Source organism: Mesoplodon mirus (genome assembly GCF_964341445.2).
Source record: "Mesoplodon mirus genome assembly, chromosome: 13".
NCBI classification, from domain to species: Eukaryota; Metazoa; Chordata; class Mammalia; order Artiodactyla; family Ziphiidae; genus Mesoplodon; species Mesoplodon mirus.
In genome coordinates this window covers 8,792,940-8,929,246 of record NC_138989.1, presented here as the reverse complement: position 1 = coordinate 8,929,246, position 136,307 = coordinate 8,792,940, and the positions used below count along the sequence as shown (strand labels likewise).

The 136,307-nt window shown below is 40.8% G+C and overlaps 6 protein-coding genes across 7 annotated transcripts; 4 read left to right on the top strand and 2 right to left on the bottom strand.

Annotated features, from left to right (window-relative positions):
- Nucleotides 1–18,962: 18,962 nt before the first annotated feature.
- Nucleotides 18,963–60,526, top strand: PPTC7 (protein phosphatase targeting COQ7). Its single transcript, XM_082641498.1, has 6 exons — nucleotides 18,963–19,763; nucleotides 43,804–43,983; nucleotides 49,924–50,122; nucleotides 53,561–53,684; nucleotides 55,231–55,360; nucleotides 56,470–60,526. Exons 1-6 carry the CDS (start codon nucleotides 19,538–19,540, stop codon nucleotides 56,526–56,528), a joined length of 918 nt encoding a protein of 305 aa, XP_082497624.1. The 5' UTR covers nucleotides 18,963–19,537; the 3' UTR covers nucleotides 56,529–60,526.
- A 2,089-nt stretch (nucleotides 60,527–62,615) lies between these two features.
- On the bottom strand, nucleotides 62,616–93,204 carry RAD9B (RAD9 checkpoint clamp component B; the record flags this gene model as incomplete). The annotated part of the gene is made up of 11 exons (XM_082641374.1): nucleotides 93,153–93,204; nucleotides 90,635–90,705; nucleotides 89,651–89,800; nucleotides 89,095–89,209; nucleotides 78,014–78,113; nucleotides 75,273–75,379; nucleotides 71,935–72,041; nucleotides 71,785–71,849; nucleotides 71,104–71,226; nucleotides 69,679–69,916; nucleotides 62,616–62,744 (listed from the first exon to the last, which is right to left on the bottom strand). The coding sequence occupies exons 1-11, from the start codon at nucleotides 93,187–93,189 to the stop codon at nucleotides 62,616–62,618; spliced, it is 1,242 nt and encodes a 413-aa protein (XP_082497500.1). The 5' UTR covers nucleotides 93,190–93,204.
- Nucleotides 93,205–95,515: 2,311 nt separating this feature from the next.
- VPS29 (VPS29 retromer complex component) lies at nucleotides 95,516–100,802 on the top strand. Its single transcript, XM_082641383.1, is given in 6 exon segments — nucleotides 95,516–95,540; nucleotides 95,543–95,584; nucleotides 95,587–95,603; nucleotides 97,852–98,043; nucleotides 99,808–100,043; nucleotides 100,296–100,802. Coding segments are annotated over 6 exon segments (615 nt in total). The 5' UTR covers nucleotides 95,516–95,530; the 3' UTR covers nucleotides 100,414–100,802.
- Nucleotides 100,803–100,938: 136 nt separating this feature from the next.
- Nucleotides 100,939–109,541, bottom strand: FAM216A (family with sequence similarity 216 member A). 2 transcript variants are annotated; one of them, XM_082641382.1, is made up of 7 exons: nucleotides 109,074–109,541; nucleotides 107,680–107,720; nucleotides 105,832–105,953; nucleotides 104,460–104,605; nucleotides 104,211–104,375; nucleotides 103,573–103,655; nucleotides 100,939–102,438 (listed from the first exon to the last, which is right to left on the bottom strand). In XM_082641382.1, the coding sequence occupies exons 1-7, from the start codon at nucleotides 109,163–109,165 to the stop codon at nucleotides 102,320–102,322; spliced, it is 768 nt and encodes a 255-aa protein (XP_082497508.1). In that variant the 5' UTR covers nucleotides 109,166–109,541; the 3' UTR covers nucleotides 100,939–102,319. The 2 variants fall into 2 exon arrangements, with proteins under 2 accessions (XP_082497508.1, XP_082497507.1); XM_082641381.1 differs by having other exon boundaries at nucleotides 104,211–104,394; nucleotides 104,476–104,605; nucleotides 109,074–109,396.
- Nucleotides 109,542–109,836: 295 nt separating this feature from the next.
- GPN3 (GPN-loop GTPase 3) lies at nucleotides 109,837–122,123 on the top strand. Its single transcript, XM_082641376.1, has 8 exons — nucleotides 109,837–109,961; nucleotides 112,489–112,597; nucleotides 117,377–117,544; nucleotides 119,241–119,365; nucleotides 119,955–120,070; nucleotides 120,219–120,315; nucleotides 120,918–121,046; nucleotides 121,497–122,123. Exons 1-8 carry the CDS (start codon nucleotides 109,914–109,916, stop codon nucleotides 121,557–121,559), a joined length of 855 nt encoding a protein of 284 aa, XP_082497502.1. The 5' UTR covers nucleotides 109,837–109,913; the 3' UTR covers nucleotides 121,560–122,123.
- Nucleotides 122,124–124,538: 2,415 nt separating this feature from the next.
- Nucleotides 124,539–135,286, top strand: ARPC3 (actin related protein 2/3 complex subunit 3). Its single transcript, XM_082641384.1, has 7 exons — nucleotides 124,539–124,646; nucleotides 126,847–126,946; nucleotides 130,428–130,504; nucleotides 132,472–132,540; nucleotides 133,917–134,043; nucleotides 134,401–134,495; nucleotides 134,975–135,286. The coding sequence occupies exons 1-7, from the start codon at nucleotides 124,641–124,643 to the stop codon at nucleotides 135,035–135,037; spliced, it is 537 nt and encodes a 178-aa protein (XP_082497510.1). The 5' UTR covers nucleotides 124,539–124,640; the 3' UTR covers nucleotides 135,038–135,286.
- Nucleotides 135,287–136,307: the final 1,021 nt, after the last annotated feature.

Below are 136,307 nucleotides of genomic sequence, written 5' to 3'. Positions count from 1 at the left end.
ACCATTTGTTGAAGAGACTGTCCTTTCCCCCTTATATAGTCCTTGCACCACTGTTAAAAAATAATTTGGCCATATATGCAAGAGTTTCTTTCAATCCACTCCTTTCTATTGCTGACAAGTATTCCATAATGGATATACCACGATTGCTTCATTCATTCACAAGTTGAAGGATTTTAAGTTTTTCCAGTTTTGGGCAATTCCAAATAAAGCCACTGTAAACATTCACATACAGATTTTGTGTGATTTTCATTTCTCTTGGGTGCATAACTAGGAATGAGATTTATAAGAAACTTCAGATTTATAAGAAACCTGCCTACTTCAGATTTATAAGAAACTTCCCAACCTTTTCCCAAAGTGACGTACCTTCTGCATGCCCACCAACAGTGTATGAGACTTCAGTTGCTTCTCATGCTCGTGAAAACTTGGTATGGTCAGCTTTGTTTTCAATTTCATTTTTAGCTATTCTAATAATTGTGTGGTGGTATCTCACTGCAGTTTTATTAGTTGGCTTTTAATAAATCCAATCATCTTGTCATGGCACATTTACATGGCACCTTAACCTTGGGGTTAAAATGAATTTGTTAAAAGAATTTGTTAAATATTAAATGAAGAACTTAATTCTTCATTTTTCTGTAAACAAAGAGCCTCAGAAAATGGAAGTGGGCTTCCCTGGTGGCGCAGTGGTTGAGAGTCCGCCTGCCGATGCAGGGGACACAGGTTTGTGCCCCGGCCCGGGAGGATCCCACATGCCGCGGAGCGGCTGGACCCGTGAGCCATGGCCGCTGAGCCTGCGCGTCCGGAGCCTGTGCTCCGCAACGGGAGAGGCCACAACAGTGAGAGGCCCGCGTACCGCAAAAAATAAAAATAAAATAAAATGGAAGTGAGCTGACCTCATGGTACCACTGAAGGGCACTGCTCTCTCCTCCCCCACTTCAATTTCTGTTTCCATGTTGTAAACATGTTTTCATCATTTTGTTCTCAGGATCTGCAGGTAGCCCCATTTTCATCCACCCCTTACTGGCAGCCTGTGAGTGAGTTCTTCTTGAGGCCTGAACCTGCTTCATTTTGCCTGGTCATGGGGTCAGGCATTTCTGCTACAGCTTGTTTAAAGCCTTTACCTTTTGTTAACCCAAATTTGTTGGAAAGAACGTGGAGACCAAAGAAAAGCAAATACAAGACTGTGTAAGCCTATGTCAAAAGCACCAACCTCACACTGTTAAAGCATGTTCTCCATGCCCCAAATCAGAACCCATGGTCTGACAAGCGTGCAGGTAGTTAAGAAGACAATTTAAAAATTAGAATGTCCTGGAAACATCAGAATTATTATAGTCATAGTTATGAAAAATCTGGATGGAATTAACCCTAAATCCAAACCCCAGAATCCCCATCTCTACATTATTGTCCATTTATTAGGGGGGGAGAAAAAGATGGCCTGATAAGAAAAGATGAAGTTTAACTAGGTCTGTTTGGACAAAGACTTAAATTGGTACCTCTTTTTAATAGGGATCATTTGTGCATTCCTTAAGACAAATAATGAAAGTCCGTCCAATCTAAATCTAGCTGTAGTTTCTCCCTCAGAGGGCAACTGCTTACTATAGTGGGATAATAAAAGATCAGTCATATTTTAACTTCTGTCACCTTCTAACATGAATCAGCCTAAAAGTTTCCTCTTAAAATGTTCTCTGCAAGACATAAGAAGCTGGTAGTTGTAACAGTTTCTGGGGAGGAGGAAGGAAGGAGAATCGATCTTCAATCTATTTTGCAGGTGTTACTTTTCACTTAATAACTAATTTTTTGTTTTGGCCATGCCTCGTCGCTTGCAGGATCTTAGGTCCCTGACCAGGGATTGAACCCAAGGCCACAGCAGTGAAAGCGCCGAATCCGAACCACGGGACCTCCAGGGAACTCCCAATAACTAATTTTTATTTTTTATTTTTATTTTTTTTATTTTTTTTTTGCGGTGCGCGGGCCTCTCACCGTCGCGGCCTCTCCCGTTGCGGAGCACAGGCTCCGGACGCGCAGGCTCAGTGGCCATGGCTCACGGGCCCAGCTGCTCCGCGGCACGTGGGATCCTCCCGGACCAGGGCACGATCCCGTGTCCCCTGCATCGGCAGGCGGACTCTCAACCACTGCGCCACCAGGGAAGCCTAATAACTAATTTTTAAATTAAATAAACACAACAATAAAACAAAAAACATATGTTCCCTCTCTTAATCCCATCATCCCTATGTTCCATCAGGGGGAGCATTTGGAAAATAGGGCACAAATCCTTTCCTCCTGCCAGCCCTTCCCAGCATCTACTGCTCAAACCAGACATGAAAGCAAATTTTAAATCTTGTGAACATTTTTCAAGTCTAAAAAAAAATTAGACTCAAACAAATTGTGTAGTCTTCTATGGCTGTACTGTAAGAAGTGTTTACTTTGAGGACTTAGTGAAAATACATCTCACTGTTCTTGAAATTTTTTAAAGGGATGGCACAGGGGGAGACCCAGGTAACTTCTGTTGGTCATCTGGTCACCATGACTTGGAGGCTGGCCTTGGATTTTGACATTTCAGAAACAAACTCTTTCCAGATCAGCCCAGGATTCCTGGGTCATGGTAAGCACATCTTCCATAGATCGAGAGAAGTCCATGATTGATCCTACTTATCCTTCAAATTTCACCTCCTCCAGGAGGCCCTCACAAATTTTGGAGCAAGACCAGGCTGTTACTCTTGTTCCATCCCTTATTAGCTGGGTGACCTTGAGCAAGTTATTTAACCTCTCTGACAAAGTCCATCATACTGATGTTTCCAATTAAAATTAAGACTAGAGGGGTTTTACTTAACCATGTTGACCATACCTATTTCCTTTTTTCCACACCATAAAGCTTGGTTCAAAAACTCCAACATAATTTATTATTTGCTTTGTCCCAAAATACACGTAGCATAGTGCTAAGTCTCAGAATAGTAATACCAATACTACCACCAAACACATGATTATTAAAAAAAAGTTCCGATTTTTTTTTAGCTGCACACTTTCACTTAACCCCTCTGTTTTTAGCATGTGGCCTCATCTCCATCCTTTTCTCTGACTGCGATCTCTGAACCTAGAGCTGTCACGTTTCAAGTTTGCCAAAGAATAATCTTTGCAGGGATTGGGGTAAGGAGTCACAGGAGGGAATCTGGGGTTAACAGCTCCTAGTATAGGTGTACAATTAATGATCTGTTTTCAGGGGAATTCCCTGGCTGTCCAATGGTTAGGACGCCGCGCTTTCACTGCCAAGGGCTCAGGCTTACTCCTCACTGGCATCACCTTCCTAGGGTTTCTCCACTCAGCTAAATCATCCATCTACTTCCTATCTTCTAAAAAGGATTTGACATCTCTCATGAGCAGTCATCTTCTCTCCTGTTCTCTGTGAGTTTAGACCTTTTGGATCCCTTTTCTATCATTTTAGTAGTGTTCAGGAGAGAGCAGAGATATCTGCATGGTTTCCATTTGCCATGTTTCTATGTTTCCTATAAACATTTTCCACATCAGGCATAGTGAGGTAGTATAGTGAAATGATTAAACGCACACATTCTGAAGCCACGATGTTTGGGTTCAAACTCCTAGTTTTGCCACCTTCTAGCTGTGTAACTCGGTCATGCTTTCTCTGCTCAGATTCCTCATTTATAAAATGGAGATGACTAGTGGTACCTACTGCAAAATTGTGTGTGCGTGGGATGGTGCTGGGCACTTATTAAGCACTCCAAAGGCTTTAAATGTTATTAAAGAAAAGGTGCAGGTTTCCTTAATTGGAAAGGACAAGATGATGTTGAGTAATTCTGTCTTAAGCTAAAGGAGAAAAAACTGATTCTCTGGTAATCTTGCCTTGCAGTTGACTGTATTTTCCTCAGGGCCTAGCAGTTCTGAATCTTGCAGTTTCACGTTTCTTCCTGCAGGTGGCAGCCTTTGTCACCAAAACTTTGTTCCTCACACAGGGCTGACAGTGAGGGGAAAACAAACCCTCTGTCTTTAGTCTTTCGTTGGATCTATCATTCAATCAACAAATATTTTACTGAGCACCTACTATGTAGGAACCAGGGAAGCAGCAGTGGTCAAGTACACACTATTGCTGCCTTCTCAAAACTTGCAGTTTGCAACAGCTGTAGAACTTAATTCAAAGAAGCTGAGAGAACATCCCAAGAAACCCTTCCATGTGAATGTACTATGAGGCACCAGCCCTAACTGGAGTCCTAATTCCAAGACAGAATGCCCTGTTGAGCAAAATGACGTTGTAAAGGACATTACTTAACACTAATTATTTTTCAGGCCTCCTTGCCCTTAAACGGAGGTGCATTGAGACAGTCACCAATGCACAAAGCGGGTGTTGGGGCATTGAAGTGGGTGGACAGGAGGATTTATGAATTATAGGCCAGAGATGACAACTCTCCAAATGTCCCTCAACTTTTAAGCCAAACGTCTCCTTTTTAAGAAAAATTAGCCAAAATTTGCAAATAAGACCAAGAGAGGGCAATGTAGCTCTTGCCATGTCATCTAGGGCATTGATTAACAAGCCCACCCAAGGATTAATTCTCTACCGGGGGTTGGCAAACTTTTTCTGTAAAGGTCCAAGATAGTATATATTTTAGGCTTTTGGGCTATCTGCTCTCTGTCAACTACTCAACTCTGTCATCATAGTACTCTGTTGTTTAGAGCAAAAGCAGCCTTACACAATATGTAAACAAATGGATGTGTCTGTGGTCCAATAAAACTTTATTATAAATGCAAGCAGCAGAGCCAGATTTGGCCCACTGGCCATATATGTAGGCCAAGGAACGTATCTTTGTTTGCTTAGCTATTTACTATTTATTAAAGGCTCAGATTTTTGTCTGGTTTGAGTTCCAAAGTATTCCTTTCCCGTATAAAAAAGAATCCCAAAGCTTATCATTTTTATTACCCTGCAGAGATTAACCAGTTTAGTATCTAAGACCCCTCCTCAAATATCTACTTCCTCAAAATGCTCTCTGAACCAGCTTCACCATCTTACTGTTTCCTCTTTAACAAGGTGAAGAAATTTTTGACATGTGATTATTCTCTATTTGAATGAGTCATGTTTAGACATTGTTGTTTGCTATACTTTTGTTGTTCCCTGGTAATTAGCAGTGAAACCTATTAACTAAGAGCCCTGTGTTACCATGGAGGGTAGCAAAGAAAGAAGGAACTTAGGAACTGTATCTCATTCTGTTGTCAAACTCAGAGGACAGAGGAGGGAAACCCCGTGAAGGGGAACAGAGTTTTTGTGCCTTTGGCAAGGAGTTAAAAGCCAATATAACTTCCCCCCAAATTCCCCTCCCCTCAGCCTGCATAAGCTTTACTTCTTTATACTTCCAAAAATGGACTGTGGGAGGAGTTATTCTATCTTATCCACTCTCGGAGTTAATCTGTAGGTTTTCACTTCCACATTCAGTACTGAAGTCCTGGCCTCCTCAAATTGACCTTTTTTTTTTTCCTTAGCCACGAGGCTTGTGGGATCTTAGTTCCCCGACCAGGGATCAAACCTGTGCCCGCTGCAATGGAAGCACACAGTCCTAACCACTGGACCACCAGGGAATTCCCTCAAATTGACTTTTTAAAGCAAGCCCCACACTGAGGTGTTATGGACTGAATGTTTGTGTCCCTCAAAATTCATATGTTGAAGCCCTAACCCCCAGTGTGACTGAAATTAGTGATAAGGCTTTGGGGAAGTAACTGAAATTAAATGAAGTCATAAGGATGGGGCTCTAATCCAATAGGACTGTGGCCTTATAAGAAGAGGAAGTCATGTGAAGACACTATGAGAAGGTGGCCATCTGCAAGCCAGGAAGAGAGCTCTCATCAAAACCCAAGTATGCTGGCACTCTGTTCTCAGACTTCCAGCTTCCAGAACTGTGAGAAAATAATTTCTGTTCTTTAAGCCATCAAGTCTGTGGTATTTTGTTATGGCAGCCTGGGCTGACTGAGACATCGCCAAACTTATTCCAGCCCAGGACATTTGCATTTGCTCTTCCCTCTGCCTGGAATGCCCTTCCTCCAGAACTTTATTTTTTTCTTTATTTATTTGGCCGCACCAGGTCTTAATTGCGGCACACGGCATCTTTGTTGCCACGTGCAGGATCTTCCTTGCAGCATGCGGGATTCTTTAGTTGCGGCATGCAGGCTCTTAGTTGTGGCATGTGGGATCTAGTTCCCCCACCAGGGATCAAACCCAGGCCCTCTGCATTGTGAGTTCAGAGCCTTCACCGCTGGACCGCCAGGGAAGTCCCCCTCCAGAACTCTGTACGGCTGGCTGTTTTGCTCAAATTTTCACTTAGATCTCAGTTCAAATGACACGTATTCAGAGAGGCTTTCTCTGCCCACCGTAATGTAGCCTCCCCACTCCAGTTATCTCCCTGATTACTAATGAAATTGGGTCTCTTTTCATATGTCTATTGGATTTTCTCTTCTGAAATGCCTCTTGTTAAAAGATAAACTGAGGCAAATCAAAAATTTTAATAAAACGAACACAATATTGTAAATTATACTTAAATTTTTAAAAAGAAAAAAATTTTAAGAGTTTATTTGAGCCAAAATCAATTTGAATCGGGCAATGCCAAACCAGATGTGGTTGGGAGTGCTTCACTGACAGGAGCTAGGGGCAAGACTTTTATTGAGAAGATGCAGAAGCAAAGCAAGGAAGTTATTTGATTGGCTGCACTTAAGTGGTTGCCTCATTTGGGAAAGACTAGTTGCTGTTTGTGATTGGTTGTCTTTAGGTTTCGATTTCTTAACCTTGAGGCATTTACTTTTTGGCTGGCTTATGCAGGCTGCTAAGGCCTTAGAACCACCTCAATCTAATGACCTCCTTGTTTAATTAATTTAACATACTGCTGGGCATTTTTTATATTTTTCTACTTTTCTATTGAGTTATTTCTTTTTCTTTACTAATGTGAAGGAGTTCTTGATGTACTCTGGATACTAAGCCTTTCTTGGTTTTATGCATCACAAATACCTTCTCTCAGGCTGTGGCTTATCGTCTTTATTTAAGTATTTTTTTAATGGTGACTTTTGTTATGCAGAAGCTCTAACCTTTTAAAAAATGTTAACTATGGTAAAACATGCATGACATAAAATTTAAGACAGCTTTTTTTTTTTTTTTTTTTTTTTCTGTACGCGGGCCTCTCACTGTTGTGGCCTCTCCCGTTGCGGAGCACAGGCTCCAGACGCGCAGGCTCAGCGGCCATGGCTCACGGGCCCAGCCACTCCGCGGCATGTGGGATCTTCCCGGACCAGGGCAAGAACCCGGTCCCCTGCATTGGCAGGCGGACTCTCAACCACTGCGCCACCAAGGAAGCCCAGCATTTTTTTTTTTAACATCTTTATTGGAGTATAATTGCTTTACAATGGTGTGTCAGTTTCTGCTTTATAACAAAGTGAATCAGCTATACATATACATATATCCCCATATCTCCCCCCTCTTGCATGTCCCTCCCACCCTCCCTATCCCTCCCCTCTAGGTGGTCACAAAGCACCGAGCTGATCTCCCTGTGCTATGAGGCTGCTTCCCACTATCTATTTTACATTTGGTAGTGTATATATGTCCATGCCATTCTCTCACTTCGTCCCAGCTTACCCTTCCCCCACTCCCCGTGTCCTCAAGTCCATTCACTACGTCTGCATCTTTATTCCTGTCCAGCCCCTAGGTTCTTCAAAACCATTTTTTTTTTTTTTAGATTCCATATTATGTGTTAGCGTACGGTATTTTTCTCTTTCTGACTTACTTCACTCTGTATGACAGACTCTAGGTCCATCCACCTCACTACAGATAACTCAATTTTGTTTCTTTTTATGGCTGAGTAATATACCATTGTATATATGTGCCACATCTTCTTTATCCATTCATCTGTCGTTGGACACTTAGGTTGCTTCCATGTCCTGGCTATTGTAAATAGAGCTGCAATGAACATTGGGGTACATGACTCTTTTTGAATTATGGTTTTCTCAGGGTATATGCCCAGTAGTGGGATTGCTGGGTCACATGGCGGTTTTATTTTTAGTTTTTTAAGGAACATCCATACTGTTCTCCACAGTGGCTGTATCAATTTACATTCCCACCAACAGTACAAGAGGGTTCCCTTTTCTCCACACCCTCTCCAGCATTTATTGTTTGTAGATTTTTTGATGATGGCCATTCTGACTGGTGTGAGGTGATACCTCATTGTAGTTTTGAGTTGCATTTCTCTAATGATTAGTGATGTTGAGCATCCTTTCATGTGTTTGTTGGCAATCTGTATATCTTCTTTGGAGAAATAAGACAGCATTTTTTTTTTTTTTTTTTTTTTGGCGGTATGCGGGCCTCTCACTGTTGTGGCCTCTCCCGTTGCGGAGCACAGGCTCCGGATGCGCAGGCCCAGCGGCCATGGCCCACGGGCCCAGCCGCTCCGCGGCATATGGGATCCTCCCAGACCGGGGCACGAACCCGTATCCCCTGCATCGGCAGGCGGACTCTCAACCACTGCGCCACCAGGGAGGCCCCAAGACAGCATTTTAAAATGTATGGTTCAGTGGCATTAAGTACATTCACATTGTTCTGCAATCATCACAGCCATCCATCTCCAGAACTGTTTTCATCCTGCAAAACTGAAACTCTGTACACATTAAACAATAACTCCCTGTTCTCTCTGCCCTCCAGCTCCTGGCAATCACCATTCTACTTTCTGTCTCTATGAATTTGATTCCTCTAGCTACCTCATAAAAGCAGAATCATATAGTGTTTGTCTTTTTTATGTCTGGCTTATTTCACTTACCATAATGCCCTCAAAATTCATCCATGTTGTAACATGTATCAGGATTTCCTTCCTTCTTAAGAAAGAATAATATTCCATCATATATATATATATATCACATTTTGTTTATCAGGTCACCCATCAATGGACACTTGGGTTGCTTCCACCTTTTGACTATTGTGAATTATGCTGTTAGGAACATGGGTATACAAATATCTGCCTGAGGGACTTCCCTGGTGGCGCAGTGGTTAAGAATCTGCCAGCCAACGCAGGGGACACAGACAACTACTGAGCCTGCACTCTAGAGCCCACGAGCCACAACTATTGAAGCCTGTGCACCTAGAGCCTGTGCTCCGCAACAAGAGAAGCCACCGCAATGAGAAGCCCGCGCACCGCGACGAAGAGTGGCCCCCGCTCACTGCAACTAGAGAAAGCCAGGGTGCAGCAACGAAGACCCAATGCAGCCAAAAAAAAAAAAAAATCTGCTTAAGTCCCAGCTTTCAATTCTTTCAGGTGTATACCCAAAAGTGGAATTGCTGTATCATATGGTAATTCTGTTTCATTTTTGAGGAACAGAGTCTGCACCATTTTACACACAAGAGCTCCACCAACAGTGCACAAGAGCTCCATTTTTCCTACAACCTTGATAACATTTCGTTATTATCTGGGTTTTGTGTTTTTTAAATAGTAACCATCTTTATGTGTGTGAGGGGGTATCTCTTTGTGATTTTGACTTGCATTTCCCTGACAATTAGCGATGTTAAGCATCTTTTCCTATGCTTATTGGCCATTTGTTTACCTTCTTTGGAGAAATGTCTATTCAAGTCCGTTCTCTTTTTTTTTTTGGCTGCGTTGGGTCTTCTTGCTGCACGCGGGCTTTCTCTACTTGCAGCGAGCGCGGGCTACTCTTGGTTGTGGTGGTGCGCGGGCCTCTCATTGTGGTGGCTTCTCTTGTTGCGGAGCACGGGCTCTAGGCACGCGGGCTTCAGTAGTTGTGTCTCACAGGCTCTAGAGCGCAGGCTCAGTAGTTGTGGCGCACGGGCTTAGTTGCCCCGCAGCATGTGGGATCTTCCCGGACCAGGGCTTGAACCCATGTCCCCTGCATTGGTAGGCAGGTTCTTAACCACTGAGCCACCAGGGAAGCCCCTGCTTTTGCTTTTGACCTCTGGAATTTACTCTTGTATAAGTTGTGAGTTAGGGATCCAATTTAATTTATTTTTCCCCCAGAGGGATTACCAATGTCCTCCCACCATTTTAAAAATAATATCTTCCCACAAATCTGTAATTTTACCTCCATTTCCTCTCAAGTTTCCACATAGGCATGAGTCTATTCGCCCTCTTATTATCTACCTAGCTGAGCCTTCAAAAACTCATTTCCTGGGAATTCCCTGGCAGTTCAGTGGTTAGGACTCCACTCTTCCACTTCTGGGGCCAGGTTTGATACCTGGTCGGGGAACTAAGATCCAGAAGCCTCGGGGTGTGGCCAAAGGGAAAGAAAAAAATTTTTTTTAAGTATAATTTAAAAAAAAACTCATTTCCCTTTCATATCTGTCTGGTCTGTCTACTAAGATCACAGTTTTAGCTTTAAAAAATCTCTGCCCTTCTGAGGAGAGTAATCATTGTGAAGATGGGAGCAAGCTGGAAGCAAAGACTTTTGAGACCACAGAGGGAAAGCATCCCACAGGGCACAGAAAACCTGGGTGAAGTCAATTATACCCGCATTGAAAGAAAATTCCAAGCAAAAAAGAGCAGTTTAAGGAGTGCAAACATCCCCCCATTCTCCTCCTGGAACCAAGGATTCATGCCCCACAGCGGGCAACAGATGGGAGAAGACAGAAATCTGCTGTTACCTCTGCCAGTCTCACTTCCAGATCTATGTGTCTGTTTCTCTTTAACATGATTAAAAATATTGTAAATTTTTAAAAAATCCCTGCCTTCCTCCAATTTAGTCAGTCAGTCTTCTTTTATTTGCCTTTCACTCTTCCACTAGTTCTGTTCTGGTAGCATGACAGAAGCTTTTTTAAAAAACTGCTATATTTGAGGTATATTTGACATATAACATTATACTAGTTTAAAATAATTTGATATTTGTATATATTGCAAAATGATCACTACAGTAATTCTAGTTAACATCCATCACCATACATGGTTACAAAAAAAAATGTTTTTTCTTGTGATGAAGACTTTTTAGATCCACTCTCAGCAACTTTCAAATATGCATGACAGAATCATATTTTTAAAAACAACCTAGTTCTTCCTTGATTGCCTGAGCAAACCTGTTTCCCAGAGACAAAGACTTTTAGGCATAAGCTTCATTAACTACCTTCTTAGCTTTTGGATTTTCATTAGCTTTCTCTACCTCAACCCCAGAAGAAGCATATCTCCTATATAAGGGTCCTGTTCTATTCATTTGTTTTCACTAAAAAAATATGCCCCCATTCTGCAGGTAAGCTCAGGGTCTTGGCTCCCCAGATCCAAAGTCATGATCGAGGTTTATGCAATTAACAAATCAGAGCAAACCTCAATCCCAGTAGTGGGGTGAACCCTACCAGCATGTGACAAGCCAAATGGAGTCAAGAGATCAGCCCCTTCACAGCTTCTGCTCATGACCCTAAAAGAAGCTCAGAATGACCTACAGAAGAACAGATTTACAGCATCCACCTACTCCCTGTGCTCATGCTGTAAAAAGGCTACAATCTCACAGACAAGATCTCTGTTGACTCGAGAATTTAGTTGTCTTTGCTGTTTAAAATCCAGCCTGAAGCTTTGCTGAAATACGTAATACAAGAAGCAAAAATCTTCTACCCATCAGAGCCTAAATGTTTGTAAGCTAAAGCTTTGCCCTCTTTAAGGTAAGCCTTCCCTGGGACAGAAAGGCTTTTTTCCCCATAACGTAATCCCTGTCCCAGCTGCCTGCTGAGGTCAAAGCTGTACTCTCACGGGTTAGGTCAAGGCCTGCCCCAGAGGCCCTCGTACTCAGGCCCCTGCCAGTTAAAATCTTACCGAACAACTGTAGCTGTCACAAACTGCTCAGGTCAAGAATCCACTTAACCCACAATTACCTTTCAGCCTAGAGCCCTGACTACACCAGAAACCTGATCCCATGTGTTATTTTAGCCCCCAAATGTCAGCCTTCGTGCCCATCTCTGAGGTTTTCTGAAGAGAAAATTAACATGTTTGGGGTTCATGGAGTGATAATTAATTACCCCTTCTTGACCCTTCCAAATTCTAAACCCACTGAGATGTAGATGCATGAATCAGGCAGCTGGGGCTCCAAGTATCAGCTTTATTGATGTTCTCTGATTGGAGAACATGGCTTTGTTGTGCACACAATCCACATCTGGATTACACTGAGTTACCTGGTCACAGACTGCAGGCCTCCTCCAGAGGGACAGGCTCCCCATGGCAGAGGAGGAAACGAGTATCCAAAGGACAGACCACAGCAAGAAAGAATAAAGAGAAAGGACTGGGCAACATGCTCATTGAAACCCAGTCCCCCTAAAACTGAGTTCCCCTGCCACCTTTATGATTAACCTCTCTATCCAACACTTTATTCCCTTTCTTGTCCCACCTCTGTTCCACTCAGGATTGAGCAGTATCAAAGAAAAGGTGGGACTGAAACTGAGCAGGACCCTGCAGGGCCTTCCCAGGTACAAGCCCCTCCGTGTACCCCACTTCCTGTTTGGCCTTCCCCGAGGTTCAAAGAGCAGACTAAAGCAGTTAATGACTAGAACAGTAGAGTCACAGGATTCCTAGTTCCTCCCAAAGGGATATAGACAACAATCTGACACATATCTTTGAACTGTTCTGAAGAAATTAAGACCCTCCCCCCAAGGTGGAGGATGGTGACAACATGCTGACCACGAACACGAAGACCCCAGACTGGTTGGAACCAGAAGGCTGATGAAGATTCCCAAAACATCACCCTGTTACCTCATAACCAACCAATCAGAAAAATGTTCACGAGCTGATCATGCACCCTGCAACCCTCACTCCCAATGTTGCCTTTAAAAACCCTTGCCTGGGGGCTTCCCTGGTGGTGCAGTGGTTAAGAATCTGCCTGCCGATGCAGGGGACATGGGTTCCAGCCCTGGTCCAGGAAGATCCCACATGCTGCAGGGCAACTAAGCCTGTGCACCACAACTACTGAGCCTGCACTCTAGAGCCTGCAAGCCGCAACTACTGAGCCTGCGTGCTATTACTTAAGCCCGCATGCCTACAGCCCATGCTCCCCGACAAGAGAAGCCACTGCAATGAGAAGCCTGTGCACCGCAATGAAGAGTAGCCCCCGCTTGCCACAAATAGAGAAAGCCTGCATGCAGCAACAAAGACCCAACGCAGCCAAAAAAAAAAAAAAAAAAAAATCTTTGGTTCATCAAAGGACACAATGTTAAGAGGTGAAAAAAATAAGCCAGAAATAGGGAGAAAAAACAAAAAACAGAAAACCCTTGCCTGAAAGCCATTGGGGAGTTCGGGTCTTTTGAGCACTAGCTGCCTGTTCTCCTTGCTTGGTGCCCTGCAAATAAATGCTGTACTTTTCTTTACCACAACCTGGCTTCAGTAGATTGGCTTTGCTGAGCATCAGGCAAGTGGACCCAAGTTCAGTTCAGTAACATCAGCATCTTTTTCTGAGTTCACCAATGAGACCTTATCCTCATCTCATGGAGGTAGTAAAGAAAGAGATCAGAAGTTTTGCTTCAGCAGTTTTTCTACTGAGAAGTGGCAGTTCCCTCTCCTCTATGTAAACTGGTGGAGGATAAGTTTCCTTCTAAAAGTTGCCTTTGGTTTGGTGACTTATTCTTTTTTTTTAATTAATTTATTTATTATTTATTTTTGGTTGCATTGGGTCTTTGTTGCTGTGCATGGGCTTTCTCTAGTTGCAGTGAGCGGGGGCTGCTCTTCATTGTGGTGTGCAGTCTTCTCATTGTGGTGGCTTCTCTTGTTGAAGAGCATGGGCTCTAGGTATGTGGGCTTCAGTAGTTGTAGCACGTGGGCTCAGTAGCTACGGCTCATGGGCTCTAGAGTGCGGGCTCAGTAGTTGTGGCGCACAGGCTTAGTTGCTCCACGGCACCTGGGATCTTCCTGGACCAGGGCTCGAACGTGTGTCCCCTGCACTGGCAGGCGGGTTCTTAACCACTGTGCCACCAGGGAAGCCCCTGGTGACTTATTCTTGATTCAGTAATTGTAGTCATGCTATGAGGATCATATGATGTGTTTGTCAGGGTTCACTTCCTTGCAAGCCAAACTCAAAGTGGCTTAAGCAAATCAGGGAATTAATATGAGTAGAGGGACTGATCTTTCTTCAGGCAAAGCTGGATTCAGGGGTTTAATCGTTATCACGAAGCCTCTGTTTCCTACCATCTCTAGGCTCTGCTTCTCTCTGAATTCCCTTCATTCTCAGGCTAGCTCTTCCCAAGCAGTGGCAAAAATGGCCATCAGCAGCTCCAAGCTTTCACTCTACCAGCTTAGAAACCCTGTGAGAATTTCTCCTTAATGCTTTCAGCAAAATCCCATAATGGAGTTTCACTCACCTAGCTTGAGTCGTGTGCCTTCCTACTGGACCAATCGTGACCAAGAGAATGCAGTGCACTGATTGGTCAGACCTGGGTCATGTGTCTCCCTGCCATCTAGTTCCACCCAAACCACATGAACCAACATGGATTATTCTTCCAAGGAATCAAAATACTATTTTCAGAGAATGGGGGGAATGGATACTAGGTGGGAGAAGCATGACCATCACACACAATGCAAAGCAAGGTAAGTTCAATGGAAAGAACAGCTTGTGCCTAGTGCCTTCAAAGGGGCTTTGCAGGGCAGGCACCAAGAGTCCCCTGGATACCTCTCCAGTTGGCCCAGCTCCACCCATTAAATTCCTATGGGAGGAACATGTTATTTGCCCCCCTTTCCTCAGCTGTAAAACAAGTTGCTTGTTCTATGTGGCCTCTAAGGTTCTCTTAATCAACAGCATTCACTTCTTACGTGTTTATTCAGTACCTATTGTATGCTAGGCAGTGTTCTGGGCCCTTGAGATAAAGTAGTGAATAAAATACACAAAATCCCCTGCTCCTATGGAACGTACATTTTAGTCAGGAAGGAAACAAACAATAAACAAAATAAGTCCTGTGTGAAATGCAGACGGGACTGTTGGGTGTTTTCATGTTTAAATAGGTGGTCAGTGCAGACCATGCAGGTAATGCACATAGGAAGTGCTCAATCCATGGTATCTATTGCTCTCACTTTCATTACTCTTCTTGTTTTATTATTTTATTATAATATTATTTATTATTTTATTATTATTACTGGCATATTAAAGGCATTTGGTGACTCCTTGGTGTCTCCAGCATTAAGTACCTTCAGCTTAACATATAAGGCCCTCTGCAGTAGGTCCTATTTTTTTTAATTGAGCTATTCACATATCATAACATTCACTCTTTTAAAGTGTACAGTTCATTGTTTTTTAATATATATATAAGATTATGCAACCATTACTACTATCTAATTCCAGAACATTTTCATTACCCCAAAGAGGAACCCCAAACCCATTAGCAATCATTTCCCATTCTCCCTCCTCCCAGCCTCTGGCAATTACTAATCTGCTTTCTGTCTCTATGGGTTTGCCTATTCTGGACATTTCATATAAATAGCATCATACAATGTGTGGTCTTTGGGGACTGGTTTCTTTAACTTAGTATAATGTTGTCGGGACTTCCCTGGTGGTCTGGTGGCTAAGACTCCATGCTCCCGATGCAGGGGGCAGGGGTTCAATCCCTGGTCAGGGAACTAGATCCTGCATGCCGCAACTAAGAGTTCACATGCTGCAACTAAAAGATCCCGTGTGCTGCAACTAAGACCCGACGCAGCCAAATAAATAAGTAAATAAATATTTTCTTAAAAAGTATAATGTTTTCAAGGTTCCTCTATGTTGAGGCATGTATCAGCACTTCATTCCTTTTTATGGCTAAATAGTTCCTGAACTATTTTCCTAGCTCCATTTCTCATTATTCCTCATTCAAACCCTAAGGTTGAGCTGCACTAGACTACTTGTTGTTCTCCAATCATTCTGCATTCGCTGAGTTTCCATTTCTTTCACTTGGAATGGTTATACTCCCTCCTCAGACCTCTGTCCATGTAGGCCTCTCACAAATGTCACCCTCTGTGAGGTGCCCTGAGTGTTCTCCCACCCCAATGGGTCCTCTTTCTCCTCCTCACACTCCTTTATTTCAACCAGTGGTGTTTATTTTCTCTAAATTTATTTAATTTTAACCCTCTGTGTCAATACTGTGACTGCCATGAAGGCACCAACGTTTTTTATCCTTAGCCCAGAGCCTCAGACTTAACAAGTGCTCCCCAAATATTTGTTCACTTGCAAGGCATCGGTATAACCCAGTGGTTCTAAATTGAGGGTGATTTTGCCCACCACCTACCCAGGGGCATTTGGCAATATCTGGAGACACTGGAGACATTTTTGGTTGTCCCAACTAGGGGGTGAGGTGTTCTATTGGCATCTAGTAGGTACAAGTCAGGGATGCTGCTAAACCCCCTTCAGTGTGTAGGACAGCCCCCTACAATAAAGAATTATCTGGCCCCAAATGCCAATAGTACCAAGGATGAGAAACTAATTAATTCTCATTTTGAATAGGTTAGCAGAAAGAAATCAGACAAGATCAGTGTACCAGTGTGGCAGAAAATCTCATTAGGGAATTCATGCCTTTTTTTTTTTCTTTTTTTAGGTGCTGGGGGTGAGTCCAGTGCAAAGCTCTTTCCTAATGCCATAGAGGTGCTGTGGGAACACAGATAGCATTTTCACCACTTGCTCGCTTCTGAGAGTGACAAGTGACCTCCCAGGAATCCTTGAAGTGCTAGGAATGTAACTCTGTTAAGGAAGAACACTCTTAGGGCTTTTTAAGTCTAGCAAAATGTCACAAGTGAATTGTGCTCCTGGGGTAGGGCAGGGGAAGTTGGTTTTCTTTTCCTTTTCAAAGTACCCTCTCCTGGCTTCCCCACAATAGTGAAACTTTTTAGAACTGGCTCTGGAATAAATGATTCAAGGGAACCTGAGGCCCTGTCTCCTCTCCTTTCCGAAAAGGTGCAAAGAATCTTTGAGAAAGGATTCTGTTCACATTGTGCTCCGAAGAGCAACTCATTTGCAGAAAACTCATTTGCAGGAAACTCAAGGCACTCGTATCATTTAACTGTGAAAACAGTCACCTCAACAGAGCAGAGGTTACCAGCGTCAGAGTCACATCTTATGTTGCTGCTCATCTCATCCAACCGGTTCTTGTGAGTGACATGGAAATCAGGTAATATATGGCCTGAAAATGAAAGGTAGGAGCAGTCTAATTGAGGCAAGGAACAGGGGTTGACGTGCTATTTTAAAAAGTTTGTCCTTGGGGTAGAATTACCTGACATCCTGGCTGGGATTTGGTAGTGGTGTGTGCTTAAAAGAACAACCTTTAGCACAGCTGGCACAGACATAAATGCCAAGCAGAGGATCCGCAAAGCTCCACCCCCTCATTCTGGGCACTCTCCAATTCTTGTGGGCCATAAAAAATAGCAAGGTGTAACTGCATTCCTAGGATCGCTGTATCTTTTAACCAGTAAATGAACTTTTTTTTGTCTACACCTTTGACAAAATGCCACTCATTATGTGAAGTGGTTTGTTCAGTCCAATTTTGATGAAAACCCTTAAGGAGAGAAACATATAGAGTACTTAGCACACTGTGAATCACAAAAGTGTTTAATGATGACAGTAACTGGGATAACAGAATGTGCTTTGAGTGGATGGTTTACAGGTCTTTAGATGTATTTAAAAAGGTATAAAAGAGATTCATTTATAGAATGAGATGGGAATCCCCAGAGGAACTACAGTTCTGTCAAAAGTGAACTAGAAAAGGACCAGTGCTTCTCGGTGATATACATTTATGTTTCAATAAAACCAAAAAGTATTCCAAATTAGATCACTTGCCTCACATCTCAGTTTTCTTTTATTCCTGAATCCATTCATTCAGTCATTCCTTTATTCAACAAATACTATTTTTATATTATTTATGCTTCCTATTCAATTATCCCTTCTTTTATTCAACATTTACAAACTGCCCGTTAGTTGTAATAATACAATGGCAAATGATCCTTGCCTTTGGGGTGCTTAGGATCTAGTGAAATATTCATTCATTCTTTCATTTGTTTACTAAAGTATTTACTGTGTGCCCATATGTTCTGGGGATACAGTAAGAAAGAGCGCAGGACCCTCAGGTAATGGAATTACATTCTAGTGGGTGGAAGGAAGAGCAAAAGCAAAGGCCCTGAGGCAGCTGTGAGCATGGCTAGAGCCCAGTTAGTGAAGGGGGCACAGGACCAAATGCGGTGGAGAGGTATGCAGGGGCTAGATTATGTACAGTCCCACCAGCATGGTATGTAATTTGAATGTACATTCATACACACATACAAACATATTACACACATTTGGTGAGCTAATCTTCACATTACATTACAAACTCCCCATTAAATTTAGTTATTTTTCAACCTAAATATTTTCAGAAGAAGGTTGCTTAGCCAAAATCTGGAGAAGGCTACTGTGATGTCTTTGTTAAGGGTGGGCTGAGAGCTTAAAAAAAAAAAAGTAGGGGAGCTGCCTTTCTTGCTAAGAGTTGTCCTTCTGATGAGAAGAGGTGGCAGCTGTGGGAGCAGAGAGGCAGGGCCCTCATCTTTGCAAGTCTTTGGCACTGCATGACCTCTCTGAGCACCCAAGTCAGATGTGGGGAGAAGACCTGCTTAGCTAGGTGGACCTTCAAGAAAATTAAGATTTGAGGCAAAGAAATTTGGGGCCTAGAATTTTTTATTCCCCACTTGGCAGAACCGTCTGAAAGTCTGAAACACTTCTGTATGACATGGCTGCAGTGGCCGTGCCTGAATCTCCATCACTAACCCTCCACCCTCACCCCACCGTCTAATAGGAACATATAGTATTTTCTCGAATTTTCCTAAACATTATGCAAAACGGCTCTTCTTCCCAAACAGATTGCCTCCCCTAAACCCTTCCAATATATAAGTTCTGGAGGTGTCACTAGATTACTTCAGTTTACTTCAGTGTACTTCAGTTTCTTAATATATATAGTACAGAATAATGATATGTGACCCGATACTTTCTTCCAGGTTTTTCTTTAAAGGAATAGTGGCGTTATTTAAAACAATAGCTTTTAAAAGATATGGTTAAAGCAGGGGAGAAAACAGCCCACCTGTAATCCTCGGTATTTTAACTTAGGTCCCGCGTCTGGGGAATCCTCCTAGGTCCTTGAAGCTAGGCAGTGAAGTAAAAAAGCGACTACAACTCCCAAGAGACATTGTGTCCACATCCTCTGCGCACGCTCGACCTCTGTGGCTGCGTAGGGCACCGAGCCGAGGAGGCGGGGCTTGGGCCTAAACAGCGGGCTGTGGGAGGGGATAGAGGCGTGGCCACAAAGGGGGCGGTGCTGCCGGCGAGGCCCGGAACACGCTAGCGGAGTGGAAGATGGCGGCGGCAGGGGTGGCTGCACCCGGGACCCCAGTCGGGCTGAGGCGGAGGAGCCGCCGGTTCTGACCTCGCTCTGGCTCCAGTGCGCGCGGCGGAGCGTGTGCGAGGCCCCGCGCGTCGGGCAGGGGCGGCGGCGACTGCGCGCCGCCTTGAGGAGCGTCCCGGCGGCGGCGCGGCTGCGGCTGAGGAGAGAGCCGGCTCCGGGCCTCCGCGTCCTTCTGCTCCCCGGGCCCCCCGCCTCCTCGGGGGGGCGGCGGTGGCGATGTTCTCGGTCCTCTCGTACGGGCGACTGGTGGCCCGCGCCGTGCTCGGCGGCCTCTCGCAGACCGACCCCAGGGCCGGCGGCGGCGGCGGCGGCGGCGACTACGGGCTCGTGACGGCCGGCTGCGGATTCGGCAAGGACTTCCGTAAGGGCCTCCTTAAGAAGGGCGCGTGCTACGGGGACGATGCGTGCTTCGTAGCCCGGCACCGCTCGGCAGACGTGCTCGGTGAGTGCCCGGCCAGGTCCCCCCTTCCCAGCCCGGGATCCGCCTCCTGGGGACTCCCCTGCTCGGGGCTTTCCTCGCTCCTCCGGGCGGTAAGAGGAGCCCGAGAGCCAGTAGTAGCTCATTTGTACGGAGCGCTTACTATGTGCCAGGCGCCTTGCCAAGCGATCCAAGGTGCGTTTTCCGCTTGAACAACCCCCATTTTAGAGGTGAGGAAATTGAGGCGCAGAGCGGGCGAGCCACACGCTCAAGGTCACACAGCCTGAGAATGTGACCAGTTTGCCCGAGTCCGGAACCGCACTGTTATTAGTCACTTGGTAGTGCCAGCCCCGGACGATCTCGTCCCCTCCCCCGGCGACACCTGCAGTCTCCGAACCTCGCTCTGGCTCCCTCCCTCTCTCCTCTCTCCTCCCTCTGCGTGCCCCGGGGATCCCTGCTTCTTCACGCTCCTGACGACACAGCCCGGCCGCGGGCAGCGGGATCCCGAGCCGACTGGCTGTCGTGAGCCCCACACAGCCCAGCCGCATTCTTTCGTCGTCTCGATCGAGACCAGATCTACATCCTTTTGGAAGTCTCGCAGCGGAGGCCGCTGGCCTGGTGAAAAATCACTCGCAGTGCATTCTTCCAAACTGATCTTGCCCACTTGAGGTCACTTGGGGTGTAAGAGAGTCTCCTTGACCCAAAATAGAATGGTCAAACCCTCTTCTAGACTGCGGCCAAGGAAGCCTTGAGAATTGGTTAAAGCCTTTGAAGGCCACAGGTGCTTCCAACGGCCCATTCCAGTTACACCTTAGGGGTTGGGAGTCTAGAGTTAGAGCTTGCAGGAATGGCTAAATATAATTCACAAGCGATCAGAAACTTTACCATATTGTATGTCTTTGGAGGCAGTGCGTATGCCATAGAATCCTATGCCGTTAAATCTCTTTTAATAAATAAAGCACTTCCTTTGTAATTGAAGGACACGTTGTCATTGAACTTAGGTTCAAATGTCGCCTTGGTTTCACTTCTCAGGTGAGATTATTTTGATTACTTTAAATTTCATATTCTGAGGCAAAGTTAGGCATTGGAACAAATGGTCCTGTAACTTTATGACCATAATTATTTTTAAATTTGGTCTTAGAATAACTGCCTATTATCTTTGCTTCTACTCATGTACTGTTTGTGAACATAGAACTAGAAAAGTGGTTATCAGTTTAATTCATGAAAGTCTCCATTACCTGGGTTGAAAAAAATCAGTTAGTGTTTCGGCAACACTTCAGACTCCTCAGAAGGGAACTTGCAAATTTTTTAAAAATTTTTATTGGAGTATAGTTGATTGACAGTGTTGCGTTAGTGTCTGCTCTACAGCAAAGTGAATCAGTTATACATATACCCATTCTTTTTTAGATTCTTTTCCCATATAGGTCATTACAGAGTATTGAGTAAAGTTCCCTGTGGGAACTTGCAAATTCAAGTCCTACAAATCCACTCTAAAGTCAGCTTGACCCTGACTCAGTATCTTTTTTAAAGGTCTGTCAGTGGCTGTCTTTTTTCATTACAGTTGAGGCACTTCACAAGTAGAAGCCTGTGACCTGTGCTGCTAAGTGCAGCAGGATAGGGGATATTGAGCCACTAAGGTTCCCCCTTACAAATCTGCTATGTGCTGGCTTATGTGAAAGATTTGTGATTTGATTTATGATTTGGGGGATATTTTAATGTGTCAAATTCCTAGGCTGAAGCTTGATTTAAAATTTTTTGAAGGCTACCTGCTTAATGGAGTGGGGTATTCATAAGGAAAATTTTGGTCAAACCCATTCTGAACAAAGTATAAACATACCATCCTGGCAGAAACCTGGCCTGGTTTGGTGCTCAGCTTTGCCACTCTGTGATCTGTGGTTTTGGATAAGAGCCTCTCAGCTCATTGTCCTCATCCAGACTAGAGGATGAAGGGAGTGGACCAGCTGACCCTCAAGAACTTCCGACCGTCATATCATATTTTCTTTTTGTTTTGAAAAGACAGCACCCTTTGTTAGTTTGCATCTCAAATAATGGGCATTACTTCCTGTCTTATTTACATGGGCACCGTCAGTAGATTTGTTCTGTTTTACATCTGTTTCTAAACCACCAGTGGTTCTTAACTTTCCTTGGTTCACAGCCTCTTGGTTTACTGCCCAAGGGCTCTCTTGCCCCAAAAATGTGCAGAGAGACAAAAGTTTGCATAGGCCCTTGGGGACTTCACTGACCCCGTGAAGTCCATCCATGTGCCACCTAGAGGTCCATGAATGGGTACCAGATTAAGAACCACAGCTCTGTACCCCTCTTGAAAGGAATGTTGCTAGGCATAACCGGACAGATGATTGCTTATGTGGTCTGTGGCCATATTTGACAAAGAGCCGTTTTAAGAGAGAGAGTTGCATGCAAATCAGGGAACACAGGTTCTCTAGCTAGGACTATTTTGGAGGAGTTCTTCCAGAAAGCCTTCTTGGGAGCCACCTGATACAACTTCTGAGTTGGTCTCATTTGATCTTTGGTTTCCACAATCCAGTCCGTATGATGGTGACTACTGTTTTATTGACACCATCCTATCCCAGGCAGGTCTGATTATCTCTTGCTGTGAAAGAGGTGATGAGTCTCAGTGAGTTGTTGTTTTTTTGGGGTTTTTTTTGCAATACGCGGGGCTCTCACTGTGGCTCAGCGGCCATGGCTCACGGGCCCAGCCGCTCCGTGGCATGTGGAATCTTCCCGGACCGGGGCACGAACCCGTGTCCCCTGCATCGGCAGGCGGACTCTCAACCACTGCGCCACCAGGAAAGCCCTCACTGAGTTTTTAATACTGCTTTTTACTCTGGAAGTTGGAGTTGTAAACTGAATTTCGTTAAAGGGCCATGTGGAGGGAGTTCCCTGGTGGCTTAGTGGTTAGGATTTGGTGCTGTCACTGCCGTGACCTGTGTTCGATCCCTGGTCAGGGAACTGCGATCCCACAAGCTGCGCGGAGGGGCCCAAAAGAAAGAAAAAAAAAAAACGGCTATGTCGAATAATAATGTTATGTTGAACCTCAGTGCTTTGAACCTTCTAGTTCTGTAGATAATTCATTTTCTTTGGGTTGACACTGTGTTTATTGCTAAGTTATCTGTGCAACTCACTGTGGTCATCTAGGACTCTTTGTTTGGAATGAAAGCTGTTTATTTCTTTTGTGTTAGAAAGAGAAAGCTGTTTTATTTCTTTAATTTAGAATTGATCTGTTGTATTAGTCATGCAGTGACTAAAAGTACTTGGTGCTTTACAACATTTTTGTAGAGTCCCACTGGATTTCTTTTAGGAAAAACCAACTATGGTGGGTGTGGTGAGACATAAGAACTACTCCTATCCCCTGGAAAATTGGCAAAGGTGCTTTCTCTTTATTAGGTCCAACAGGAGTAAACCAGTACCAGCAGGAGCTATGCGCACTTTTCTTTTTCCTTCTTCCCTGTGACTAATACTGAGTTCTCTTATTACTCTATATGGCATGGTTGCCTAAGTACGTAAAAATATGAGAACTGCCTAGCGTGTAACTGCTGGGCCTCCCACAGCCCTAAGCCAGTTAACAATAGAATCAAAGACTGTTGAGAGTTGTAAGACTTAGAAACCTTGCAATCCAATTCTTTCATTTTGCTGAAGACAAGACAGAGGGTCAAATCACTCTGCTAGGGTTACTCCACTAGTTAAGGGCAGAGTTAGGACTAGCCCCAAGATTCCCCATTCCAGTCCTCTTTCCGTTACACCACTGGTTAAGTTTTCTTGACAAGATAGGTGAATTCAAAACCCATCTGTCTTCTGGTACTGTTAAAGCGTTCTGGTAATGCTTTTCTTGCTCAAGGGTATGGGGATGTGTGTGTGTATACAACTTCTTTATTCACTCTGTGACTCACTACAGTGCAAAAAAACTCCTCTGCATACTAAACAACAGTTTATTGGAAAAAAGACAGCATGGTGTATGCCATGTAAGCTCTGACTTCTGAATACTGACTTGTAAAGTAATTCTTTTAAAACTGCACAATGTTTATTTAAGCTTGATTAACTTGAAACCTTAAAAAGAAATGAAAAATTCTACCCTTTAGATATAATTTTGATTGTGGCCAGGAATTTGAAGTGTTTTTGTGAGTAATACAGTCTTAAAAGTAGTTGTCTTGGGAATTCCCTGGTGGTCTAGTGTTTAAGACTCCGTGCTTCCACTGCTGGGGGCACAGGTTCCATCCCTGGTCGGGGAACTAAGATCCTGCAAGCCACGAGGCACAGCCAAAAGAAAAGAAAAAAGTAGTTGTCTTAAGGTATGAGGATTACACAAACAATATAAAGATAAAAATTTTATTTAGGAAGTGAATTGATTAGGTAGAATTTGATGTTTTCCAGCAGTCATGGTAATTTTAATGTATTTGATGGAACCTCTATATCTGAAAGTGAGTTGTCCTTTTAACAAAGTACCAGTCACCTTGGGAGAGTGTGTGTGCGCGCTAATTTCAACCTTTCAAGAAGCCCTCTTTCGAATTTTCCTCATCTAGATTTCAAGCTGTGTCAGGAAACTAGTCTTATTATTATATAGTCATAATTTTCTGAAAGTCAAAATTCAGTCTGATCCACCTGTTGACAGCAGACATAACCCTGACTGAATTTTTTTCACCTGCTATAACTTTTACCTTTTAAAGTGAAAAATTCAGTAGCACAACATTCACAAGGTTGTGCAGCCATCACCACTAACTAGTTCCAGAATGTATTCATCACCCCAAAAGAAAACCCCTACCTATTAGCAGTCACTTCCCAGCTCCCCTCCCTCAATCCCTGGCAACAGAAAGTAGATTCTGACTCTACAGGTTGTCTATTCTGGACATTTCATATAAATGGAATCATATAATATGCTGTCTTTTGTGTCTGGCTTTTTTCACTTAGCATAAGATTTTCAAGATTTACCCACATTGTAGCATGTATCAGTACTTAATTCCTTTTTATGGCTGAATAATATTCCATTGTATGGATATACCACGTTAAAAAAATTGATCTATTAATGGACATTAGATTGTTTCCACTTTTTTGGCTGTTGTGAATAGTGCTGCTGTGACACATTTATGTATAGGCTTTTTTGTGAACATATGTATTCTCTTGGGTATATACCTAGAAATGGAATCGTTGGGTCATATTGTAACTTTGCAACTTTATGAGCAATATAGTTTTTTTAATATATTTTATATCATTAATATATAATGATTATATATCATTAATATAATTATTTAATAGAGGGGGAAATCTTTTTTATTTTTTTTTATTTTTTTTATTTTTTGCTGTACGCGGGCCTCTCACTGTTGTGGCCTCTCCCGTTGCGGAGCACAGGCTCCGGACGCACAGGCTCAGCGGCCATGGCTCACGGGCCTAGCCGCTCCGCGGCATGTGGGATCTTCCCAGACCAGGGCACGAACCTGTGTCCCCTGCATGGGCAGGCGGACTCTCAACCACTGCGCCACCAGGGAAGCCCGGAAATCTTTTTTAAATGTCAGCAATCAGATATGTAAGTTCTGAGATTGATCAGTACTTTAAATATGCTGGATTTCATAATTGTGTGCTTTCAAGAGAAAATTGTGGAATGTTAAGGAAGTATGAGAGTTGTGCGGTCAGTAAAAGAGCCTTCTAGGACTCAGAAACATCAGGGTTTAAGAAGCTACTGACCAAAAAATAGCCACTGACTAGTTGTCCTCTGACTCTTCTGAGTATTCTGTCATTCTGTAATGAATAGATTATAGGGTTGATGGATAGAGGAATTTTGCTGTTTGTTTCTTAAACTCCTGCTCCCTAATATTTTTCTCATTTTGCTATATATTGTACTTTTCATAAGGTTCTTATAAGGCACATTATTTTTAAAGTCATTTCCTCATTTGTTATACTGTCAGAACTACTTTTCCTTTGTTTAGTCTTTAATCTAGAAATTCTTGAGCTTAGTTTTAAATTTTCCTAACTTCCAGCTTCTCTCTCAATTTGTTAATAATCTCCTTAAAGGAATCTGGATAAATCTTTTTTTTACAGAGCAAGTAATTGCATTTTAAAAGCATGACTGTTTATAATTTTTTAGAAAATATACTTTTGTTAAAAGATTTTAAATTGTAGCAGAAGGTAAGATGTAGATGTTAACTGGTTGTGCTGTGGGGTTTTTTTTGGGGGGGCAGGGTGTTGAGGGAGTTGGGGGAACCTGGATTGGAGGAGGCTGTTCCTGAACTTTAGCACTGCTTTCTGAAACTGGGCAATACATAACCTGAATGGTTGCAACAGTATCCAAATGGAGTTTGTACTTGTGTGTGACTCAAGGAGTACTACACCAGGTCACAGTATTTGACCTACAGCCATGTCCTTTGAATAAACGCCTATGTCACATGGTTTGAATAAACGCTTATGTCAAGTTCAAACTAAATGGCAAATTCATTTTGTATAGGTCCCCGTGCCTTTTAGAGAGGCCTTACCTGGGGCTTTAGGTTCAGAATTTTCAGGGAAATGCTTTGGAAAGGTAAGTTGACAGTTTCTTTCTAAAGAAATTTTACTTTTCTAGTCAGTTGAAAAATGGTGTGCCTTGTGGGTTTGCCTTTCAAAATTAGTATTAACTTTTGTTCTCATTTTAAGAACTGGTTACCTAGATCCTAATTTTTGTCATTAGTAATAAAATTCAGTGATCTATCTTGTTTGAGAGTTGTCAAATATTTTAAAAATCTGATAGTTTTCTGTCTCTCTGAGGTCTAAAATCATTTGTTTCCTGTTATTAAACAATTCACAGTTTACAGAATTGCATCATAAATCAAAACTTTTTTGCAAAAGCTGACCAACTGCAGGAGGCATTGGGCTGAAAACACACACTTATCATTTAAACTTGAGTTGACAATTGGCACGGATCTTTCAGTTTAAAATTTTAAAGAAGAAAAGATGCTAAATACTTTAGAACGGGATCCCAAACAGGATTTCGGGTGGATGGGGTGGGGGTGAGGGAGCAGAACCTTTTCTTTAAAGAGTGGAAAATACTTCACTCTGTTTTTTCCTAAACATTTATTCAATATCTGACACAAAATATGGTTCAGCTTACCAGTGTTTTATACATATACAGTGCTTTAGATTTTACTTTTTTTTTTTTGGCTGCGTTGGGTTTTTGTTGCTGCGCACAGGCTTTTCTCTAGTTGCAGAGAGCGGGGGCTACTCTTCGTTGCTGTGTGCGGGCTTCTCATTGCGGTGGCTTCTCTTGTTGCGGAGCACGGACTCTTAGGCGTGCAGGCTTTAGTAGTTGTGGCTCTTGGGCTTAGTTGCTCTGCGGCATGTGGAATCTTCTAGGATCAGGGCTCGAACCTGTGTCCCCTGCATTGGCATGCGGATTCTTAACCACTGTGCCACCAGGGAAGTCCCTAGATTTTTCAGTGTATTTTTATGTTTTACCTTATTTAATCTTTTAACTATGAAATAGTTGCTCTTATTTCTGCTTAATCTGCATCTATTTCCTCATCTATAAGCCTGACTCATCAGTAAGGTTAGTATCAAAGCTGGGACTTGAACCTAAGTTTTCTCTTGCGCATCTAGTGCTTTTAAATAAATGGTTTTGTTTTGCGCTTATAAAAGTAATACATGTTCACAAAAGCACGGTGTAAAATACCTGTAACTCATAACTCAATTATAGTCAGTATGGTTTCCTCTAGCCTTTGTGTATATACAATTGTATGTATACATATTAGTAAATAAGATTGGGTTAGTGTGTATTCTGCTCTGTAATGTTATTGTTATGTAATGTAGCTTGAGCATACTTCCATAATAAGCATAGCTATCATATTTTACTGCATATACAGTCCATGAAGTCCTCTATTTTTAGTTATTTAGATTATTTCCAATTTCCTGTTACAAGTAACACTAGAGTGAATACCTCTACATGTAAGTATTTCCTTAGGATAAACTCCTTGAAGAGGAGTTCCTGAGTCAAAGGCTGTGAACTTTTGAAAGGTTTCTGATTTAAATATTAGTGTAGCTCCCTCCAGAAAGGTTATACTAATTTATACCTTTCCATTTGCTATGAAATTACTCTCATCAGTAAGCTTATTGTTGATCTTGAGTCTGTCACATTTAACAATTTATAAGTTTACTAGGTTCTTAAACAGTTGTTTTTGAGGTGAGTAAGTTTGTAGCTGGTGAATAGTTCTAGAACGGGTTGAATTGTTGGTATGAATCCCAAGGGTTACAAAATGACTGCAAAAACTTTGCCAGAGACTGCAAAAGTGACTTACTACAAAGAGTGCTTTCTGTTGAGGGACCGAGTACTATTTTGACTCAAGCCAGTTCCAACACATTTTTGCACTGATTTTTCTTTACTCATTTCTTTTTATTCATTCCCTCATGAAGAGGAAACTTCTTTCTTTTTGTACTACTGTGACTGTACATTTTGATTTTTCAAGGATGCCATCTCCAATAGGTTTTCTGACTTATCAGAATTTGTCTGTGCTGTCATTTGAGGTAGATGCAAAAGGTTAGCTGTGCTGAATGAAGCCAACAAAAAGTGCTTCTGTTTTCACATCAATGTTTGGATAGCAGTTTTGAATAAGAAAATAGATTTGAGCTATTTACATTAGAGCTGGAAAACTGTTCCTGGCCTCTAGTTTGAATACTAATTGGTAATATGGTCATCAGTGTTTCTATGAAATGAGAAAGTCTAAACAGAGGTGTCATTTATGCATGTATTGTTTTTAAAAATTCACTTCTCTTGGTTCTTGAGCTGCAATGTTGATCTTATTTTCTTGTTCATGTACCCTGAATTCACTGAAAAATCAATGGTCTTTGGTGTGTTTTGTGAATACATTCTATACATACATATTAAATAATTTACAGATCGTCTGAATTCAGTGAAGCCAATTGATCTATAACTATCTTTTATTCTTTCATCAGAATTTCAGATTGAAAAATGGTTGGCCTGCCTTTTTGTCAGTGGCCTAAAGGAGAAAAAAACTTTTCCAACATTCTAGTCTGGTGGTTAAAACTGAAGTAAAAGGACATGGGGCAGTGTTTTTACCCTCTGGATCATTATCAAAACGTCTCTGAAAACATACATGAGGTGGTGTACTAAGGGGAAAGGATAAATTGAGAAGCCTGAAATGGAGCCTTTGTTTCAAAACTAGTTCATGCAGTAAATGTAATATTGTATATGAAAAGTAAAATATAGCTGTATCTGTTAGCTTTTATTTTATAAAGAGTTTCTAAAACAGGCTCCCTTTTTTTGCAATGTGACTTAGAATCCCAGAATCTTAGATCTTAGAAAAAGGAACTCTCGAGAGAATTTGTCCTCCTGCCCTTTCTTTCACAGATGAGAAAACTAAAGTTTAGAGAAGTTATTTGGCCAGTGTCCTACAGCCAGTTAGTGGCAAAGAAAGCTGGGAGCTGTGTCATCTCCGAGACTCCTTTTCAAGGCTCTTTCCATCCAGCCTTATTTTAACAGTCTGTGAGAAGAGGGCACAACACCTTGTGCAACTCTAGGATGAGATAATGGTTCATTCTCTCTTTCTTTGTTTTTGTTTTTTTAATTTTTATTGGGGTATAGTTGATTTACAATGTTATGTTAGTTTCAGGTATACAGCAAAGTGAATCAGTTATACATATATCCACTATTTGTTTAGATTCCTTTCCCACATAGGCCATTACAGAATATTGAGTGGAGCTCCCTGTGCTATGCAGTAGGTTCTTACTAGTTATCTATTTTATATATAGTAGTGTATATATGTCAATCCCAATCTCCCAATTTATTATTATTTTTTTTTTGCAGTACGCGGGCCTGTTGCTGCTGTGGCCTCTCCCGTTGCGGAGCACAGGCTCCGGACGCGCAGGCCCAGCGGCCACGGCTCACGGGCCCAGCCGCTCCGCGCCATGTGGGATCTCCCCGGACCGGGGCACGAACCCGTGTCCCCTGCATCGGCAGGCGGACCCTCAACCACTGCGCCACCAGGGAAGCCCTCAATCTCCCAATTTATACCCCCCCCCGCCGCCCTTATCCCCAGTGGGTTCATTCTCTTTTTGTAGTTCTCAGATGAAAGTTGGTTTATCAGAATGTTGGTATTCTAACTTATCAGTACAGTCAACTGAATTAATTGTTTACTGATTGTTTCCTATTAGTCCTTGACAGGTGCTGGGGAAAAGACCACGAACAAAATAGACTTTAGCCTTGAAGTTTCACAGTCTGGGGGAGAAGGTACACGTATGCACAGGAACAGAAACGTTAGATGTTGTGGAAGCATGGAGTCAGGCCCCGAGAGATGGGTTTTTCAATAAACTGAGGCAAATGAGGAGAAGATCGACAAGGCTCTCCAGATTGAGGGATCAGCAAATGCACAGAAGAAGACTTCCCAAACTACAGCTATTTTGTAGGTAGAGAGTAGTTTGGGCTGGCGGGGTGGGGATGAGAGGATGGTTGAGAATTGATGTTAGAAAACAGGTTAAGACCAAATTGTCAAAGGTCACAGTTGCCATATTGGGTGTTGTTTCATTTTTTGGTTTTGGTAGAATCTATAGGAGATGTTTTTGCTTTTGTTGTTCTGGGTTTAGTTTGTTTTTTTTCTGAAGAAGCAGCACATTTAGATGGTACAAAATTGAAAAGGTATTCAGAATTCAAAAGGGTGCATAAAGTCTCCCTCTCACCCATGTGTCCTAGCTGCAAAAGTTCCTCTCCCAAAAGAAACCAATGTTATCAGTTTCTTGTATATTCTTCTAGAGAATGTTCTTAGAAATACAAGTAAATAAGTGTATATACATGGAAAGTATTTGACTAGAAGTGTAATATGGACATAGCAACCTTGTTTAAAAAAAAGATAAAGAGGGTGTAATGGGAGAACAGGAGGCAAAAGATCAATTAGGATGCTACTGAAATAGTCTGAGCTAGAATGGTCTTTAGCTAAGGGTACTGGAAAGTAATTGGGCTTCAGGCACATTGCAGACAAAGAATCAACAGGACTTAGTGATAACTGGATGAAGAGGGTGAAGGAGAAAGAGAAATTGGAGTTGATTTTGAGGTTTTGCTTCTGGAAGCTTCTTTAAGGTTTCTAGCCTGGAAATGTGGGGTGGTTTGGGCTGCCATTAATCAGGTTAGGAAATGCAAGAGAAAAATAAAAACTTTGGGAATTGAAAACAGGGGATTGCTTGGTAGCAGAGGCATTTCAGAGGTAGAATCATCTGGTTCGTGGCATGCTTGGATCCAGCTGGTCTTTATTGAGTCCTTAGTGCTCTGACAGTGAGTCTCATTAGAATCACCTGTATAGTTTGGATTTTTATGCTTTGTTACAAGGCCCAGGCCTACCCTGGGCATACTGGCTCAGGAGGTAGGGCTTGGGTTCCACAGGTAATCTCAATGTGCAGCAAGAATTGAGAACTGTTGTGCCAGGAACCGGCTAGCACTCCAGAATGAAAGACGTTACCAGTATGAAAAAGACTCAGCCCTGAAGGAGGTCACATTACGGAGTGGGAGAAAGGAGACAGGAAAGTCATGATACAGGCGCTGCTGTTACTGTAGTGACCTAGGGAGAGGGTTAGGCCCACTAACATTTATGTGTTGGTTGTCGTTATAAGATTTCCCATTTAAAATGAGAAATTTCTAAGTCTGAACCCTGGCACACAGTAGGCAGCAGGCACTTAAGAGGTATTTGTTAAATAAGGTTACTTCAGAGTCACTTCTGGAAAAAACTATTTTTTCAAGGTGCAGATGAATCTTTTTTTCTTCGTGTATTTTTTTGGAAACAAATATAGATTTGTTCCTTAGTTGCTGTTTAAATGTTTAATGGAATATTGAATGGGGTGGATGTGTGACCAGAAAAGCTGAATGGACCACTCATCTTTTAAACATTATATATGAGTGGGAATTGTCTTTTGATTATGACCATAGACCAGTGTTTGTAGAGCTTGCAGCCGACACTGATCAAAGACTTTTTTTCTGATTGCTACAGGGCAGACCGGTCTATAAACTGTTATTTGGCCTTTTTTTTTTTTAATTTATCTTTGGCTGCGTTGGGTCTTCGTTGCTGCCTGTGGGCTTTCTCTAGTTGCGGCAAGCGGGGGCTACTCTTCGTTGGGGTGCAGGGGCTTATTGTGGTGGCTTCTCTTGTTGCAGAGCATGGGCTCTAGGCACATAGGCTTCTGTAGTTGTGGCACGTGGGCTCAGTAGTTGTGGTGCACAGGCTTAGTTGCTCCATGGCATGTGGGATCTTCCCGGACCAGGGCTCGAACCAGTGTCCCTTGCATTGGCAGGTGGATTCTTAACCACTGTGCCACCAGGGAAGCCCTGGCCTTAAGAGAGACATAACTCTCATTTATTACATGTTGGCCGTGAGCTGAGCACTGTGACGAGGCACTCTTTAACACCATTATCCGTGTTCCTCACACCAGCACTGTGATGTTCATGATTTTATTCCCATTTACAGGTGAACATAATGAGGCTCAGAGAGCTACCCAAGACACCCTTAGTACACCTCATCCTAATCCTGGAGCTGGAATTTGAACCCAGATCTGACTCCAAAGTCTTGCCCAGTGTGTGTACACTGCCTTTTAAGTCAGAAATGATCGTTTAAAACTTTGTTTTACTGGGTCTTTGCTGAGTCTGAGTACTATTTAGTTATAACTATTCCTAGGCTAATAATTGAGCAAAGCCCCTTAATTAAAGCAAATAAAGGCCTTAGCGAGCCTGTTGAACAAGTCAGTAGGCCACAGGAACTTTGGTGGCCTCAGGCCAGCCCTTTGCTTCTGGGGGACCTCCTAAATACCTTAACTCCTGCAGTGCATTGTTTCGGCTAATTGCTGGTGAGAGGTTCGTGGCTGGGGTGTGATAGGCATTTACCTAGAGGTGAGGTTTCTCTGCTCTTAGAGCTGTAACCTCCGCCTTTATTACTTGTACTTTATCCATATTAGTCGAAATCGCAAGGAACTGCCCAAAATGCCTCTCTCCTTAGCCTCCTCCTCCCCCACAACTCAGTATTTTCATCCTTCCAGGCTCAAATCAGACGCTTCTCCATGAATGCTTTTCTGATTCCTTTAGCTAGATGTAATCTGATCTTCCTTGCTTTTGGCTTTAGTGGTACATGTTTATTTTGTTTTATTATAGCCATTTATCTTAAGCTGCTCCAATTCCCCGCCTCCCCCGTCACTACCACTTGATTTTAAGTTCCTCTGGGCGGGAAATCTTTTATTATATGTAAATCCCTTTGGCTCCCTTTCACTACAGTGTCTTTCATATAGGAGATGTTCAATAAAATGTGTTGACTAACTTTAATATTGACTGTAAGTGTAAAATGCAATTCTTAACTGAATTCATATAGTTTATCATCTCTCCCATAAAGGCAACATGTACTCATTACTGGAAAAATGGGGAAGTGTGGAAAATAAGAAGAAGAAAAGGACTTCCCTGGTGGCACAGTGGTTAAGAATACGCCTGCCAACGCAGGGGACCTGGGTTCAAGACCTGGTTCGGGAAGATCCCACATGCTGCGGAGCAACTAAGCCTGTGGGCCACAACTACTGAGCCTGCGCTCTAGGGCCCGCGAGCCACAACTCCTGAGCCTGCATGCCACAACTACTGAAGCCGGCGCGCCTAGAGCCCGTGCTCCGCAACAAGAGAAGCCGCCGCGATGACAAGCCCGCGCACCACAACAAAGAGTAGCCCCTGCTTGCCGCATCTAGAAAGCCGGTGCACAGCAACAAAGACCCAACTCAGCCAAATAAATAAATAAATCTTAAAAAAAAAAAATTGCCTGTTCTACCCCCTCAAAGGTCATTATTTAGTTGAACAATATATAGGGAAAATATAATTAATTTTCAGAAATTAAGGGTCAGTTCTTGGCAAGCTTTTTTATTTTTTAAATTTATTTTTGGCTGTGTTGGGTCTTCATTGCTGCACGCGGGCTTTCTCGTTGCGGTGAGCGGGGGCTACTCTTCGTTGCGGTGCGCGGGCTTCTCATTGCGGTGGCTTCTCGTTGTGGAGCACAGGCTCTAGGCGCGCGGGCTCAGTAGTTGTGGCTCACAGGCTCTAGAGCACAGGATCAGTAATTGTGGCGCGCGGGCTTAGTTGCTCCGCGACATATGGGATCTTCCCAGACCAGGGATCGAACCCGTGTCCCCTGCATTGGCAGGCGGATTCTCAACCACTGTGCCACCAGGGAAGACCTTAACTTGGCAGGCTTTTTCAAAAGAATTATGTTCTCACTTTTTTAAAAAAAGCTTTTGTGCCAGGGTTGCATGTGACTCCACCTCTCCCAGAGGGTGGTATTTTAGTAAAAAGCAGCTCTTATTTTTATAGAGGGGTGGAGAAAACGGGGTAATATAGTATCCTCTTTGGGGTTAGGTCAGGGTATATGGCTTAATTGTTGTAAATATTAGGTTAACCTTTAAGACTGGAATTCTAGATCTAATCTTATAAATAGAAGGAAAAATTTTCTCTTATCCTACAGGGCCAGTACAAGTAGATACACATCAGATAGCCGGACTTTAATTGCTGTTAGTTTCTTATTTAAACATTAAATTATTAGGCATTGTGTAACATTTTCTAATATCTAAAAACTAACAGAAGCCTCAGCTTTAACAGAAGGCCTTAATTCTGTAACACACTAAGGTCCCTGTCTCTACTGTTCATATCTTAAAATAAGTGTAAGCCCCCCAGATGATTTGTCTGTTGCTTCCTCCTAGAAAGCATTGCTGACAGCATTTAGCATTTGAGGAAGATACTGTTGCAGCTCAGAAAGGAGTGAAGTGACCTTTATCTGTGACTTAACCTTCAACTTTATAAGATACCCAAGGTCCTCAGCCACAGTTAAGTCAAAACACATCATTCCACATTAAATATTTGGTATTTAAACAGAAGAGCTAGAGGAAGTTAGAGGAAGACCATTTTTCTTTTAAAAAGGTTGACTTTCAGTTTCTTTGCCTTCACACTATCATTTCCTAATCGTCTTCTACTACCCAGAGTAGTCTGGAGGTTACCGTCTCTAATTAATGAAGTATTCTGGACAATGGGTTTAAATGTGTATATGTATGTGTGTGCATTTTAATTTGATTAATTATTAAGTAGTTTCAGGTTTACTAAGCTAGAAAGGAATAGTTATTTTGTTTAGAATTCTAAAACATAAAATAGAACATTTATTCCTGATTTGAGTCCGTATTTGAGTTTTGTTAACTGTCCTGGACAGTACTATTTCTTTTATTTATTTATTTTTGGCTGCGTTGAGTCTTCGTTGCTGCTGCACGCCGGCGTTCTGTAGTTGCGGCGAGCGGGGGCTCGTCTTCGTTGTGGCTCGTGGGCTTCTCATTGCAGTGGCTTCTTTTGTTGCAGAGCACGGGCTCTAGGCGCATGGGCTTTGGTAGTTGCAGCACGTGGGCTCAGTAGTTGTGGCGTGCGGGCTCTAGAGCGCAGGCTCAGTAGTTGTGGCTCACGGGCTTAGTTGTTCCGCGGCATGTGGGATCTTCCCGGGCCAGGGCTTGAACCCGTGTCCCCTGCATTGACAGGCGGATTCTTAACCACTGTACCACCAGGGAAGCCCTGGACAGTACTATTTCTTGAGCAGGATTTGAGTTTTGCTTATAAGTGTCCCTTTTTATACATTTTGTCATAGGGTTGAACCTTTCTTCCATCCTTTCAGCTTTATTGCCTCAGCTTTGTTAGCTGTTCTGCTTAGAGATCTTGAGTTCTTTTTTTTAATGTTTATTTTATTTATTTATTTTTGGCTGCATTGTGTCTTTGTTGCTATCCACGGGCTTTCTCTAGTTGCGGCGAGTGGGGACTACTCTTTATTGCGGTGGGTGGGCCTCTCATTGCGGTGGCTTCTCTTGTTGCTGAGCACGGGCTCTAGGGACGCAGGCTTCAGTAGTTGTGGCTCGCGGGCTCTAGAGCACAGGCTCAGCAGTTGTGGCGCATGGGCTTTGTTGCTCCGTGGCATGTGGGATTATCCCGGACCAGGGCTTGAACCCATGTCCCCCACATCGGCAGGCGGATTCCGAACCACTGCACCACCAGGGAAGCCCAAGATCTTGAGTTCTTGACGTAGACTTGGTATCTGGAGAATTAGAAGATGCAGGTTTCATTGTGACTAATGCATAGTGGTTATTTTGAGGAAACTTCTTGCAAAGGGAATATATCACTTGTTAAAGCAGGAAGAACGTGATAATCTATGTAATTTCATCTCTAGAGAACTGAAAGGAGTGTTAGTCAAAGCAAATTGTACTTTTCTGAATAAATCAACTTTTGAATACATTTTTCCAGTAATCCTTCTTTTTGTTCCCTTTGGGATAATTGTTTGCAGAAGCATTTCACAGTCCTGAATCACAAGGGAGTGTTTTTAATGCCCAAATAGTTGAGGCTTCAGAATTGTTGATACAAGTGTGATCTGTTCCATTCGATAGAAATTGAGTTTATACTCTGATCTCATTTTTCTCTAGTTATAATGCTTCATGTTGTGATGCCCCTAGACAAATAAGGTTGGCTTTGAGACCACTAGACTGTAGTATTTGAAGAAGAGCCTTGGCATCTGAAAAGAAGCCGGCTGTAGCACTGCAATAGATACTGCCTAACCAGTTCCCCGTCAGATGAGTGCTCGCGGCAGAAAGTGTAAAACCAGATATCCTTATCCCTTGAGTACAGAGGGTCTCCTGCTGCTTTTATTATTCAACTCTTGTGATCCAGCCAGATTCTTACTCAATTTCTCCTCTGGAGTTTCAGTTCACTATCAGGTACCCATCCTAGTAGATAGGAGATGTGTTTCACTGATGGAAAAACAATCCCTGTAGAACCGTCTTACTTCATTAGGGAGAGTATGAGGCTCAATGTAAAATGCCTCGAGATCATCAAAGATGCAAGGAATAAAGCTCTATTACCTTTGGGTACTACTTAGTATTTGAAATTCTGCCAGGGCTATTGGATAAAATCAAATTACCTATTTTTCTTCACTGATGCTTATATTAAAATTGAAATTTAGTATTTATTTTTTGGGTATCACTTTCTTCTGGAAAATGTCTTGTAACTAATTGCATGTCAATCTGAAGATGAGTGTAGTAAGAAGAGTTTAAGAAGAACGGCAGCCTCATGCTGACCGCTGATAATGGATAATGATGGAGAGACTCAGGCTAATGATCGCTTAGTTCAAAATCTTTTTCAAGGTGAGCCTTCTGCCAGCTACACAGTTAGGTGGCCGAATGCAGTTGGAAGGAGGATTTTTAAGCTTCCACAATTTCAGCTTACTTACCAAATCTTTTTTCCTTGAATTTTCTGGTTAGAATAAAGCTATTAAGTAAAATTTTGCGTTAATAACAAGCTAAGTGATTTTTTTCAAGTACATCAAAGTTTTGTTTTTATATGATTATAACTAAGGCAAAGACAAAAATGTATTAATTAGAAAAATGAAAATTATCTGTTACTTTAAGAATTTTCTTCCTATAAAAAGATATATTTAAATATGGGAGATAACACCAGAATTCTCTTTCTCCTTCTCTCTTAACTCTTTATTTTAGAAAAGCAATCTACAGAAAACTTAGCAAAATATTTTATAAAAATCATAAATATAAATATTTTCTAGTTGGCTATTTCCCACTTCATAAAACTTGACATTTTCATTTGTAAATGGTACAACTAAAGGAATTTTCTGTGCCCTATAGTCTCTTCTCAGCTTTTTGCTTGGCTATTTCAGATATGTAACCATTATCTTAATCTAATAATGGTTTTAATTGGATTTTAGGTCAAAGGAAACACTTAAGCTAGACGTGCGCTGACAGAATGTTATTAATGGAGACATAAGATGATTACAGTGAGTTAAATGAAATAGCTTCTATATTGATGCAAACTCTTTATCTTGGCATTCAAGGCCTTTCTAGTTCAGTCCACCTTTTCAACTTCACCTCTCTTCACCGCTAAAGAAATTATATCATTCTGACAAATTGGATTACTTGGCTGTTTCCTAAACTTAATCAGTTATATCTGTGTTTGTAATTTGATGCCTAAAGTAAGATGCAAATCGCAAGTGAGCTGTTTGGCCAGGAATTCTCATTCCTAAGATAAGATCCCCCTTAAGTCCTTAAACTTTTTACTCTATACTCTCTGAGCATCCAGTCCATCCTGTGGTGTCAGTACTGGACCTTTGTCAAAGAACTGGCCCTGATTGCCTTCCCCAGTGCAGACTCTTAGTTCCTGACTTCATACAGAACATTTCCACAAAAGTTCCCTACCGGTGCCTGAAACTCAGCATACCTGAGACAGAAGTCAGTATCTTCTAAAGGCATTTTCACCCCCTCCTAACTGGGGAATCATCTAATCAATATTCATTCCTGAAATCCAGAAACCTATTGATATAAAATGTATTGATGGAGAGCTGTCTTGTCTTTATATACTTTTTGTTTCCAGTGATGGTCTATTCTACTTTTCTCATTACCTCTAACCTAAAATCTTGCAGCTGATGCCTGACCTCTTACCTCTCTGAACCCGTTCTGTCCACTGCTGTCAGGATTATTTTTCTAAAATATAGATTGGATTATATCACTTCTACCCAGAAACCTTGTGACTTTTTATTGTCTAGAGCAGTGCTCTTCAGTAGAAATATACTGTAAACTATATATGTAATCTTAAACTTTCTAGTAGCCACATTTAAAAAAGTAAAATGAAACATGATGTTAATTTCAATTAATATAGTTATTTAACCCAATATATCTAAAATGTATGTTCAACATGAAACTAAGACATCTTACAATCTCGGGGGTACTACGTTTTTGGAATCCAGAGTATTTTACATTTAACAGCACATCTCAATCCATGCTAGCCACATTTCAAACTGAATAGCCACATGTGGCTAGTGGCTCCTGTATTGGACAACACAGGTCTATAGCATAAAGCTTACAGTTCTTGGACTGCAATTTTGGGCACCCCACAGCTTCAGCCCCTGCCCTGCGTATTTCAACTTCTCCCCACTCACCCAACCCCCACCCACACCTAATTTGCCGTTCTTTTCCTTTAATTACTCTTCCCTGCCTGAGGAAATCTGACTTACTTTCCAGGGCCAGATCTGAATGCCACTTCCTAGTGAAAGCTTGCTCCATTCTCGCAGTGCCCCATAAGCATTAACCACTTGCTCTTGACTCTTCTGTAGCAGCATTTGTGAGAGCCGTTTGTCTAGATTCCATGAGTGAGTAGTCTAGCTGCCCACTAGAAGGTGAGCTTCCCGGAGGCAGGATATGTCTCCCTCAGCTTCTGTTTCCTAGTATTCACTGTAGCCTCCATTTGCTCTTAGGGATATTCTTATCCATTGTTGTTTGATATCTTCAAGATCTGAAGCAATCTCTCCTTTAACAGTTGTTTTCTTTACCTCTGAATGAAATTTCCCTTTATATCTGGATCAGTTCCACTGTTTAAAAGGTGTTCTCTCTGTGGATTGAAGCTTTTGCTTATGCAAGAGAGGAACTATTCATTTTCTTATAGAAATAACTGCCTAATGTGAATTAAACTAGGCTTCAAATGTAGGTTATTCTGGCTTTAGCCTGGTTCTAATCCCAAATATAACTCTTCCTGTTATATAACTTGTTCTTTGTAAGTAAATTATGTATGTATACTAAGACTTTTTTCACACAGCTTTATTGAAAAGTTTATATGCTTTTTTTTTTTGGCGTGGTACGCGGGCCTCTCACTGTCGTGGCCTCTCCCGTTGCGGAGCACAGGCTCCAGACACGCAGGCTCAGCGGCCGTGGCTCACAGACCTAGCCGCTCCGCGGCATGTGGGATCTTCCCGGACCGGGGCACGAACCCGTGTCCCCTGCATTGGCAGGCAGACTCTCAACCACTGCGCCACCAGGGAAGCCCTATATGCTTTTTGAATCTCTTTTTCCCCCTAAAGAGACTTGGCCAATGGAGTTTTGCCTGTGTTCTTTTTCCCATATAAAAGCAAACAGGTGCCTGAAACGTTACCTCTGTTCTGGGAGAAATCTGATTAATGTTAAAGGGCTGTGCCAGGTCAGACTCTATAACCTGCTGACAGATTATTTAGTGAGTGCCAGGATCAACTCTCAACATTATCTCAGGTTTTAATGGTTTTCTTATGAAGGGCATTTGTAGATGAAACCAGTCTGTATTTAAAGTTAATTGTGGCTCTTAGATCAGAAACTGGTTAAGAAATTCTTTCCTCAAGCAAACAGTAGTTTGAGAAGAATGAATGATTCATCAGATGGAGTTGCAAGGACTATAATTGCATTCTGTGTTTTAACACAAATTGTTGCATTTAAATTATGGTAAAATCTTATCCCTGGTGATGTAAGAATTCAAAAGAAGTTCCTATTAAACTACCTTAAATTTTTGTAAGAACTTCTAGATACTCTTACAGCTGCTCGAAAAGCACCAAAAAATGATACTTCTTCCTGGGAGGGTAGACCTCAGTCATCCCTGATGCTTCTCTTTCCCCCACCCTCACTGTACCCCATTCAGTGTACCTGTGAGTCCTTTTGTTTCACTGGATCGCAAATCCCTGCACTCTAACTGCACTGCCACCATTTCACAACTGAGCTACTGAGACAGTCTTCTGATTCATTCCCTTTTCTGCTTTTGCTCTCCACACAGCAGGCAGAAGGATCTTTTTCTTATCATTATTACTATTTAAATTTTATATAATGGAAAATTTCAAATATACATCAAGGTAGAGGGATGAATGTACCTCTCATTATTCAACTTCAATTATCCATTCATGACCAGTCTTGTTTCATCTACTCTTTTGTCACTCCCCCCCAATATTTTGAAACAAATCTCAGACATCATATCATCTAACCAACTAATTTGGAATTGCCCTAAAGTGAAATTTTGACTTGGGACTTCCCTGGCGGTCCAGTGGTTAAGACTCCGAGCTTCCACTGCAGGGGGCATGGGTTCATTCCCTGGTCTGGGAACTAAGATCCCACATGCCGCGCGCGTGCAGCATGGCCAAAAAAAAAAAAAAAAAGTGAAATTTTGCCTGTTGGTTGGTCACAAAAGGTGAGGAAAGTTGCTTCTCCAATAGTGGTAAGTTATTTGTCAACCTCTTTACTGTTTTCCAATTCTGTTTCTTATTTTTTCAGGATGTGTTCCATTTCTGCTTGATAAGTGCCATCACCAGAAAAATAGTTTAATGTGTTCATTTCATGTTAAGCCAGTTTTTCAGGGATACATATAAGCACTTTCCTACTTTTGCACCAAATATGTTCTTTGAAGTGTGTGTGAAAGTTGAATGTACAAAAAATGTAAATATAGGTCAATTATATTTAAAAACAAACTCATAGAAAAAGAAATCAGGTTTGTGGTTACCAGAGGCAGGAGTATGGGAAGGGGAATTGGATGAAGGCAGTCAAAAGGAACAAACTTCCAGTTATAAGATAAATAAGTACTAGGAATGTAATGTACAACATGATAAATATAATTAACACTGCTGTGTGTTGTATATGAAAGTTCTTGAGAGCAAGTCCTAAGAGTTCTCATCACAAGGAAAAAATTTTTTTCTATTTCTTTAATTTTCTGTCTACATGAGATGATAGATGTTCACTAAACTTACTGTGGTATCACTTCATGATGTATGTAAGTCAAATCATTATGCTGTACACCTTAAACTTTTACAGTGCTGTAGATCAATTATATCAATAAAACTGGAAGAAAAAAATGTAAATGTGTATGTGAGGAGGATGTTTCATGCTCAGATAGCCTTAAAAATTATAAATTCCCTAATTAATATTTTTATTATAAAATCAGTACATGCTTATTATGAAAATAAAATTTTAATAATACAGAACAGTATGAAGTAAAAAGCTTAACTCTCTCATTTGTTCACTGATCTTTTTTTTTTTTTTTGCTGTATGCGGACCTCTCACTGCTGTGGCCTCTCCCGTTGTGGAGCACAGGCTCCGGACGCGCAGGCCCAGCGGCCATGGCCCACGGGCCCAGCCGCTCCGCGGCATGTGGGATCCTCCCGGACCGGGGCACGAACCCGCGTCCCCTGCATCGGCAGGCGGACTCCCAACCACTGCGCCACCAGGGAAGCCCTCACGGATCTTTTATTTTGAAAACAACTGTATTTCTTATAGGCCATTCCAGAAAGCTTCATTTGTGGTCACTTAAAATTTTAATAATGTATATATCCGACATTTTAGTTTGAATTTTAGTTTAGTTTGAATTTCAAATAAACAACCTCACAGTTTTTGAATTTAGTAGACTGTTGAATTTAGAAATTGATTTTAATGTTGAACAACTAGTTTGGTGTTGCAAGGGATTGAATAGGAGATGGTATGGTGTTGACTTTGATGTCTAATTTTTCTTGAGCACTAGTTTCCTCTCGATAAAGGAGTCTTAGGCAGACTGTGAACTCATCAACAGCTCTATGGACCCGTGAAAAATCTCTATACCAGTGCTGTTTAATAGAAATATAATGTGAGCCACACATGTCATTTTAAATTTCCTAATATTCACATTAATTAAAAATAAAAAGAAACAGGTCACATTAATTTTAATAATGTATTCTCTTTAGCACATTATATCCAAAATATTAGTTCAACATGCAATTAATATAAAAATTAATGAGCTATTTTACCCTTTTTTTCATACTAACAAGTTTTCACAAATCAAGTGTGTGTTTTATACTTAGAGCACTTCGCAGTTTGCATCAGCCCCATTTCTAGTGCTCGCTAGCCACGTGTGGTAGTGGCTGTTATACTGGGCAGTGTGGCCCTGTACAGGATAGAGGTTGTCTCAGAGGGAGGAGGAAAGGGGGTGGGATGTATTCTTTTTTTTTTTTTTTTTTTTTTTTTGCGGTACGCGGGCCTCTCACTGCTGTGGCCTCTCCCGTTGCGGAGCACAGGCTCCGGACGCGCAGGCTCAGCGGCCATGGCTCACAGGCCCAGCCACTCCGCGGCATGTGGGATTTTCCCGGACCCGGGCACGAACCCGTGTTCCCTGCATCGGCAGGCGGACTCTCAACCACTGCGCCACCAGGGAAACCCAGGTGGGATGTAGTCTTAATTTTGTTCTCTCTTTCACAGTTATTGACCAATATTTGAAGTTAAAAGTTTGCTGCTTTTGGTATTTTTTTTTTAATTTAATTTATTTATTTTATCTATTTTATTCTTGGCTGCACTGGGTCTTCGTTGCTGCATGCGGGCTTTTCTGGCTGCGGCGAGCAGGGGCCACTCTTTGTTGCAGTATGCAGGCTTCTCATTGCAGTGGCTTCTCTTGTTGTGGAGCACGGGCTCTAGGCACGTGGGCTTCCGTAGTTGTGGCACACGGGCTCAGCAGTTGTGGCTCACGGGCTCTGGAGCGCAGGCTCAGTAGTTGTGGTGCACGGGCCCAGTTGCTCCGTGGCATGTGGGATCTTCCTGGACCAGGGCTCGAACCCATGTCCCCTGCATTGGCAGGTGGATTCTTAACCACTTCGCCACCAGGGAAGCCCGCTTTTGGTATTCTTAATGATGGACAGCTCTGGCTCAGTTGTATTCTTACTAACATCAGCACTTTTTTAAAAAAATCCATTTTCAGGCTTCCCTGGTGGCGCAGTGGTTGAGAGTCTACCTGCCGATGCAGGGGACACGGGTTCGTGCCCCGGTCCAGGAGGATCCCACATGCCACGGAGCAGCTGGACCCGTGAGCCATGGCTGCTGAGCCTGCGTGTCCGGAGCCTGTGCTCCACAACGGGAGAGGCCACAATAGTGAGAGGCCCGAGTACCACAAAAAAAAAAAAAAAAAAAATCCATTTTCATTCCTATAAAATACAACAAAGATTAATAACAAATATTTCTGTACAAAGATGAAAATCCTGCTGAAATCGAACTCTTGGCTGGGAGGCAATGCCACCCTGTGGTAGCTCACGTGTTTATTCATCAATATATGAAAGATCAGATTCTAAGTAGAGAATGTGGCTTAGGGAGTATTAGTGTATAATACATTAAACCTGAGCACTTTTTATTCTGAATTTCAGGGTAAATAGATGTACTAGTATGTAGTAAAATTAGTATTAGGAAAACAGGGGTAAGAATTCCTGAGACGTTGGTAAGAATATCCTTTGAATGTAAATTTCTTTTTTAGGGGTCGCAGATGGTGTAGGAGGATGGAGAGACTATGGAGTTGATCCGTCTCAGTTCTCAGGGACTTTAATGCGGACATGTGAACGGTTAGTAAAAGAAGGACGGTTCGTCCCGAGTAATCCCATTGGAATCCTCACCACAAGCTACTGTGAGTTGCTGCAAAATAAAGTACCTTTGCTTGGTAAGTAGATATCCTATGTGTTTTCCTCTCTAAAGAAGCCCAGGAGATGGTTAACAACAAAACCAAGAAAATCACTTACCAGCCCAGCTCTTTTTCTGAGGCTCTTCCTATTAAGCAATTTGATGGAGAAGCTGTGGGCAACACCAGAATACATAATACTGCTTGAAATAGATACAACCACTTTGGAAAACAACTTAGAATTAGAGAATAAAGTTAAACATGAGCAGATAGTATGCCCCAGTAGTTCCACTTCTGGGTCTTTACCCTATAGACTAGAGAAACTCTTGCACGTCTGTGTATCAAAAGATAGGTACAAGAATGTTCATACTAACATTATTTGTAATAGCAGAAAACTGGGAACAACCTAAAAGCCCATTTATAGTAGAAAAACGCATTTTGAAAAGGAGCGAGTTAAGGTTGCATGCAGTACTCAGGAACATGTTGTTGAGGGAAAAGAGGACATTGCAGAATATCACCTAACAGTCTGATTCCATATATTTCAAATTCAGAAACATAAACAAGTAAAACTATATTGTTTAGGGATTCTAAAATATAAAAGAAGAAAGAAAAGCAAGTGGTTGTATAATTGGGATAGTGATTCTCTCCCAGGGAGGAAAAAAGAGGATAGGTCCAGCATGTAAAACTCAGTTGATTACCTGTGAGGAGTTCAGGTTGCAAATTGGCTCCCCAGCTACTAGCAGTTAACATTTAGTCTGTGTAGATCCCTGTTATTCTTGTATTAGAAAATTTACGAATACCCAGTGTTTGTTTTCTGGTATGCTAATGGAGCATCCTTTGGCTAAGCTTCTACATTTGTTTGTTAAATGGTCTCTTGGGAACTTACCCGAGCCTTCCAAGCAGGCTCTCAGAAAGGGTGTTATTAAGTTTCTGCTAACTGCCAGCATCTTTCTGGTTACTGGAAGGCCTCCCTCCCAATCACCATGCACATTTAAAATCAGCCCTCAATGTTCAATGTTAATGGAGATCTCCATGTTGTAGAATTTTGCCTTCAATTTAAAACCTTTGTAAGAAGGGGTACTTTTCATCATGCTACCATCTTCTGTCTTCTCTGTGCTGTGATTAACTAGCTTGTTCTCCTAACTGAAGAGAAATCTTGTCTAGAAGTTTCAATATACTGGTTTGTCTTAATCTGATGTTTTGGGCATGCAATCTTGAGCTTGCCTGATACCGTAAAACATCCTAGATTCTATTTCATCTCTGTAAACTTGCCGTATGACTTTGGGCAAACCACTTAACCTCTGACCCCTTATTTCCTATGTCAACTGGATAAATCTTTTTTATGAAAAGCAATGACTTAAAGCTTCTTGCAATACTCAGAAACATGTTGAGGGAAAAGAGAACATTGCAGGGTGCCATCTAACAAAAGAACCTGTAGACAGGGACCAGGGGCCTGAGTCTTCTGCCAACACCACCCCACCCTGCACCCCACAGTGCATTTACTAAATTACTGTGACTTGGAATAACCTGTTAAAACCTGTAACAACTATCCTGATTTTGTACTTTGAAAGCTCTGTTTTCTGCTGCATTTCTTCCTTGTTCCTACTTCTTCCCCTATGCACCTTCATGTAACTGGGAGAGCTTAATAAAATAATTTAAGGACATATAAGAGTTTTTCTTGCACTGAATATTATGACTACCTCTTTCTCCTAAAAGACACGTTGAAATAATCCTTCGTTACCATGTTTGACACATATACACTTCTCTCTTACCTTATCTACACATCTCTAACCTATGAGTAACTAAAACTCAAGTATATTTTGGCAAAGACAGGCTGCTGAGTTTTACTGAACCTCAGCCATAATTGCAAGTAATAATTTTATAAGATTAGGTGATCCTTTTTTAAAAATTCTGCCATGGCTTAAAAGCCTATAACATAATTCCAATATAAAGGGCAAGCTGATAGCTGTAACTACTTATTTCTTGAGAATTTCTAGCTGCTTTTAGATCTGGGTTGGCATCACAGGCTAATTGTTGACATATTATTTCCTCAGAAACCCCTAAGTGGATTTAGGTCTTATGAAGCCAACATATCTTAAGAATTTGAGGGGTTAATCCCAGTAAGGTTATCCCTTTCTTTGTTTGCTGCACAAAAGGCTTAGTGGTAGTTTACAGAATAAGGGCCAGGTGATAAAAATACTTCCATGTTAGCGTGAGGGATTTGCCCAGGGACCTGTCTGGATTGCTCAGTCGTCGGAACATTCAACACTGTTGTTCTTAGCGCTCTTTTCTTCTTTGCCAGTTTGTTCCTCTCCAAACACGTAAGAATGGTGAGCTCTTCTCCCAGTATTAGGCTACCAGGGCCTGAGCCACTGTACGCGTCAGTAATGTGAAGAGGCAGAGGAGTTGACACACTGTGAGCCCAGATGATTCTGTAAGGCTGAGCTTCCCTTCGTTGGTGCTGCTTTGCATATTAAAGCTCTGTCTATCGCTCACGAGGACCATTTTGATTCTAACGCAGTGGGTTACTGCCACAAGGGTAGCAAAATGATAGCCTGGATTTGTCAGTGAGTAATAATGAGTCAATGTGAGTCCTTCCTGCAGCACAATTTTCAAGGCTGTGCTACTCATCTGTCATTTTTTTGTTCTCAGTTAAATTAATCCCATCAGCTTTCAGAAGATCTTTTGTGTGGTGATTCTATTAATGACGTAAATGATTGGAGTTTTTGTGCATTGAGTTAGGAAGGAAGGGTAATTGGTGATTTTAGCTCTAATACAAGCTATGGAGTAGGTTCTCTGACAGCATGGCCAGTTAGTTACAATACCAATGTTTTTCTTTTCTTTGACAATTAATGGGTAGGGACTAGATAGCTTAGCATTAAAGTGTCAAGTTTGTAGCCATGCATATACTGTAGATAACAAGGAAACAGAATTTCTGAACATTACAGTGACACAAATGCTTATATTTAAGTGTTTTTAAATTAAGTTACACATTTTCACTAAGGAAAAATTAATAACAAAAATTAAATTACCTATAATCCACTAAGAAAACTTAATTTTTTAGTGATTATACTCCCTGACTTTTTCTCTTTGCCCATAGAATAATAACAACAGGAATTGAATCTACTGTGTGCTCACAATAGCTCCAGTGAGGTAGATTTGTAGGCATTTTTGTTCCTCATTTTGTTAGGAAGAAACTGAGGCCTAGAGAGAATAAGTGGTTTGCCCACGGTCATGTCATGTGGCTAGAAAATCATAGAGCACTGGGATTTAACACAGCTGGTTCCACAGCCTGTTTATTTTGTTTCTTTTTGCCTTTTAATTATCATTTTAGCAGGTTAGCCTTTGCGTACATATTGTGCTTTTTCAAAAAAAAGAATTAGAGGGCTTCCCTTGTGGCACAATGGTTGAGAGTCCGCCTGCCGATTTAGGGGACGCGGGTTCATGCCCCGGTCCTGGAAGATCCCACATGCTGCGGAGCGGCTAGGCCCGTGAGCCATGGCCGCTGAGCCTGCGTGTCCGGAGCCTGTGCTCTGCAACGGGAGAGGCCACAACAGTGAGAGGCCCACGTATCGCAAAAAAAAAAAAAAAAAAAAAAAAGAATTACAGTAAATTTCACTGTTTTTTAAAAAATAAATTTATTTATTTATTTTTGGCTGCATTGGGTCTTCGTTGCTGCGCGCAGGCTTTCTCTAGTTGCGGCAAGCAGGGGCTACTCTTCATTGCGGTGCATGGGCTTCTCATTGCGGTGGCTTCTCTTGTTGCGGAGCACAGGCTCTAGGCACGCAGGCTTCAGTAGTTACAGCATGCGGACTCAGTAGTTGTGGCTCACAGGCTCTAGAGCACAGGCTCAGTAGTTGTGGTGCACGGGCTTAGTTGCCCCGCGGGATCTTCCCGGATCAGGGGTTGAACCTGTGTCCCCTGCATTGGCAGGCAGATTCTCAACCACTGCGCCACCAGGGAAGCCCAGAATTTCATTATTTTTGAGGTACAGTTCTTTATATTTGATATCACTTTCTTTTAAGGAAACTTCAATACTAGCTTATAGTCACTTGTTTCACTTAAACTATCTTTCATTTTCAGATATATTTCTCTCACACAATTTTAGTGGCTATCAAGTAGCTAACACTTACTATGTGTTGTAAGTGTTTGACATGATTTAACTAATTTTTTCCTTACAAACAACTCTGAGGTAGTTACTGTTACCCCTATTTTTATAGATGAGCAAACTGAGGCACAGACAGGTTACATAATTTGCCCCAGGTCACACAGCTAGTAAGTGGCAGAGCTAGCATTCAGATTCAGGCAGGCTGGCGACAGAGTCTGTACTCCTAAGTATTATGTGATAGGGCATAGCTTTCCATTGTATGGATGAATTGTAAAATAATCAATCCCTTTATTTTATTTATTTTTATTTTTATTTATTTTTTTTTTTGCGGTATGCAGGCCTCTCACTGTTGTGGCCTCTCCCGTTGTGGAGCACAGGCTCCGGATGCGCAGGCTCAGTGGCCATGGCTCATGGGCCCAGCCGCTCCCTGGCATGTGGAATCTTCCCAGACCGGGGCACGAACCCGTGTCCCCTGCATTGGCAGGCGGACTCTCAACCACTGCGCCACCAGGGAAGCCCAATTTTATTTTTTTTAATTTATTTATTTAAAATGGGCTACTCTTCGTTGTGGTGCGTGGGCTTTTCTTGTCGTGGAGCGTGGGCTCTAGGCACGTGGGTTTCAGTAGTTGTGGCAGGCAGGCTCAGTAATTGTGGCTCATGGGCTCTAGAGCGCAGGCTCAGTAGTTGTAGCGCACGGGCTTAGTTGCTCCGCGGCATGTGGGATCTTCCCGGACCAGGGCTTGAACCCGTGTCCCCTGAATTGGCAGGTGGATTCTAACCACTGTGACACCAGGGAAGTCCCCAGTCCCTTAATTTTAGATGTTGAGGTTGTTACCAGTTCTTTGTGATCTTATGCAGTGTTTTTGTACTTAAGTCTTGTTTGCATCTCTTATTATTTTCTTATGATAAATCCTCACAGTAGAATTGCTAGATCAAAGGATATGCACATATTTCAGGGCAGTATTGTCCTTTAGAAAGGTTATTTAGTTCTACTCTCTTACCACTGTGAAATGAGAGTGACCATGTTTCCTACACTAGTGCAGTGATCATTTTTTAGAAATATATTTATAGACCATTTACATTTATTTCTTGGTGAACTGCTCATTTTTCTATTTTGCCATTTTTCTGTAGGTATAGGTTGAAATTTTAGCACTTGAAAGCACTTTCACTAATTGTACTGTCAGCCTCAGTCTGGGGAGGGTTATGTGAGCTGTGTGCTGCAAAGGTACACAGAAGCTTCTGCTTGGAATGTGGTCTCTTCTCTCTGAACAGGTAGTCTCTGTAAAGTGAACAGGTTGATTCCACAAGCTTCCTGGGAAAATTGCTCTTGTTACTTCATAGTGAGTCAGTCTGCAGTAAAAGTTCTTCATGACCTCAGCAGATGGAAATTCTGTTTAAAATTGTAGTTATGTGCCTTTTCTTAAATGTTAGTGAATTTCACAGAGAAGGCTTTCTGCCTATGACTAATGAGAAATGTCATGGAAACGTAACATGCTCCTTCTGGCATTTTAAGTATTAAAACTTAATATCTCAACAACATCCTTTTGAGCATTTGACATAGATTATAGCACTATTGAAATAATGTGGTTAAATACCAGCCATTTTTATTGTTTCCTGTCTCTGCAAGTGGAAGAATCCAAATCATCAGTGGCACGCTTAACTATGCATAGTATAAATCCCGTTTTCTTTCCCCGTCATGTTGATCCTGATCAGGTTACTAGGGACATTGATATGGAGCCATAACTAAGAAAGGTCCTGTTTAGGCAAAGGAGATTCAAATTATGGCATGTTGCTCTTTGGGGTGATATGACAAAAATGTGTATGCAGAGACAGCCTAGAAAGAGAAAATAAATGGAGATCAATTTTGTTTCTAGGTAGCAGTACTGCCTGCATCGTGGTGCTGGACAGAACTAGCCACCGCTTGCACACAGCAAACCTGGGCGACTCAGGCTTTCTGGTTGTCAGAGGTGGTGAAGTTGTGCACCGATCAGATGAACAGCAGCATTACTTCAACACTCCGTTCCAGCTCTCAATCGCACCCCCCGAAGCCGAGGGAGTCGTCTTGAGTGACAGGTAACCTCCCCTTTCTCACCAACAGGTTCCTTCCCATTCCCCTTAACTACAGCGTTGGAGATAGGCATTTTCCATTCTCATGTGAGAAAAGAAGGCACCTTTTAGTCTGACAAGGACCTTTTAGTCTGACATCGAAAGATACTGTGCTTGAACTTGATATTTCAGCCAAGTTGAATTCTGATAAACACCTGATAATTTGACCAGACTATGAAAATACTATTTCAGGCTTATAGAATATCAGTTTTTCATACCAAGACCACATGGTACATACAGTTGTATTTGTTAAATTGTGTTGGAGAAATGAGTCATTGTTTGTCTGTGCCATTGCCTATACAAGATTTTGCATACATTATTAGGGAAGAATGCAAACAGACATCTGCTTTATTTATCAGAATAACTTCCTGATTCTCGGGGCCTCCTATAATACGCATCAAATAGAACTTGCAGTCCCTACAAAACTTGTCAGGCGAAGTTAACTTTCAGGAAATGGACTCAGAGGTGGTCTGATGGTGCTCTTGACGTGTTCTGTTCTTTTTTTCCTTCTGACACCTTCTCGCAGTTCATTTTTAAATTGTCAAGAACTTTCCAGGAAAATCAGTACTTTTTTTTTTTTTTTTTTTTTTTTTTTTTTTTTTGCTGTACGCGGGCCTCTCACTGTTGTGGCCTCTCCCGTTGCGGAGCACAGGCTCCGGACGCACAGGCTCAGCGGCCATGGCTCACGGGCCCAGCCGCTCCGCGGCATATGGGATCCTCCCAGACCGGGGCACGAACCCGTATCCCCTGCATCGGCAGGCGGACTCTTAACCACTGCGCCACCAGGGAGGCCCATCAGTACTTTTTTGAATCAACTTTCACAGTTTTATCTTTTCTAAGATCAGAGTACAGAGTAACACTAAAACAGTCTCAGATTTCACTGCCTTTAACAGCCTTATAGGGCTTGACACAAACATTGTTGGCAATTCATAAATGTGGTTAAATGGGTAATGAACCTTTTGTAAAAGTAGAAGCATTCTAGCAAGTGCTTATTGTCTCTACTTAATAGTTCTTATTGGGCCAAATCTTAAGTCCAGACTAAGATATAATGATGATTACTGCCATCTTTTAAACTGGAATGAGCATACTGTATAATTAAGTACTCAGTATTGCCCATCTGAAGTCTATTGCTGACTCCTAGAGAGAGGGAAGCAGTTTTTTACTTTCAGATTAAGGCAGATTACCATAATTGGAAGAAAATTTGATTATAGGCCCTTCTTCAGTTGGCTATAATGCACATCAATATTAGCCCTGTTGGAGTGGGGAGAACTCAGAACCCCAAGGCCTTCGTAGATGTCAAGTTCAGCTAACAGTTTTTGGAGAACAGTGCTTTAATTTCCCTTTACTTGATCCTTCTTGTTTTGGCTTCTGAGTGCTAGAGCGGCCCTGCTGTACCTCACACGCTATCTTTGGGACAGTGTGGTCAGGACAGCACTTGGCCTGGCCTGACAGTGAGGTGGAGGTTGCTTCCCCTGGAGCCCAGAGGCAGCATGCTAGCATGTGATTTCAGCTCGTGTTTCGGTGTAGTCAAAAGTTTCCAGCAGCACAGTATGTTCAATCAAAATGGGCAAAACTGCAGCTGGCAGAACACCAAGCTCATGGGTGGGAGTGTTGGGAGAAGAGGACGATCTGTCCAATGGCAGCGAGTCTCTCACAGACAGAATAGCAAAGGACACTCCTGGGGAAAGAAAAACCTCAGCATAAAATAGAACTTCCTTGCCAACCTGGTCATTAATCTAAACTTCTAGAATCTGATTAGTTTCCAAAGACTGAGCAAATGTGAAATGTCTTGTATTGTTTCTCTTTATTCCATGGAAGAAATCGACCTGGTTTCTACCAGTTTTACAGTCTTTTTGAATTTTTCTTATTTTTTGGTCTTTTTTGTTTCCCAGCTGCATGTTATCTCCTTAGTTATTAGTCCCTCTTATCCATAAAATATTATTTTAAGCTTAACTTACAGATTTCCTTTAGTAGCTGTTCTTACAAAATGTTTACTGTATAACTGTGTAAGCGAAAGCTAATTTGTTCCTTGCCAAAAGCCCGTCACAGAACTTCTAGATGTGCTGCTGCTTTCCTCAGTCAAGAGAAGATGAACTAGAAATATCCTCAGTGTGCTTTGCGTAAATCCCCAGCAGGCATGGGTGGGCTGTTTGTTTTTATGTCCTCTCTTTGCAAATTTTATAACATGTCACTTACACAAGTTTTTTCTTGTTTTTAATCAAGCTTAGGGTGCTTTGGTTCTGGCCCCTCCATTCTGGGTCAGTGTATGAATTTTTTCCTGGCTCTTGTTCCCTAATTACAAGTGAAGGTAGATTATCAGATATCTCACCTTTCCCTCACCTTGGAGGCTTGGAAGCAGTGGAGCTGGCCTTTGGAAATGGCTGAGAACCAGCCTCTGAGGGAACCATTAACTCTTTGAATATATTTTCTCTTCTCCCCACCTGTGGTTCCCCCCACCCCCCGTTCTTATATCTGTTTTCTTATATCTTTTTAAAAGTTTGACACAAAAAGATGTAGTGAAAAATCAAGCTTCTGTCCCTACCCCATCCACACATTCTGTCCTCAGAGGCAGCCACTGCCAGATTTATTCTCTGCATATAGAAGCATCTCTCTCTCACACACACACACACACAGAGTACCTTCTTCTCTTCATTAACAATATAGTAATGAGTTTTTCCCCAATTTGGAGGGTCAGTTACTTTGTTTCTTCCATTCATTAGATATTACTTGAAGACCTACTGTGTGCCAGGCACACTAATAAATAAGTAACCTGTACATGATGAGCACTTTGTAAGCCCTAGGAGACACACAGTCCTTACTCTACCAGAGTAAGTATGACTTAGTAATCCTAATTTGGTATTACTAGTAATATACTAGTAATTACTAGTATTATAGTAAGAAATACCATTGCAGGTATTTCATATGAGTTAATTCTTATAGGATTATTATTCCACTTATAGGATTGTTATTCCACTATAACACAGCCTCCTGAGAGCCAAATTCAAGCCTGCAGGGAAACTGATGAGTGGAAAGTGAATAAGAGAGGATGGAATTTGGCTCTAAAGAGTTAGGAAACAAAGACTCATTTCCACCAGGATTTTAGAGGCATTTTAGTGTCTGACTCAGAAAAGAACCCTTCCGCGTTTTAAACCACGTGCGACTAATCATCAAACTCAGTTTTACTTGATAGTTTTAGTTAAGCTTTTGAAATATTTATATCAGAGTTTTCAGTTAATTTCTTTCAAGGTTAGAAATTTCAGAATGCTGGTTTTTATTATTGACTGCTACTATATATTAGTTTTCCTTAAAGCCTCATTACGTTGTAGCATCATTCCCATTGGAAACTTTTAACAGTTATCTCTAAAGGGCTCTGTTAACTTTGTCCCTATGCTGTCCTTGTCACAGCCCGGATGCCGCTGATAGCACATCTTTTGATGTCCAGTTAGGAGACATTATCCTGACGGCGACAGATGGACTCTTTGACAACATGCCTGATTATATGATCCTTCAGGAGCTAAAAAAGTTAAAGGTAATTAACTCAAAGGTTGGCCTTTGGAAACAGTGACCCTCTCTGGGCAGCTGAGTTTTATTAATTCAATTGCATTATCTCTTTTTGTAGTTTTGGAAAGGACTATTTTGTGAATTTAGGGAAATAAAAATGGTTCTAATCTTTCAAACAATGGTAGATGGAAATATTCACAGTTGGAGAACTTGAGGGGAAAAGAGGCTTCTCATCCAAGCCTTTATTTAGTAGGGTGGTAAAGGTAGGAAAAGTCCAGATGGGCGATTTCTTGTTTGTGTTTTTAATGGTATTTTAATTGTATTTAATGGTATTAGTTGCTGGTTGTCTTTTTCACTTTTTATTCTCGTAGCAAACTCAGCAGGTGTTCAGGCTGGGAAAGATAGGAAATCATCATACCAGAGCCAGCCAAGGCAGCAGCCAAGGGCAGCAGGCAGCTAGGGGCCTTGATGTGATCTGAGCTGTCACCAGTAACGAAACTGTTCAGATTTGGCCCATACAGAGAGTGGAAGGAAGTGAAAACCAGTCTGCATATTCTCCTGGCTTTGTAAAGTACTGACTCTGGGGAAAATTAGTCTTTTCTCATGTTTTTACCACTAACCACTATGACTTTGCGTAAGTTTCTAAACTTTTTAAGCAATATTTTCCTCACCTGTAAAATGGTGGAGTGGTACAAAAGGCCTGTTTTGTAGGGTTTTGGTAAGGATATACCAAGACCATGCATTAGAAACCCTTAGCACCACGCCTTGTCTGTGGGGCCTAGTAAAGGTCAGGCACTTAACACGTGCTGACACTGTGCTCTGTGTGGTAACAGAATGACAAGCAGAAATGACACATTCCCTGCCCTTATGGAGCTTACATTCTAGTGGAGGAAGACAGATAATACAGAGAAAGAAAGAATAGCTATAATGGTGGTGGTAAATAAGAAGAAGAAAAATAAAGTAAGGTGAAGGAATACAGAATAGAGAGGGATTTTCAGTAGGGCAACTGGCAGCCCTTACTTGGAGAGCACACTGTGCTTGGCCAGGGGTGCGTTCCCAAGCAAGGAAACTTTTGAGGTCATCCCGAAGTGCTATCAAAATCCGCCCTTTCAACCCCATCCCATTTTAGCAAGAATGCCTTAAGAATTTCAACTGAGAAAAAAACCCCAAATATGAAAATTCAAGGGACTTCCCTGATGGTCCAGTGGTTAAGACTCCACGCTTCCACTGCATGGGGTGTGGGTTTGATCCCTGGTCAGGGAACTGAGATCCCACATGCCACATGGCGTGGCCAAAAAAAAAAAAAGAAAGAAAATTCACACTTCAGGACCCAAGTCCATGCAAAGGACTTTCTAATTGACATCTTATGCAGGCAGCACTGGTGATCTCATTCATTTTAGTCGAGGTATAATGTTTCATTGTCTTCTCTAACTGGAATAAAACTTAAATGGTGGAAACTATGATTAGATAAATGTTACTGTCTTAAAAAGTGATGCTTGCAAGTGATGTTTACTGTGTGCAGAAATCATGTGAGGCATTCTGGTAAAAATAACTCCCTTTTGTTTTCATATTAGAATTCAAATTATGAGAGTATACAACAGACGGCAAGAAGCATTGCTGAGCAAGCTCATGAGCTGGCCTATGACCCAAATTATATGTCACCTTTTGCACAGTTTGCATGTGACAATGGATTGAATGTGAGAGGTAAGCATTCTTTAGGAAGGTCATAGGGACTAACTGGGGACATAGAGGATGGGAGCATTCTGGGCTGTGGGTGAGGCAAACTACAGCACTGGGGTGAGACTGCTGAGGTACCCTCTCCCAGCTGTGAGCCTTTGGGAGCAAGGTGAGCAGGCTCTAACACTGAAGGACAGAGCAAGTGCATGTCATCATGTGTTCCCCACAGAGGTGCCCTTCAGAACTGAATTTAATTGGCTGCAGAGGCAGGTGGAACCTGAAGCCCTTTATTGCTGCCACTGCACTGCTTGGACCTGAGCCCCAAAAGCCTCCGAGCTCTGCCTGGAGGGCCTGGACATTCCTAACGGTTTAAACATTCTGCCCTTCACGAGTCTGACATTTCACTTCTCCCTTCCTCTGGCTTCGTGGGACTCATTGACAGTCTTTGCCTGCCAAATTGCCATGGCAGGTTTTGAAGATGGAAGTAATGTTAGACTGTCCTTGCCTAAAGAGTCTTCCTATCTACTGAGCGATATGTAGCTTTGGGAGCAGGCCAAGTAGCCCAGTCTTGGAGCTCAGATGACATGTTGATGCTAGCATATCAGAACTAGTAGAGTTGGTCAGTTTCTTGCTGGTGTAATCTTATGATATGTAAAGCATTTCTTAGCTGTCCAGGAAATATTCAAATAGAAAAAAGCACATGCCATAGCTGATTGCCAGATTAGAATACAAGACTATTGCTAGTTTCAAAACATTGGATATGTTTGTCCAAATTAGGATTGTGGGTATAACATGTAACTTTTTTGTCAGGCAGAATTAATCTTAGCCACCTTTTGTCGTTATTGTGATTGCTATAAACAGAGGATATGGTGGTGGCCATTTTAACAGAGCTGTTGTAAAGGAGCAGGGAAGGTTTTTTTTTTTTTTTAAAGCTTCAATTAAATTACATGTAATTTCTTGGTGCATTTTAACTATTTATCAACTGATTTTTTTCCTTTTTTCTGCCAGAGTATATTGACAAACCAAACCTTCCTGAAATGCCAGTATTTGCTTCCTAGTACTTATTTATTTAGGCTTACATTTTTTATTGACTTTTCCTTTTAAAATATATAAATACGTTTTCATTTTCATTTTAGGTGGAAAGCCAGATGACATCACTGTCCTTCTCTCAATAGTGGCTGAGTATACAGACTGACTCACCTAGGTGTCAACTCCTGCCTCTCCTTTCATCATCCCAAATTCTCCCCTACCGTGTGTGCTGATCCTGCTGGCAGGACCATGTTTCTTTGCTACTGATCTCAGTGGCCAGTGATGTAAGCCTTTTGCCTGTCTTTTTGAGACCCCATTGAGATCTTTGTTGAGAACCACTACTGTCATTCACTAGCTCATATCTGCCAGCAACATTTGAAGAGAATCAAGATTTGAAGATTGGCCTTCACTTCACATTGTCCTTTCCATGATGGGATGGAGGTTTTCAAAGCCAAAATGTCTATTACTTTTCAAAAACGGTTGAAGTATTGAAAATGAGTAATATTGGTAAAGTGAATTCAAAATTAGAATGTTAAAGGGATTTTAAAAGTCTAACACAAATTGTATGTTATGGTACATCTACTAGAAACATACGTTGTTCATCAAAAGATATGTTACACGTGTACTATACAGTCTGTGTTATGATTGGGTGTGGCTTTATGTTTTCATTATAAACTCCTCTATTTTTCAGGGGCTTATAATCTTGCTCTATTACATTGTTCTGGATTACAAAATCTTGATCTGGGGGGCTTTTTTTTGGTTACAAGTTGGAAGAAAAATTCAGTTTAGTTCTATATGTGCAAATGTTTCATGGTTTTTAAAAGATGATTAATTGTGCTCCTGTGATGAAAGTTTCAGCAGTTTATTGATTACTGCATATCACAGGCTGGTGGCCTGATCTGCAGAGGGGTTTGGGGAGACTCCTTACCAAAAATTTTTAATGGAAATATTATTCAAGGTTATAAAATTCCTCAAAGCCTACAAATTTAATGTTACAGCTGAAATTCCTCCCAGCTGTCTGATATGATGCCCCCGTGTGGGAGCTTTAGGCCCACAGGCCTGATGGGTTGAGAATGGAACAGCTCTAACTTTGAATTTTGTTGGCCTTTGATGGTCACGCTATACCCCTTGTCTCACTCTTAGACCTGTTGTTAGTAGCCTTGCTTTCTATAGAGCATGTACCAAATTCAGGGAGTCCATGTGGAAAGAACACTGTGGGCAGCGGCACAAGAGTCCACGAGGAAAACTCCTAGTGATGATATGACATTTGCATTTGCCCTACACAGAAATTTAGGGGTTTCTGAATCAAGCTTAATGTTTACAGTTTCCGAATAGCCATCTTGCAGTGTATAGTTTCCTTATAAAATTACCCCACATTCAGTTTTTCCATTATCTGCAAACTCAAACTTATTTTTAAGGTTTGTGTACAAGTCAACTGCTGTAAAGATATATATTTTTGGGTCAGTTTTTTTCCTTCATTAACTTCGTGGTAGAAAAATATATATACTTAGAAATCCTTAAATTAAAGCCATGTTTTATATATGTCAGGTAACATTGGTGTATAGATGAGAATGCAATTAAACCTAATGAGAATCTACTTGAGAATATAGAAAGTCTCTTTCTCTAAAGGAGATACTTACTCCCTGGTTTATTGCATTAAAACTTATGTTTGAGGTTACCTCAACTTGTTTTAAAAGATTTTGTTTTGTGAATTTGTACTGTATATTTGAGTAACTGTCAAGCTTTTGTTTTATTTAAAATTGTTTAACATGTACCATGTACATGTCATTACTATATTTCAATGCATCATGCTTGTAACAGGCATTTCATTTATAATAAGAATGAGTTATTCATTTGTAAGCCGTTCAGTAATTTATCTACTATTCCTAAATTGGCATAATGTTAGATATCTATTTTGAATCACCTTTAATTACATGTCAGAATGCCTTAACTACCCTAACTTGACAAAACAGAATTCTTTGGTAGAGGAGGTGGGGGGTGGGGTGGGGGGTGGAGAGAGACTCTGTTTAAATAATGAGAATCCATCGTGCTGTGATAAAACACAGAAGCGTGAGTGGCAAGTGGCGGGGTATTTATTTTGCACAAACTATTTGCAGTCTCTGTGTATTTAAAAAGTAAAGAAAGTTGCATCCAGAAGGGTTTTGTTGGAAGGAATACATTTACACTTGGGCTGACAACTTCAGTTCTTTTGTTGGGTTTTTAATTATTTCTGGTCAGAGGTATGGAGCCTTATGATCTGGATATATTTTGTATTAATTTTCCAATGCATACATTTAATTCCTGGTAAGAGCAGTGCTGGTCACGTCACTGGCTTTCTCTGCACTCATCTAAACCCATCAAACACAGTCTTTTTTTTTTTGCGGTACACGGGCCTCTCACTGTTGTGGCCTCTCCTGTTGCGGAGCACAGGCTACGGACGCGCAGGCTCAGTGGCCGTGGCTCACGGGCCCAGCTGCTCCGCGGCATGTGGGATCCTCCCGGACCGGGGCACGAACCCGTGTCCCCTGCATCAGCAGGCGGACTCTCAACCACTGCGCCACCAGGGAAGCCCCAAACACAATCTTCATAAAGGTAGATTGATGGTTTTTTACACAACTCATTTAATCAACTTACTCTTTTTTGAGAAATGAGCGTTAGAAATTGACAATGTGTTTGTTCCAGGGATGTTGAAAATAGTGGGACAAGAATTGAGTTTCACAGGGGAACTGACTTTGGACCTGGCCTGTAGATTTGGGACACAAAATATTTTCTTTTTTTCCCCTGCCCATTTTGTGTTATGCACTTAATTTTATGACTGCGGGGGTCTGTTGGAGTGCTGCTTAACAAGTAACTCTCCTTCCACTGTCAGTGGTCAGAGGCTGTGTAGTACTCATACTGGAATTTTCCATGTCACAGGACCCAAGTCTTTGTGGGGTGTGCCTGAGATATACCACTTGGTGGGTCTAATTCTGAACTTGATGTGTTAATTGTATTTTAAATCAAGCAGTATAAACACACATATTGATACATTTGCCTCACGTAGTGGACTTTTATAACAAAAGAGAATTTGGATTTCTAATTTACAAATGGCAAATTATTTATCCCTCTCTGGATGCACCAAAGACCAGTAAAGTTTATAGCTTTTCCATCTATATTTATAAAGCAATACTGTATTATAAAAATCAATATTTTTATCACATGCTTGAAATTTTTATTTTGTTCTGTTTTAAAATGTGCACTCTAAACATATCAGAACCTTATTTCTTCCTGTGAACTTAAGCTGCCTGCGCACAAAAAAGAATTCACTGAATGGATACGCAATAGAGTCCATAGGCTCCTAAAAACTGAAAGAAGAAATGAGGTGGGGAAAACAAGTTACTTGTCCTGAATTACTGTACTGGCTTGACATGGTTGATGGGTACTAAATCACAAAAGAATCCATTCCAGGTGTGCATGTCTGGGAGTCGGGCTGTAACTAGATTAGAAACTAGATTTCGAGCTTTGCATGATGGGCGAGTATCTTATCACATCGGTTGCATTCGTTCTGGATAGAATAGTAGCTTTCAGTACCGCCTTCAGTACCACCAACATACCACATCATGTAACAAGGCAGTAATTGTGGGAATTCACTGAGTCAGTTTTGAGCGTTTTGGAGATTGTAAACAAGATTGGCTAGAACTGTAAATGTTTGTACTTCTGATTAAGTTCATGGTTCCTTGTCACCTTATACCAGCTATCTTTGGTAGAAGCTACAGCATCCAATTTTCCTGGAAACTCACATTTTTGCATTTAACAAATTTTACAACATCAAAAAACCAAAATCTGCTTATAAAACAAAATGTGAAACAGAAAACATTTGGATTCTATTGTTTAAAAAAATTAAATTCTTTGCAAAATTGAACTGCAACTAAAAATCGACAGTATCCATGTCAAAATTTTAACTGTAAGCAGGTAGTTTGTGGCAAAGATGGCTAAATAATGAAGCAAGTCTGAATTTGTGTATACTAATGAGCTGCTTTTTTCTGTTGAGACTATCATTATTTGTCTTACCCAAGAGGCAATGACCTGAATTGGATGTCTGAAGTATAACTTATGCAGGAATAGTTCTGTAAATACATTTAAATAAACTGTAAAGATATTTAATAAATATAGTATTTATACTAATCTGTGTACTCCTTTTAATTTGAGTGGTAACAAAATAAGACACTGGCCCTTGACATTGATTTTGTTGGTCCCTATCAGGTCCTCATTTCCAAGCCTCTTAGTCTAGCAGTGACTCCATACTGTGTAGCTATCATTTCTGTCTTTTACTAGTTTATTCACTAAGGCTCTTTTTCACCAGCTCATTTACTACATCAGTTTAGCTTCCTCAAAAATTCATCAAACTGGATTAATAATTGAATGTAACATATAGATGGTTTCCCAGCTGAGAAGTCTTTTGCATCTTCTAAATGGTATGTGAAGTCAAACAAAAATCTGGTGTCATTTAAATTTAGCATTCTGTATCCAAATTCTAAAATCCAAACTATATACAATTTGACAGTGTAACTATCTTTTACAGACCAGTGCTGCATCTAGGTGATTACTGATGATGATGATGATGCCTTCACAGCCTAAACTGCCCTGGCCCATTTCAGCGAGCGAACAAGAAACTTCATCCTCAGCAAGGAGACCTACAGTTACTCTCGGGTATAAATGTTCTCCGTGTAGTCATCTGCATTTATTAGGAATATGTGAAATTCAGTGTTAGTCATCAGTGTAAGCAAAAAATACATAAATCTTTAGCCTACAATGTGAAATTATGTGGGCATTGCCAGTTTCCAAAAAAAGCTTGATGAAAGCCCAGTTTCATTCACTGAGGAACATTTTGGGATGAACTTGAGTTTTTATTAGGTTATTGTGGGTAGCTATGACTCATTACCAAGCTACAAGAGCCAAACTCATTCTGGTTTTAGTTTGAACTCTGTTCACAGTTCTAAAGTTTACTAATCCACTCAGCCACCTTTGTCTTATTATTAATTCCTCACAAAATCTAAAGCACAATTGCTTGCCAGTTAACATTTCCTTGTGATTTGATGGTTTCACAGGCTTAACAATTAAGGTGTTACAAAAGTCTAGTTTGTCAGGTTATAACTGATTCTAAACAGGTTTGGGAGAGGGAGAGGCACACATCATAAGATGTTATATAACAATATTTCTGTGCCAGATTTTTTATTCTGTGCAGGTAAGAAGCTAATTCTTAAAGAGGCAAAGAACAGAGACATGCATCTTCCACCTCATTCCCCTCCAAACCCAGGCTTTCTTGGCAGTGGAGGCTGTTGTTCTATATCAGATAATACAGAAATAATTTTTTGGCATCACTTCTTTTCTGCATCACACTGCAAAATTTTAAAGTCATATTTTTTTACTTAAAATCTTAACAAAATATAGCAAGCAACAGACCAAAAATGTTATGGCATTACATGCATAACTTTTTACTATGTCTGAAAGCACCAAAACTCAAATGTTTGCAATCAAACACAGAAGATACCTGAACTCTACAAGCCATATTGATGCACTCAAAATGGCTGCTAAAGAAAGTTTAAATACCTTTATAAAACTGGTAAAGAAAATGCTAAAAACTCTAGTGTGAATGTGCACTGAATTGAAGAATTCTTTTTTATTTTTTTAAATTTTATTTATTTGGCTGTGTTGGGTCTTCATTGCTCCACGCGTGCTTTCTCTAGTTGCGGTGAGCAGGGGCTACTCTTCGTTGCAGTGCCCGGGCTTCTCATTGCGGTGGCTTCTGTTGTTGTGGAGCATGGCCTCTAGGCATGCGGGCTTCAGTAGTTGTGACTCATGGGCTCTAGAGTGCAGGCTCAGTAGTTGCGGCACACGGGCTTAGTTGCTCCGCAGCATATGGGATCTTCCCGGACCAGGGCTTGAACCCGTGTCCCCTGCATTGGCAGGCGGACTCAACCACTGCACTACCAGGGAATTCCCTGAATTGAAGAATTCTAATGAGCTTTTTCCCTGCACAGAAAACTTCTCCCTCCCAAGAAGCATAATGGATTTAAAGCAAATTACATTTACTTGAAAAGCAGCTATTTCTAGATATGGTTGTTGTATAAGAAGATGTTTAGAAAACCAGCAGCCCATTATCCATTTCAAGGAAGTCCAAGACAATATCTTCATAGGCTTAAGTGTGAAAATGAGTTTGAGGTGCAAGTGAGCCAGTAAATGGGTGGGGGGCCAGCTCAGCCATCATTAAGTGTTAGAATGTAGAAAAACTGCCATTATTCACGTCCTCTTCACTGTCACTTGCTGTTGCCAGACTGTGGAAAGGGTGGTTGAAGTGTTCTCGTTGGTCAGAAGAAACTGCTCCAAAGAACATGCAAGAAAACTGGAGGGGAAAAAAGTAACTGTACTGTTTATTCAAAGCAAGTTAGTGCTCATCAAATACCCCTTTTCAGAAACTCAGCCAAGGTGGTCTCCCTAACTTTAATAGTGATGGTTCATGAAATACCCAGAACCTTCTTGAGTGACCCAAAACATCCTAACATAAAACCCTTCCCTGGACTCCAAAGGCACACAGTGTGGGATCAGTGGTCTGCTTCTGACTACCTTGCCTGAGCCATTGAAACTAACACCAGGGACTTCCCTGGTGGTCCAGTGGCTAGGACTCCGCACTCCCAGTGTAGGAGGCCCAGGTTCAATCCCTGGTCGGGGAACTGGGTCCCACATGCAGCAAATGCAACTAAAGATCCCACATGCCTCAACAAAGATCCCGCGTCCCACAACTAAGACCCGGCGCAGCCAAATTAGTTAATTAATTAATTTTTAAAAGAAAGAAAAAAAGAAAGAAACTAACACTAAGGCTGTGGGAGACAGAGATAAAGGGAGACACTGTAGGCCATCCTGCTCGACTCCATCCATCTTCTCTCCTTTCCCTCCTGCTGCGACAGAAGCAGCTACTCCTGACTAGAGCCAGTCCTTCTCTCCCTGTTTCTGACTCCCAGCCCCTCCCATGCCTCTCCTCTACTGGATAAAAATGTCAGCATTTTAAAATAATTAAATGTCTCTCATTAAAATATATAAATAGCCTCATTCCCTTCCTCCCTCCATCCTTACCTCTGCTGTAGAGTTGTCTACACTTGCTTTCTCCCTTTTCTCATTCTCCTATTCTTCCATCCTATCTAAAAAAGCTCCTGACCCTCACACAGAAGCACTTCTCAAGATGGTCACCAAAAATTGCCAGATCCTTAAGCCAATTACCATTTTCAGTCTCCATCCCACTTGATAGTCACTCGGACACTTTCTTCTCAAACCTTCCTCATGCTGCATTCTCCTGGTTGCTCTTAGACTTTTTAGCTGGCTTACCCTCTTCTACCCAGCCTTTGAATCAGGGTTTCTCAGCCTTAACACTACTGACATTTGAGGCCTGATGCTGCTTTGTTGTGAGGGCTGTCCTGCTCGTGGGAGGATGTTGAGCAGCATCCCTCGCCTCTGCCCACTAGATGCCAGTAGCACCCTCCTTCCTGAACTGTGACATCCAGAATTGTCTCCAGACACTGCCCAACGTCCCCTGGCCCTGGTTAAGAACCACTGCTTTAAATGATGGCAGTACTCTCCCCTGCACCCTCTCCCTAGGAACTTTCATTCACACTGCTGGCAGAAATTACTATGTATGTATATGTCAGGGAGTCTCACAGAATTTGAACTTCACATATCCTACTACCTACTTGATTTCTGCCACTTAACATGTCCAAAATAGAATTCATGACCTTAGTGAGCATTGAACCTGTTGCTCCAAACCTTGATACCTCCTTTTCCCTTAAGCCCCATAACCAATCCATCACAGAGTCCCGCTGCTTCTACCTCCTCAATTAGCTGTCTACTTTGGCCACTTCTCTCCATTGCTACTGAATCACCATCTCTCAGATGCCACAACTGAACTTCCATTCTTGCCTCACTGCACCCCATTCTGCACATAGTAGCTGCAACTAAGGTTATCTTTCAAAAATTCAACTCTGGCAGCCCTCCCTGTTAAAATCCTTCAAATACTTTAAATGCCACAGTACTTTATATGGCCGTTTACATGGCTGTTTACATCTGGCATGAATCGGCACTTACCAATTACTCTAGTTTCATTCACCCTGTGCCATTGTTTCACCCTGCCTATCTGCCTGCTAACCACACTGGTCATCCTCCAGTTCCTTAAAACCAGCACGCTCCCTCCATCACAGGGGCTTTTGCACATGCCACACATCCACTCAACTCCCCCCTACTACCTCATCCTTTCCAGTTTAGCTCAAACACCAATTTCAAAGAAGACTTTCTGACCTCCTAGATTAGGTCAGTTCATACCTTAAATCCTCTCAAAGCACCTTAAACTTTTCCTTTATTGAACTTACCACAGGTTTTTAAAAATTATCAAATATTTAGTCATGTGACTATTTGTTTAATGTCTATCTCCCTCCAAGTCTATAATCAAGTTTAGGAACCTTTCTTGTTTATTTTGCATACCATTGTATACCCCAGATCTACAACACAAGGCCCTCAACAAATACCTGTGGGAGTTGCATGGTAGGTAACAAGAATGAATAAATGAATGATTCCTGTTCTTGGCTCATCCTCACACATCAGAAGGTGAAGATGCCCTCTGCATGGGGCAGTTCTGACAGCAGCTGTTGAACCCTTGCTCCAGATGAAACACCCCAAATTAGCTGTGATATAGCCTGTGGTAGGCAGAATGATGGCCTGCCCGCACCCCCAAAGATGTCCATGTCTTAATCCCAGGAGCCTGTGAATATGTTATATCACATGGCAAAAGGTAATTAAGGTAGCAAATGGAATAAAGTTGCTAATCAGTGACCTGGACTATCCAGGTGGGCCCAGTGGACTCACAGGATCCTTAAATGTGAAAAGCAGAGAAGAATCAGCATCAGAGTGAAGCAATGTGAAAAGGACTTGACTGGCCAATGCTGGTTTTAAAGCTGGAAGGAAACCACAATCAAAGAATGCAGGTGATCTCAAGAAGATAGGAAAGGCAAGAAAGCAGATTCTTCCCTAGAGTCTCCACAAAGGAACACAGCCTTGCCAACACCTTGATTTTAGCTCAGTGAGACCCATTTTGGACTTCTGAACTGTAAGATAATTTGTGTTGTCTTAAGCCATTGAATTTGTGGTAATTTGTTATAGCAGCAATAGGAAACTAATACACTGGCTTTGATTTTAATTGGAGGCATAGTCTCAGTTGCTTCTGAAGAGTCTAGTGTTAACCAAGGTCAAGATCCAAAGGCTGGAATTGACCTAATGATAGCATCTGTGTCTGTTCAATGTATAATATCATGTGCAAATAGCTCTTCATAATGCTTACTGTGCTATATTAAACTAAAAACCTACTAGTTTACTTTGGACTTTGAGAGCTGCCCTGAATTTGCCATTGACTTAAGATAAATGTCATTTGCTACCCCCTCTTTTCCCTACCTACTCTTTGGCCTTTAAATCTTTCATGGCTGGATGATCAAGCCTTTCCCTGGTATATAACAGTCTTCTAATGGGGAAAGTTTATGAATGGCCATACAACTTGGAATTAGTCCAAGTCCTATACAAATTGGGTAAGAAGATAAATTATTATAAAAATTTAAGAATAATATTCATATTCTCTTAAAAATAGAACTACCATACAATCCAGCAATTCCACTCCTGCCTATTTTTCAGAAAAAAAACAAAAACGCTAATTCAAAAAGATATCTGCACCCCTGTGTTCATTGCAGCATTATTTATAATAGCCAAGATATAGAAGCAACCTAAGTGTCCACCGATAGAAGAATGGATAAAGAAGATGCGGTGTGTGTACACAGTGGAATATCACTCAGCCACAAAAAAGAATAAAATCTTGCCATTTGCAACAACATCAATGGACCTAGAAGGTATTACGTTCAGTGAAATAAGTCAGAGAAAGACAATTACAGTATGATTTCACTTATATACGGAATTTAAAAAGCAAAACAAATGAACAAACGCAACAAAACAGAAACAGACTCATAGATACAAAAAACAGGTGGTTGCCAGAGGGGAGGGGTGTGGAGGGATGAGTGAAATAGGTGAGGGAGATTAAGAGGTACAAACTTCCAGTTACAAAATAAATGAGTCATGGGAATGAAATGTACAGCATGGGGAATACAGTCAACAATATTATAATAACTTTGTATGGTGACTTTGGTCTTTGAAAACTGCCCTAAATTTGCTATTGACTTATTGTGATCATTTTGTAATGTATAGAAATATCAAATCATTATGTTCTGTACCTAGAACTAACAGAGTGTTGTAGGTCAATAATACTTCAATAAAAAATATGATAATAATATAGATATTTCCCCCATTTTGGTGCCCCTGAGAGCTGTATATAACTTATTGAAAATCCACAATGGAAAAAAATATTGGTCATTTGAATATTAGAATATAGTAATACTCCTCTACAACAGTTTAATTTTGAAAATGCCCTTTCCCAAAGTAGAATACTACCATATTATTTATCTTTTTAAATAAGGTGAATTAAAATTGATTTCATTTTGGAATTTTGTGATACTACTTGAAGGATTTAAAAATTTTTCTTAGCCTATCCCAAACCAGGGCTGAAGGTTTGCCAACCACTGGTATTCCTAGTGCATAACTAGGAATACAGAGATGAGTAAGACTCAGGCCTGTCCTTGATGAGCTCACAATCTACCTAGTGGAGTAACAAGCATAATTATTAAATTATTACGTGACATTAATAATGAATAAAACAAACAAAATGATTTGATTAGAATGAGAAGACTTCAAAAAGAGACGTATCACTTGAGCTGGGCTTTGAAGGGTGGGTAGGGGTTTGAACGGTGAAAAAAGGAATACTATCACCCCAGACTGTAGGAGCAATAGTATGAACAAAAGTAGAACACAAAAGCATTTGCTGAATGTTTCCACTAAGATCAGGATCTAAGCAAGCATGCCCACTCTCTCCACTGTTAATGTTGTACTAGAGATTATGTGCTAACACAACTGAACAAAAGAGTCACTTGGAGAGATTAAAGAAGAAATGAAACTATCTCTATATAAAAATGACATATAGCATGTCTGGAAACCCTGAGAGAATCAATGATAAAACTAATGGAAACAATAAAATAATTCAGCAGGGTAGTAGGATATAAAATTAACACACACAAAAAAGTATCCTTCATATACGCAAACAACAGGCAGTCAGAAAACATAATGGTAGAGAAAACTATTCACAATAGCAATATAAAAGGTTAATTATGTAGGAATAAACTTAAATGTGTAAATGTATATGAGAAACATTTTAAGACACTCCTGAGAGACACAAAAGTAGACCTAACAAGTGGAAATATATTGCCTGTGTTTGGATAGAATGACTCAACATCATAAAGGTGTCTCGTAACATCTCCAAGTTAACAGAAATTTAAGGAAATCCCAATTAAAAAAATACCAACAGACTTTTTCTGGAACTAGATAAGTTGATATTAAAGTTCAAGTAAAAAATACACATTCAGGAATAGCCAGGAAAAACTGACCAAATCTACAAAGGGATACTAACTCTACCAGACATTAAAACATACTCTGAAGGGCTGGAACTGGACCTCAGGGGAGGAAATGAGAAGCTTTTATTAAATACCCTAGGGAAAGTCCCTGAATGCCATTCCAAGGAGTTTAGGTGAAATCCTATGGGAGAAGCAGAATGATCCAAGAGACAATAAAAGCAGAAGAGTGATGTATAACAATAACATTTAATGAGCACTGACCATGTGCCAGCTCCTTGTATTAGCCCAATTAATTTTCACAACAATTCAATTGGGTAGCATTATTATTATTCCCATTTTACTAACAGAAAGAAAACTGAAGCAAAGATAAGTAACTTATCCAAGTTACACGGCTAATAAGTGGCAAGACAGAGATTCCAACCCAGAAACTCTAGAGCCAGTGCTCTGGAGTCCTATACCTCACTGTAAATATAAGGTCTCAAAAGAATCTTCTGGTACACTGTGGAGGAAACCAGAGGAGAATGGATGCATGGAGGTCAATCAGAAGGCTCACTGTAGTTCATATAGAAGATGATAATGGTCTAAATTATTTACCCATAATGTAATTTCATTTTTGCAGGAGTTAAGGCAAATAATTCCCTTTAAAAATAGAACTTTCTTTTTAGAATTTAGAATTTAAGTGACATGATAGGAAATTTGAAGAAAAGAGTGCTGTAATGGTACTCATGGAGCTTACAGCTCTAAATGTCACTTTCCCTAGTGAGGAAATTGGCAATCTTAGTGAATTTCAGGGAAGTGAAGCAGCAGGAAAATGTGTTCCTGTTGCTGCCTGCGAAAAAGTAAGCACAATATGTGTGACCAAAAAACAGGACGAGGAAAATGTTTCTGTATAATGAAAAGACAGATTTCAGTTTTCACTTTATGGCCAAGCTAGTAATTCACGAGAAAAGAAAATTGCCATACGTGCCAGGCATATAACAGGTATTCAATAAACACTGTGGCATCAAACTGAATAATAAGTGGAGTTTACTATCCAATTTTACTACCCTAAAAGTCTTCATACAGTGTAAGTAGTGACTTTTAGTAATATTATTTCTCCTTAGAGTTATTTCTAACTCTAAGAAACTCATATTTCCAAACCAATAATAATAACAACAGCAAAACAAGCTTGAATAAAACATTGATATAAACATGTAAAATAGTGACTATCATTATTTGATACTTCTAATAAATTATGTTTATCTTTAGTTCAGTGGATTTCTTAAGGTTTAACATTATAGCATTTTGTGAAGTTTATCATCCATCTAGTAAAATGTTGGTAACATAATAATGTTCTTAACTGGGACACCACTATGAAGGAATTTGTGATGTTTGTTGTGATGAAATTTACATTTGTACTACCATGAATAAAGAATTTCCCAACCAAACTTGAAAAATAAAATTAGAAGAACATGTATTTTAGATAACAAAGTATATGACTTTAGCATATTATTTGTATTCGAAGATAAGTATGCTATAAGAAATCATAATTTATTCTTTAAAACAAGTGACTCAAATTTCTATTTGAATATACTTTGTTAGAATTACTCAATGAGCAATTTAACTATTTGTATTGACATTCTGTAAATCAGCCTTTTCTCCATGTCAGACTGGTTTCACCTCTCCCCTATCAAAAAATAATAAAATTAATTTCCCGGATATTGCGGGTGGGCTGAGGCAGGGAGATTGCAAAGCGAGACGGATGATGAGAATTCTTGACTGAGATGCAGGTGTGTCTCAGTGTTTTTCTTTTACCTTCCTGAGATATGAAGATCTTGGCACTTCCTCCGTGTCACTGACACTGCTTTCTGGTACTTCACTAATGTCTCTGTTCTCTCTTTCCGTTAAAGGGCTGCCACAGTTTTCCAATGAAGAGATGTTCGTGCGAGTCTCAGAATAAAGCCTTTTGGGTACTGCTTTTCTTGAGATATACTCTGCGTCCTTGCTGGTTGCATTTTTACCAGCCTCTGAATTTGAATGTATCAGCTCTGACCTGAGGTATTAATAGAGATTAAGTGAATGAACTGTTTACTTTGAAAGATATATTTTTATATAACTAATGGATCAATATGGGATGACAATAACACTGGTTTAGGGAATATACTGAAATAACATTGAACTAATTGTTGAAAGTTAAGATTTACATACATGATTATTTAGAAATTCTCTTGACAGATTCAAATTTTTCAGTAAAGCAACCCAATGTGTATGAGACAATCTTGTGACACGGTAATAGGGTGAAGTTAGAAAAAAAGTCAAATAAATTACAGTATATCTGTATGATAAAATTGTATAGAGTCATTAAAAATCATGTTTCCAAGTTATTATCAGCAATACTGGAAAATGTTCACAATATAATATTTTGTGGGAAAAAACAATACAAAACTACATATGCTATATGACCCAATCTTGTTTTAAAATGCAACTGTATGCAAAATTAAAAGTCTGAAAGAAAACACAGTGTGCCAAACATTAACAGTGACTATCACTAGACGGTAAAATTGTCGGTGTTTTTTAATTTATTCTTTGTACTTTCCTGCATTTTCCAAATTTCCCATAGTAAGTTTATGTTACTTTTACAATGAAGCACCTTCCACCAAAAAAAAAGTTATTAAGAGACAAAAGGGGGAGCTCCCTGGTGGTCCAGCGGTTAGGATCCGGTGCTTTCACTGCTGTGGCCCAGGTTCAATCCCTGGTCCGGGGAACTGTGATCCCTCAAGCCGCGCAGTGCAGCCAAAATTTAAAAAAAGAAAAAAAAAAAAAAAAAAAAAAGAGAGGGAGACAAAAGGGGAAAAAAAGAAAGAAAAGCAATGGCTGTTTCTCTCTCTAAGAAAGAGAGTTCTGGGTAGTGAATACAAACTTTCCTGTGAACCTTAACACTATATCACTCCTAAAAAACAACTCTGAAAATGGAAATGAGTTTTAGGTAACAACAAAGATAAACCAGGCAGTCCTGTTAAATTGTGATCGTAAGAGAAAAAGCAAATATCTAGTGAAAGATGGGTGATATTTCTCTATTACAGTTAGGTCTTCCTGGAGCTTTCCTGATTCAGTTAAAATTTCTGATCTTCTAATGTTTTCATCCTCAATTGTTTCCTAAATGAATGCCATTGAATTATTTCAGAATAAGACTGCAATGGCTTTATCCCAACCAATAAAGACGTTAAAACATGGCCTTACCTTTTTCGTTTTTGTGAAAGACACAGTGATTGTGGAGAAGATGCTCTACTTGGCTCATCAGCTAATGTAGCCAAAATAAAGTTGGCTTCCAATAACATATCGTCAATACTTAAAGCCATGGGTCTAAAAAAGGCAAAGTCAGAGCAAACATCACACTCATCACACTCACACTCATTTTCTGATGGACATTGGGAAAACATTAAAAAATGATACTTAATTTTGGAGTAAAAAGAAACAGTAAAAGTCTTGTCTTTTCACAAATCGAGACAGTCCTAAGAACTAAAAGCGTCCTTAGAAATCATCACATCCAATTTCATAAAACACATTCATCCTAGCCCAATCTCTCTGAAATTTTAGTTCTGAAATATCATATGAAGTACCATAGTTTCATAGAGATTTAACTTGTTTAAGCCATGTATAATTTTCTAATTTGGCAATTTATTCAGTATGTCAAGTTTTAAATGTTTTTACTCTTCAGAATAATATATCTTTCTAAATCAGGTTACCAATAAAAAGAACTCTAGGTTATGACATCTTTCAAAATTTTAGTTTAATAAGTGTTGTTAGTAAAGTTAAGGAATTCCTGAGGTGTGAATTAATTTCAAAGTGAACCAAAGGGTTTTATTATTAATATATGACAAAAGAAAAAGAAACAAACTCAGAAATTTCCTAAGGACCTACTTCCCAGGAAAATCAAAATGAATGGCTATAGGAGCATGTGTAGCTTCTGAAAATGTCAGCATTCCCTGAAAGGAAAAAAAGGGGAAAAATGTGAAATCTTTATTAAAAATTACCATTGATAATTCTAATTGGACACAAATTTTGGTTTACCTTCAGTTCTTTGAAGCAAAATGTTATTTCAGTGTTGACTCCAATTTGAAAGAAGTCAAACTCATCTGGCCCAACAAACATCTCACTGTATACAGAATTGGTCAAATCTGCTCAATGTTATAGGAAAGTAAAGAATAAAATTAGTTCCAGAGGTATTTGTTAAATTTTGATAAGAAAATATAAGCATAAGTGATAAGTTAAAAATAGCCACAAATTCTCTGACATTCCTTCATTGAGAGGTGGGGTCTATGTCTATGTCCCCTCCCCTTGAATCTGGGGTGAGTGGGCTCTTCATCTGCTCTCACCAACAGGATATGGTGGAGTGACCTGGTGCTAGTTTCTGGTCTGGGCCCAGGCCTTAAGAGACTGGCAGCCTCCACTTCCTCAATCCCACAAGCCACACAGGGCAGCCAAAAAAAAAAAAAAAAAAAAAAGTAAAAATCAACTTAGAATGGGAGAAAATATTTGAAATCATATATATGAAAAGGGGAGAAAAATAAAAAGACAAATAACTCAAGTGAAAAATAACGGATGTGAATGTGAACAGACATTTCTCCAAAGAAGATATAGAAATAAGCAATAAGAACACAAAAAAAGATACTCAACATCATTAGTTGCTAGAGAAATGAAAATCAAAACCACAATAAGATAACACTTCACACCCACTAAGATGGCTATCGTCCAAAAGACAGACAATAACAGAGGTGTTGAATTTTTTTTCCCCCAGAGGTGTTGAATTTTGTTCCCTAATATTTTATTAAACTTTTATGTGCATTTTTAAAATGAAAATATGATCATACTATGCATACCATTTTATAGTCTATTCAATAATATATCCTGACTATTTTTCCATGTCAATAAGTACATTTTCCTAATTATTTATGTGTGTTGGTGCTTTGTGTCTTCCACTACAAAATTAACTTCAATAAACATCTTTGACATACACACCCAGAGAGAAAGAGATGTATATATACACACACACAAGACTTCTTTTTTTTTTTTTTTTTGGCCACGCCACATGGCTTGCGGGATCTCAGTTTCCCGACCAGGGCTTGGACCCAGGCCACAGCAGTGAAAGCACCGGACCCTAACCATTAGGCCACCAGGGAACTCCCAAGACTACTTTTAATAGCTTCATAGTATTTCACTAAACCAATCTCCTGTTGTCAGATCAAAGGTATATAGAAAGAGATGAACCAAACTATTGAGTCTCTAGACAGTGGGATTTCAGGTGACTTTATTAGTGCTTTTTATGTGTTTTTAATTTTCTTCAATGAACATGAATTATGTTAAGTGTAAGAACAAAGGAGAAATGGTATATATATTTTAAAAGGACCAAACAATACCTTACAAATACCTTCATCTCAATCAAGAAGGCTCATGTAATGACTTGTGGTTGCCAGGGGCAGCGGGGTGTGGGGGTGTTGCTGGATTGGGAGATTGGGACTAGAAGATGCAAACTATTATATAGAGAATGGATAAACAACAAGGTCCTACTGTATAGCACAGGGAACTATGTTCAGTATCCTGTAATAAACCATAATGGAAAAGAATATGAAACAGAATATTTAAAAAATTAATTTAAAAAAAAGGCTCATGTCACTCCCAGTGTGCTGGCATACAGTAAGTTCAATAATAAAGTTAAAGGGGATATGGAAACATATGTATATGTATAACTGATTAAATTTGTTATAAAGCAAAAAAATAAAATAAAATAAAATTAAAAATAATAATAATAATAATAATAAAGTTAAACAATTGGGTCCCCAGTCAACCATAGCTATAACTACTCATTAGAAAGCTGCTCACAAGGGACAGTGTCTGAATAAATGGCCATTTATTCAGAGATGGCATTATGAATATAAAACAGACCCTTTCACTAGCCAAGCATATATTTTCCAGATCATGCACTCCTGAGTGCCAAAACGGAATGCTACATGGGACTTTGAGAGAAGCAATAAGAGCACAGTGGTAATGAGACTAAGCCCTGGAGACTGACAGTCTATATTCAGATCATAATCCACCACTTATTAACTGTGTGACAGAAGGCAAGTCACTTAGTTTCTCTGTGCTTCATATTCTTCATATAGAAAATGGGGATACTAATAGTACCTACATCACAGACTTGTTACAAAGATCAAATGGATTCAGAAATGTAAACCATTTAGAGAAGAGCTGACTTAATATTCATGTTGGGGCTTCCCTGGTGGTGCAGTGGTTAAGAATCCACCTGCCAATGCAGAGGACACGGGTTTGAGCCCTGGTCCAGGAAGGTCCCACATGCCACGGATCAACTAAGCCTGTGCACCACAACTACTGAGCCTGCGCTCTAGAGCCCGCCAGCCACAACTACTGAGCCCACGTGCCGCAACTACCGAAGCCCGCGCACCTAGAGCCTGTGCTCCGCAACAAGAGAAGCCACAGCAATGAGAAGCCCATGCATTGCTAGGAAGAGTAGCCCCCGCTCGCTGCAACTAGAGAAAGCCCACACACAGCAACAAAGACCCAACGCAGCCAAAAATAAAATAAATAAATTTATAAAAAATAATATTTCATTCATTAAGAAATATTTACATTTTCTGCCCTATATATTTGCCATCTGGAATATCTTACATTTCTAACTTAAAGTTACTTTTCCTTTTTATGTGGTCAAAGATCATCTCAACTGGATTGCTGGCCTCTTAATTTTTCTTTATGCTAAATACAAAGGATGAGAAATAGACCTTAAAATTTTAACTGAAAAAATATTTTTCTCAGTAACCATTCTAATTTTATTTTTTAAATAAATTTATTTATTTGTTTATTTATTTTTGGCTGTGTTGGGTCTTCATTGCTGTGCACAGGCTTTCTCTAGTTGCGGAGAGCAGGGGCTACTCTTCCTCACAGGTTTCTGTGAGGTGCACAGGTTTCTCATTGCGGTGGCTTCTCTTTGTTGCAGAGCACAGGCTCTAGGCACGCGGACTTCAGTAGTTGTGGCACTCGGGCTCAGTAGTTGTGGCTCGTGGGTTAGTTGCTCTGCAGCATGTGGGATCTTCCCGGACCAGGGCTCGAATCCGTGTCCCCTGCATTGGCCAGGTGGGTTCTTAACCACTGTGCAACCAGGGAAGTCCCATTCTCCTAATTATAAAACAATCTGAATTTCAAAGCCAAGTACTTTAATTACTGATTGTGACAAATTTCTCAGGTCTCTTAAAAATTTTAATGATCTTTCTACATTTTACTGCCTTTTAGACAAGAAAAAGTATTATGTCACTAATATTTACTGTATAACCGTAGAGTAATCAGGAAAGCCAGGAAGTAATATTCCATCAAAGCACAGTGACAGATATAATCCTTACCCATTGATTCCTCATTAGAACTCTTAATGCAAACGTTCAGTGGAGTAACAGCAAGAGTAACTTCCTCTTGACTCGATGTAAAAAGAACAATTGCCTCAGCAAGCACTCTATAAAATGTAAGGAACAGTAGTACATTATTTGAAGAACAAACAGAAAGAAATTATCATATTAAATGGGACTCATCTTTAACCTGGAAATAAATAGGTTTATTGTCCTGGATTTAGAAAAACCTACCCAAAAGACCTATCTGCATTCTTCTATATGAGCTGCTATATTTTTAGTATATCTTAAAATTACAACACTAGGAATCCCCTAGCGGTCCAGTGGTTAGGACCTGGCGCTTTCACTGCTGGGGGCTGGGATCAATCCTTGGTCGGGGAACTAAGATCCTGAAAGCCGCTCCGCTGCAGCCAAAAAAAAGAGAAAGAATTACAACATCATTTGAAGGCCAAGAGAATAGCAAAATATATTCTAAGTAAAACATGTGAAAACTGCAGAATAAACCAAACACTAGAATAAAATATCTTTAATTCTATGCTTTCACATACCCAATACATTTTTTAACAAAAATGAGCTGGGATCATACTCCTAAGGGAGATAGTAGAAAACAGAGATGTTCAAACAGAACTGGGGTGAACTATGCTGGAGACGCAGTCGAGGGGTAGAGGTTTACAAGCAGTCTGCTGCCTGTATTCTCTTTCCCTTTGTCACTTGTCCTAGATTATTAACTATTTCTTTCAAGGTTGTCCTGACATCCCAAATGCCCTTTCATCCTGGGCTCCTTTTTTTTTTTTTTTTTTGCGGTACGCGGGCCTCTCACTGTTGTGGCCTCTCCAGTTGCGGAGCACAGGCTACGGACGCGCAGGCTAAGCAGCCATGGCTCACGGGCCCAGCCGCTCCGCGGCATGTGGGATCTTCCCGGACTGGGGCATGAACCCGTGTCCCCTGCATCAGCAGGCGGACTCTCAACCGCTGCGCCACCAGGGAAGCCCTGGCCTATTTTTTAAATTGAGGTGAGGTCAGATAAAAATGAGATTCTTAGAATTTCTGTAATGTTAGTGTTAACCTGCTACTAGACATTAGATTAGGAGAGTTTCTCGATGCCAAAATGTCAGGAACACCTACCAAATTAATCTGGAAACTTTTCCAGTGTTAAGGGAGAGGTGTTGTACAAGATACTAAACAACCTGATACCAAAAATGACAACATGAATGTGCAATTCAAAAAGGAAGAAAAATACAAATTGCTAATAAATATATGAAAAGATGCTCAAACTCGCTAGTAATAAAATAAACACCAAAAAATGACTTTTTTTTATATTAAAAAAAAGACTATGTCTTCCATAATAGGAGTTTCCTTCTCTCCCCACCACCCCGCCTCTGGTTACCAGGTGCCATGTTGTGAGGACAATCGGCCAGCCTACAAAGAGGCCTGCATGGTGAGGAACTGAGGCCTACCAGCAACCACATGGGTGAGCTTAGAAGCTGACTTTCTGAGGCCTCCCACAGCCATGTCAGTGAGCTTGGGAGTGAATTTCTCCAAGTTCAGCCTTCAAATGAGACCACAGCCCTGGCTGATGGCTTGACTTCAACCTCATGAGAAACCTTGAGCCAAAAGCACCCAGCTAGGCCACACGTATTATTTTGAAGTAATAAACATCTGCGTTTTTTCAAAGCTTTGAGTTGTGGGGAAATTTGCTTCACAGAACTAGATAACTAATACACTATCTTATGCACTACTGGCAGCATTGTTTGTGATGGCAAAAAGTCAGAAACAACCAACTGTTTCACTAATAGGGTAATGGGTAACTAAATTATGGTTCACTCATACAATTAAAAATTGTGCAATCATTAAAAAGAATAAAATTGATGTAACTAAACTGACATAGACACTAAAAAAGGAAGTTGCCAAACAATAAGTATAGTAGGGCATTTTCTTTTAAAAAACTATGTATGTGTCTAGTAGGTGACATAAATTTGAGAGAGAAGGAGAAAAAGAAAGAAAGATATCCATAGCTATAGGGAAAAAGAAAGTTATAGAAAGACTGGCTATAAATAGAAGATGATATAGAAGGATTACACCAAACTGTTAATAGATGTTAAACCCCTGCCAAGTGGGATATATGCAGCAAGTAGAGGAGAAAGACTTCCATTTTTCATCTCTGCACTCTTCTATAAATTTTAGATGTATTGCAAGGAGCATGTATTTCTTTTGTAATTTAAAAAACAATAAGGATAAAATATCTTTTGGCTTACAAAGTAATTGTTTAAGCTACAGCTTAACTGAAAAATTGAGTACCTTTCACTGACAAATATGTCCCACTCATTCTCTAGAAAAAACAAACAAACAAACAAACACTTAGGGATAAAATCAGTTCGTGTAAAAAGTGTTAAAATTTCCTCATGCTGTGTGTGTTGAGACTCAGATAGAAGGCACCATATAAATGCAAAGTATTATTAGATAATATATTTTTCTCTTAATACCACTTGATGTAGAAAGCCACTGATGGGATACTTCTAGAACATTTTGGCCACTAAATTATTATTTCTACCATTAGGCAGTTATTATTATCTACTTTTATCTTTCTCAAGGTTTCCTCTTGATCCTGTAAGGTGATTTCTACAAGTCCAGTGTTAGCTTAAAAAAATGTAACTGATTTTAAAACTCTAGGCTATTAATTCTTTACTCTGTGACCATAATATATTCAGAAAAATAAAAATAAACAACAGAGAACTCATTACCTTGGTTGAATCACTAGTGTATTAGAACACATATTCTTTTCAAAAATAACTTGCAAAGGCCGACTTTCTTGAAAACACACATTATGAATCCTTTTAATACCTTAAAAATAATAAAGCAACCCATTAATAATTTTAAGTGCAAAATTAACAGATTTTTAAAAGTCTTTAAGTTTCAGAGCCAGATTAAAATAATAAAATTAAAGTAATATTTAATATCTGACAGGTGCACAAAGCTTACAAGAAGCAGTATCCCTTAGTGAATGTGTTTATCGCTCCCTAGTGGACACCATGTAACATGTCACACCCTCCAACCAATTAAGCAGTAGAGTTCCCACATTCTTTTGAAATACAGGTAATTTCTTAAATTGTGTGTAAAATAGTAATTGCCCACTACAGACCATATATCTATGATTCTTTTTCAATATTTTTCATCCAAACTGATATTTTTGGATGGGAACTTTAAAAGTAAAACCTGAGCATCCGGTCTGTGAATTCTTTCCCTCTGAGAGGAGGAGAGGAGTGTGGAGCAATAATGGCTACGGCCCAATGTACCAGCAACTGCAGGATATGTTGTACGTACATTACCTCTGATCCTCACAATATGCCTGTGGGATAGGTACTTGATCTCAGAAGAGGAAACTGTAGTTCTAGCTCTGTTAAATGACTTCAAGCCTATGCTGTTTTAACAAGTATTGCTAGAATTTGAATCTAAGTTTGTTTTATCTCTCTTTTTTTTTTCTTTCTGAATCTGAGTTTGAATATGGAGCCCGTGTAATAAAATCCAGGTGGGCTATAACTTTCTACAGCATAATAATGTTACAATGAGAATCAAAAGGATTCACTATAAACAACATTTCTCAACTTATTTTTTAACTGAATTAATAACAACAGCAATATTTATTATTTTCATAAATATTTACTGAGCACTTACTGTGTACAAGGCTGATCAGTTGTTCTTTTTTTTGTTTTGTTGTTTTTTGTTTTTTTTTTGACCGTGCAGTGAGGCATGTGTGACCTTCGTGACCAGGGATCGAACCTATGCCCCCTGCATTGGGAGTGCAGAGTCTTAACCACTGGACCGCCAGGGAAGTCCCTGACCACTTAGTTTTTTTTTTTTTTAATTAATTAATTAATTTTTTTTTTTGGCTGTGTTGGGGCTTTGTTTCTGCATGCAGTCTTTCTCTAGTTGCAGCGAGTGGGGGCTACTCTTCATTGTGGTGCGCAGGCTTCTCGTTGCGGTGGCTTCTCTTGTTGCGGAGCATGGGCTCTAGGCATGCAGGCTTCAGTAGTTGTGGCACGTGGGCTCAGTAGTTGTGGCTCACGGGCTTAGTTGCTCCGCGGCATGTGGGATCTTCCCGGACCAGGGCTCTAACCTGTGTCCCCTGCATTGGCAGGCGGATTCTTAACCACTGCGCCACCAAGAAGTTCCTGATCAGTTAGTTTTTAATGGATAACAAACCACAATATTTAATCAGAAATTTAGTGGCTCAAAATAACAAACGTTTGTTATTTCTTTTTTTTTTTTTTCATTTGTTATTTCTAACAATTCAGCTGAGTGGCTCCTCTGGTTTGGGTTGGCTTAGCTGTGGCTGGATCATTTTGAATGGCCTCACATTCATATCTGGGGCCTCACAGTTGGGACAACAGGGACAGCTGGGATGGCTGGGGCCTCTCACCACATGGTCTCCAGTCTTCCAGGAGTCTGCGCTGGACTGTGCTTACTCTCATGCTGATGGAAATGTTCTTAGTTTAACAGTGGAAGCTGACAGGCCTCTTGAGGCCTAGGCTCGGAGCTCACACAACATCACTTCTAGTGCATTCTATTGATATCAAAGCAACTCCAAGGCCAGCTGAGATTCAAAGTAGGGAAACACACAGGGACAAATTTTGGAGCTGTGGACTAGCAAAGAACAACTCAGACAAAAATTTCTGACTTCACAGAGCTTACATTCTAGCGAAGGGAGGCAAACAATAAGAAAATCAAAAGCAGTACTTCCCTGGTGGTCCAGTTGTTAAGACTCTGAGCTTCCACTGCACGGGGCACAGGTTTGCTCCCTGGTCGGGGAACTAGGATCCCGCATGCCGTGCAGTACAGCCAAAAAAAGAAAAAGTAAAATAATTGGTCTGTCACATAGTGATAAGTAGCACAGGAAAAAAGGAAAGCTGAAAGGGGGCTGCAGAGTGCCAGTGGTGGTGGGCAGCAATTTCAAGTAAGGAGGTCAAGGAAGACCTCATGGAAAAGATGCCATTTGAGCAAGACTGAAGGAGGCCTTTGAAAGAGCAAGCCATGTGTTATCTGGAAAAGGAGCTTGCTAGGCAGAGGGAACAGGGGCCCAGCCTGGGACTCCCAGATCATGTGATACCTTACCGGCCATTGTAAGATCTTCGGCTTTTACCTTGGGTAAAATGGTGAGCTTTTTGAGAGTTTTAAGCACTGGAGTAACATAATCTGACCTATTTTAAAGGGATTACTGTGGCTGCTATTTTGGGAAGACACAAAGCTCAAAAGTTGGCATATCTTACCTATTTTAAAAAATATTTTCAACTTATTTTTAGATGGATAGGAAATAAAAGGTAATAGATGTACATGGTATAAAATTCAAAAGATACCAAAGAATAGACAGTGAAAATAAGTCACCCTCCACCTCTGACTACTGCCACCCCAGTACCCTACTCAGAGGTAACTATGGTTACAAGTTTCTTAGGTATTCTTCAGAAATAGCCCATGCATATACAAGCTCAATCATATCTCTATAACAAATACCTGACTTGGGTGAATGTTGTATTGGCATTGCCGAGGATGTCCAAGCTGAGAAATGCCTTATTTCTTTGTCATCCCTGATGCTTTTTTTCTTGCTACTTGCTTCCTTCCCCTTTTTCCTTAACACACGCTAAACACTTTCAGTCTATACCTTTGACCACACTGCTTCCTCATCATAGAATGCCTTCCCATTTCTGACTATTAGAAATTTAGCCAAGGACCAGGTGGCTTCACAGGCAAATTCTATCAAACATTTAGAGAAGAGCTAACACCTATCCTTCTCAAACTCTTCCAAAATATAGCAGAGGGAGGAATACTCCCAAACTCATTCTACGAGGCCACCATCACCCTGATACCAAAACCAAACAAAGGTGTCACAAGGAAAGAAAACTACAGGCCAATATCACTGATGAACATAGATGCAAAAATCCTCAACAAAATACCAGCAAACAGAATCCGACAGCACATTAAAAGGATTATACACCATGATCAAGTGGGGTTTATCCCAGGAATGCAAGGATTCTTCAATATATGCAAATAAATCAATGTGATATACCATATTAACAAATTGAAGGAGAAAAACCATATGGTCATCTCAATAGATGCAGAGAAAGCTTTTGACAAAATTCAACACCCATTTATGATAAAAACCCTCCAGAAAGTAGGCATAGAAGGAACTCACCTCAACACAATAAAGGCCATATATGACAAACCCACAGTCAACATCGTTCTCAATGGTGAAAAACTGAAACCATTTCCACTAAGATCAGGAACAAGACAAGGTTGCCCACTCTCACCACTATTATTCAACATAGTTTTGCAAGTTTTAGCCACAGCAATCAGAGAAGAAAAAGAAATAAAAGGAATCCAAATCAGAAAAGAAGTAAAGCTGTCACTGTTTGCAGATAACATGATATTATATAGAGAGAATCCTAAAGATGCTACCAGAAAACTACTAGAGCTAATCAATGAATTTGGTAAAGCAGCAGGATACAAAATTAATGCACAGAAATCTCTTGCGTTCCTTTACACGAATGATGAAAAACCTGTAAGAGAAATTAAGGAAACACTCCCATTTACCACTGCAACAAAAAGAATAAAATACCTATGAATAAACCTACCTAAGGAGACAAAAGACCTGTATGCAGAAAACTCTAAGACACTGATGAAAGAAATTAAAGATTGAAAGAAATTAAAGATGATACAAACAGATGGAGAGATATACCATGTTCTTGGATTGGAAGAATCAACATTGTGAAAATGACTATACTACCCAAAGCAATCTACAGATTCAATGCAATGCCTATTAAACTACCAATGGCATTTTTCACAGAACTAGAACAAAAAATTTCACAATTTGTATGGAAACACAAAAGACCCCGAATAGCCAAACAATCTTAAGAAAGAAAAACAGAGCTGGAGGAATCAGGCTCCTTGAATTCAGACTATACTACAAAGCTACAGTAATCAAGAGAGCATGGTACTGGCACAAAAACAGAAATATAGATCAATGGAACAGGATAGAAAGCCCAGAGATAAACCCATGCACATGTGGTCACCTTATTTTTCATTTAAAGGCAAAAATATACAATAGAGAAAAGACAGCCTCTTCAATAAGTGGTGCTGGGAAAACTGGACAGCTACATGTAAAAGAATGAAATTAGAATGCTCCCTAACACCATATACAAAAATAAACTAAAAAGGGCTTCCCTGGTGGCGCAGTGGTTGAGAGTCTGCCTGCCGATGCAGGGGACGCAGGTTCGTGCCCCGGTCCGGGAAGATCCCACATGCCGCGGAACGGCTGGGCCCATGAGCCATGGCCATTGGGCCTGCGCGTCCGGAGCCTGTGCTCCGCAACGGGAGAGGCCACAACAGTGAGAGGCCCACATACTGCAAAAAAAAAAAAAAAAACTCAAAATGGATTAAAGACCTAAATGTAAGGCCAGACACTATAAAACTCACAGAGGAAAACATAGGCAGAACACTCTATGACATAAATCACAGCAAGATCCTTTTTGACCCACCTCCTAGATAAATGGAAATAAAAACAAAAATAAACAAATGGGACCTAATGAAACTTAAAAGCTTTTGCACAGCAAAGGAAACCATAAACAAGATGAAAAGACAATCCTCAGAATGGGAGAAAATATTTGCAAATGAAGAAAATATTTGCAAATGACAAAGGATTAATCTCCTAAAATTTACAAGCAGCTCATGCAGCTCAATATCAACAAAACAAACAACCCAATCCAAAAATGGACAGACGACCTAAACAGACATTTCTCCAAAGAAGATATACAGATAGCCAACAAACACGTGAAGGAATGCTTAACATCACTAATCATTAGAGAAATGCAAATCAAAACTACAATGAGGTATCACCTCACACCAGTCAGAATGGCCATCATCAAAAAATCTACAAACAATAAATGCTGGAGAGGGTGTGGAGAAAAAGAAACCCTCTTGCACTGTTGGTGGGAATGTAAATAGATACAGCCACTATGGAGAACAGTATGGAAGTTCCTTAAAAAACTAAAAATAGAACAACCATACGACCCAGCAATCCCACTACTGGGCATAAACCCTGAGAAAACCATAATTCAAAAAGAGTCATGTACCACAGTGTTCATTGCAGCACTATTTACAATTGCCAGGACATGGGACCAACCTAAATGTCCATCGACAGATGAATGGATAAAGAAGATGTGGCACATATATACAATGGCATATTACTCAGTCATAAAAAGAAAGGAAATTGAGTTATTTGTAATGAGGTGGATGGACCTAGAGTCTGTCATACAGAGTGAAGTAAGTTAGAAAGAGAAAAACAAATACCATATGCTAACACATACATATGGAATCTAAAAAAAAAAAAAAAAAGGTTATGAAGAACCTAGGGGCAGGGCAGGAATAAAGACGCAGATGTAGAGAATGGACTTGAGGACATGGGGAGGGGGAAGGGTAAGCTGGGACGAAGTGAGAGAATGGCATGGACTTATATATACTACCAGTTATAAAATAGATAGCTAGTGGGAAAGCCGCATAGCACAGGGAGATCAACTCGGTGCTTTGTGACCATCTAGAGGGGTGGGAAAGGGAGGGGGGAGGGAGACGCAAGAGGGAGGAGATATGGGGATATATGTATACATATAGCTGATTCACTTTGTTATAAAGCAGAAACTAACACACCATTGTAAAGCAGTTATACTCCAATAAAGACGTTTACAAAAAAGAAATTTACCCACATGTAATGCTACCACCCAGATAGCCCTTCCTCTTCACCTTTCTCTCCTTTGAATCTGTTGCCGCAAGTACATCCATTGTGCTTTTTGTTTGTTTGTTTTTTGTTTTTGTTTTTGTTTTTTGCGGCACGCGGGCCTCTCACTGCTGTGGCCCCTCCCGCCGCGGAGCACAGGCTCTGGACGGACGCGCAGGCCCAGCGGCCATGGCTCACGGGCCCAGCCACTCCGCGGCACGCGGTATCCTCCCGGACCGGGGCACGAACCCATTGTGCTCTTTTTAAAGCAACTTGGCTTGGTGTACCTCTTCACTGTGGTTTTTCCAGTCTTCCAGCTTAATAATAATTTTCCTTGATAGAATGCAAACAGGATAAAAATTTAGAAGTCCTGTTTCCTCTTTGTCATTTATTGATTTTATCTAATGCTGCACAAAGTACTGGACTATAAGAGACAAGGAATTTTCACCAGAATTTCTTCCTTCATTGAGAAAGTCTCACTACTGAAACAAAAACAAAACAGCTGAACTAAAGAGAATGCGTAGTAATGTGGTTAACTTAAATTCTGACATAAGCTCCTTATCTTCTCACAGACCAGTAACAGACAATTTGAGGTCCAGCAGCCAGTCCATGGACTGCTTGAGGAGCACTGCCTTATGCCGTCGGCTGCCAGCCATGGCATATCTGATGTTATGATAGAATTCTGCTTGCCGTTTCATAGCTCAATTTGCAACTTCCCTCAGTGGCTCCAGAGAACTCTTTCAAACTTAAAGAGGTACAGCTAAGAAACAAGCGTTATTCTGGAGATGTTCCATTTGTGGGGTTTGGAATTTCAGAGGTTAGTGACACTTATAAGTTGGCAAATGTTTCCCAATCCCTTTAAGTTCACTGTTATGCAAGTTTAAAGTCATCAGCATATCTGTAGAATGCCCTTTTACAAAACCTTAAAACCTGAAGTGGAAATTCTGCCCTCTTGACACCATGTCATTAATATACATGTATGAATCAGGGTTTTATTTTCACTCAATAGCCAGTGCACCCCTCGTATGGAAGCCCCTCTGTCGGAGATCTGTCTTTTTGAGCAGGACAGAACTTATTAGCAGTTGCTTTGGATCAGAGCATGTTCTTCAGGGACAACTCACTGACTCGTTTTTAGCCACTCTGGGGCCAGTGCCAATGAAAATACAGAGAATTTATAGAATTATTATTAGGCAGGTAAATATTTCATATGAACCTTGGTTCTTGATGACATAAATCATCTTTTTTTTTTTTCTATTAGCAGATGCTAAATAACCTAAGAAATCACCGTTCTGGAAACCATTTATGGTTAGATTCAGAGAAGTTAGTCTTTTTTAGTGGCTCATGCCTTTGCAATTGTTTTCTATCAATGAAGAGAGCCAAATTTACTTCACTGTCTTTAATTTCTTCCCCAGTTCCAAATATGTATTTCTAGCAGTTTATTGGATATCTCTGCCCAGGTGATTTTTCTCAACTAAATTTGAACAATGTTTCTCCACCAGATTATAAAAATAAAATTGCAAACATAATTTCCTGGGTACATACAGTTTTGGAAAGTATAACTATTTACCCCAATTACTGGGTATCAGCATCTATCCCCTGCTTCCCCCTTCCTTCCTGAGCCATCCTTCCCTGTTATGTAGCAGCCATGAGGTTTGGGTGGGACTGACTTCACTTCCAGTATCACTTGTGGGCCCTCATTGGTATAAATCAATTGATGTAATCTTATCCCCCTTGCAATTGAATTTGGTCCAGATATGGCAATAAGCCAAGGCAATTAGAGAATGGAATTCCCCTGGCTCCCCAGGATTAGTTTAGGTTGGTCCAATCAGAGCAAAGTCAAGCACTTTTGTTCAGTGCATGTATGAAGTATGGCTCTCACTCCCCCAGATGTGAAAGAGCAAGCATGTAGCCCCAGCTGCTACTGCTGCTAGAAGTCACCTCATTATTAAAAGTTTATAAGAGGAGGGAGACTCCAAGAGGGAGGAGATATGGGGATATATGTATATGCATAGCTGATTCACTTTGTCATACAGCAGAAACTAACACACCACTGTAAAGCAATTATACTCCAATAAAGATGTTAAAAAAAAAGTTTAGAAGAGAAGCTGGACTTAGTATAAATCACATGGAGGAAAGCAGACCTGAGAGAATTTTTAAAAGAAGAAGGAGAAGCAGCTGCTGCAGCCTGGATCAAAACACGCCTATGACCTAATTTTGAACTTTTAGTTTACATGAGCCAAAATTCCTCCTTATTGTTTAAGTCAGTTTGAGTTGGATTTTCTGGGTGGTTTTTTTTTTTTCCCTATTATTTGTAACGTAGAGCAGGGGTCCCCATCCCCCCCACCCTCACCCCCTGGGCCGCACAGCAGGAGGTGAGTGGCAGCTGAGCCCCATTGCTACCCATCGCTGGCATTACCGCCTGAACCATCCCAATCCCCCCAACCCCATCCGTGGGAAAACTGTCTTCCACGAAACCGGTCCCTGGTGCCAAAAAGGTTGGGGACCACTGACTTATAGCATCCTAACTCATACAACTTCCCTACAAAAGCTATTAAAAATCAACCAATCACAAATATGTATTGGACATTAATCAAGCCACTTGAGACATACTTAAGAAGCTGAAAAGTTGGTTGTTTAAAATCTAGCTGGGGAATTCCCTGGTGGTCCAGTGGTTAGGACTCCATGCTTTCACTGCCGAGGACCCAGGTTCAATCCCTCGTCAGGGAACTAAGATCCTGAAAGCCGCGCAGTGCCGCCAAAAAAAATTTTTTTTAATAAAAAATTAAAAAATAATATCTAGCTGGAAATAAGGGATGAGGATAATTGTAATAACATCAGTCACTGACTATTCAGTACTGCCTCTGTGTCAGGCACCACACTAAGTGCTTTACACATGTGATCTCACTTCATCCTCACAACAACCCCAGAATCTGAGGGTAGGTAAGATTATCCCCATTCTAGAGAAAAGAAAATGAAGGTTCAGAGAGCTTATGTACTGTCACAAAGCTAATAAGAATTATAGGGGCTTCCCTGGTGGTGCAGTGGTTGAGATTCTGCCTGCCAATGCAGGGGACACGGGTTCGGGCCCTCGTCTGGGAAGATCCCACATGCTGCGGAGCGACTGGGCCCGTGAGCCACAACTACTGAGCCTGCGCGTCTGGAGCCTGTGCTCTGCAACAGGAGAGGCCGCGACAGTGAGAGGCCCGCGCAGCGCGATGAAGAGTGGCCCCCGCTCGCCGCAACTAGAGAAAGCCCTCGCACAGAAACGAAGACCCAACGCAGCCAAATAAATAAATAAAAAATAAATAAATTTTAAAAAGGGCCTCCCTGGTGGCGCAGTGGTTGAGAGTCCGCCTGCCGATGCAGGGGATGCGGGTTCGTGCCCCGGTCTGGGAGGATCCCATATGCCGCGGAGCGGCTGGGCCCGTGAGCCATGGCCGCTGAGCCTGCGCGTCCGGAGCCTGTGCTCCGCAACGGGAGAGGCCACAGCAGTGAGAGGCCCGCGTACCGCAAAAAAAAAAAAAAAAAAAAAAGAATTATAGAAGAATCCACATCCAAATCTATGAGATGTCAGAGCTTGCGGTGCCTTTTGTGTGTGTGTGTGCTTTTTTTTTTTAATTTTTACTGAAATATAGTTGATTTACAATGTGTTAGTTTCAGGTGTACAGCAAAATGATTCAGTTATACATATATATATATATATATATATATATATAATTCTTTTTTAGATTCTTTTCTATTATAGCTTATTATAAGATATTGAGTATAGTTCCCTGTGCTATACAGTAGGTCCTTGTTGGTTATCTATTTTATATACACTAGTGTGTATATTTTAATCCCAAACTCCTAATTTATTCCTCCCCCCACCCTTGCTGGGCTTTTAGTCATGCTCTTTACATGATTCTGCTATGACATGAAATGAAGCTCAAAGAGGAAAAAATAATGTTAAAAATTGATATTTTGCAGGGGAAAAATTAAGGAATATGATATAAATGAGAGCTGAAATAAAAATATTAAGATAAATGTAAGACAAAATTAAGAAATATAAGATAAATCATAACACTAATATAACCTTCCAGAAGACCATTCCACTATAAAAAGATTTGGACCAATACCACAAGTACAAGATTTTTAAAACATACACTCCTAACTGGTAACTTCAAATAAAATAGCAGTCATCATTATATATATTACTAGCACTAACTCTTAGAAAATATGCCAGGTATTTCTTTAAACACTTTAGAACTATAACTTCCTATAACTCATTGAATCTTCACAAAAACCCTAGGAGGCTGGTACTACCACTGTCCCCATTTTACATATAGGGAAACTGAGGCACAAAGATGTAAAATAATTTGCCCAATGTCTCAGCAAGGAAGAGGCAGAGCAGGATTCCACCCCAGACCTTGTTGACCTCCAGAGTCCATGCACTTTATCACCATGCTCTACATATTTAACCATGTAAAATCCTATATGACTACAACATTTGAATATCTACCATGCAAGGCTGGGAGCCAGGAAATCTCTTGGTGTAGCAGAGAGAATGAATGAAGCTTTTGGCTCCTACTGTTGTGGGGCTGGACTCAAATCCAGGCTCTGTGGCTTACTAGTTCTGTGACCTTGGGCCAGTTACCATGCTTCTTTCAGCCCCAGATAAAATACTATTTACCTCCTGGAGCATTTTTTATACAGGTAGGCATTATTCTTTTCTGTTCATTCCAAGGAACACTGTTACCAAGGCAGTCTTACAGAATATCATCAAGCAGCTAGTTAATTTTAGAATATTCAATTGTTAGAATTCAGATGGACATTTAAAAAATTGGTCTGTGTGCAGGCAAAGCTTGTGCCACTGACAAGCCAAAAAAGGAAATAATTAATACCAATCAACTCACAGTACTTCTACAGAGACAAGTAAGATAATATTTATAACCGCCCTACCACAAAACTATACAAATTCTAAGCAATAGTGCAATGGGAAGTCTTGATATGCAGTTTGAATATTCTAAACATGAAAAATATTAACAAAACACACACACACTTTAAACTGGATTTAATTATACCTACCATGTCTGCAGAAGAATTGAATAACTACTTTGCACTTATCAGATCTGGTAAATATTTTGCACTTCTCTACATTTCTTTCGAGGGAATTCAGACATCTAAAGATAGGCAGAATTGACTGTAACACAAACACGTTATAGAAGAGCACATACTTAATATGGTTGCTTGATTAGTTTAAAAACAACCTAACAAAAGAAGAGTAAGTATATTCGTAAATGAACAGACTGTCCTGCATGCCATTTACAAATTTTTTTGTGTGTGTGTGGTACACGGGCCTCTCACTGCTGTGGCCTCTCCCCGTTGCGGAGCACAGGCTCCGGACGCGCAGGCCCAGCGGCCATGGCTCACAGGCCCAGCCGCTCCGCGGCACGTGGGATCCTCCCAGACCGGGGCACGAACCCGCGTCCCCTGCATCGGCAGGCGGAGTCCCAACCACTGCGCCCCCAGGGAAGCCCCCTGCATGCCATTTAAACCAAGTATTAAGTACAGAATAGGTATTATGCCCTATATAATGAATATTTCTACAATACAAGAGAAAACCGTGCCCACTTATTCTTACCTTCATTCCCAATTTGCAATCTAAATTCGATATTGTGTCACTATCATTCATTTTCATCGAGGTTGACCATTGATAATGTTGAAAAAACACAGGTGAGAAGAGGACACATCCATATGCTGACCGACAAGAATTCACAGATCTTAAAGCAAGCTAGAAAAATAAAATAATAGCTATACAGGAAAAAATCAACTTTAATGATTAATTTTAAAAATTCTATTATGCTTAACATCGCATTGAATTGTGTCCGAGTAAGGCTACGGGATGTGAACTGCATGATATGGACTACATTATACACATAAGTTATAGTACTGATGTAATATGGACTGTATTATACAGTGTGCATTTAATTTGCATATGTACACACATCTAAATGGACTACATTATACATAGGTATTAAGTCTAAAATCCTGCATGCTGAAATTGTATTTTTCTTTGTTTGTTTTTGGTAACAAGAACATATTTATAATTGTAAAAATGTAAATGCCCACAGGGGCCTTAACTTTAAAGCACAAAGTGGCAGAAGGCAATATAAGAGGGAGTAAAAAGATTGCAGCAAAATTTTCCCTCGCCTAAGGCAAGAAACTATTAGTCAGACAACGACTTCCAGTTGGGAATGCAGGCCCCAAACTATCAGATCTTCTGAGTTTTCAACAGAATCAGGAAATTCAGATTTTTATGTGGACTCTCCCAATTACTAAGTGTTAGAAAATTATTTCATTTTTTAAAAAAAACATAGTGCAGGCCCCACAAAACATTTCTGCAAGCCTTATCTAGCCTCTTGACCACCAGTTTGTTTCTTCTGGCTTAAGTCAACTGCGTATGATTTTTAAGTTTACCACGCTCTAAATGTATTTAGATATGTAAAATAAAGATGAACAGTGAAAGGGCTGATTAGAATTTCTGGATTTCCTAGTTAACATTCAATCTGGACTGGGATTTATAAACATCTTCTTTTGTTCTTTATTAGTTAAATTTCTTACTTACACCTTTTTCAGAAGGGTCTAGCCACAGCTCATCACTAATTCGTGAGAGTGCTTGGATCGCTTTCCCAAATACTATGGAGAAAAAGAAAGGTGCCTTTTACATTCTTTTTCTCAAACAATAAAATCATAGGACTACTTCAGCATTCACAGGACTCAAGATAAATTCATAAAGAACAGTGTTTTATAGACTAATGCTACAAATTGTTTTAAGAAATACAGTATAATACCCTTGGCAAAATGCCAGACACATAGTAAGTACTCAGTAAATTAACAGAATGAGGGATTTCCCTGGTGGTCTAGTGGTTAAGACTCTGCCCTCCCAATGCAGGGGCCCTGGGTTCGATCCCCAGTCAGGGAACTAGATCTAGATCCTGCGTGCTGCAACTAAGACCCAGCGCAGCCAAATATATAAATAAATATTTTTTTAAAATAATAAATTCACAGAGTGAGTGTGTGAAATAATAAAATGCAACAAAATTCGTCCTTTCTATATGTTCACAGTGTTGCGTGGGACTATTGTGGGAAGCCAGTTTCCATACTAATGCATTTTTAAACTTGGTTTAAATAAATGTATACCCCCCCACCCCCAAAAAGTGTGAAAACAGAGCATATAGGAGATGGTTTGAAGGGTTTTAATAACTTCACAGGTAGCAAAGTCAAAGCAAGTCATGAGAGGAATTCAAGATGTATCTCTGATGTCTGAGCACAGAACATGCCAGATTTTCCCAGAACACACAGTTAGATGCCCTGTCAGAAAGAGAGGCCAGGGATGGATGAAATATTGGTCTTATCTGGTATGACACCATTTGTGTTCTTATAAATTATGAATAAGTAAAAAATATGGCAAACAGATATGGGATACTATGATGCAATAAAAATGGATGGCCATATCAATCCATGGAAAAGTAGAAAAAAGGAAAAATAATTTCAGAACATAAAATCAGATTATTATGCTTAAGAATCAGAGTTGGCTGGCTTCCCTGGTGGCGCAGTGATGAAGAATCCGCCTGCCAGTGCAGGAGACATGGGTTCGAGCCCTGGTCCGGGAAGATGCCACATGCCGTGGAGCAACTAAGCCCGTGCGCCACAACTACTGAGCCCACGTGCCACAACTACTGAAGCCCACGCGCCTAGAACCCATGCTCCACAACAAGAGAAGCCACCGCAACGAGAAGCCCGTGCACCGCAACGAAGAATAGCCCCCGCTCGCTGCAACTACAGAAATCCCGCGCGCAGCAACGAAGACCCAACGCAGCCAAAATTAAATAGTTAAATAAATTAAAAAAAAAAAAGAAGAATCAGAGTTGGGGGAATTCCCTGGTGGTCTGGTGGTTAGGATGCCGCAATTCCACTGCCAAGGGCCCGGGTTCAATCCCTCGTGGGGGAACTAAGATCCCTCAAGCTGCACGGCACGGCCGGAAGTGGGGGTGCAGGCCTCAAACTGAGAAAGAGAGGATGACTAGGGGGGAAAAAAGAGGCGTTTGTCCCTTTTTACCACTTCACATTCACCACTTCTTCCTGGAGCTAACTAATGAAGACCTTTCATTCATTCAATGAATATTTATTGAGCACCTAGTATGTTCCAAGGACGGTACAAGCCAAGGCAATGGGGGTATAGCAATGAACAAGACGGGTTTACAGCTCCTGCCCTCACAGGGCTTAGAGTTATGGAGGAAAAACAAATTTAAACAATCATACAAATAATCACTTATTGAGAACTAAGGTACACACTGCAAGAGAGAACTTTCTAGAACTCTGAGAACATGCAACAGTGGGGGGGCTTGTGCTTCCCTTTCCTGTTCATTAATAGTGTTCCATAGAAGTCGTCAACACAGGGGAAGCCGGCTGCAACACAAGATGCCTTTCAATAATCACTTTCAGGTTATGATCTGTACGACCATTACTTTTCTAAATAGAGACTTTCTGGAGTAACTTTCATGTTTAAAGTACCATTTACAATAAACAATAGTTCTTATACATTCCCATTCATTACTGAGCTCTTTACCTGCATTTTATTCCTACAATAAACCCTATAATGAAGATGCTGTTACTATTCTCATTTTACAGATGAGAAAACTGAGCCCTGAAGTGATTCCGTGGCTTGTCCCAGGTCATACATTAAAAATGCTAGAATTTGGGGAAAAAAACAGGTTTATGCTTTTTTCTCATGGCACTAAAATACTTCCACTGTCCAAGCATTGTCTTTCCCAACTTTCCACACAGTTCTTATCGTCCCAAGTTTGAAGCTGCCCTTCCAATATCTGTCCGGATAGTGCAACTTCATTTTATGGACACCTATGAATATAAGTATTGTGCATAAATAAAAGCAGATGGGCCGTCATTCGCCCCTCAGAAGCTAACAGGACCCTGGGTGGGTGGGTGCCGGCCGTGGCCAGGCCTTGTGTCCTCAGCCCCTAGGCAGAAAGACAAAGGTCAAGAACCTAGACGATGGTGGAAACTTCCCCATGAACCCCAGGCTTTCCCTTTTCTACAGAGAAAGGCAAAAAAGGCCTCTGCACCTTTCACCTGACTGCCATTCATCCCGCACTTCAGCATGGCTGCAATCCCTAAAAAAGTCAGTCACTCTGCGCGCCTCAGCTCGAGGGCCCCAGGTGCCCGGATGTTGCCCGCGCTTTTGGAAACTTCGCGATCTTGGCCACCGCCCCACCACAATTTCCCAAAGAACAACTTCGCTTTACGGCGGAGAAGGGCCTATGCGGGCCCCCGTAGAGCTGTCTCTCGCCGCCTTCTCTTTTCATTGGTTGTGAGCGAGGTGGGCGGGTCGTCTAGGCGTCTGAGGAAGAGAGGGCGGCGGCGGTTGTGGTGACTGAGCGGAGCCCAGTGACAGGATGGTGAGAGCGGCAGCTGCGGCGACCGAGGCCTGCCTCTCGGTTGGGGTGCTGCGTCGTTGGGAGACGCTGGGAGTCTCTGGGCGAGGGCTTAAGCGTTCCCGGAGGCCGTGGCGGGCGCGGCCGGTGCCCGGGCCTGGGGAAAGACAAGGGAGGAAAGAGAGCGGCCACCTCTGGGTGCGGCCAGCCCTGGCCTCGCAGCCCAGCCCCAGGAGCCACAGACGACGTCCGGGGCGGGGGGTGGAAAGGGTCCCTTTCAGCTGCTGCTTCTGTCACGAGCTCCTCACGCCCGAGCCGGGGAAGGCCTTTGGGCCTGTGCCTCGAGCGTCCCAGAGAAAGGAGCACGGGAACTCCGCCGTTTCCAGACATTTCCTTGCTCCTTTCGCGCAAAAAGCACCTCCCGCTAGTAGGTAACCCACCGGTTACCACCCCCATGTGGCGAAAGCTGGCTTCTCAGAGGCAAAACGGGAAGAAGCAAGCACAATTCGCTACCCATTTGAGTTTGCTGTCTAGAGAAAGGGAATAAGAACTATTCCCTTCGCCCCTGAAATAACATGCAGCTGCCATTGAAATGTGGCAGTGGGCCCTGAAAAGGACTGGGTTTAGCTTTTAGGGTTGCTGGAACTACTTCCTCAGGCCGCCGCGAGCCTTTAGAGCAGGATTCTTTAATGGTTTTCGAACTCGTTGAAATGGTTTGGAAATTTTACGTTTTGGAACGTTTTTCTGGTGAAAGGGCCATTGTTGGCAGCAAGGAGTAGTTTGGGAAGCTTTACCTCATTCGTCCATCAGATTGCCCCAGATCATCCCCTCACCCCCAGTAGGTCGGTACCCTAAGACCTGCCTACGTGAAAACTCGGGAACTGCTGCCAGAGAGGGCTAATAGCGGTAATCAGATTTTCAAAGTGCCCTTGACCCCCTACAAAGTGAAGAACGGTTTTAAAAGAATTTCTGATGATCTTGGTATTTGTGTTGGTGAAGAGACTTCTCTGATGAACATCCATTGCATTTTTAAGATGATCGTGATTCTATGACCAGCAGTCTTTAAGGTGCCTTATAGACGTGACAGCCAAAGATTCATGGTCTCTGGTTCTTTAGCTTCTTTATGTATGTTAGAGACTTTAATCCCACTTTTGATTTTTGCTTCTAAACAGACTCCAGATTAGAGTAGTCCAGTTTACAGTAATTTTGAGACAGTTATCCCTGGGAGAAGATGAAATTACCTGACATGATTTCTATATTAATGTTTCTGAGGTTTTTTTGAGAGGTGAACACTTTTTCAGGGTAGTTGTACTGAAGTATCACTTTTCATGTGAAATAGAACTGGGCAAAATTTAGAGTTAGTCGATTCTTTTACAATTAAAAGCATTTTATTTGGCAAAAGAGACCAGAAATGTTCAATATACAGTAGTATCCAGAGTCTATGGGCAGCAAATTCAAGTGTGGGGAAAGTCCAGATTTAGCTGGAGGAAGGTGTCTGCTTTTATCATCCAGTACATCCAATACTTGATAATGTATTCATAGTGCTGTGTTAGATCTTCTGTACAAAATGACCTAGCTGCAGCATAATTTTCCAACTACTAGAATTTTAAACATAGGAGGATTAAAATCAGTATACTTGAAGAATAATTAGTCCCAAAGGATCCAGAAAATGTTAGCTTTCATTTAAGCTATTGCTGATGAATTTTCCAAATAAAATTCTAAACATTTGTTATAAAGCAGAAACTAATAAATAAATAAATAAATAAATAAATAAATAAAAAATTAAAAAAAAAAATTCTAAACAGAACAGGAAACAAAACGGATGGGAGTCAAAGTGGCGAATGAGATTAGGAAAAGTAGAAAAAATTTTAAGTGTGTGTGTGTGAGAGAGAGGGATATTTAATAGTACAGCAAATGGTTCTTTTGGTATTGTTTTGAGCAAAGCTGATTTTTAACATTTTCTTTCATAACACTCAGAAATCATTAACAGTTGTTTGCATATTCATTCGATGAGTTTTTTGTTCTTTTTTTGGTTTGTTTCTTTTCGTTGCTTTCTTTTAACATTGGTCATGTTTCACCCTTTTTTTTTTTCATTCCCCTGTCTGCAATCAACTTCTTCATTCCACTAAGGCTGGGCACAGAGTAAGTTTCTTCTCTTAGCTCCTACTAACAATGGTGGTTGGGTGCTGTTACTGGGATTTCACCCTTTTATGTCTATCAAATAGGAAGTAACCAAATTCCTATGCTTTGATTAGGTTGGTTCTTTATTTGAATTTAACAAGACTGCCATTTCCAGGATCTTTTGCTGTCTTAAAAGACTCTGTAATCTATGTCTAACCTGAGCTGTCCAAAGTGTGGAATTTGGGCAAAGACACTGCTCAAAGTATGGTATTTGTTACGTGACACTATTCCCCCTATAACTTAAAAAGCTGCAGGAAATCAAAGTCCTAGTAAGGATCCTTACTAATTTGAAGTAGTTTCTGTGTGGCCATTCATAGTTATATCTTTAGACTGCTAATAGTCTAGGTACACTTGGGCATAATCCTCAGTGCATTATAGAATTTAGGTCATAGATCATTATAAAGTATCATGTCTTACTAATGTTCGTTCTGCCACATTCAGATTGAACAGCTCATTCATTATTAGGCCCAAACATTTTCAACCTGTTATAGACATATACCCTTAATTTATGAGTTTGAGGTTCTTTTTTTTTAATATAGAAATCTATTTTTTTACCTTTTTCTCTAATGCCAGCTTCCCACATTAACTATGTACTTCAATCCATATCTGAAGGGATCCCCCTCTAAAGATGAAGATTATTCTATCTCCAGGTACTTTTGTATTGATTATCACTGAGGGTGGAAACTATGTGGTGGTTTTTAGTTTTATAGATGTTTTGTCCACTAAGATCTGGATTGAAACAATATGTCATTGAGCAAATACCAGCTGAAACTACTCTTTGTAAAGAAGCTTATTTAATAATTTCTTTTAAAGTGAGCTAGTTTTGTAACCTTGTGTTACCTCAGTTACTTTATATCCTGATAACATTTCCTTTCCTTTGTAATCATTTTGATATTTGTTGCAAGATGAATCAAGCTTACTGTGGTAATAATTTTAATTTTACACATTTTAGTTTTGATTAATTTCAACTTACAAAGTCTGTAGTGGCCAAACTTTGCTGTTTATCCTGTTTTAAATATTCAATGTTTTCTTTGGTAATATTAAAGAATAGTCATGCGTTCTTTAGAACCAGTTAAAGGGCATGTACATTTATGGATGAGATGTCTGTGTGGGAAAGCATCCTGTCATAGAATGAAGGTGCTTATACTGTCTGCAGCCATACCACCCTGAACGCGCCAGATCTCGTCTGAAGGTGCTTATACCAGTGGACATGGAGAAATTGATTCTCTTGTCCTTTGGAGGGCGAATACTATTTTTAAATGATCTTTTTGACATTATTGTGTTAAATGGTGTATATAGTCAAATCTTGAAATTTTAAAATTAAAAATCTGCAGGATTGAGGTTTTTTAATTCTTTTATTTTTATATGCAGAATTTGTTTTTGTCATTGAGATTGTTCCAATTCTAAACCACCTCCTGCTGAATTCATCACTTATTTAGCTGATCTCTCTTTTTTTTAATGCTCTAATGCACAGGAAAGATTGATATGTTATTTTAAGTTTGGGAACTAAACTGAGGATACATAGGCAATTTAATCTAGACAAAAATATGACAGTCAGGATTTCTAATGATGAAGGAAAGAGAAGATAAAAAAATTATAGTTCAGAAGCACATGTTTGCCCTATTGAAACTCTTTGCAACATAGGCTGTTTTTATTCCCCTGCAATGTATAGTTAATATTTTAAGTAACAAATATTGTAAATTTTGGCTACTGTCCCTCCAAATAGTTGTCAGTCTAGTAAATTATAGAATTAACTTTTTTTCCTCTATCATTATAATTTTAACCATTCTTTTTATTAACATCCCTGGAATCAATATATGATGTTTTACATTAAAACTGCAGAAATGTGAATTACCATATCAAATTCCATAGGGCCCAGTAGTATATTTTTCATTTTTCAGTTTTTTTGAGTGTAATTTATAGGTCTCTAAATGAATCGCTTTAGAAAGCTTGATTTTATTCTTGATAAATAGAATGATTACCTGTATTGTGTGTACACCTATTTATGACCAAAATAAACTAAGATTGATTTAGAATCATATGTGTGTTTGTTTAAGTGGTCATGATAGGAACTGTGTGAATAACTTCTGCTCTTATGGGCTTTGGAATCTCTGATTAGTTTAATTTAAAAGAGGACTTATGGGAGGAGAATATCTTGTTTTGAAATCATGTTTAACATTACACCTTTTCTCACCTTGACACTTTAAAGTTGGTGTTGGTATTAGGAGACCTGCACATCCCACACCGGTGCAACAGTTTGCCAGCTAAATTCAAAAAACTGCTGGTGCCAGGAAAGATTCAGCACATTCTCTGCACTGGGAACCTTTGTACCAAAGAGAGTTATGACTATCTCAAGACTCTGGCTGGTGATGTTCATATTGTGAGAGGAGACTTCGATGAGGTGATGTACTTCCCTTTCCCTTCCCAAATATTTCCTTTCCTTTTTTTTTTTCCTGTTGTGTTGATTATATATTAATTAAATATTTCCTTTTCTTGATTTTTATATATATAAGGTTTATTTTTGAGACCAGAGTTTCTCAACTGGTAAGGTTTGTTTTGCTTTTTTTTTTTTTTAAGTTTTCCAATGTAAAATTATTGCACATACCCCTCCCTTACAGTTTGAAAATCACTGATTTTAGACTACTTAATAAACATATTACATACTTGTTCTAATTAAATTGACATGGTTTTGTCACTATTTTTTGTAGTACTATCATTTAGTTTATAAAGTTTCTGTCAGGAACTTACCCCGCCACCACCTCTGTTACCCAAGGTACTTATCACTTTACTGTGTTCCAGCTTCCTGACTCTATCCTTGCTCCCTCCACAGTTTATTCTCCATGTAGCAACCAGAGTGATCCTTTTTAGGTGAAGTAAGATTACATCACTTCTCTGCTGAAAACCCTGCCATGGCTCCCTATCTCAAAGGTTAACTATAAATAGGCATGAGGGAGTTTTGAGGAGGGGATAGATTTTTCTATATCTTGCTGTGGCAGTGCTTACACAACTGTATGCATTTGTCAAAACTCCTTGAATTGTACACCAAAAAGGGTAATTTTCCTGTACGTAAATTTTACCTCAATAAACCTAACTTTAAAGAAAAAATAAGGAGTTCTGGAGTTCCAACTTTGCCCATTAATTAATAATGAGATTTTAGGCAAGTTACATCCTCTTTCTTAGTTCCCTACTATGTAAATATGACTGGAATAGATGATTTTTAAGACCCCTGACAGTGCTAACATTGTATGACCTAGCTTAATAAACCTGATTCTAGTATGAAAATTTTATTTTTTATTCCTGGGAATATAAGCTTTTTCATAAACTATTTAAATTCATTGGTGCTTTTTTTTTTTTGGTGTTAAGTTTGAATAAACTAGAGGTGGCATGAAAGTGAAAAGTGGGGTGGGGGGATGAGAAGGGAAGGGGCAAACATCTTGTCAATAATTCGAGTGTGTGTTTGCCATTTGTTAAAAATATATTAGGGGTTCTGTTTATGATATGCTAAAGATAGTTTCGGTAGCAAGAATTAAATTTTTTGCTTGACCCTGGAGCCATACTACCAGGGTTTGGATCTTGGCTCAAACACTTAATAACGTGTGCTCCTAGGCAAGTTATTTTAACTTCTCTGTGCCTCAGTTTCCTCATCCATAAAATGGGGGTCATAATAGAACCTACCTCTTAGGATTGTTTGTAATTATTACATAGGTTGATATTTATAAACTTCTTAGAATAATGCCTGGTTCATACTAAGTGCTACATAAGTTTAACTATCATTATTATTTTAAGCCATCTAGGTAACTATTAAAGCCTGGGATATAATTTGAACATATCCTAGCTTACAGGTCATATTCCTTGGATTCTTAAATAGAGGAAACATAAATTTGGGGGAATTATCCTCTACAGAAAGCCGAAAAGAACTCATATTCTATAAAAATAAACTCAACAAAGGGATTGCGTGATAAGTTCCAGTTTACCTAAAGTAAATTATGTTTTGAGCACTGTTGCAGCCTTAGAGATTGAGAAGAAATCAAATATTTAACAAATATGTTGGTTGTGGAGCACTGTAGTAAAACACCCATATGAGATTGAATATTTAAGAAGGTTATTTTTTAAACCTCTATGTCTCTAAAATATTTGTTTTTCTTATGTCTATTTCATATTTTAGAATCTGAATTATCCAGAACAGAAAGTTGTAACTGTTGGGCAGTTCAAAATTGGTTTGATCCATGGACATCAAGTTATTCCATGGGGAGATATGGCCAGCTTAGCCCTGTTGCAGAGGCAGTTTGATGTGGATATCCTTATTTCAGGACACACACATAAATTTGAAGCATTTGAGCATGAAAATAAATTCTACATTAATCCAGGTTCTGCCACTGGAGCATATAATGCCTTGGAAACGTGAGTAGTATGCAATTTGGGAATTTGGGGGTTTCATAAAGTTAATAATTGTACAAGTGACATTTCATAAAAGAGAAATGTGATTATTTAAATAATTATAGCCTTTTTGGCAATCTTCTATTGGTGATTATTCTTTTTAATATGTCTAACAACCAGATTTCTCCTTGAATCCAAATTGTCATCCTAAATTGAAATTTATAGTGCTACTGCTTTTTAGTACAAAACACTGACATTATTTATATTTTCTTCCAGAAACATTATTCCTTCATTTGTGTTGATGGACATCCAGGCTTCTACAGTTGTCACTTATGTGTATCAGCTAATTGGAGACGACGTGAAAGTAGAACGAATTGAATACAAAAAATCTTAAAGTGAGGCGTGTCCTGATGATGTTTCTGTTGGGCTTTTTTTTTTTTTTTCATTCCCCTGCTCAACTCAAGTAATTAAATGTTTAAGAGCCACAAAATTGTATCACTTTTATAATATTTTGCAGTAAAATGTAATCTCGTCTTCTGTTAATACAATGTTCTAAGCTTCTTGTAAACTATAAGATTATATTTAGTTTAAGTATATGATTTCTATGAAACAACATCCACCACACAGTAAATGGTCACATGTTAAGAAAAATTTATCCTTGTAAATATCTTCATAGTTGATATTTGGAACTTTACTACCAAAGTAGTGCATGAGGAGAAAGAATCTAGATTTTCTTGTATACATTCTTCTCTTCTCCAGTAATAAACAGTTACCTTTCATTTATACTTTCTTGATAAACTATTTTAATTTTTAAAAATTATGAAAATAAGAGGCCAAATGAAACTGCAGGCAAGTGTTACAGTGATAAGGTAGATGAGATGACCTTTCAGAGCTCTTTCTTAAAACGTTCTAGGTGTTAATGTTGGACTCAGATTTTATTAACTAAATAGAATACCATATTGACATAGTAAATCATCAGTGATTCTTCAGACTGTTGCTTTTAAGTGCACTATTCTTCATGTTTTAACAACAAAAAAAATTTTTTTTAACACTACTATTTAATTTGAAAAGATACGTGCACTCCAGTGTTCATAGCAACATTATTTACAATTGCCAAGATATGAAAACAACCTTAGGGTCCATCAACAGAAGAGTGGATAAAGAAGATGTGGTGTGTATGTGTGTGTGTGTATATACACACATACATACATACGTACATACACAGTGTAATATTACTCAGCCATAAAAAAGAGTGAACTTTTGCCATTTGCAACAATATGGATGGACTTGGAGGGCATTATGCTAAGTGAAGTAAGTCAGATAGAGCAAGACAAATTACTGTATGATATCACTTATATGTGGAATCTAAAAAATAAACTAGTGAATATAACAAAAAGAAAACAGATGTAGAGAACAAACTAGTGGTTACCAGTGGGGAGAGGGAAGTGGGGAGAGGCAAGATAGGGTAGAGGATCAAGAGATACAAACTATTATGTATAAATAAATAAGCTACGAGGATATATTATACATCACAAAGAATATAGCCAATATTTTACAATAACTATAAATGGAGTATAACCTTTAAAAATTGTGAATCACTATGTTGTACACCTGCAACTTACATAATATTGTATATCAACTATACCTCAAAAGAAAGTTAAAATTTAAAAAAATAAAATTTTAAAACACTAATGTTCTAAAACATTTAGAAGGCAAGCACACTAGAGCAAAAATGTAATGTGAACAATCCTTTCATTAATACAACTATTCCCAACTTAAATCTAGTTTGAGAGTCCAAGTCGCAATTTTCATAAGATAGGGCAAATTGATATTTCCATTTTTAACTTGTGTTCAAGCAGATAATATTTATTGAGCAAGCCAGGATGTTACCTCTATCATGCTATTCTATATCAGGATATTAAGAGTTTTCCTCAGCCTGATCTGAAAAATATTTCCAGGATATTCTAATGTTGCTATTTTAGGACTTATTGTAAACAGAAAAAGAATTATACAATGTATTTGTCAGATTTAAAGAAGAATAATTCAGTTTTAGGTGACAAGAAAAATTTTAATTGTATCTAGCTAGGACTACACGCATATATTTCACACAAATTTTATTACACAAAATATCATTGGTACATGGAACTATACATCAAACCATTTACATGGTAGTAAAAGTTTCTGAACAAACTAAAATTACTTAATGACTTAGTGGTGAATAACAATACTGAATGTAGAGAGAGGACACAATTCACAATCCCTTCCCCCCACCTTTGGCACATCACCAATACTCAAGATTGTCAAGTTAGCATCAGATGTTCTCCCTGTTCTTCAATTGACATTGATTGCATACACTTATTTAGCAAATCGTCTTCCTTTTTTTCTTCATTCATGTACGATTCAGAATCATTTGTAGAAACTGAAGGAAAAAATAAGAGTTTATAATGTCTGTTTTGGAAATAAAGTATTTCATCCTGAAAATTGAGATTTGTGTACAAGAACAACCTTCAAAATGACCTACTTTTTTAATAAGCCTTTGGCAAAAACAAATTGCAATTTTCAAAATTTAATTATCTCCCTCTCCCCCTAAATCTCTTATTTTTAAAAATAAGATGCCCAGTACTGTATTCTAACCAAGTTATTGTATAGCAAATTCTCTGTTACTAAGTCCTATTTTCCCATTGCTTTTCAAAATCTTTTGACTGGGGGAAGTTATAGCTTCAGTATTCTCTGTTTTCCTTAAGTTCCTTCTCATTTCTTTTCTCTTGGGGGACCATGGGGACTTCTCCTCTATCTGTGGTTGCCTCCAGCCGTTCTTTTTGGAACCAGACTTACCTTCTCCCCTGCCATTTCCCTCATTTCTTGGACAGGCATATGGTACGGTACTTAGAGCAGAGCTGAGTGGTGCTGTCATACAGCAGTGGGATATGGGTTCAGTTTTCTACCAACTTCCCTACTCACTGTGGTAGTAACTAGGAAATTATTTAACTTCCACTTAATCCTTTACACTTTATCGATATTCTGAGGAATATTTCTGAGCATTCAGTCTTTCTCTTGCCTTTTTCATTTTGTGATATTCTGTACTTGTGGTAGAAGGATCCTTTATGCTGATCCTTCCCAAATGTGGATTTGTCTGAGTTGCTCTGTAAAATTTTGATAATAATAATTGGTTTGTTTCCACTGGTTTGAATATTAAACAAAATGGTATAGGTGATATAGCCCTTTGTTAACTATTTGATTCTATACAAAATATTGCTGTCTGGGGACTTCCCTGGTGGTCCAGTGGTTAAGACTCCCCACTTCCACTGCAGGGGGAATGAGTTCGATCCGTGATCAGGGAAATAAGATCCTGCATGCAGGAGTCCCTGAGCAGTGTGTTTTTTTAAATGAAAGCAGAAATCGATTTCATGTTTAGTTTTGTTTGGAGCAATATAAGCAAGTCACATTCTAAATTTTTTTAATGTCTTCTCTAATAGAAATGGAACTGTATTGGGTTTAATATTTTTTAGCATGACATCTTTAAAAATGCATATATTAAGAATTCCACATTTACCTGACTGCATGAACAGTCTGCCTGGTTTTCCCAAAATCTTCAGTGACTTACATCTTGTTTTAGATGCATATCCAGTTTTTAAACTGTAAGAAAGAGAAGCAACTTAATTGGAACCAGCACAGTGAACAGCTACCAAATGCATGCGGAAGACCATATAAATTCTTTTTATTAAGCTGCCGACATCACCAAAGAGACCCTTTCAGACCCTGAATTCTCCTGTGACATACTAACCCTGAGATGCAAAGCTAATGATTGTAGCGCAGGTTGAATAATTGGGCATCTTAATCTCTTTTTTTCCTTTTTCCTTTTTTGTTTATAGTATTCCCCTGTGCATAAGCCACCATATGCTTCTCCTTTTAGAAGTGTTTGTATTTTAAGTTTGAGTGGGAATCATTTAAAAGGGCAGTCTTCCATATCTTTAGCTGATCGAAATTTTTACAATTCCATAAAGTTCTAAAAACAGTAGCATATCCCAGTCAGCTCAGTAAAGAGACTATAAGATAGCATTCTTTTGTGCTTTTTGTCCAACCTATTCTGAATTTAACAAAGTGAACATATTGGGGAACACAAGATTTAATGTCATTTAGCTCAAATAAAATTGAGGGGTACATTTTTCTCTTAAAGAGTAGGAAACAAACCCTTCTTTGTTTCTCACTGGTCGCCAAAGGGAATGCTGTATGATCATCTCAGGTGCAGATGCAGCTGCAATGTTAGAAGGCCCCGAGTCCTCTCTCTCCAGCTGGTGTCGCCATGTAGTGCAGGGGTGATGCTGCTTATGTGAGTAACGAGAACTGCAGTGGTTCCTGTGATGAGTGAGGACACCTGTCACACAAATCACCTCTGTTAGAACACCCTCTTGTTTCGTGTGAGAACTAGTGAGAAACTACCTGGAGGTGCACCTGCCTGGTTTTTGTGAGCTGTGCTGGGTCACATGCGTGTACTGCCTCTTCATTAACATCCTCAGATAGTTTGCATTATAGATCTTAGCAATGCTGCACAGGTAACGCTTCTGGCCTAAGGTGAGGTCTGGATGCTAGAAGACAAAACAAGATTTATAGGCTGCACTGTAGAACAGAGGTTGGCAATATTCCATATCTGAAAGGACAGAATGTTCATTTGGCCAAAAAACTAAGAGAGAAAGATATGGCCATTTAAACAGTACAAGTGACTCTGTTTGCCATTTCCACTCAAGTGATTCAGATGCCCATTGGGTTTGAGAAACACTGCCCTAGAAGAATAAGGAAAGTGTGAATCTGCTGTCTGTCAATGAATCTTAGTTCCCATGTGCCTCTCAGTGAGTGTAGGCATCTTGCCTTCTGAATATGATGTTTGAGGTGGTACCTCAAAAGTGGTACCTAAAAGCAACACAATTACTCTAGTCTTAGAAACAGTCTTTTCTAGCACCAGAAGAATAACTCTCCGTGTTGGACAGACTGAGGGTAGTCTGTTGGTCTCTCATATAAGTAATTTTTTTTTGGCCGTGCCTAGCGGCATGTGGGATCTTAGTTCCTGACCTGGGATCAAACCCGTGCCCCCTGCAGTGGAAGTGTGGCATCTTAATCACTGGACCACCAGGGAAGTCCCAGTCATATAAGTAATTTTGACTAAGATTTTCACTGTACTTGCTCATTTTAGAAATTAACGCTCACCTAAAATGCAGGACTCCATTATATATGCATGTGTATATACATACAAACACGAGATTTACTGAACTGAATAGATAATAAATACAGAGAAAATTTTAAATGTTGGTCAGAAATAACTTATCAGTTTGCACAGATCTTTAGTAACCCGAATTTACATTGCTCTAGAGAGGGTACTTCTGCCAGCTATGATCTTTAATGGGTAATACAGGTCAACAATTATGAAGTGTTTATTGCCATTTTCTTTACTTACTTGCTTTTAATTTTGTAGTCCTTGAGCAAAATCTTTATGAGGTTGGGTTTCTGTCTCTAGAGTGGAACTTTCCTCAAGCATCTTTGTGCTTGGCACTGAGCTTCCTGAGTAAAGGTATATTAGATCCAAAGTATCATAAAACCCTGAAAGAACTCTTATGATAGGGAATCTATAATGATAAAATCCTTGCATTCACTCATGAGTTTACCCAGCAGATACTTATGGACTCCTAGACAATGTGCTGGGTGTACTTGTCTTCCACAGTGCCTTACCCTCTAACTAGCTTATCTTCAATAAAAAGTTCATCTCTGAATACAAAGACTATTGGTATTTAAATAAAGTATTGGTATTTGGTTAGCATACCTTTAGAAAGGATGTCTCTGTCATTGACTTAGGGATGTGAATTGTTTGAACTTGAGGCGTTTTCCATAACTCTTGCAGCTTGGTTATGTGTGAGTTCATTTTGGGTCCATCTTTGAATCTATCTGTAGACAAGGACATTATTATGTGAATTTCATGAGCAAAGATCAGTTTAACAAATTAATTATTAAGATCCATCTATTTACATGTGTCATTGATTATCCTGGAATACCAGTATGAGTCAGACTGTTAAATCTGAAGAGACATTATAATATGCCATTTGCTTTTAGAGCACACAAAAATCTAAGATATTTATAAATATTTACTATATATAATGATATATAATCATTACATATGGACAAAATTATTTTGAACTTAGCTGAGATGCAAAATGTTGACAGTAACTTATTTCTTTAGTTTATTGTATGTCAGACCATACTAAACAGGAATATACATGCAGGATTTGTGCTTTAAAGATTTTCAAAAATATTTTATTCATTTGCCTTCAGTATATAGTTTCGAAATTCTATTCTGCATTAGACTCAAGATAGAATAACACACATTTTATCCCTTTAATGAGGCAGTGTTAAAATGAAGAGCTTTAGGGACTTCCCTGGTGGCGCAGTGGTTAAGAATCTGCCTGCCAATGCAGGGGACCCGGGTTCAATCCCTGGTCCGGGAAGATTCCACATGCTCTGCAACAAGAGAAGCCATCGCAGAGAAACCCATGCATGGCAGGAAAGAGTAGCCCCCGCCCGCCGCAACTAGAGAAAGCCCACGTGCAGCGACAAAGACCCAGCACAGCCATAAATAAATAAGTTAATTAATAATTTTTTTAAAAAGAGACACTGCCATCAAGGTGGTTTCATCTTCTAAAAAAATAAAATAAAATAATAATAATAATAGTTAAACGCAACAAACAACCCAACTGAAAATCGGCAAAGGGCTTGAATAGACTTTGGATGTCTTCAAAGAAGATCTACAAATGGCTAATAAACACATGAAAAGATGCTCACTACCACTAATGATTAGGGGAATGCAAATCAAAATCACAATGAGGTATCAGTTCATACCCATAAGGATGACTATCATCAAAAAAACAGAAAACAAGTGTTAGCTGGGATGTGGAAAAATTGGACGCCTGCGCACTGCTGGTGGGAATATATTGAATAAAATGATGCAGCTGCTGTGGAAATAGTATGGTGGTTCCTCAAAAAAAGCAAGCAATTGCCATATGATTCAGCAATTCCATTCTAAAACAATCACATGTATATAAAATAAATAGTGATATATATATATATATATATATATACACGCAGATATGTGTGTGTTTTTCCTAGGTAACTGTAAGGACTATAAATTTTCCAAGGAAAAGCAAAGTGAATTCAGGTTTATATATCATTGAATTGAAATTGCTCCCCTCAAAAAACTAGTGAGAGGTCTTGGGGGCCTGTCTTAACCTCTTACCTCCAGCAGCTCTATCCTTTACTTCAAGTGAGAGGAAAATAGCAGCACTGAGAAATATTTTATGTTCTTTGAAGTTGAACAATTTAGAATTTTTTCCTTCAACCTGTGTATAAACCCCAGGTTGTGTTCTGTCCTTTTCAACCAACATCAGTTATAAACACAGTTCTTTTCAGATTCACTGCAATTTTGAAGTACTCGTTTGATGTGAGATATCTTAACAGGAGACAAAGAACCTGCTGGATTGTTGTTTGAAAATCTTAAAGAGTTTACCAAGGATGCTAATGAAGACTTTTTAAAATTCCATTGTGTGAGTAGTTATAGCAAAACTGGCTTCTCTGAGCCATATTATTGATACATATTATCTTCTTTATACGCTCTACTCACCAATACCTTTGGAATTCTGGTAATAAGGATATCCAGCTGATCTGTTTAAAAAAAAAAGAGATGTAAATAATATGTAATAATTGACGGCTTTATAAGCATTAAAGAAAGCATTTTAAATGAAAAAAGGACAGTATTGCAGATGCTTTTTACTTTTCATGTTTCCATCAGATAATAATGTCTTGCAAATCTTCTCCTGTAATTCTGGTTATATCCTAATGACTCCAGGCTTCTTCAGAGTGGGTTATCTGAGATTTTTACCATTCTGTAAAGGATTTACTTTAAGCCAGATTTGGCTTTACTTTTATAGCCACCTAATCTAATTCCTACACCGAGCTCAATAAAGTTGTCTGGGCTTCTGTGCTATCCATGATATTTTCTTCCTTATTTTTAATAAAGTAATTTATTGTATGTAATTTAAGGTGAACTGGAACTGATAAGTTGGTCTGGAATGTTTCTAATTTTGTACAAGTTCATTTTTTCTTTTCTCAAATTGACAAACACTCCCTTTTTCCTCTTCCTGCAATTTATTCAATGACCAGGAATTCATTGATCCCCTGAGATACTGGGATCCAGAACTTTGCCAAGCGCTGTGACGAACAGCAAAGAAACACACAACCCCATCCTATCTTTAGAAGTCCTCAATCCACAAATACATTTTTTTTTTTTTTTAAAGATGGCCATGGGTGCAGCAGGAGCCATGACAGTGTGCTTGAGAGGAACACCGGGCAATTCTCACTTTTAGGGAATAACTCATGCAAGGGATGAGGAGATACTGCCCCCAGCAGTAACTTCAGCAACTAATTGTCTTCAGCATCCAGGAAATAATAGTAAAAGCCTGCTCAAAATGAAATAGGAACTACTGGGTGAAGAAAATGTTAAAATCAAGGTGTCTCTAAGATTCAGAGTCATCTGTCTCATTACAGATTATGAATCCCAATTTGACATAAAGGTGGCTAATGTCACACACAGGGAAATGATTTGACTTGGAAGCGCTTCTTTGAACCTCTGTTCCCTTGGTGCCCCCCAACCCCCCAACCCCACCCCGCCAACCCCTTTTTTGTAGAAGTACGTTGACCAGACCGCAAAATGTCCAGCAGGTTTCGTAGCGCCCCCTCGGGCAGAAGAGGCACCCAGGCGACTGTCGCAGTCACCGCGTTTAGTCAGTCATTGCACCAACCCTCCTCCTAAGCTTCCCTCAGAAGCCCTTCCCCTAAACTGAGTCGGCTTCCATATTTCCCATCGCAGCCACAACAAAGCTTCTCTCTTCCTCTCACTTCAGTACATTGGGGACCAGTCTACTGGAGCAGCCTGCTCCTACCCCCTCCTCTACCCGGGGATCACGACCCGGGGCTGATCGCCATCTTCCCAAACCCCTCAGGGCCCCGCAGCCTCACCCGCCGCCGCCACCCTCGGCCCTGGCCACTGTGGGCGGCTCTGTGGAAGAACTGCACTCCGTCCACTCGGACACTGGACCCTGGCCGGGCATCTCCTCCCGGGTGCCCTGACCGCGAGCTATGTGCGCGAGAAGCTTTCCCCTTTCCCCTCCCCTGTCAGCACGCGTGCCTCAGGCAGGGCGATACTGGGGGTGAAGAGGCAGACGCCGGATTCTAGCCCCCTCCGATGAAGTCCGGACACTGCCCGAACAGCTTCGGGAGAGCGAGGAGGGCAGATCCACGATCCTGGAGTTAAGTTGGGGGAGGGGCGGGAGTCCTTTAGTTGATTGAGCGTTTGTACGTTTGCATCTTTTTGTGGAAGGGATGCGTCACGGAAAGGAAGTATACCTTCCCTCTAAAACGGAAGGTGCTTTCCACCTCAGTATCCAGATCCTCTGCAAATTTGTAAATCTCGAGGGTCACCATATAGGTCAAACATCAGTACGCAAATAAAGGACCAAAGCACGCGGCTGAGGGATGCAGAGTGTTACGGTTGTCCGTTATCACCAAGGCAACCAGACCTCGCCAGAATCCCAACCGTCTTTTTCAGCCAACTACTTCTGCGCACGCGCACACCCTCCCCGGGCTTTTCGCAAAACGCGTTTCACATAGGATTTGGCCTTCGGGACACCCCGTAGTCAGAGGCGCGGCCGAACTGAAGCCGCAAAAGGAATTTGGACTGCGATTGGTTTGTAGTCGTGTTCCGGGAACTCAGTGGGCGTCGCGCGAAGGCTGAAGGGAGTGTCGTGGTGGCGCTCTGAGTCTCGGCGGCGGGAGGTGTCAGGAACAGGGGGAGCAAGCATGCCTCGGTATGCGCAGCTGGTCATGGGCCCCGCAGGCAGCGGGAAGGTGAGGCTTTGGCGGGAGAAGGAGAGAAATGTCGAAGTTTTTGTGGGAGGCCGGGAGGTTCAGGTCCTGAGGGAGGGGCTGGCGGTTGTGTGTATTGGGGACCTTGAGACCCTGGGCAGCTCGCTTCTGCAGCCTGGGCTTCAGTGTCCCTTTTGTTGTTGTTTTGAAAGGAGATTGATGATAGTTGCTAATACTTATTGCGTACTTAAGCCCCAGATACTGCCCCAGGTATTGCGTACTTAAGCCCCAGATCCTTTCCTGTTAAGGAAAAAAAAACTTATTTCCTTAACAACCCTGTGAGTTAAGTCCTGTTACTCCCATTTTGCCGGTAAGGAAAATGAGACACAGAAAGTTTAAGTTTTTACTCAGGGTCACACAGCTAGTAAATGATGGCTGGAATTTGAATCTAGTTTTGTCTAACTCCAGAATTTGTCCCCTGTCTTTAACCCAGGAGGTTAAAGTGGGGTCTCGTTAATCACTGCTTCTCAGAGATTGAGACGTGGACTTCTGGAATTTGAGGAGACTTTAGGAGGTACATGGGCCTGACATTAATGAACATTGAATCGTGTATTGAGAAAGTTGCTCCCTTTTCAGTTTTCTTTCAGTTTGCATTGAGGTGAAATAATCAGTTTGGTGCTAGCGTATCTTCAACACTTCTTTAATTCTCAAGTCTTTTTGGAGAGCAGATCTTAGACTCAGAGGTTTTGACAGGCAATTATATTTAGCTAGAACTGAAAGAATTTTGTTAAAGTTGTATATAATTTTATGGTTACCTTCACGTTATGGCAAGTATAACTGGTTTTCTGGTTAGAGATACAGTTTTTTCTTGTAAACAACTATTAAGGGAATCTTGTTAGGGGCACTCAAATATGGTAGAAATTGTGACGATATTTATCAAGTAACAGGAGTGTGGGAAACACTGGAGCCTGTGGAGGTGTTGTGTGGCTTCAGTTTTTAAATTGAGAAACACGTTGCTCTGATGCTTGGCCTATTCTGGGTGCAGGAGATACACATGTGACTATGATATGGCCCTTGCTCACCCGAAGCCAGTAGCCTATTTGGGAATACTTACAGGTGACTAGTTACTTACAACACAGTGTGATGTATAGAGAGGACCTCCTAGGCAGAGAGAACAGTGTGTGTAAAGTCACTGAGGAGAAAGATAAAAGCATGATAAAAAAAAAAAAAGCATGATAGAGGTTATTTCTATATTCTAGATTAATTTTCAGACTGATTGTGTTAGATAAGTATCTTTCTATAAACTTTTGATGCCTGCTACCAGAGATACTCACTGGGCATGTTCTTTGTGCCAGGCATTGTTCTGGGCCCTGGGGATTGTGTAGTGACTAAAACACACACAAAAAAAATCCTGTGCACTTGTGGAGTTTATTCAAACATATGAGTCAATTAGAAATAATTATCAAGCATTTATTATGTACCAGGTACTGTTATAGTCCCTGGGCATATACAACTGAATAACACACATCGCTGCCTTTATTTATTTACTTACTTACTTTATGGCCTCGCCGTATGATTTGCTGGATCTTAGTTCCCTGACCAGGGATCAAACCTGGGCCCTGGCAGTGAAGGCGCCAAATCCTAACCACTGGACCGCCAGGGAACTCCCAACACATTCCTGCCTTTATTTTTTTATCTTTTATTTTTTAAAAAAGTATTTATTTGGCTGCGCCAGGTCTTAGTTGCAGCACATGGGATCTTCGTTGAGGCGAGTGGGATCTTTAGTTGCAGCATGCGGGCTCTTAGTTGCTACCTGTGAGATCTAGTTCCCTGACCAGGGATTGAACCCGGACCCCCTGCATTGGGAGTATGGAGTCTTAGCCACTGGACCGCCAGGAAAGTTCCCACATCCCTGCCTTTAAATAGAGGGTGGGAGAGACAGACAAGTAGCCTAGCGATTTTAACGTAGTACATGAGGGATAAAAAGTTTTCTAAACCCAAAGTTGTAAACTGATAGTGCACTTCCAGGCTATTTACTGGCCTGATATTCTCTCATCTTGGAATGTTACTCCCCCGGCTTGGCAAGCACACTGCTGTCTCTCAGCTCAGATATTCCCTTCTCAGAGACATCGTCCCTGACCACCCCACCTAAAGCTTTGTTTGAACTGTACCAATCCTAGTGGAGACACCTTGTGTCAGGTGCTGCACTGTGTAATCAGAAATCTTCCCTTTAAATTCCACTTGTTGCATGTTAGAGCAGTAAGGAGCCTTGGTGATCATGGAGGCCATTCCAGTTAGAGACAAGAAAATTGAGGGACAGATTGGAAAAAGCACCCTCCCCAGAGTTACCCGTGAGTCCGAGCCAGGTCTGGATCTGCAGCCCAGTCAGGTGTCCTGGCTCCCAGCCCAGTGCCTTTTCCCTCCTTTCAGTCAACTTCTTGGTCAATGAAGGAACAGTCTTCGCCTTAGCAGACACTGCCCAAGGGGTGTGGAGAGTCCTTCTGGAGGTGTAGGGGGTAAGCACTGCACTGCTTATTGCTGTAACCCCTCATGCCTTGTGACATCACAGAGCACCTATTGTACCACCATCGCCCAGCACTGTGAAGCCCTCAATCGGTCTGTCCAAGTTGTGAACCTAGATCCTGCCGCAGAACATTTCAACTACTCCGTGATGGCTGGTAAGTCCTGAGCAGAGCCTTCCCCCTCCTTCAGGAAAAATAGGGGAGTAGGGAGGCAGTGAGCACTGACTGCTCAACACAGAAGCTGAAAATTAATACAGTCTGGTCCCCTGGTTTCGTGGTGGACAACACGAGGCTGAATGTCATTTGGTGACATCAGCTCCTGTTGACGTATGTGACAGTATCCTTTCTTAGTCTCTGATGTAAGAATTAAAAGTTAGTAGACTCTTCCCTCACCACCTTTCTCTTTTGTTTCTTTCATGTTTGATCATGTTTGGTAAACCTGTTTTCTTGCCGATCATACTATAAGTGAACAACCTAAATGTTTTGTTTTGTCTTTTAATTTAATTCATTCAGTTGTCTGTTGAACACCTACTTTATGCCAGGCACCAGGGTTATAGCAGAGGACAAGACAGATACTATCCGTACCTTTGTGGACCTTTTAGCAAGGGAGATAAGCAAAATGATAAACATGTTACAGATTGTGGTAAGGACTGCTTTAGGCTGATGAGAAGGAATAAGTGGGGGAGGTTGCTTTAGGGATGACGGCTCTGAGAAGAAGCTATTTGGGCCTAGACCTGAAGATGGTAATGTGCTCACCAAGTTGGCGAAAGGCTTTCCAAGATGGAAGAATATCAAGGTCACTATATAAGGGAGAGATGGGAAAGGGCTTGGTGTGTTCCAGAAAAAGCAAAGATGATGATGAGCTGGGGCATAAGGAATGAAGGAAAGAGACGGGTAGGAGCTAGTAGGACATGAGAAGTATGGGGTTTTTCCTGTTTTTTACCCTGTTTAGCCTGTTTGGGCCGCTGTAACAAAATACCAGACTGGGTGGCTTATAAACAACAGAAATGGATTTCTCACAGTTCTGGAGGCTGGAAGTCCAAGATTAGGGTGCTGCCAGCATGGTCAGATTTTGGCGAAGGCCCTCTTCCCAGTTGTAGACTGCTGACTTCTCACTGTGTCCTCACATGATGGAAGGGGGAGAGGGAGCTCTATGGGACCTCTTTTATGAAAGCACTAATCCCATTCACCTCCCCAAAGCCCCACCCACTAATATCATCATCCTGGGCATTAGGTTTTCAACATACGAGTTTTAGAGGCACACAAATACTCAATTTATAAGGGACTTCGCTGGCAGTCCAGTGCTTAGGACTCCGCGCTTCCATTGCAGGGGGCATGGGTTCGATCCCTGGTCGGGGAACTAAGATGCCGCAAGCTGTGTGCGGCACAGCCACCCCCCGCCAAAAAAAATCCTCAACTTATAGCACCTTTCAACAGTGGAATGCCATTAGAGGGTTTCCAGCAGGGGGAGAGGATTGACATCTGATTTGTGGTTTTCTTTTGGGTTTTTTTTTTTGGTGGAGGGGTTGTTCGTTTTTTTAATATTTATTTATTTGGTCGTGGCGAGTCTTAGTTGCGGCAGGCGGGCTCCTTAGTTGCGGCTTGTGAGCTCCTTCCTTAGTTGCAGCTTGAGGGCTCCTTAGTTGTGGTTTGCTGGCTCCTTAGTTGTGGCATGCAAACTCTCACTTGCAGCATGCATGTGGGATCTAGTTCCCGGACCAGGGATCAAACCCGGGCCCCCTGCATTGGGAGCGTGAAGTCTTAACCACTGTGCCACCAGGGAAGTCCCTGATTTATGTTTTTAGAAATAACTGGCTCTCAGATGAAAAATGGACTCTAGAGGGTCAAGAGTCGAAGCAGGGACCAGCAGTGAGGCTATTACAGTTGTCTAGGTGGCTTGGACTAGGGTGGTCATGGTGGAGATACAAAGGAGCAGACAGATATGGTATATATTTTGCAAGTAGAATTAGCAACATTTTGTGGGAGATTGAACTAGAAGCGTGTAGGAAAGGGAGAGATCAAGGGTCACTCTTAGGTTTCTGACTTGAGCTGTTGAGTGCATGATATTGTTTACTGAGGAGGAAGACAAATTGGTTTAAGTTTGAGGCAGTTCTCTTTGCACTTGCTAAGTTTGAGATGTCTGATAGCTATCTAAGAGGTGATACCAAGAAGGCATTCGGGGACTTCCCTGGTGGCGCAGTGGTTGGGAATCCGCCTGCCAATGCAAGGGACACGGGTTCGAGCCCTGGTCTGGGAAGATCCCACATACCGTGGAACAACTAAACCCCTGCGCCACAACTACTGAGCCTGCATGCTGCAACTACTGAAGCCCACAAGCCTAGAGCCCGTGCTCCGCAACAAAGAGAAGCCTCCACAATGAGAAGCCCACGCACCGCAATGAAGAGTAGTCCCTGCTCTCCACAACTAGAGAAAACCTGTGGGCAGCAACGAAGACTCAACGCAGCCAAACATAATTAATTAATTAATTAAAAAAAAAAAGACATTCGGTTGTAATATTCTGGGATTCAGGACGAGGTCTGGCCTGGAGGTGTAAATTTGAGGGTCAACAGCGTATAGTTAGAACATAAAGACACAGAACTGGATGAGATCACATTGGGAGGGAGTATGATTAGAGAAAAGGAGCCAAGACCAAGCCTTGAAGGCGTCTCATCTTCAGGGGTCTGGTAGAGGAGGTGGGGTCAGTGAGGTAGGAAAAAAGTCAGGAAAATGTAGCGTCAAAGAAGCCAGGAGGGGACTTCCCTGGTGGCGCAGTGGTTAAGAATCCGCCTGCCAGTGCAGGGGACACGGGTTCGAACCCTGGTCCAGGAAGATCCCACATGCTGTGGAGCAACTGAGCTTGTGCGCCACAACTACTGAGCCTGCACTCTAGAGCCCGTGCTCCGCAACAAGAGAAGCCACTGCAATGAGAAGCCTGCGCACCGCAATGAAGAGTAGCCCCCGGTTACCACAAGTAGAGAAAGCCTGCATGCAGCAACGAAGACCCAACACAGCCAAAAATAAATAAGTAAATAAATTATTTTTAAAAAGCCAGGAGAAGAGACTGTTTCACAAAAGAGCTGGTGTCTGGTTATGTCAGATGCAGCTGGGAAGTTGTACAAGAAGACAGAGGAGTGTCTGTGAGATTTGGGAATGTGGAAGTGTTGGCGACTTTGGTGATTTCAATGGGATGGTAGGGATGGAGACCAGGTTGGAGTGGTTTGAAGAGTGAACTGAGATGATGCCGTGTAGATGCTGAGCGGAGATGACTTGCTGAGGAAGTTTTGCTGTGAAAGAAGCAAAGAAGTGGGACTATAACTGGAGGGGTATGTGAGGGTCAAGGGAGGTTTTAAGGTTGAAGATGGTAACTGGAACAGAATTGTATGCTGAAGAGAATGATTCAGTAAAAAGAAAGAAACTGAAGATACCAGAGAGGGGCAATGACTGCAAGGTTGACTGCGAGTGAGAAAGGGGAGGGGCTCCCAAACAGGTGGAGGGTTTTGCCTTTGCCAAGAGTTGGGGGGTTCTTCCATTGTAGCCGGAAGGAAGCCAAGGTGGAAGACACCATGTACTATTGGTGGTGGGAATGTGGGAAATTCTCTTTTGTTGACTTCTGGTTTCTGTGAATGTCATGTGTGGTCATCAGCTGAGGGTGGCTAGAAGTGGGTGTGGGTAGGGTGAGGGAGGCAGGTTGAAAAGAGAGGAAGAGGTATGAAACAGTCATCTTGCTTGAGAAAAAGCATTTCATTGCTTTGGGATCATTTGGTTGCTTCCAACAGAGAGCACTCAAGCTAGCCTATGTAAAAGGAGGATTTTTTAGAAGGAATTGGGGACTTCTCACAAAACCCAAGAGCAAGTAAGGCTTTATGAGAGACTAGAACCCAAAACATAAAAACTAACAGGAATCTAGGCTGGCTTTCTGTCTCTTTTTGTCTGTCTTACAGACCAGCCTTCTCTGCTTCGGGATGCACATGGCAGCCAACAAAAGTCCCCCCACCCCAAGTTCACATCACTTTCTGGTCCAAGTGCCTTACTGACTAGTGTCCTTGAGTCATCCTTTTAGAAGGCCCTAACTTTGAGCAGATGTTTATCCCTGGGAAAGTGCATAGGAAGACTATCCATATAAATGTGGCTGTGAGTGAACTGAGATTGTAGGTTTGAACACAAGAGTACTGATTTCCAAAAATTTGTAATAGAAGAGAACCATGTGTATACCAGAATGTTTAAGCTCCTGCTGTAGGTGATTTAGCTACATTATCTCATACAGTCCTCATCCTTCTACCCCAGGATATATGATTTGTCCTCACTCTTATACATAAGGAAAGTGAGGCACAGGGAGGTTAAGTAGCTTCCCTAGGGCGATGATATTAAGAAACGGTAATTGGTTTTCTTGGTATGGTTTTGTTTTACTTGCTTAAGAATAGGTGGTGTAGATTCACATTGTTCAAATTGCAAAGGGTACAGAAGAGTAAGTATGCAGGAAACCGTCTTCCTCCCAGCTCCATGTCCTGGCAGGTGGCTACCCTCCCTTGAGGCAGCCAGTGTTGCTAGTTTCTGGGGTATCTTTCCATAGTCTATGCATGTAAAATAAAATATGGATATTTGTATATATAGTAAATTTTTGTCTTTTTGTCTTTTTTTTTTTTTAAACACAAATGATGGCATTCTAACACAGAGTTCTGCACCTTGCATTTTTCAGTGAACAGTATACCTGGAAGATTATATCACCTCAGTTCTTAAAGAGCTTCTCCTTTTTATGGTTAGATAGGATTTCATTGTCTGGCTGTACAAAAATGTATTTAATTTGTTACCATGGACACTGCTACAGTGAATAACCATGTACAGAAGTAATTTCATGCATATGAGTTTTTATATAATTGTTAATTATCACCAGTGAGGATAATGCTCTTGTATTCTGGGCCCTCTCTGTGGTTTCAGACATCCGGGAACTGATTGAGGTGGATGACGTGATGGAGGACAATACTCTGCAGTTCGGTCCCAATGGAGGATTGGTATTTTGCATGGAATACTTTGCCAATAATTTCGATTGGCTAGAGGACTGTCTCGGCCATGTGGAGGATGACTACATCCTTTTTGACTGTCCAGGTAAGTCAGCTATTTGAATGTATCATTTTCCTTGAAGTCGTGCGCGTTCTGTCCTCAGTGGAGAAAGTAGAGTGAGCATTCGTAGCTCTAAACCCTGCTGCGGTAAGGTACAACTCGCTTACTCATTGGCTTATATTAATTCATTGAGTTTACTGAGTGCTTATTTTGTACACTGGAAATACCTAGAAAGCAAGGTAGCCATGGTCTCTGCCCTCATGGAGCCCACAGGCAAGTGGGAGTGCTAGGCAGTATAAACAAAAATCACCCAAATGGATTTCCCTGGTGGCACAGTGGTTAAGAATCCGCTGCCAATGCAGGGGACATGGGTTCAATCCCTGGTCCGGGAAGATCCCTCCCACATGCCGCGGAGCAACTAAACCCATGTGCCACAACTGCTGAGCCTGTGCTCTAGAACCTGCGAGCCACAAATACTGAGCCCACGTGCCACAACTACTGAGCCCGTGTGCCTATAGCCCGTGCTCTGCAACAAGAGAAGCCACCGCAATGAGAAGTCCACACACCACAACAAAGAGTAGCCCCCGCTCGCCTCAACTAGAGAAAGCCCGCGCACAGCAACAAAGACCCAATGCAGCCATAAATAAATAAATAAACAAACAAATAAATAATCACCCAAATGATTATTTAATATATTTCTGACAGGCACTCCACAGGAGTAGCACAGACCGTCACACAACGGAGAGGTTGGGGAGGCTTCTCATCAAGTAGCATGTAAGCCAGACCATAGGGTGAGGTGAGGGAGACTGTGCTGCAGGCAGAGGGCACAGCATGCTGAAGGCCTTGAGGCAGGAAGGAATGAGCTGCGTTTGAGGCACCAAAAAGGCCCTTGTGGCTGGAGCACAGTAAACAAAGAGAAGTGTCCTGAGGTGAGACTGGTAGGGGACAGATGATCGCACGACTTCTCAAGCCAAATTATGAATTTAAGACTTAAGCCTAACCTAGTTTTGATCGTTTGTGGCTCTCACATTTTTTCCCCTTTTTAAAAAAAATTAATTAATTTATTTATTTATTTATTTTTGGCTGCATTGGGTCCTCGTTGCTGCATGCAGGCTTTCTCTAGTTGCGGCGAGCGGGGGCTACTCTTCCCTGTGGTGCTCAGGCTTCTCATTGTGGTGGCTTCTCTTGTTGCGGAGCACAGGCTCTAGGCGTGCGGGCTTCAGTAGTTGTGACACATGGGCTCTAGAGTGCAGGCTCAGTAGTTGTGGTTCACGGGCATAGTTGCTCTGCGGCATGTGGGATCTTCCCGGGCCAGGGCTCGAACCCGTGTCCCCTCCACTGGCAGGCAGATTCTTAACCACTGTGCCACCAGGGAAGTCCCTCCCCTTTGTTTTTAACTGAACATACACACACCCAGAATAGTGCAGAGGTCATAAGTGTACAGCTTGATGAAGATTCCCAAACCTAACACACCTTTGTAGCATTCACTTTTGATCAGCAAAAACGGAAGTGTGAAGACCCTCACTTTCTACATAAAGCTGCATAGTTTCCTTGGGATTCTCGAGGTATTGTGATTGCTTCAAGAGCCTGTAAGACCCCTTAAAAATTGAGTATATTACCACCAGAGGTTGACTTCCTTTTTTTTTTTTTTCTCAGCTGTCTTATAGAAAATTGTTTTCCTGTAATTTGGTAATTTAACATATATCCTGATTGTAATAGTCTCATAATGTTCTTCATGTAGGTCAGATTGAATTGTACACTCACCTGCCTGTGATGAAACAGCTGGTCCAGCAACTAGAACAGTGGGAGTTTCGAGTCTGTGGAGTTTTTCTTGTTGATTCTCAATTCATGGTGGAGTCGTTCAAGGTTCGAGGATAAATCTGTTGTCGATTTTTCAGTCATGGGTACAAGCAGATGACAGTCTCCTTTAATTGTTGCGTGATTTCTGGATGTTTCACAAACTATACTCCAGAATTATTTAATATCCCGTAATATTAAATTATTATAATAATGTATTTTTAACTCAAATGATAAATTGTGATACTGTATAGATTTGGGGGAACTACTTACCAAGAAAAATTAGGCAGATGTGTATCTTCATATAAGTCTATTTTTCTGATGATGTTTTGTCTAGTTTATGAACTATCTAAAACAAACATTATTTCCCATTAGTAGCCCCTAAGGAATATTTGATGGAAAAGATTAAAGGTATCATCTAAATTGAGATTTGTGATCACCATGGATTAAATCTACATTTTCCCTCCTTATCCTCACCCTTGGAAACCAGGGGTCAGGAATCTGATTAGTGGACTGTCTTCTTTTACTTTACTTTAGCCTTTCTTTTACTTAGGCCAGTTTTGTTCAGAGAGGAGCAGGAGCCTCTGTTTTATGTGGAGACCAGGGAACTTTGTTGGCACCAGTTGATTCATCTTCCCTTTTCTGTTTCCTCCTTCAGTTTATTTCTGGCATCTTATCAGCCCTGAGTGCTATGATCTCTCTAGAAATTCCTCAAGTTAACATCATGACGAAAATGGATCTGCTGAGTAAGAAAGCTAAAAAGGAAATTGAGAAGTGAGTTTGCTTCTTCCATATCATCATATGTCAGCTGCAGAGATGAACCTTCTAAGCTTTATTTCGATGTGAGGTTCTGTCAGTCTATAAATCTAGTTTCCTGATTTATTCTTCCTTTTTATTCATCAGTCTTTTCTCACTTTTAAAGGTTTCTAGATCCAGACATGTATTCTTTATTAGATGACCCTACAAGCGACTTAAGAAGCAAAAAATTCAAAAAATTGACTCACGCTATATGTGGACTGGTAAGCTTTCGAAATTGTTGGATTTTATTTTTAATGACCTGGTCAGGTGTGTATTGGCATCCATTCAGTGGCCACCATTTTGGAAAACATGGTCCAACCCTATTGCCTTGCCAAAGGAGGAGCGTGGGAGTCTGTGGGCTGGCTGGTCAGCAGTTTAATTTAGAAGCAGTTATTGGCAGTAGCCAGTAAGTTAACTGACGTGTCTATTATTCCAAGCGGTTTTGGGAGCTCAGACTATCTTTGCCTTTTGGAATTTCTAGTGGTGGTTGAGTTCAGGTAAATGCCTATGAAACAGTGTCTGGTTCAGTAACAAATCAGCAAGTATTCTAGTTGGTCAGAGGCCAGAAAAATCAGTATTGATTTGCTGTTGTTCTGTCTCTGTCTGTCCCTCCTCCCCACAAAACACACACACACACACACACACACACACACACACACACACACACACACACACACACACACACACACACACACACACACACACACACACACACACACACGGTTTTAACCAGAAGTGTAAATGGTTATAAAACTCAAATATAATGTGAAAATTAAGTATTTTGTACTTCAGAATGACCCTTTCCGAAATCCCCAACTTGTAGATTGACGACTACAGCATGGTTCGATTTTTGCCTTACGATCAGTCAGATGAAGAAAGCATGAACATCGTATTACAGCATATTGATTTTGCCATTCAGTATGGAGAAGACTTGGAATTTAAAGAACCGAAGGTACTTTCTGGTTTGGGGTGTTTATTGCCTTTTGGTAAAAACGTTTACCAGCACTCACTGGCCTCCTGCATAATCCCATGGAGTTAAGCTCTCTGTACTCAGAGCTTGGGCATACATGGAAAGAGGAGGTGAAATGCAACGGGGCTCGGGCTGCCCTCACGTATGTCAGTGGGGCCCTGTCACAGCACATTAGCTGAGAATCGGCGTGAGTGTAAACTCGAGGAAGAGTTTACTTCTAAATGAGACATAAGCCCTTTAATTTACCACATGTCTGGAAACATTCTGTCAGTCATTCCTTTTGTTATTATTAACGATCACTGTGAGCAACACCTGGAGCTGATGCTGGGTGTTAGCTCCTTATAGAGCATTACCTGAAAAACATGTAAGCATATACTAGGTCAACTGAGGGGAAGTGGATGTATTTTCTATCTTGTGTTTCCTTTGTGTCAGGAACATGAAGATGAGTCATCTTCTGTGTTTGACGAATATTTTCAAGAACACCAGAATGAATGAAGAGTTCGTTAAAAAGTAACTGAATGTGTGAGGAGCTTGTGGCTGAACTGGCAGAACCTTCTTCTCTTCGAAAGATGGAATACTAGAAAGCTACTTATTTTAATGAAAAAAAATAATACTTGACTGTTTATCAGCAATCAGGAACATGCCTGAATCAAGTTCTTAGTTATTCTGAAACTGCTGCTGTTTAAAGTGGCATCTTTTAGTATTATTGGAACAGCATAATTTAGATTTTAAAGGTCGAAATTGAAATGAATGTAGATAGCTTTGTGTATATAATATAAATTAGCACCTGTGATATAGTTAAGACCAGTCTACTTTTAGTTTTACTGTTTGATTTTTGTTATTTTTGAAGTTTTTTTGGAGGGACAGGAATTATTGTAACAAAATATACATATATGTGTCCAAAGAAAAAAAAATCTGGAAGGATATAGATAAGACCATTGCTTACCTGTATCTCCCAGTTTTCCTACATTGAAAGTGTATTATTTGTGTAATTTAAAAATGAAAATTAACTGTTTTAAGATATATATGTATATAAATAAAAGAAACAGGAAAATAGTACTAACTTTTCATTACACTCTTGTTTTCCAGTCAGAATTTAAAATATTCAGCCAGGGCAATTTTTTTTTTTTCAAAGTTTTGAATAAGTAAATTTCCCCAAGTGTCCAAATGTAGGCAGTGACTTTTTTTTTTTAAGTGTAATTTGTAGTCTCTGAGCACTTAAAAATGTGTATTTTACTTGAATAACAAATGCACACAAAAATGCAAAAGATAATTTTTTCTTTTTAACTTCTTGACACATTGAGTTGTTTATTTTCAGTATTTCTAAATTCATTTGTGATAGGCCCTGGGGAATGGCTAGTCAGTTAACAGAAACTTCTCTAGCACCCACTAAAGGAAAGCAGAATCTCTTTTATTGAGTTCTGCCAGGCATTGTGCTAAGCAGAAGCATTTTGCATAATCTCTTTCATTTAATCCTCACAGCAGGTCTCCATTGGTGCTGGATCTTCCTGCAGTTGCAGATTAAGTCCTTGTAGAAAACCTGTAACTTGGGTTAAATTTTTAATCATTCTTGGCCTAGATAGCAGAAGTACACCTGCAGTGTCAAATTTGATCCATTTTCATTAAAGATGCAAAGTGTGAGGGGCCATAGCTATCAGTGGTAACTTGTGCCTAGCGGCCCAGGCTGGGGGCAGGAGTTGGGTATTTGCACCATGGTCCACTGGTGTGAGCTATTCTCACAGGGCACTCAGGAGAACATGATGAGTGGACAACATGAGGACGTGCTGGGCTGCTCGGGGACTTTTTCTGTGGCCCTCGAGTATGCAAAGGGCAATAACACCTTGATCGGGCTTCCCTGGTGGCGCAGTGGTTGAGAGTCCGCTTGCCGATGCAGGGGACACGGGTTCGTGCCCCGGTCCGGGAGGATCCCACATGCCACGGAGCGGCTGGGCTCGTGAGCCATGGCCGCTGAGCCTGCGCGTCCGGAGCCTGTGCTCCGCAACGGGAGAGGCCACAACAGTGAGAGGCCCGCCTACCCCCCAAAAATAAAAAAATTTAAAAAATTTAAATAAAATCCTCTATTAAAAAAAAAACAAAACACCCTGATCTCCCAGTGTTGCTAAATTTTAGAAATGTTATTGTCATGTGAGAGGGGAAGAAAGAAAAGACAAGCTTTTCATTCGCCCTCTTCATTACTCCTTGAGCTATACCTCCCTACTTTAGCTTCTGGAGAGTCTGGTGTGTGCCTGTGGGGAAGAGGTGAAGGGTCAGATTCCATTTCCTTCCCCTCTCGACACTGGAGTTTAAAAGATGAATATGACAGTTCCAGTCCTGAAGGATTTCACTGTCTTGTAGGAGGGCCTGACGTGATTCTTCAGACAAATTTACTAGTGGGTGCCAGGCACTGGGGCTAAGATGGGACCGCCTAGGGCAAACACGACCTTACTGTCATCATGATGATATGCTGGGCCCTTAAGTCTAACCATAAACAAGGAAACCTCTGATAAGGAATGTGAAGAAAACAGTAATGAAATGGAGAGTGACTGTGGGGCTACTTTGCATGCCCGTCAAATAAGTCTCCCCCTAAAAGGTGCAATTTGCCCAGAGATGTAAATAAGAAATCAGTTGTGGGAACATGGGACAAAGTAATCTAGTTTGAGGCACTGGCAGAAGAAATGGCCAGAAGCAGCAATGACCTTGGCTTTTATCCGGAGGAGTAAAAGGTTAAGAATTCCTGAGCTTTTAGTATGTTCCGGGCGTGTAATTTCAAAGCACTTTACATGCAATTCGTTTCATCCTCAGAAAACTGAGGTAAGTACTGTTATCTCCATTTTCAGACAAAGAACTGAGGCACAGAGAGGTTAACTTGCCCGGAGTTACACAGCCAATAAATCTTGGAGCTGTATTCAAACCCAGGGTCCATTTTCTCAACCATTACACAAAGAATTGCAGCACATAATCACACAAGAGTAATACACAAATCCCTTCTCACTGTGATCCTTTCTCCGTTTTTAAAATCAGTGGACTGAGTTCATCCTTTCACTCAGCAAGTATTATTGATGCTTACCATGTACCATCACTGTTATCGGCATAGGGATATAGCAGTGAACAAAACACAATCCTCGTCGACGTTCACATGGAGAGAGGGAGACAAAACAGAAGTAAACTAAAAAGAATCAGAACTAAGGAAAAAGAGGGGAGTGAAGTGGGACTGAATTTAAGATAGTGTGCCCCAAGGAATGCTGCACTGAAAGGGTGATCTTTAAGGAAAAACAAAGGAGGTGGTGATTTATCACTGGGATTCAGTAACCCCGAGGTCCATCTCCATTTTTGCCCACACCTCACGCATGCGCGACACTCAGAGCCCATGCCTAAGGCTCGGGCGCCCCCTGATGCCCCTTCATATCCGCGCAGCCGCAACAGCTAGCCGCGAACAGCAAGGCCGGAAGCGCGGCGCCGTGCCCCCGCCCTCCCCTTCCGGCTCACTTCCGCCTACCCCGCCCGGGCTGCCAGACCGGAAGCGCTGCGCTCTAGCCAGATCCTTCTCATCGGGGTTGAAACCCGGGCGCCTCCAAGATGCCGGTAAAGGGGCCGAGCTGGGGGTGTTGAGAGAAGGCGGGGATTTGGGAAAGTGGCGATAAGTCGTGGGTGCGCTGAGAAAAGCGGGCCGAGGGGGGCAGAGAGAAAGCAGGGGCCTGAGAAGGGGAGAGGCGAGAGGAGCGGGCCGGCCCCTGTAGGATTCGGGCGGCCCGGGGCTGTAGACCGGGCTTGGAGGACCGGGGCGCGGCAAAGTGGGCTAGAGATCCCGGACGTGCTGAGGAGACTGCCTCAGTTCTTCTGCCCTCTCCTCTCCAATCCCGACCCCTTTTCTCGCCCTTTCTGCCTCTCTCCGACTCCAGCAGGGTTCCCAAAGCCTCACTAGAGCCGCGAAGGCCAGGGCTACCCTTTTAATTTTTCATATCTCAAGTCTAGTGTCCGGCTCCTGCCTTTTTTCCTGCAGGCCCACTTCCTCCTCCGCCTTTGGGGGCGGGTCTCTTAAGCTGCTTGTCATCTGTGAGACCCCACTTCGCGGACTCCTCCCCTGTCACCCGGGTAGTGGCGGCCACCCCTGCGCCGCTGGGTTTAGGGCTCTCAGAGCAGACTCAAGGTCCGCGCCCGGTTTCCAGATGTTTCTGTTTTCGCGTGCATCAGAGTGGGAGTAAAAATTGATGGTGGTTTGGTTGCTCTTAAGTTCTGACAGCCAGCCTCTGGAGTAGATTTATCACCATCATGGTCTCCATTTTGCAGATGAGGAAAAAAGAGGTTCAATAACATGTGATTATTCATAGGACAAACATTACTGAGCACCTGCTGCATGCCAAGCACTGTGACAGCAGTGAATAAGGCCAACAAATCACTGTTCTTAAGGAGTTTACATTCTAATGGGGAGACCGACAATAGGCATGTAAATACAAATAAAATAAGGGAGATTGTTTCAGATAATGACAAATGCCATGAAGGAAATAGATAGGTAACAAGACAGTATAGCTGGTGAAGGAGAGGATAGAGTCTTGTTTTGATGAAGCATATCTGTAATAAAAAGGAGCAAACCATAGTTATCGATACGTATTTTTATGGACCTCATAGCCACCATTTGACTCCTGATGTATTCCAGGCAGGCCCTGAGCTACACACTTTATATAAATTATCCCATTTAATCCTCACAGTGACTCTATCAAGTAGATATGTTATTGTTTTCTCATTTTGCAGAGGAGGAAACTGAGGCTCAGAGAAGTTAAGTAACTTGCCCAAGGCTGCACACTAGTAAATCTTGATAAAGCCAGATTTTACCAGAACATTAAAGCCTTGTGCTCATCATTCCAGTTGCACATAGAGCACCTGGACTTCCCCTGTCCGGGTGCTCTTGAGAAGACAGACTTAATGTCTGTCTTCTCCATTCACCTGAAAATTCTTCAAGGACAGAGCCCATAGTGGCCTTGCATGCCATTGGATCCGCATGCCTTGCACACAGAAGGTGCTTAGGAATCTTTTGATGAATGAATGAATGTATAAATGAATGGGGCCCATGTTGTCTTACAAAAAGCCAGACATCTTGTAAAAAGCAGAACTAGAAATCAGCCTATAAATTGCTCTCATAAATATGATTTTCCCCCTCCTCCTTTAACTCCCATCCACCCACTGAAAGCAAATATGTATCTCTTCATTTTACAAATTTGGAAATAGGCTAAGAGAAGAAAAGTGATGTCTTGGTCAAAAGGCATAAAGCCAGCAAGTGGCAGAGCTGAAGAGCCAGTGCTTGGGTTGTGGTTTAACAACAGCTGGGGGCTGGGTACCCCTGATTTATATAGTGTTTGCCTATTTCTATAGTGTAAATACTCCACCAGTTACCAATGTGGTGTCACTGAATGTGGAACTGGAAGAGATGCACATTAGCACCTCATTATATAGTATTTCCACCATAAAGATACAAAAGACATAAATAAGCTTAAGATCATATTAAAAATAAATTTTTTAAATAGGAAGTAATAAATTTCAAGTATTTATTACCTTTGTTTTTAATATAATTTATGTAATTGTACATTTATATAATTTCATTTTTAATAATGGCTGTGTTCAGCAACCAGCTTGCCTCAAATTTTCTCAAAATTTAATAGTCAGTTTTCATGAGCCAGCTAATCTTGGATAAGTTAGTCTTTTTTTCCTTTAGGGAAATGTACTTGTTTGCCCTGCTGACATTTGCTCTCTTTCTGCTTTTGTGTTCTTACCTGGCTTGCCACTACAGGCTTACCACTCTTCCCTCATGGACCCTGACACGAAACTCATTGGAAACATGGCACTGTTGCCTATCAGAAGTCAGTTCAAAGGACCCGCCCCTAGAGAGAGTAAGTCGAAGCTCCATTATTTTCAGATTTTGGTATGAAACCCTCTGACATTATCAAATCAAGGAAATTCTGTCTCAGGTTGCTCTTGTATTTTCTATTTGCTTGGGGGATATTGTGCTCTAGACCTTTTCAGATAATGAGTATATGTTGCATTTAACAAGAAGCTGTATTATTGCTGCCAATTTCTCCAGGATATTTTGTTGAGAGGGAAGAGGAAATGTGCTTAATTCTCGACACTCTTCCTATCATCACTGTCATTTCTTAAAAACTAATCTAATGCTGCTACTTCTGTAGAACACCATGTCTCCCTCCTTTCTCTGTCATCAAGCTGGAAAAAAGAAAATGTATTTTAACCTCTTCCTTATTTAAATCTACTTTCTTTGTCTATTCTTCAGGATCTCAGTTTTCAGCAATACCTCAGTCTTAAGTGTCCTGTTTACTAATTTCTTCTCTTGCTTCTTGAACGTTATATCTTTACTTCCTTTCTTGGTACTCATTTTTTTTTTTTTTTTTTTTTTGCGAGGGTGAGCCATTTTCTTTCCTGTTCAGAAAGCTTCGTTCATTTCAGATGCTATCTGAGACTCTTCTGACACATTCTGAGATGTTCTGCCAACAGTGTAATTTGTATTATATTAGACACGGTTTCCCTGAACCCAGGAAAGGCCTGCACTGAGTTCCATTCATGGTTTCCAAGACCATAGTTTGGATTACTAATTTTGTACTGACCCTGTCTCCATTCTTCTGCCAGATTATTTGACTTGACTTCCTCTTAATTTTGTTTTCAACACCATTTGAAAGCTCAGTAAACTTAATAAATTTGGTGAGTCACCACACTGTTTACTTGTTCTGAGATGAAAAAAAAGGAACAGTGGGAAAAAACAGACCAAAAAGAGAAAAAATAATGTAAAAGAATTACAGTGCAAAGGAAGAATAAGAATCAGTGTTGGCCCAGAGCTCTTCTCAGATCGTTACAAAATACCATATTATATATCAGAAGATGCAGTTGACCAAGGATGGAGTAAATCTAATTACCACCTTTGCAATTCTTGGGCCCTTGAGGGAGAATGGGACCCCAATAAACCAGAACTCCATGATTTCTGTAGATAAAAAGTGACTTCTTAACTCTTCCCTGGGGGCTGGATTAGGACTGAATTGGAATTATGGAGAAGTATAAGCCTGTGCTGTAGACTAAGTAACTGTTAACATTAATCTAATTACTTACATCCAACAAATATCTTTTTTTTTTTTTTTTTTTTTTGCGGTACGCGGGCCTCTCACTGCTGTGGCCTCTCCCGTTGCGGGGCACAGGCTCCGGACGCGCAGGCTCAGCGGCCATGGCTCACGGGCCCAGCCACTCCGTGGCACGTGGGATTCTCCCGGACCGGGGCATGAACCCGTGTCCCCTGCATCGGCAGGCGGACTCTCAACCACTGTGCCACCCCAGGGAAGCCCTCAACAAATATCTTTTGAACACCTTTTATGTGCCAAACACTCTTCTAGGTTCTAAATCCTATAGTCTAGCCTCCTCCCCCTCCCTGCAATGTGACATTTAGAACTAGCTGGCTCTTGTAAGCGCTGTTTGGATCATCTGAGGAAGTTTCCTTTTTGCAGATAAGAAAATAGATTGCAGGGAACACAAGTCTAGAGTTAGAATTCTGTTGCGGACTTCCCTGGTGGTCCAGTGGTTAAGATTCCGTGCTTCCACTACAGGGGGAATGGGTTTGATTCCTGGTTGGGGAACTAAGATCCCATAGGCTGTGCTGCGAAGCCAAAAAAATTTTTTTAAAAAGGAAGGGAAAAAAAAAAAAGAATTCTGTTGAAATTCTTCAGAGTACCAAAACTTCAGAATTGCTTTGCATTTCTGCTGTGTGAGAGGGATAGAAGTCAGGGATGAGAAATATAAATAACCATTTCTGCATTGCTGAAACCAGCTGTTGGATATCAAGACCCTGGGATTTTGACCTTTTTAAAATTAAAAAGAAAAAAAAAAGAAAACCCAAAAAAAAGCCAAAGAAATTTTGTAATGAGATCTGTCTTTGTTACAACAGTACTTCTGGCTTTTCTCAGTCTCTAGCCATCTGAACAGCTTGTACAAATATATTTGAAGTCAGTTTTCGTAAAAAGAAAGATGTATGTGTGAATCCCAGTGTGTTCCTAAATGACAGTTAAGAGTTTTTTACCTAAAGCTATAGTATGTAAGGTCAAATAAAATTATATTCAGTACTCTGTATTTTTTAAAAAGCATTTTATTAAAGTTAGTCTATGTTTCAGTCTTTTTTTTTTTTTTTTTTTAATTTATTTATCTGGCTGTTCCGGGTCTTAGTTGCAGCACACAGGGTCTTTAGTTGAGGCATGCATGTTGGATCTAGTTCCCTAACCAGGGATCAAATCCAGGCCTCCTGCATTGGGAGCATGGAGTCTTAGCCACTGGACCACCAGGGAAGTCCCTGTCTCAGTCTTTTTTTTTTTTTAATTAATTAATTTATTTATTTATACAGCAGGTTCTTATTACTTATCTATTTTATACATATTAGTGTATATATGTCAATCCCAATCGACTGTCTCAGTCTGTTTTTATAAATGTATTGAGAAATGTCTGGAGTGATGTTCACCAAATGTTGATAGTAGTTATTTCTGGGTAGTGAGATTAGGGTGACAGTTAAGTTTTTTTTCTATATTGATTAATTAGTTTCTCTAATGGGCATGTACAATTTTTGTAAAACAATAAAGCTATAAGAATAAATCATGCTTATTTTTCTAGAAATTGTTTCTGAAGACTTTATATTTCAGTACCCTCATCTTATTTTATAAAACTCCAAAACCCTTGACTGTTGAGCTTTTTTTTTATTTTTTATTTTTTTATTTTTTTTTATTTTTTATTTATTATTATTTTTTTTATTAGTTTCTGCTTTATAACAAAGTGAATCAGTCATACATATACATCTGTTCCCACATCCCTTCCCTCATTCATCTCCCTCCCGCCCACCCTCCCCAGACTGTTGAGCTTGAATAATTTTTTTCTTGATAGCTTTTTAATTTTTATTTATTTATTTATACATTTATTTTATTTATTTACTTTTTGGCTGTGTTGGGTCTTCGTTGCTGTGCGCAGGCTTTCTCTAGTTGCGGCAAGCGGGGGCTACTCTTCATTGCAGTGGGAGGGCCTCTCATTGCAATGGCTTCTCTTGTTGCGGAGCACAGGCTCTAGGCGTGCAGGCTTCAGTAGCTGTGACACGCGGGCTTCAGTAGTTGTGGCTCGCGGGACCTAGAGCGCAGGCTCAGTAGTTGTGGCACATGTGCTCAGTAGCTCCGCAGGATGTGGGATCTTCCTGGACCAGGGCTCGAACGCATGTCCCCTGTGTTGGCAGACGGAGTCTTAACCACTGCGCCACCAGGGAAGCCCCTCTTTATAGCTTTTTTAGAAGTTATGTTTTACATTTGGCTAATGTTTTCTGCCTTATTCCCCTTGTGTCCTGCTTAGCAAAAGATACAGATATTGTGGATGAAGCTATCTATTACTTCAAGGCCAATGTCTTCTTCAAAAACTATGAAATTAAGGTAAAGTACAGAGCTTTTACTCTTTTTTAAAAAATTTTTCTTGGAGTATAGGTGATTTACAATGTTGTATAGAGCTTTTACTCTTTAATTTAGTTTTCTGATGGGGATAGTATCAACCTGGCAGTCAGGGTTGATGTAAGGAATAAATTAAATGAAATGAGATTGTGTGATTTTAAAAATCCAGGACAGTGCCTAATTCTGTATCAGTGTTAGTTCCTCATTCTTCCTCCAAGGTCTACACCATGGGTTGGCAAACTAAAGCATGAGGGCCAAATCTGGCCCACCACTTCTTTTTGTAAACAAACTTTTATTGGAACATAGCCACGTGCATTTGTTTATATATCATCTGTGGCTGCTTACATGCCACAATAGCTGAGTTGAGTAGTTGTGACAGAGACTATGGCCCACAAAGCTTACAATACTTGCTATCTGGTCCTGTACAGAGGAAATTTACCAGCCCATGGTCTAGACACTTATTTATATTTATTCAACAATATTAAGCACCTACTGCATGACAGTCCAAAACCAAAAAATTCTGCATGCTATGTTACTTTTTTAATATACTTCTATGTCCTGGACCTAAGATGGAGAGATAAAGAAAATTCAATGACCTGGACCCTTCCCTCAACCTCCATTTCTTCCCTTCTGCTCTTAGTTCTTGTGAGCTCAGGAGGAAGGCAGAAGTGGGGTGGGGGCAGAAAAGGAGCGGGGGAATGGAAAAGGAAGTTCTCTGAGATGCTGCTATGAGCAAGTTACAAGGAATGTCAATAAATCTTCTTGATAGTGTTCTAGAATATGGAACTTCAACTCCTTGCCAAACTTTAATCTCTCGGAATCAAGCAGGGTGTGAAATCTTTATTTGTAGACTCTTGGTCTATAAACTGTGGTCTAAACATTCTGTGATGTTATAGATGTTTCTGTATCTAATGCATGGTCTTAAGTGTGGCGTTTGTAATTAAAATTCTGCCACATTTCATTCTCTCTCAAATATCATATAATCTTAAAAATAGGGAAGAGTGTAGTTTGTTTCTTTAAACTTATAAATCTGTGTAAAGTTTGACATGAAGTATGTGCCACATTTGATTAGCATCCATTTGCCTTCTCCACATTTTTCCTTTGGGTTAGGTCAAGAGTTGGGCTAATGGAGCTCTTCAAGAACAAGTCACTTGTGAAATAATTGCTTCCTCCTTTAGAGTCATAAATGTTTCTGTTCTTGGCAGAGATCCTGAAGTGAAAAAGTTTTTAAAGATTAGCCAGCCGTATGGTTCATCTCAGGTTTTCCAGGAGGCTTTGTTAACTCTCCTTCCTACACAGAATGAGGGGCTTTTGGCACAACTCTTCAGGAACCCAAGGGCGAGGGGAGCTGAGGAAAACAGGGGCAGCCACACAAACTCAGGGTGGAAGCTGGTGGCTCCCTCCCCAGGGGCAGACAGAAAGGGGGCTTGAGAAGATGGCATGCAGAGAATGGGAATTTTAAAAAATATTTTATGTATTTTTAATTAATTTATTTTATTTTTATTATTTTTGGCTGCATTGGGTCTTCATTGCTGTGCACGGGCTTTCTCTAGTTGCGGCGAGCAGGGGCTACTCTTCGTTGCAGTGCATGGGCCTCATTGCGGTGGCTTCTCTTGTTGTGGAGCACGGGCTCTAGGTACGTGGGCTTCAGTAGTTGTGGCTCACGGGCACTAGAGCACAGGCTCAGTAGTTGTGGCACACAGGCGTAGCTGCTCCGCAGGATGTGGAATCTTCCCGGACCAAGGCTCGAACCCGCGTCCCCTGCATTGGCAGGCGGATTCTTAACCTCTGCGTCACCAGAGAAGCCCGAGAATGGGAATTTTGGATGCTGTCATAACTATGCTTTCACAGTTTTCAGTTGATAAATCAAAAGACAAAGATTGAATTCATTTATTGCACATAATTATTAGGTTTTGATCAGAACTGTTTTAAGTTTTGTTTTCTTCCCATAGAATGAAGCTGATAGGACCTTGATATATATAACTCTCTACATTTCTGAGTGTCTAAAGAAACTCCAAAAGGTAATTAAACTTCGATGATCATTTGTCAGGAACACAAATTAATAGGTATTTAGATTTGTTGAGACTTTAAGGACAAGTAGAAAATATTTCCTCTGACTTAGAGTGTGGACTTGAGAGGAAAATCTGGAAAATCTGAATGTAGATCTCTAAACTTATACTGTAGTTGACTAATGAGAAGATAAGGGCAGTGGTGTTTTAAGGCTTTGCATATGTTTTCCCAAGACAGAAATCTTGACCAAAAAATTCCCTTTTAAGCCCTTGGCTCAAGGGTTCTTAACCTGGGGTCCAAGGATAGAATTCAAGGTTCCATGAACTTGAGTGGAGAAAAGATTACATCTTTCTTTTCACTAATCTCTAACTGAAATTTTGCATTGACTTTAATAATTAATGTAGGCAGCATCCACAGTAGTATTAGCAATACCTGTGACTTTCTGCAGCATTTTCTTTTTAAATAAATTTATTTATTTATTTATTTTTGACTGTGTTGGGTCTTCCTTGCTGCGTGTGGGCTTTCTCTAGTTGCAGCGAGCAAGGGCTACTCTTCGTTGTGGTGCACGGGCTTCTCACTGCAGTGGCTTCTCTTGTTGCAGAGCACGGGCTCTAGGTGCGTGGGCTCAGTAGTTGTGGCTCGCAGGCTCTGGAGCTCAGGCTCAGTAGTTGTGGCACACGGGCTTAGTTGCTCCACGGCATGTGGGATCTTCCCGGATCAGGGATCGAACCCATGTCCCCTGCATTGGCAGGCAGATTCTTAACCACTGCGCCACCAGGGAAGTCCCCAGCATTTTCATATTACATTTAGAGTTGAAGATATTTTGAAATTTTGTTTACATTCATTACTACTTCAAAATTTAGTTGTTAAGCCCACTGCTGGGTCTTGTTATTTAGCACATTAATAAAGAAGCACATGTATGACTGTGTCATAAATTTGATATTTTAATATTGTAATTATTGTATTTCACTATAATTGGTTTCTTTTGTAGTTCTGTAATATCTTATTCATTTAAAACATTAGTCTGGGGCTTCCCTGGTGACGCAGTGGTTGAGAGTCTGCCTTCTGATGCAGGGGACACGGGTTCGTGACCCGGTCTGGGAAGATCCCACATGCCGCGGAGCGGCTAGGCCCGTGAGCCATGGCCACTGAGCCTGCACGTCCGGAGCCTGTGCTACGCAACGGGAGAGGCCACAACAGTGAGAGGCCCACGTACCGGAAAAAAAAAAAACATTTATCTGAGAAGGGGCCTACAGGCTTCACCAGACTACAAAAGGGCACCAAAAACATAACCCCAGACGTGGCTACTTAGATAAAAAACTGAAAATTGGATATTACTATCCTTTTTCCCTTATATGTTTGTGTATATAATTTTTTTTTTTTTAAGTGCAATTCTAAAAGCCAAGGCGAGAAAGAAATGTATACACTGGGAATCACTAATTTTCCCATTCCTGGAGAGCCTGGTTTTCCACTTAATGCAATTTACGCCAAACCTGCAAACAAACAGGAAGATGGTAAGAACAACATCTCTACCTTACTATATGGCACAAGATTTTCTCCACTGGACTTTTTAACTCCCCTCCTTTTCTTGCCTTGACTGGTGTACAGATTGAGAGTGGAATCTTTAGCCCGTACATTATCTTACTACTCACTCTCACGAAAGATCCTTGGCAACGAGCATGACATGTGGAGAATCTTTTGGACCAAAATGAGTATAGTTATAAAACCATTTGAACTGTCGTTTCTATTTCTTATCCTGTTCGAAGGTATTGAAATGTATTGCCAAGGTCAGTGTTGAGATCAGTAGCCAGCCCATTTGGGATGCTTTCTCAAATACAGCTTTTTATTGTTCTACCTGCTCTTGATTTTAGAAGTGATGAGGGCCTACTTACAACAGCTGAGGCAAGAGACTGGACTGAGACTTTGTGAGAAAGTTTTTGACCCTCAGAATGATAAACCCAGCAAGGTAAAACTCTTTTCTTTGTTTATTTAGTTGATAAATCACCTTTTACCCAGTAGCCACTGTTACACACATTGGTCTTTAGTTTTTGCATTGCAGTGTTGCTTAACGTTGGTGCCTTATACATAGTAGGAGTTCACTGAATCACACTGAATAATGAATTGCATGTAGTAAAAAATTTTGCTTGTATATTCTTACGTTGGGGCATTGTAAACCCATAGAACAGCTTTTTTGTGTGAGATAGCTTTAATGTATTACATTTATTTTGTTGTTGTAATTTTGATTAACCTGTGAGTCACTCCAAAAGAAAGGGAGGGAGGAAGGGAGGAAAGTTTTTTATGTACCTTCAAAGAGTTTATATAATATAAGGGCTGCCAGACCAATATTAAGTTTTGTTATTAAGTAAATTCATATTCTGACCTTACCTTGAACTTGCATTGTGATTTGACCACCACTGATCATTCTGTTTTGTCCCCTCTTGTTAGTGGTGGACTTGCTTTGTGAAGAGACAATTCATGAACAAGAGTCTTTCAGGACCTGGACAGTAAAGGGAGCCTTGGGCAGACACTGTCTCCACAGCTGTGGGCAGCATTTACAGCAAGATGTACACAGTTCTTTGCCTTTATTTTGTAAAGTTTTATACAGAGGAGAGAAGAGAGTGTGTCTTTACTTGAAGAGCTCTTTATCAAGAATTTGGGGCTGTGGGGTGGGGAAGAATGAGTTGTTGCCGGGTGGTTTGAAATTTCTGCAGTATTAAGCTGGTGCTTAATGAGTAATAATAAAGAAATTTTCTAACATTTCATGTCAGAAAAACTTCATTGCTTATCTTTGACATTCACTTAAAATTTTTTTGAGATAATATTCACCCTTTTAAAGTGTATAATTCAGGGGACTTCCCTGGTGGCACAGTGGTTGAGAGCCCACCTGCCAATGCAGGGGACACGGGTTCGTGCCCCGGTCTGGGAGGATCCCACATGCCGCGGAGCAGCTGGGCCCGTGAGCCATGGCCGCTGAGCCTGCGTGTCCGGAGCCTGTGCTCCGCAATGGGAGAGGCCACAACAGTGAGAGGCCCGCGTACCGCAAAAAAAAAAAACAAACAAAAAAAGGTTCGTCAATGTTATATCAGTACCTCATTCCTTTTTCTTTTTTCTTTCTTTTTTTTTTTTTTGCGGTACACGGGCCTCTCACCGCTGCGGCCTCTCCCGTTGCGGAGCACAGGCTCCGGACGCGCAGGCTCAGCGGCCATGGCTCACGGGCCCAGCCGCTCCGCGGCACGCGGGATCCTCCCGGACCGGGGCACGAACCCGTGTCCCCTGCATCGGCAGGCGGGCTCTCAACCACTGCGCCACCAGGGAAGCCCTCTTTCTTTTTTTTATTGTGGTAAAATATAACATTTACTATGTTTTAACCACTTTTAAGTACATAATTCACTGGTATTAATTCCATACACAATGTTGCACCACTATCACCACTATCTACTTCCAAACCTTTTTTGTTACCCTCAGCAGAAACACTAACCATTAAACCCCTGGTACCTGTAACCCCCAATTCCTGGTGACCTCTAATCTGCTTTCAGTGTCTGAATTTACCTTTTCCCAGCACCTCATATAACTGCAAGCAAACAATATTTGTCTTATTGTGTCTGGCTTCTTTTACTCAGCATAATCTTCAAGGTTCATCTATATTGTAGCCTGTATCAGTACTTTATTACCTCTTATGGCTCAGTAATATTCCATTGTGTGAATAGACCCCATGTTGTTTATCCATTCATCAGTGTATGGACATCAGAGTTGCTTCCATTTTTTTGGCTGTTATGAA

Coding starts and splice junctions, on each gene's coding strand:
- PPTC7 (XM_082641498.1), top strand. CDS start 19,538: ATGTTCTCGGTCCTCTCGTACGGGCGACTGGTGGCCCGCGCCGTGCTC. Junction 50,123..53,560: donor GGAGTCGTCTTGAGTGACAG/GTAACCTCCCCT, acceptor TCCTTGTCACAG/CCCGGATGCCGCTGATAGCA. Junction 55,361..56,469: donor CAATGGATTGAATGTGAGAG/GTAAGCATTCTT, acceptor TTTTCATTTTAG/GTGGAAAGCCAGATGACATC.
- ARPC3 (XM_082641384.1), top strand. Junction 126,947..130,427: donor AGGACCCGCCCCTAGAGAGA/GTAAGTCGAAGC, acceptor TGTCCTGCTTAG/CAAAAGATACAGATATTGTG. Junction 132,541..133,916: donor GTCTAAAGAAACTCCAAAAG/GTAATTAAACTT, acceptor TTTTTTTTTAAG/TGCAATTCTAAAAGCCAAGG.
- GPN3 (XM_082641376.1), top strand. CDS start 109,914: ATGCCTCGGTATGCGCAGCTGGTCATGGGCCCCGCAGGCAGCGGGAAG. Junction 112,598..117,376: donor CAACTACTCCGTGATGGCTG/GTAAGTCCTGAG, acceptor CTGTGGTTTCAG/ACATCCGGGAACTGATTGAG. Junction 120,071..120,218: donor GCTAAAAAGGAAATTGAGAA/GTGAGTTTGCTT, acceptor TCACTTTTAAAG/GTTTCTAGATCCAGACATGT.
- FAM216A (XM_082641381.1), bottom strand. CDS start 109,165: ATGCCCGGCCAGGGTCCAGTGTCCGAGTGGACGGAGTGCAGTTCTTCC. Junction 107,721..109,073: donor GCCGAGGGTGGCGGCGGCGG/GTGAGGCTGCGG, acceptor TTTTTTAAACAG/ATCAGCTGGATATCCTTATT. Junction 103,656..104,210: donor CCAGTGAGAAACAAAGAAGG/GTTTGTTTCCTA, acceptor TCTTTCTTACAG/TTTAAAAACTGGATATGCAT.